The 144,179-nt window shown below is 37.6% G+C and overlaps 1 protein-coding gene, 2 long non-coding RNA genes, 5 other non-coding genes and 1 pseudogene across 19 annotated transcripts; 7 read left to right on the forward strand and 2 right to left on the reverse strand.

The window, feature by feature from the left end:
• Positions 1-58,910: 58,910 nt before the first annotated feature.
• Positions 58,911-59,108, forward strand: LOC127109734 (U2 spliceosomal RNA). The gene has a single exon (XR_007797001.1). It is a non-coding gene; the product is annotated as a U2 spliceosomal RNA (small nuclear RNA).
• A 173-nt stretch (positions 59,109-59,281) lies between these two features.
• On the reverse strand, positions 59,282-61,700 carry LOC127105040 (uncharacterized). Its single transcript, XR_007794889.1, has 3 exons — positions 61,453-61,700; positions 59,465-59,652; positions 59,282-59,380 (listed from the first exon to the last, which is right to left on the reverse strand). It is a non-coding gene; the product is annotated as an uncharacterized LOC127105040 (long non-coding RNA).
• LOC127109747 (uncharacterized) lies at positions 60,966-61,092 on the forward strand (annotated as a pseudogene).
• On the forward strand, positions 61,449-61,644 carry LOC127109642 (U2 spliceosomal RNA). The gene has a single exon (XR_007796913.1). It is a non-coding gene; the product is annotated as a U2 spliceosomal RNA (small nuclear RNA).
• Positions 61,701-68,515: 6,815 nt separating the features above from the next.
• Positions 68,516-109,902, reverse strand: LOC127105032 (protein MET1, chloroplastic). Of its 12 annotated transcripts, none has more exons than XM_051042200.1 (8): positions 109,748-109,902; positions 71,128-71,234; positions 70,942-71,036; positions 70,707-70,783; positions 70,113-70,233; positions 69,198-69,257; positions 68,947-69,119; positions 68,720-68,868 (listed from the first exon to the last, which is right to left on the reverse strand). In XM_051042200.1, the coding sequence occupies exons 2-7, from the start codon at positions 71,147-71,149 to the stop codon at positions 68,970-68,972; spliced, it is 525 nt and encodes a 174-aa protein (XP_050898157.1). In that variant the 5' UTR covers positions 71,150-71,234; positions 109,748-109,902; the 3' UTR covers positions 68,720-68,868; positions 68,947-68,969. The 12 variants fall into 12 exon arrangements, with proteins under 12 accessions (XP_050898164.1, XP_050898163.1, XP_050898157.1 ...); XM_051042204.1 differs by lacking the exon at positions 71,128-71,234 and adding an exon at positions 109,026-109,132; XM_051042205.1 differs by lacking the exons at positions 70,113-70,233; positions 70,707-70,783; positions 70,942-71,036; positions 71,128-71,234 and adding exons at positions 108,011-108,131; positions 108,605-108,681; positions 108,840-108,934; positions 109,026-109,132.
• On the forward strand, positions 97,637-97,832 carry LOC127109709 (U2 spliceosomal RNA). The gene has a single exon (XR_007796978.1). It is a non-coding gene; the product is annotated as a U2 spliceosomal RNA (small nuclear RNA).
• LOC127105039 (uncharacterized) lies at positions 97,640-99,598 on the forward strand. The gene is made up of 2 exons (XR_007794888.1): positions 97,640-97,777; positions 99,540-99,598. It is a non-coding gene; the product is annotated as an uncharacterized LOC127105039 (long non-coding RNA).
• LOC127109720 (U2 spliceosomal RNA) lies at positions 99,399-99,594 on the forward strand. Its single transcript, XR_007796988.1, has one exon. It is a non-coding gene; the product is annotated as a U2 spliceosomal RNA (small nuclear RNA).
• On the forward strand, positions 102,086-102,246 carry LOC127108873 (U1 spliceosomal RNA). Its single transcript, XR_007796375.1, has one exon. It is a non-coding gene; the product is annotated as a U1 spliceosomal RNA (small nuclear RNA).
• Positions 109,903-144,179: the final 34,277 nt, after the last annotated feature.

Consider the following 144,179-nt stretch of genomic DNA (forward strand, 5'->3'; position numbering starts at 1 on the left):
AACAAGAACTAGACACAGCGTGAGCAGGACACGACTGGACTAGAGACCTCACTGGGAAGTGAAGGGCTCAAACAGGGAAAAGAAGAATTCCAAAGGAAGACACATCCATTGGAAAGACTCAACCTGACTTGCAAAATGCGTGTACTGGGGAGAACGCCAATACAGCAACACGAATAGAACCACAACTCCGCTGGGGAAATCTAACAAAGACTTTCCAGTGGAAGCCAAAGGATGAGATGTTACCGATTAGTGAGTAACATGCTCGGGAAGAATGAATATCTAAGACCTGTGTACGGGTGAGAGATATCAATCGACCAAATCATCTGAGGAAAACTTGAAAAAGGTATACTTCAACTCAGGGAAATCTGACTCCACAAGGGACCAAAGTCATAATAGGGAGCAGACAGGAAGGAACACCAAGGATACCGGGTTGTAGGTATGTAACAGGTGACCGACCAAAGCGTGAATTGGTGTGTGTTCCAAAACACTCATCATCCTGAAGAAAGCTAGAAAAGCAGACTTGTTTATAGGATGGACATTTGATTCTGTAAAAAATACAAATCTTACTCAGTTGGGGGAAACAAACAAAGGATTCAACCAAAGAGTGCATGAGATATATTATCTATAGCCGTCAAAACGTAGATAATAACCTCGCATGGAAGATTATCCATAACCGGGTTGTAGGTTGTTTATAGGATAAAATCCGAAATCGTGAATTGGTTTGTGTTCCAAAACACTCATCACCCTGAAGAAAGCTAGAAAAGCGGTCTTGTTTATAGGATGGATATTCGATTCCGCAAGGAATACGAATCTTACTCGACTGGGGAAACACGAAAGGGCTTCGACCGAAGAGTGCATGAGATATATTATCTATAACCGTCAGAAACGTAGATAATATACTCGCAAGGAAAATTATCCTTAACCGGGTTGTAGGTTGATAAAGGATAAATCAACCGAAAAGAAAGGCATCGGGATACCAAAACTAGGTATATAATGATGACCAATCAAAGGGAGCAACAATCATTACCAAGCAAAAGGGTAAATGAAAGAAGACCCACTGGGGATAGATTGCATAAACAACAATTATCCACAAGGACTTGCTGGCAACTTCGAAGGGGATAACATTGCAAGCAAACGACAATTACCCAGAAGAAGATTTGCTGGGGATACAATTGCTAGCAAAAGGCAATTATCCAGGAGCAAGGGAGGAATATCAACATCGAATACTGGATGAAGATAACCACGAAGAGTAACCATCATCGGTTAGGATGAACAACAAGGTTAACTCTGCAAAGGGGAGAAATTAGGGTTTACAACTACCGAACACGGGGTAGAAGACCAAAACTCTGGCTGGGGATAGGGTTGCTAGCATCCGGCAACTATCCACAAAAAGCACAGACTCCGTTGAGAATATAACCACAACAACATAGGATTTGCAACTACCGAATACTGGGTAGAAGACCACAAAATCCACCATCAACCAGAACGAACGACAAAGGTTACCTCTGCTAGGGGAAAAGAGATAGGACTTACAACTACCGAATACGGGGTAGTAGCCAACAACTTTGATGAGGATAAAAGATAGGGTTTACATCTACCGAATATGGGGTAGAAAACCAAAACGTCCGCGGGGGGAATGAAAGAATCACAAATCCGCACGGGAAACAAAATAGGGTTTATAACAAACCACCAACTACTGAAGAGCAGGAAAAACTAGGATTTACGACTACCGAATACTAGGTAGAAAACCAATCGACTCTTGCCGAGGAATAAAAGGTATATAACCACAAATTCCGCCAAGAGGAAAAGAACATAGGACTTACAACTACCGGTATAAGGGTAGAGGCCCAAAAACTCCGCTGGGGATAAAAAGAATCATTGCCAGTTACTGGGCAATTCATTTATTCCACAGGGAAGCACGAGAAACAGTTGAAAAATGCCAATTCAGGATCAAACCGAAAAGGCAAACTGAATCAAAACTCGTCCTAATGAGGATATAACTCAATAGGAAGATCCATCCCAATATATGTGTTGGGAGGAAACGGAAGAAACCGTCATCCACGAAGATATATCTCAGTGGGGAACTGCAGAAGGAAAGACAGACACTTTCTGCTTATGGGCTGACTCTATATTGAGAGATTAAACACCCGACATCTGCTTGGGGGATCTATTGGAGAGATCTATATCACCATTAGCAGGAGACAACAAACAAAAGATATATGGCAAAAAAATGCAACATGAATATCTGAATGTTTATGGGTGTGCATGAATATGCGTAATTTATGTTTGATGAATGCTGACAAAACAGACATATCTAACACAAACAGGCCCAGGAATCGAATGCCCGGTACTACACTTCCAGAGGGAAAACAACCAAAAACCAACTGGACAGCTAATCTGCTGGAGATCTTCAAGCCGAAAAGCAAAGATCTGCGGGGAGGCAAAAGATCAGAGATATCAAGGAAATCACAAAATCTCTGAGTGATGGATCGACAATCAACCCAACTAGGGTACAGAAAGTCACAACAGGCATAAACAGCCACAAAGACAAATCTGTTGGGGAAATGGAGAAATCCCAAGATATCTGCAGGGAGATTCTCAGTATCAACTGGAAAACAAGAGTTCACTGCACAGGCGAGAACTGCCACGAAAGCAACTCCAAATAACTCCGCTGGGGAACAACCCACAAAGGGAGAACAGATCATCCATGTAGAATTTAACTGCACAAGCAACTCTACTGGGAATAATGTCAGCCATTCCATCGAGGATAAACCCACTGAGGAAAGATAGATCACACCAGTAGATTCTGCAACAAACCACTCTATTGGGGATCAAAAGCATCAGGGAATCAACCAAATCTCTGGATGATAGATCATCAACCAACCCTACTGGGGAGAACAACTCTGGCGGGGATCCTGATTCTGTTGGGGATACCAACTCTGGCGGGGACTCTGGGGAAATCACACAGATATAACCCACTAAACCACAAATCTACTGGCAGATCCACTGGGGACTTCACTGGGAATAGGGATGAGAGCTGGGAATCAACCACCAAATGCTGAACCTTCCAAGAATAAACCCACAACTGCTGAGGAGAAACATAACACTGCTCTGCTGAAGGGAGAAGAGGTGAAAACCTCAATAAACGCTCCGATGGGGAGATATAGCATCAAATGCAGTATATCATATCGACAACATTGCAGGCGACTGCGCTGAGGAAAGTGGTAAAGTACCGGGATATCACTCCACTAACCACTAAATCTTCAAAAAGAAAGCAACCATGCTGGGGAGAGAACCACAACTCCGCTGGCAACTGCACTGGGGAGAGTGACGGGGTACCGGGGTCTCAAACCACCAACTACCGAATCTTCCAAAGGAACGCACCCATGCTGGGGAGAGAATACTGCTAGAGAAGAAAACAAAATCTTCAACAAGCACTCTGCTTAGGGAACAACCCATAATAACAACTCTGCTTGAGGAACAACCCCAACAACAAAGCAGGATAAAGAGGATACAACCAAGCCAGGAATATGAACAAATGTCTTACCTGTTGGGAATCACGCCATCCTTGGGAGAGCACTGAGAGATTCTTAAGTATCCTTCCATCATTGTGAGTGTTCACTTTGTTTAAAACAACAAATTTTGAAAAAATTTATTTGTTTAAAACAATGACATTTTATCAATTAAATCATGCAAAACATTTGCTGAATTGAAACAAATAAGAGTGCAAATAATTGGATAAAAGCTCAAATTGATTTGATGGAATGGTAGCCTGCAAATGGCAAGACTCCATAGATCTGTACAAATTTGAAATCAGTGATGTATATTGGAAGAGGGCTACATTGAACATAATGATCCTTTCTCTACCAATTTGAATCTCGATGTATTCGAAGCTTTAGTTGACGACGAATCGAGAATCTCTGACGAAAAGACAGCTGTGGAACAGAAAGTCTTGTCAGGATGCAGTTACTTGCCAAATCCCTAACTTTTGCCTAGATTTCCCCAGGGTGAGGTACTCAATCTAGCGGGATGCAAATATCCTTTTTTCATGTCTCTAATTTTTGCCTGGATTACCCTTGCGGGTTCTCCACCGAGACGCTCATTTTTGCCTAAGCCGCCCTTTCGGGTTTTAAACTTAGCGAGCTATTCTGTTTTTCATTTGCATATACTTTTTTTTTAGGCAAAGTATTTCTTGACTGCATCTGAATTTACAGGACGAGTGAAATCCTCCCCATCCATTGTTGTAAGCATCAAAGCACCGCCTGAAAAGGCTCTCTTAACAACATATGGACCTTCATAGTTTGGAGTCCACTTGCCCCTGGAATCGGGCGCGAAAGACAAAACTTTCTTGAGCACAAGGTCACCTTCTCGGAACGCACGAGGTTTGACCTTCTTATCGAATGCTTTCTTCATTCTCTGCTGATATAACTGACCATGGCACATGGCAGTCAATCGCTTCTCTTCAATCAGATTCAACTGGTCATAACGACTCTGAATCCATTCAGCATCAGTCAACTTGGGACTTGAGGGTATACTTTCTTTCATTTTTGAAAGAAATTTTTTTTTGATTTTTTGATTTTTTTTTTTACCCTCTTCTTTTTTTTTACATTACATTAGTAATGCCCCAGTTTGATTGTTTTGCTGATTCTCATGATACAGCTGAATGATCTCCTCTTTGCTCAAGAAGACGGGTAATCTCGTCAGGAATCCCCTTCAACATCATCTTCCTCTGCCTCAAATACAGGGAACTCAAAATTGGGAGATGGCGTTGGATCATTATGTTCAATGGGTTTAGAAATCCCTGCATAATGATTCTGGATAATGAAAAACTTTAGAATTTAAACAAGCAAACCATTATGCAGATGAAAAATATTGCTTTATTCTTGTTTTTCAGGGTTTTTTGTGATCACTGATTTCATGCAAAAGCAAAAAGTGAAAACAAATGTTTAACAATGCATTAATTGAATGAAAATATCATTGTTTTAAATGCTGCCAACAATGTCATCACTTCTCCTTTTGGCATGGGAGAAGGGTTTTGAACAAAGTGAACCATTACTCTGATCTATAAATGACTGTAGGAACATCTACAGCGACCCAATTATGGCAGACACCACCAGGTATGACGGAGTTGCTCAAATCCTCTGCATCCTCTTCCAGAATAGCAGCAGCTTCTTCAGCTCGATCAGCATGGATGAAACCTCCACTCTTGAACAGCCCAAGCTCGTTGAATGCCCCAGAAGAATAGCCAATGCCATCCCGGGACTTGTTGTCTTCAAGCTCAATCATCTTCCCCAAACCAGCAACTGCACCACATTCAATGGCCAGTTTCGCATCTCGGTAGGAAGCAAATGAAGGAGACTTCTTCTCAATTGGCTCAGCAATAGATAAAGCTTAGAAAGGCGTTCCAACTTCATCCTCAGCATCAATATATGAGAAAGAAGACAGGTGGCTAACCAGGAATAAATCCATCAAAAGCACCTAGTCTGGCAAATTCCTCCTAGAGTTCACAGCTCTCTTGCTCAACATGATCCATCAATCTTGCAGAGATGGCTCTGGTGTAGTACCGGCGAAGTGCGTCTTCAAAATAAATGAAGAGCACGGGGATCAGACCACAGGACCAAAGGCTGGAACAAAACACCTGCTTATGCATATGATGCATGAAATGCTTGTGCATATGATGCATGAAATGCTTGTGCATATGCTTTGTTTTTATTTCAAAGGAACTCGAGGGTTTTATTTGCAAACTTTGAAAATATTAAGCACTTATCGCATCTGGAAATATCTCATTGAAATAATCCTTTGTCCTTCCATATCTGAAAATTTTTGCAAAGAAACCCCTTAAGTTCTTTGAAAAAAAAATCTCATTTTTTGATATGGGTGCAGATGAATGCGTGAATGCATGAATGCAACAATCACACTCAAGGATCAAGCAAAGCACACCAGACAAAGGTCATGGGAAAGCTCATTGTATCCCTAATATCAATCATCCATTTTGGTGGATTATGGTTTTCACCTTATCGACACCCAAGTTCCATTGATATTAACAATACATTAACCGGCTCAATCATCCTTAATATCAATCATCCATTTTGGTGGATTATGGTTTTCACCTTATCGACACCCCAGTTCCATTGATATTAAGGATGTCTGAACGACTCAACCACGAATCACGGGTTTGCTGAGAGTCACGAGCATGGAGTCTCGGTTAAGAACCACCCAAAGGGAGTGTACTAGGGTTTAAACCTGCCAGACATGTTCTACCAGAGGTTCCCATAGTCATCATCCCATCCTTCGAATATTATCGGAGGAACGAATACTCGTATTCCAAAAATATTCTCAATAGAGACTCTTATGAGTGTAGTATCACATAACAATCGCATCAGATCTGACATCTGAACGACCTCCGCACTACGTCCTAAAATAGGCCAAGATGGGCTTGGTAAACTAAGGTCCTTGGCTTCTAAGGCACATGTTTGAAAGAATAATGCCTAACCACAAATAACTTGTGTGACATTATTAATCCAACATGACCTCCACCAAGTGAATGGGCTCGCAAGTCAACTGGCTAAGGAATACTCCACACCAGTCGACAAGACTATGCCATTCTCCTATCCTAAGGTGCACTCGAGTTCGGGTATAGAACTCATCTCACAGAGATCACCAAAGCAAACAGGAATTGTATATCAAGCAATTCAAACATTATAATCAATACAGTTATCCCAAATTGTACAAAAATATGTCAAATAACAAATAAACAATATCATACAACAAGGGTGAAAAGTAGGCAATACCACCAAGGAAGGTCTAATATTATCCCCAGTGGAGTCGCCACTTTTCTGTAGCGGTGTATTCGTCACTTTATGATTTATTGATTAAACCAAAAGCAAAGCATACAAAGAATTGAGTCGCCACCGCACTTTTATTTATCCAAAGGAATGGCTAAAAAGCGAACAAAAGCCTAAGAAGTTTTACACATAGAAAACTAATGAAAAGATCAGAGAATCTGGGTGAGGGGTAAATTACGCAATGGGAAGGTGTTAGGCACCCAAAACGTCCTAGGTACTCCTAGGGAGCCCTTTTCACACTTGTTGTACGAAATGTTATTTGTTTATGAAATATTTATTGTGCAAACATGGATTGAAGAGATGAGAAAAGAATGTACAAGTTATTATTTTTGTGTTTGAACGGATGAACCTGTTGCCTACGTACCTTTCCATGGAAGGTAAGGATCAAAACGCCGTAGTTCGGCTAAAAGATTTCCAAAAGGTAGGTGAATTGATTTTAAAACAAGAGCACTAAGGCTTTTCATTATCATCGGGAGAAAACTCAACCAAGACCAACAATCCACCATGCGAGGATAGCTTCAACATACTAGTGAGGGGTTAAACCTATAATAAGTATGGAAGACTTACAATCAACTCACTAAGGATGTGGTGATATTTACATCAACCACTATGATAATTGAAACCTATGGCTAATGTATGAAAACATATCAACAATGGACAAAGCCACAAACAATTGAATGAGTGTAATTAACCAATTATGAGTATTTACAAAATATGGTCAAAGTATGATTAGAATTCAATTCAAAAAGAAGTGTTATAAGAAATAGAGTTTGAAAATCAAGGGCTTAAGGCCCAGGTTTCTAATTTGAAAACAGGTGAAAAGTTTGCACAATAATATTTTCAAGTTTTGAAAGCCAACAAGTGCAAAGAGGTTTGAAGAAACAAAAAATGGGAGGTGAGGGAGTGTAAAACTTCTCAGATGTTCACCTCTTGAAATCATATGGAAGATGATTCAAGTGTGTCCTTTGGAATAAGCAATGAGCAATAGCAAATAAGCAAAATAAATGATATTGGATGCCAATCAATGGACTTACTCCAATCTCATAAACAAAGGTGGATACCGGATACCAATCAATGGATTTACACCAATCTCCTAAAACAAACAGGGATATCAGATGCCACTAAATGGACTTATACCAATCTTCTAAAGCAAAACAAAACATGGATATCAGATGCCAATCTATCTGGGCTTATACCAATCTCCTAAAACAAAACAATGATACCAGATGCCAATCAATGGACTTATACTAGTCTCACACCATATCATTGGAACAACTGCCAAGTAATGGACTTATGCTTGTCTCCTCCATGGACAAAGCAAAAATGCTATAAAGCAAGGCTTATGAAATGATATACAAATGATGATGATAAATGCACAAAGGCACACTCAAGAAAATATGCACAGATGAATCAAGTAAGCAGACAATCAATTCAGATAGCACACACTATATACAAGCAATTAGGCTCAAGCAAGGTTAGACTTTACAGTCAACTGGAATGGGGTAAGTTGTGTTCTTAACCTTAACATTGAGAGTTAAGGTGAAGCAGATGAAAAGGAAATGAGGGGTGTGCCTCATAGCTTCTATCCCTGGTCAGGGAGAGCTTTGAATATTAGAAGGTGTGGGAGTTCAGAAAGTTGGAACTCTCTCCACAAGTGAATGACTCTATAGATCTTGGGTTAATATCCACAATGCATCAACATGTTATGTGAGCAAAGGGATGACACACTGAATAGTAGGAGATGGAATACACATCTCTTTTATCTACCAATTGCCTCATATGAGGACTTTTCCTGCTTGGCACAAAGATAAACAATCACAAGCATTGCCTCTTAAGGAGGACTTCAGACAGGTGCCTGACCACATAACAGGCCAGGTCTTCCAGACTACATGAAGAAGAGAGGTTATACCTAAGTGGTTAAGCAACCAAGCAAAAGCAAGTTCAAAGTGAACTTAAGCAACTAATGTACCTGTGGAAACATCAAACAAATCAATATACAACTCAGATAAACAACCAACAGTTAATATCAACAGTCAACCAATAAGCAAAGGCATAAGCCACAAGTCAATCTCAAATGAGTCAACATCAACCTACAAAACACACATTAGTAACCAAAAGCAAATATCAAATGCTCTCAAGATGAGGCATCATCAATTGTGTAACTTGAATGTGTAACCTGAAACAAAGCTTCAAACATGAGCAACAAACCACTAGGTCAAAGCCTAGGGTCAAAGATGGAGAAAAAATTTAAAACAGAAGCTGAAAATTGACATGATGAAACTTTAAACAATTATTGACACATAGCAAAAAGTCTCACATCAATATCATTTACCAAATGCATTTTATGATCAATTGAAGTTCAAGGCAATTTTAAAGTCCAAATGTGACCAAACAGAATGAAAAATCTCAATTAAATCAGAAATGATTCACAAAAATCTGGAAAAATTCATACATGTTCAAGACATATCATATGATCAGCATGCAAAAAATCAGAACAATTGAGCATCATTTGATAGGGTAAACACATAGCACAAGATGAACATGCAAAGGTGTGACATAAATTGTCACACCTACTTAGAAAATTCACAAACCAGAAACCACAAATGATAAAAATGCAAACTCAACACCAAAATGTCAAGGAATGAATCTAGTTTCATCATGAAAAATTTCAGAAGCATAGGATTAACAACCATCATTTCACAAAGGAAAAGGCAAGCAATATTCAAAATGCACACACATATAAAAACCCTAGACAAAAGTAAATCCAGGCCAGGCACAACTTTGGTTATCATGCTGATAAAAAAGTAGAGAGAAAAAGAAAACCCTAGCAAAAATCCCCATGTCATTTGGATCATTATTGAATTAGTTATGAATTTTTTTAAAATGCAATTGAAAATGAAATGAAAATTGAATAAAGAAAAGAATTAATGGAAATTATTTGATTTATTTGAATTGATGGCATTTGGCGCGCTACCAAAGCGCTGCGTTTCACTAAGTGAAATGCTCCAGCCAATCAGCGAGCGAGCATGAGCTCCCTTGCAGCCAGTAAGGTTCAAACCCTAAAACACTATGGCAGCGGTTTTTAATGAGAAAACGGAACAGAAAAGCGTGGCAAAACAAACAGCAAAACCGTGGCCTAAAACCTGGTTCATCTTCTTCACGTTTTCCAGAAAAACAGCAAGGACCAAGAACACATGATGAACAATATTTCCATAAATCAAAACTAAGCATATAATCGTGAAGCACACACATCAAGGAGCACGAATCAAGTATTGGCGAAGCACATAACAACCTAAATCGTGTGGATCGAAGCAAACAACATTCATCATGCAAACTTCAATTCATCGAAACTCAGTGGATATGGCATGGAATCAAGTGAAACAAAGCTCAGAATGCTCACACAAACACGATCTACAAGTTTATCATAATGAAATTAAGAATAGAGAGAATCGATTTAGCACCTCTTTGAGAGCAGCTTTCGAATTCAAGCGTTTCAGGTCCTTGCAATGCTCCACTCGTGTCCTAGCAAGCTTGTGTAGTGGATTAGATGCGATCTTGATGTTCAATTGGCTTTGAATCCACATAATTAAGTTTTCACCATTGATGTTCTTCAAGCTTGAGCTGCTTCAAATGGCACGGATTCATGTGATTTTTGCTTGCTTCTTGATCAGTGGTGATGCTAGATGATGAACTAAGCAAGGATTCGTGAATTGATATGAAGAAATGAGAGAAAAAATTTCAGATCTGAAAATTATGAATTGTGGTTAGCGTTTTCTGTTAGGGTTTGAGGTTATATACTCCTAATTAGCCATGCTTAATTAAGATTAACAAATGCTTAATGAAAAATTAGGGAGAATGGAGGTGTTTGGACAAATTGGCATTTTCACCTTTGCATGGGAATGGTTAATGAACAGCGCACGGAATTTAAATGATTTTCACTTAAAAACACATTTTAGAAACAATGGCATTTGCAAAATATCCAAATTATTCACCAATTTTAAATTGTGAAATTTCCCTCCAAAATTCAAGTGAAAATGCAAAAGTTCATGTGATGAGAAATGATGCAATGCAATGCAAGATTATGAAATTATAGGTCATGACAAGAATTTAGCAAAAAGAGCCACATGATTTGGAGCTATGGTTTGAAAGTTATGCACTTTTGAAGTTCAATCCACACTTGGCCATGTTTTGATCATATCTCTTCAACCACACATGAGAAATGGATGTTCTTGGACATTTTGGAAATGGGAGAGAAAGATCTACAACTTTCATGTTCAACAAAATTTCATTTGAAGCTTTTTTGGTGATGTAATTTTGAGGAGAAAACCTTTCCATTTTTGGCAATTCCAAATTATAGGTCACTTTCTATTTTTTGGAAAGTTTTGATCTGACTTTATTTTCTTCAATGGTGATGTTTGAAATGTCAAATGAAACTTGTTTGAACATGAATGAAGTATTTCTCATCACATCCCACCTCCAAATCCAACCGTTGACTGAGCAGTTGACTGGCTAGGGTTTCAGTTGACTGAAGAATGCCTTGATGAGATTCAAGCCTCTACCACTTGGGGTTTTGATTCAAAATGATGTCATAGCTCATATGAACTCTTATGTGGTGTCCAAATTCTCAAGAATGGCCACCATCTATTGCTCAATGACTGCCTTTGACTGCTTTGACCTGTGATTGCTTCATCTGCAAGACAAGGGTTAGATGACATATTTTTGTACTTTTGGTTAGTGATAAAAGGAAAAGCAATGATATACATATGCCAAACATGCTTGGTGATCAAGAATCACACTCAAAAGATAGCCCACCCATAGGGAAGGAAACAAGGTGCGCAATGATCCTTGAGGCAATGAATGATATGATATGATGCCATGAGGGATCTTAGGGACAAAATTGGGGTCTTACAGATGCCCCTATTTAAGGTCATTCTAGCTGGAGAGGTGAAGTTTAGAAATCTTCATCTCGACGCGGTAGAATGGGCTTAAATAACAGTAATGAGACAAATTTTGGTCCCTAAGAGACCTCATGATGCAAATGTATGCATGCAAAAGACAAACAAAACTCTGTGGGGAATATGAGTCCACAAAGAAGGAAAAGACGATCCATCGGAGTAATATACTCACCAGGAGCAGAGACTCTAACAAGACTCTCATGGGGATAATAAAAAGAAAAAGAAATGCGTGAGCAGGACACGACTCTGAATTAGGGGAAACAAGAACTAGACACAGCGTGAGCAGGACACGACTGGACTAGAGACCTCACTGGGAAGTGAAGGGCTCAAACAGGGAAAAGAAGAATTCCAAAGGAAGACACATCCATTGGAAAGACTCAACCTGACTTGCAAAATGCGTGTACTGGGGAGAACGCCAATACAGCAACACGAATAGAACCACAACTCCGCTGGGGAAATCTAACAAAGACTTTCCAGTGGAAGCCAAAGGATGAGATGTTACCGATTAGTGAGTAACATGCTCGGGAAGAATGAATATCTAAGACCTGTGTACGGGTGAGAGATATCAATCGACCAAATCATCTGAGGAAAACTTGAAAAAGGTATACTTCAACTCAGGGAAATCTGACTCCACAAGGGACCAAAGTCATAATAGGGAGCAGACAGGAAGGAACACCAAGGATACCGGGTTGTAGGTATGTAACAGGTGACCGACCAAAGCGTGAATTGGTGTGTGTTCCAAAACACTCATCATCCTGAAGAAAGCTAGAAAAGCAGACTTGTTTATAGGATGGACATTTGATTCTGTAAAGAATACAAATCTTACTCAGTTGGGGGAAACAAACAAAGGATTCAACCAAAGAGTGCATGAGATATATTATCTATAGCCGTCAAAACGTAGATAATAACCTCGCATGGAAGATTATCCATAACCGGGTTGTAGGTTGTTTATAGGATAAAATCCGAAATCGTGAATTGGTTTGTGTTCCAAAACACTCATCACCCTGAAGAAAGCTAGAAAAGCAGTCTTGTTTATAGGATGGATATTCGATTCCGTAAGGAATACGAATCTTACTCGACTGGGGAAACACGAAAGGGCTTCGACCGAAGAGTGCATGAGATATATTATCTATAACCGTCAGAAACGTAGATAATATACTCGCAAGGAAAATTATCCTTAACCGGGTTGTAGGTTGATAAAGGATAAATCAACCGAAAAGAAAGGCATCGGGATACCAAAACTAGGTATATAATGATGACCAATCAAAGGGAGCAACAATCATTACCAAGCAAAAGGGTAAATGAAAGAAGACCCACTGGGGATAGATTGCATAAACAACAATTATCCACAAGGACTTGCTGGCAACTTCGAAGGGGATAACATTGCAAGCAAACGACAATTACCCAGAAGAAGATTTGCTGGGGATACAATTGCTAGCAAAAGGCAATTATCCAGGAGCAAGGGAGGAATATCAACATCGAATACTGGATGAAGATAACCACGAAGAGTAACCATCATCGGTTAGGATGAACAACAAGGTTAACTCTGCAAAGGGGAGAAATTAGGTTTTACAACTACCGAACACGGGGTAGAAGACCAAAACTCTGGCTGGGGATAGGGTTGCTAGCATCCGGCAACTATCCACAAAAAGCACAGACTCCGTTGAGAATAAAACCACAACAACATAGGATTTACAACTACCGAATACTGGGTAGAAGACCACAAAATCCACCATCAACCAGAACGAACGACAAAGGTTACCTCTGCTAGGGGAAAAGAGATAGGACTTACAACTACCGAATACGGGGTAGTAGCCAACAACTTTGATGAGGATAAAAGATAGGGTTTACATCTACCGAATATGGGGTAGAAAACCAAAACGTCCGCGGGGGGAATGAAAGAATCACAAATCCGCACGGGAAACAAAATAGGGTTTATAACAAACCACCAACTACTGAAGAGCAGGAAAAACTAGGATTTACGACTACCGAATACTAGGTAGAAAACCAATCGACTCTTGCCGAGGAATAAAAGGTATATAACCACAAATTCCGCCAAGAGGAAAAGAACATAGGACTTACAACTACCGGTATAAGGGTAGAGGCCCAAAAACTCCGCTGGGGATAAAAAGAATCATTGCCAGTTACTGGGCAATTCATTTATTCCACAGGGAAGCACGAGAAACAGTTGAAAAATGCCAATTCAGGATCAAACCGAAAAGGCAAACTGAATCAAAACTCGTCCTAATGAGGATATAACTCAATAGGAAGATCCATCCCAATATATGTGTTGGGAGGAAACGGAAGAAACCGTCATCCACGAAGATATATCTCAGTGGGGAACTGCAGAAGGAAAGACAGACACTTTCTGCTTATGGGCTGACTCTATATTGAGAGATTAAACACCCGACATCTGCTTGGGGGATCTATTGGAGAGATCTATATCACCATTAGCAGGAGACAACAAACAAAAGATATATGGCAAAAAAATGCAACATGAATATCTGAATGTTTATGGGTGTGCATGAATATGCGTAATTTATGTTTGATGAATGCTGACAAAACAGACATATCTAACACAAACAGGCCCAGGAATCGAATGCCCGGTACTACACTTCCAGAGGGAAAACAACCAAAAACCAACTGGACAGCCAATCTGTTGGAGATCTTCAAGCCGAAAAGCAAAGATCTGCGGGGAGGCAAAAGATCAGAGATATCAAGGAAATCACAAAATCTCTGAGTGATGGATCGACAATCAACCCAACTGGGGTACAGAAAGTCACAACAGGCATAAACAGCCACAAAGACAAATCTGTTGGGGAAATGGAGAAATCCCAAGATATCTGCAGGGAGATTCTCAGTATCAACTGGAAAACAAGAGTTCACTGCACAGGCGAGAACTGCCACGAAAGCAACTCCAAATAACTCCGCTGGGGAACAACCCACAAAGGGAGAACAGATCATCCATGTAGAATTTAACTGCACAAGCAACTCTACTGGGAATAATGTCAGCCATTCCATCGGGGATAAACCCACTGAGGAAAGATAGATCACACCAGTAGATTCTGCAACAAGCCACTCTATTGGGGATCAAAAGCATCAGGAATCAACCAAATCTCTGGATGATAGATCATCAACCAACCCTATTGGGGAGAACAACTCTGGCGGGGATCCTGATTCTGTTGGGGATACCAACTCTGGCGGGGACTCTGGGGAAATCACACAGATATAACCCACTAAACCACAAATCTACTGGCAGATCCACTGGGGACTTCACTGGGAATAGGGATGAGAGCTGGGAATCAACCACCAAATGCTGAACCTTCCAAGAATAAACCCACAACTGCTGAGGAGAAACATAACACTGCTCTGCTGAAGGGAGAAGAGGTGAAAACCTCAATAAACGCTCCGATGGGGAGATATAGCATCAAATGCAGTATATCATATCGACAACATTGCAGGCGACTGCGCTGAGGAAAGTGGTAAAGTACCGGGATATCACTCCACTAACCACTAAATCTTCAAAAAGAAAGCAACCATGCTGGGGAGAGAACCACAACTCCGCTGGCAACTGCACTGGGGAGAGTGACGGGGTACCGGGGTCTCAAACCACCAACTACCGAATCTTCCAAAGGAACGCACCCATGCTGGGGAGAGAATACTGCTAGAGAAGAAAACAAAATCTTCAACAAGCACTCTGCTTAGGGAACAACCCATAATAACAACTCTGCTTGAGGAACAACCCCAACAACAAAGCAGGATAAAGAGGATACAACCAAGCCAGGAATATGAACAAATGTCTTACCTGTTGGGAATCACGCCATCCTTGGGAGAGCACTGAGAGATTCTTAAGTATCCTTCCATCATTGTGAGTGTTCACTTTGTTTAAAACAACAAATTTTGAAAAAATTTATTTGTTTAAAACAATGACATTTTATCAATTAAATCATGCAAAACATTTGCTGAATTGAAACAAATAAGAGTGCAAATAATTGGATAAAAGCTCAAATTGATTTGATGGAATGGTAGCCTGCAAATGGCAAGACTCCATAGATCTGTACAAATTTGAAATCAGTGATGTATATTGGAAGAGGGCTACATTGAACATAATGATCCTTTCTCTACCAATTTGAATCTCGATGTATTCGAAGCTTCAGTTGACGACGAATCGAGAATCTCTGACGAAAAGACAGCTGTGGAACAGAAAGTCTTGTCAGGATGCAGTTACTTGCCAAATCCCTAACTTTTGCCTAGATTGCCCCAGGGTGAGGTACTCAATCTAGCGGGATGCAAATATCCTTTTTTCATGTCTCTAATTTTTGCCTGGATTACCCTTGCGGGTTCTCCACCGAGACGCTCATTTTTGCCTAAGCCGCCCTTTCGGGTTTTAAACTTAGCGAGCTATTCTGTTTTTCATTTGCATATACTTTTTTTTTAGGCAAAGTATTTCTTGACTGCATCTGAATTTACAGGACGAGTGAAATCCTCCCCATCCATTGTTGTAAGCATCAAAGCACCGCCTGAAAAGGCTCTCTTAACAACATATGGACCTTCATAGTTTGGAGTCCACTTGCCCCTGGAATCGGGCGCGAAAGACAAAACTTTCTTGAGCACAAGGTCACCTTCTCGGAACGCACGAGGTTTGACCTTCTTATCGAATGCTTTCTTCATTCTCTGCTGATATAACTGACCATGGCACATGGCAGTCAATCGCTTCTCTTCAATCAGATTCAACTGGTCATAACGACTCTGAATCCATTCAGCATCAGTCAACTTGGGACTTGAGGGTATACTTTCTTTCATTTTTGAAAGAAAATTTTTTTTGATTTTTTGATTTTTTTTTTACCCTTTTCTTTTTTTTTACATTACATTAGTAATGCCCCAGTTTGATTGTTTTGCTGATTCTCATGATACAGCTGAATGATCTCCTCTTTGCTCAAGAAGACGGGTAATCTCGTCAGGAATCCCCTTCAATATCATCTTCCTCTGCCTCAAATACAGGGAACTCAAAATTGGGAGATGGCGTTGGATCATTATGTTCAATGGGTTTAGAAATCCCTGCATAATGATTCTGGATAATGAAAAACTTTAGAATTTAAACAAGCAAACCATTATGCAGATGAAAAATATTGATTTATTCTTGTTTTTCAGGGTTTTTTGTGATCACTGATTTCATGCAAAAGCAAAAAGTGAAAACAAATGTTTAACAATGCATTAATTGAATGAAAATATCATTGTTTTAAATGCTGCCAACAATGTCATCACTTCTCCTTTTGGCATGGGAGAAGGGTTTTGAACAAAGTGAACCATTACTCTGATCTATAAATGACTGTAGGAACATCTACAGCGACCCAATTATGGCAGACACCACCAGGTATGACGGAGTTGCTCAAATCCTCTGCATCCTCTTCCAGAATAGCAGCAGCTTCTTCAGCTCGATCAGCATGGATGAAACCTCCACTCTTGAACAGCCCAAGCTCGTTGAATGCCCCAGAAGAATAGCCAATGCCATCCCGGGACTTGTTGTCTTCAAGCTCAATCATCTTCCCCAAACCAGCAACTGCACCACATTCAATGCCAGTTTCGCATCTCGGTAGGAAGCAAATGAAGGAGACTTCTTCTCAATTGGCTCAGCAATAGATAAAGCTTAGAAAGGCGTTCCAACTTCATCCTCAGCATCAATATATGAGAAAGAAGACAGGTGGCTAACCAGGAATAAATCCATCAAAAGCACCTAGTCTGGCAAATTCCTCCTAGAGTTCACAGCTCTCTTGCTCAACATGATCCATCAATCTTGCAGAGATGGCTCTGGTGTAGTACCGGCGAAGTGCGTCTTCAAAATAAATGAAGAGCACGGGGATCAGACCACAGGACCAAAGGCTGGAACAAAACACCTGCTTATGCATATGATGCATGAAATGCTTGTGCATATGATGCATGAAATGCTTGTGCATATGCTTTGTTTTTATTTCAAAGGAACTCGAGGGTTTTATTTGCAAACTTTGAAAATATTAAGCACTTATCGCATCTGGAAATATCTCATTGAAATAATCCTTTGTCCTTCCATATCTGAAAATTTTTGCAAAGAAACCCCTTAAGTTCTTTGAAAAAAAAATCTCATTTTTTGATATGGGTGCAGATGAATGCGTGAATGCATGAATGCAACAATCACACTCAAGGATCAAGCAAAGCACACCAGACAAAGGTCATGGGAAAGCTCATTGTATCCCTAATATCAATCATCCATTTTGGTGGATTATGGTTTTCACCTTATCGACACCCAAGTTCCATTGATATTAACAATACATTAACCGGCTCAATCATCCTTAATATCAATCATCCATTTTGGTGGATTATGGTTTTCACCTTATCGACACCCCAGTTCCATTGATATTAAGGATGTCTGAACGACTCAACCACGAATCACGAGTTTGCTGAGAGTCACGAGCATGGAGTCTCGGTTAAGAACCACCCAAAGGGAGTGTACTAGGGTTTAAACCTGCCAGACATGTTCTACCAGAGGTTCCCATAGTCATCATCCCATCCTTCGAATATTATCGGAGGAACGAATACTCGAATTCCAAAAATATTCTCAATAGAGACTCTTATGAGTGTAGTATCACATAACAATCGCATCAGATCTGACATCTGAACGACCTCCGTACTACGTCCTAAAATAGGCCAAGATGGGCTTGGTAAACTAAGGTCCTTGGCTTCTAAGGCACATGTTTGAAAGAATAATGCCTAACCACAAATAACTTGTGTGACATTATTAATCCAACATGACCTCCACCAAGTGAATGGGCTCGCAAGTCAACTGGCTAAGGAATACTCCACACCAGTCGACAAGACTATGCCATTCTCCTATCCTAAGGTGCACTCAAGTTCGGGTATAGAACTCATCTCACAGAGATCACCAAAGCAAACAGGAATTGTATATCAAGCAATTCAAACATTACAATCAATACAGTTATCCCAAATTGTACAAAAATATGTCAAATAACAAATAAACAATATCATACAACAAGGGTGAAAAGTAGGCAATACCACCAAGGAAGGTCTAATATTATCCCCAGTGGAGTCGCCACTTTTCTGTAGCGGTGTATTCGTCACTTTATGATTTATTGATTAAACCAAAAGCAAAGCATACAAAGAATTGAGTCGCCACCGCACTTTTATTTATCCAAAGGAATGGCTAAAAAGCGAACAAAAGCCTAAGAAGTTTTACACATAGAAAACTAATGAAAAGATCAGAGAATCTGGGTGAGGGGTAAATTACGCAATGGGAAGGTGTTAGGCACCCAAAACGTCCTAGGTACTCCTAGGAAGCCCTTTTCACACTTGTTGTACGAAATGTTATTTGTTTATGAAATATTTATTGTGCAAACATGGATTGAAGAGATGAGAAAAGAATGTACAAGTTATTATTTTTGTGTTTGAACGGATGAACCTGTTGCCTACGTACCTTTCCATGGAAGGTAAGGATCAAAACGCCGTAGTTCGGCTAAAAGATTTCCAAAAGGTAGGTGAATTGATTTTAAAACAAGAGCACTAAGGCTTTTCATTATCATCGGGAGAAAACTCAACCAAGACCAACAATCCACCATGCGAGGATAGCTTCAACATACTAGTGAGGGGTTAAACCTATAATAAGTATGGAAGACTTACAATCAACTCACTAAGGATGTGGTGATATTTACATCAACCACTATGATAATTGAAACCTATGGCTAATGTATGAAAACATATCAACAATGGACAAAGCCACAAACAATTGAATGAGTGTAATTAACCAATTATGAGTATTTACAAAATATGGTCAAAGTATGATTAGAATTCAATTCAAAAAGAAGTGTTATAAGAAATAGAGTTTGAAAATCAAGGGCTTAAGGCCCAGGTTTCTAATTTGAAAACAGGTGAAAAGTTTGCACAATAATATTTTCAAGTTTTGAAAGCCAACAAGTGCAAAGAGGTTTGAAGAAACAAAAAATGGGAGGTGAGGGAGTGTAAAACTTCTCAGATGTTCACCTCTTGAAATCATATGGAAGATGATTCAAGTGTGTCCTTTGGAATAAGCAATGAGCAATAGCAAATAAGCAAAATAAATGATATTGGATGCCAATCAATGGACTTACTCCAATCTCATAAACAAAGGTGGATATCGGATACCAATCAATGGATTTACACCAATCTCCTAAAACAAACAGGGATATCAGATGCCACTAAATGGACTTATACCAATCTTCTAAAGCAAAACAAAACATGGATATCAGATGCCAATCTATCTGGGCTTATACCAATCTCCTAAAACAAAACAATGATACCAGATGCCAATCAATGGACTTATACTAGTCTCACACCATATCATTGGAACAACTGCCAAGTAATGGACTTATGCTTGTCTCCTCCATGGACAAAGCAAAAAAGCTATAAAGCAAGGCTTATGAAATGATATACAAATGATGATGATAAATGCACAAAGGCACACTCAAGAAAATATGCACAGATGAATCAAGTAAGCAGACAATCAATTCAGATAGCACACACTATATACAAGCAATTAGGCTCAAGCAAGGTTAGACTTTACAGTCAACTGGAATGGGGTAAGTTATGTTCTTAACCTTAACATTGAGAGTTAAGTTGAAGCAGATGAAAAGGAAATGAGGGGTGTGCCTCATAGCTTCTATCCCTGGTCAGGGAGAGCTTTGAATATTAGAAGGTGTGGGAGTTCAGAAAGTTGGAACTCTCTCCACAGGTGAATGACTCTATAGATCTTGGGTTAATATCCACAATGCATCAACATGTTATGTGAGCAAAGGGATGACACACTGAATAGTAGGAGATGGAATACACATCTCTTTTATCTACCAATTGCCTCATATGAGGACTTTTCCTGCTTGGCACAAAGATAAACAATCACAAGCATTGCCTCTTAAGGAGGACTTCAGACAGGTGCCTGACCACATAACAGGCCAGGTCTTCCAGACTACATGAAGAAGAGAGGTTATACCTAAGTGGTTAAGCAACCAAGCAAAAGCAAGTTCAAAGTGAACTTAAGCAACTAATGTACCTGTGGAAACATCAAACAAATCAATATACAACTCAGATAAACAACCAACAGTTAATATCAACAGTCAACCAATAAGCAAAGGCATAAGCCACAAGTCAATCTCAAATGAGTCAACATCAACCTACAAAACACACATTAGTAACCAAAAGCAAATATCAAATGCTCTCAAGATGAGGCATCATCAATTGTGTAACTTGAATGTGTAACCTGAAACAAAGCTTCAAACATGAGCAACAAACCACTAGGTCAAAGCCTAGGGTCAAAGATGGAGAAAAAATTTAAAACAGAAGCTGAAAATTGACATGATGAAACTTTAAACAATTATTGACACATAGCAAAAAGTCTCACATCAATATCATTTACCAAATGCATTTTATGATCAATTGAAGTTCAAGGCAATTTTAAAGTCCAAATGTGACCAAACAGAATGAAAAATCTCAATTAAATCAGAAATGATTCACAAAAATCTGGAAAAATTCATACATGTTCAAGACATATCATATGATCAGCATGCAAAAAATCAGAACAATTGAGCATCATTTGATAGGGTAAACACATAGCACAAGATGAACATGCAAAGGTGTGACATAAATTGTCACACCTACTTAGAAAATTCACAAACCAGAAACCACAAATGATAAAAATGCAAACTCAACACCAAAATGTCAAGGAATGAATCTAGTTTCATCATGAAAAATTTCAGAAGCATAGGATTAACAACCATCATTTCACAAAGGAAAAGGCAAGCAATATTCAAAATGCACACACATATAAAAACCCTAGACAAAAGTAAATCCAGGCCAGGCACAACTTTGGTTATCATGCTGATAAAAAAGTAGAGAGAAAAAGAAAACCCTAGCAAAAATCCCCATGTCATTTGGATCATTATTGAATTAGTTATGAATTTTTTTAAAATGCAATTGAAAATGAAATGAAAATTGAATAAAGAAAAGAATTAATGGAAATTATTTGATTTATTTGAATTGATGGCATTTGGCGCGCTACCAAAGCGTTGCGTTTCACTAAGTGAAATGCTCCAGCCAATCAGCGAGCGAGCATGAGCTCCCTTGCAGCCAGTAAGGTTCAAACCCTAAAACACTATGGCAGCGGTTTTTAATGAGAAAACGGAACAGAAAAGCGTGGCAAAACAAACAGCAAAACCGTGGCCTAAAACCTGGTTCATCTTCTTCACGTTTTCCAGAAAAACAGCAAGGACCAAGAACACATGATGAACAATATTTCCATAAATCAAAACTAAGCATATAATCGTGAAGCACACACATCAAGGAGCACGAATCAAGTATTGGCGAAGCACATAACAACCTAAATCGTGTGGATCGAAGCAAACAACATTCATCATGCAAACTTCAATTCATCGAAACTCAGTGGATATGGCATGGAATCAAGTGAAACAAAGCTCAGAATGCTCACACAAACACGATCTACAAGTTTATCATAATGAAATTAAGAATAGAGAGAATCGATTTAGCACCTCTTTGAGAGCAGCTTTCGAATTCAAGCGTTTCAGGTCCTTGCAATGCTCCAATCGTGTCCTAGCAAGCTTGTGTAGTGGATTAGATGCGATCTTGATGTTCAATTGGCTTTGAATCCACATAATTAAGTTTTCACCATTGATGTTCTTCAAGCTTGAGCTGCTTCAAATGGCACGGATTCATGTGATTTTTGCTTGCTTCTTGATCAGTGATGATGCTAGATGATGAACTAAGCAAGGATTCGTGAATTGATATGAAGAAATGAGAGAAAAATTTGAGAGAATTTTGAGAGAAAAATTTTCAGATCTGAAATTTATGAATTGTGGTTAGCATTTTCTGTTAGGGTTTGAGGTTATATACTCCTAATTAGCCATGCTTAATTAAGATTAACAAATGCTTAATGAAAAATTAGGGAGAATGGAGGTGTTTGGACAAATTGGCATTTTCACCTTTGCATGGGAATGGTTAATGAACAGCGCACGGAATTTAAATGATTTTCACTTAAAAACACATTTTAGAAACAATGGCATTTGCAAAATATCCAAATTATTCACCAATTTTAAATTGTGAAATTTCCCTCCAAAATTCAAGTGAAAATGCAAAAGTTCATGTGATGAGAAATGATGCAATGCAATGCAAGATTATGAAGTTATAGGTCATGACAAGAATTTAGCAAAAAGAGCCACATGATTTGGAGCTATGGTTTGAAAGTTATGCACTTTTGAAGTTCAATCCACACTTGGCCATGTTTTGATCATATCTCTTCAACCACACATGAGAAATGGATGTTCTTGGACATTTTGGAAATGGGAGAGAAAGATCTACAACTTTCATGTTCAACAAAAGTTCATTTGAAGCTTTCTTGGTGATGTAATTTTGAGGAGAAAACCTTTCCATTTTTGGCAATTCCAAATTATAGGTCACTTTCTATTTTTTGGAAAGTTTTGATCTGACTTTATTTTCTTCAATGGTGATGTTTGAAATGTCAAATGAAACTTGTTTGAACATGAATGAAGTATTTCTCATCACATCCCACCTCCAAATCCAACCGTTGACTGAGCAGTTGACTGGCTAGGGTTTCAGTTGACTGAAGAATGCCTTGATGAGATTCAAGCCTCTACCACTTGGGGTTTTGATTCAAAATGATGTCATAGCTCATATGAACTCTTATGTGGTGTCCAAATTCTCAAGAATGGCCACCATCTATTGCTCAATGACTGCCTTTGACTGCTTTGACCTGTGATTGCTTCATCTGCAAGACAAGGGTTAGATGACATATTTTTGTACTTTTGGTTAGTGATAAAAGGAAAAGCAATGATATACATATGCCAAACATGCTTGGTGATCAAGAATCACACTCAAAAGATAGCCCACCCATAGGGAAGGAAACAAGGTGCGCAATGATCCTTGAGGCAATGAATGATATGATATGATGCCATGAGGGATCTTAGGGACAAAATTGGGGTCTTACAGATGCCCCTATTTAAGGTCATTCTAGCTGGAGAGGTGAAGTTTAGAAATCTTCATCTCGACGCGGTAGAATGGGCTTAAATAACAGTAATGAGACAAATTTTGGTCCCTAAGAGACCTCATGATGCAAATGTATGCATGCAAAAGACAAACAAAACTCTGTGGGGAATATGAGTCCACAAAGAAGGAAAAGACGATCCATCGGAGTAATATACTCACCAGGAGCAGAGACTCTAACAAGACTCTCATGGGGATAATAAAAAGAAAAAGAAATGCGTGAGCAGGACACGACTCTGAATTAGGGGAAACAAGAACTAGACACAGCGTGAGCAGGACACGACTGGACTAGAGACCTCACTGGGAAGTGAAGGGCTCAAACAGGGAAAAGAAGAATTCCAAAGGAAGACACATCCATTGGAAAGACTCAACCTGACTTGCAAAATGCGTGTACTGGGGAGAACACCAATACAGCAACACGAATAGAACCACAACTCCGCTGGGGAAATCTAACAAAGACTTTCCAGTGGAAGCCAAAGGATGAGATGTTACCGATTAGTGAGTAACATGCTCGGGAAGAATGAATATCTAAGACCTGTGTACGGGTGAGAGATATCAATCGACCAAATCATCTGAGGAAAACTTGAAAAAGGTATACTTCAACTCAGGGAAATCTGACTCCACAAGGGACCAAAGTCATAATAGGGAGCAGACAGGAAGGAACGCCAAGGATACCGGGTTGTAGGGATGTAACAGGTGACCGACCAAAGCGTGAATTGGTGTGTGTTCCAAAACACTCATCATCCTGAAGAAAGCTAGAAAAGCAGACTTGTTTATAGGATGGACATTTGATTCTGTAAAGAATACAAATCTTACTCATTTGGGGGAAACAAACAAAGGATTCAACCAAAGAGTGCATGAGATATATTATCTATAGTCGTCAAAACGTAGATAATAACCTCGCATGGAAGATTATCCATAACCGGGTTGTAGGTTGTTTATAGGATAAAATCCGAAATCGTGAATTGGTTTATGTTCCAAAACACTCATCACCCTGAAGAAAGCTAGAAAAGCAGTCTTGTTTATAGGATGGATATTCGATTCCACAAGGAATACGAATCTTGGTGATCAAGAATCACACTCAAAAGATATCCCACCCATAGGGAAGGAAACAAGGTGCGCAATGATCCTTGAGGCAATGAATGATATGATATGATGCCATGAGGGATCTTAGGGATAAAATTGGGGTCTTACACCCATCAGTCTCTTCGACCAACTCGACGACTCCTTGAGATCAAGAAACGCTCCTGACTTGGGTAGGTGAGAACTGAACCACTTATGAAACAAGGGTGCACAATAATTCACCACTCCTCATTTTCTATTCTCATTCCTGTGATGCACCTAATGAAAGAAATCTCCCAACAAGGTCGGCACTGGTTTTCCCAACACGAAGAGGCATACTGCGTCTATGTCCACAAATTTTGCAACATTAGGAAACAAGACAATCCCGTATACGCAAAGAGCCAACACAACATTGAAACCCCTTTGATCACCTTCTTCAAACTTCTTCTTGGCTTCGCCCACTAAGAAACTCAAATGAAAACCACTGACTCCTCCCTTCTGACACATATTAGACTTCAAGACTGATTTCCCCAAATATGTGGCTGAAGCAACCATGCTGAGATCGGGCAGAAACTCGGAACTATAGAATAACAACTGTGACTTGATAGGAACTCTGAGAAAACTAGCAACCTCCTCCAAAGTAGGGACCAGGATGTAGTCTGGGAATGTAAAACACCTCAAGAGAGGGTCATAGAACTGCAGAAGTGTAAAGAGAGCATCGTGTTGATCTTTGGAGAGAGTCGTGACGAAGCTCAGAATCAAATCGTAATCCTTCCAGAATCCTTCTAGAGAATCATGATCCATTAACTTCATCAGCTGTTGAATAGGCTCCAAACAAACCACAGGAAACTTGTACGTGGCGTGCCTCTTTCTGCCAATATCCATCTTAGGAGAACCAGAGAACCCCTACCGGAATCAAGAAGAATATATAAACCCCCTAGAAATGGATAAACATGTGTTAAATGATATGAATGCAAAATGATGTGATGCAATGCAGTGACATGGAAATCAGGACTGTTGTATCTGCTTGAACATCTGTCGGGTTGCACTATCTGAAGAGAAACCCGCTGAGGAATATAATACAAGATCAAAGGCTCTGATACCACTGAAGGAGAATTGCCATCCAAGGCGCAGCGAAATTTAAAAAAAATTCTCCTTTAATGATCCTTACGAATGGGCATGATCGGTGATAGAATCGTTACCTCTTGTGGCAATTCAAACCATTGGTGCAGATCTCTTGTAACGATCAAAACCTTTGTACAGATCCACGGAGTGATCACGAACGTTGAACGATGACAACGTCTCTACTCAGTCCACACGAACAGACTCCTTCAATCTCAGTGCTAGCTGGTACGAATGAAGGCTTTGAGTGAGAGAGAGAGAGAGAGAGAGAGAGAGAAATGAAATTCCAACTCTTCACTTGAGTTGAGTCTCTGTCTGAGTGAAGTGACAATGCTTCTACCCAAGGGGTTCTATTTACAGAACCACTTGTGTGGACTTCAAGCTAAAAAGCCTACTTAAGTGTATTTTGGCCCATATCTCATAATATGCCAAAATCACTTAAGTATTTGGTACCTTACCATATTTTGTCTCCCACTTAAGTGCACCGTACCTTACGGTGTTCCTTAGTTACTCTATTTCTCATCAATCCGTCCTTTGTGTGTGACCCTGTAGGTTTTCGCGACGTTGGCAATTATATTAAATCACGCATTTAACATAATAAACAGTGAGCGGTATCTAGAAACACATCACTGCTACCCAAGACACGAAAATGTCATGTGATCTGACAAAACCTCCTGTGATAATAATTATGTGTATAATTACCCATTTGCCCTTATGTCTATATTGAACACAAGGTATAGACCGTGTCACCCTTGTCCAGTTCAATATTGGGCCCATAGACATTTATCCTGTTACGCAAGATGGGCAAATTCCATCTAGGACACTCATGTCCCTCAACATGCTTTGTGGAGTACCCATCAACTATCTTTATGGTTATCTAGTTACGGACAATGTTGGATCAGCAATAAAGCACTCGACTCCACATCTAGGATCCATAGTGGTTTCAGGTCGAAGAGTGGTATACATTATTATCACCATGAGAATAACTTATGACACTTTGCATAACTTTCTATATAGTATTCTCATAGCGGGTCAATCTGGTATAAATATTACTCCTAATATTCATACCTATGTTTAAGATTTGATAACTCTTTATCCATGATACATGAGATGTGATCATCAGTCTACAAACATAATAGTCTTAATGCTTTAATGTTATCCCACTTCACACTAAAGCTCGACTACGGATACTTTAAGAATAGTGTCCTTATGTTTAATGTGTTCTCATGATTAAGTCACACTTAATACATTAAACGGACTATCTATTCCAGGGACTTTATTAATCAACCATAATAAAGAAAAAGCCTTTTATTATTAATAAATAATTCGATACAAGTACCAAAAGTATTGGCCTCTAGGGCTTACACCAACAATCTCCCACTAGCACTAGAGCCAATCGAACATTCCCCTAATGCCCATTGATCTAGTATGGCCATCATGCTTCTGCTGCGCAAGAGGCTTTGCCAGTGGGTCAACAATATTGTCAAGTGTAGGTACTCTGCATATTTTCAGATCTCCTCTATCTGTTATCTCTCGGATAAGGTGATAACGCCTAAGTATGTATTTGGATCGTTGGTGAGATCTAGGTTCCCTAGCTTATGCGATAGCACCATTGTTATCATAGTAGAGACCAATGGGATCCACTATGCTAGGAACTATGTCAAGTTCACTAATGAACTTTTTGATCCAAACAGCTTCCTTTGCTGCACTTGAGGCAGCAATATACTCGGCTTTGGTTGTAGAATCAGCAACTGTATCTTGCTTTGAACTTTTCAAGCTCACAGCGCCACCATTTAAGAAAAACACATAACCATTGGAACCATTCATATTAAAGCGTCTCAGCACTTTGTCTATGTACTCTGACTTAGGCCAAGCAATTTGTGATCTATCTCTATAGATTCTGATTCCTAATATATAGGCTGCTTCACCTAGGTCCTTCATAGAAAAGCATTTCCCCAACCAAGACTTAACTTGTTGCAGGGTAGGGATATCGTTTTCAATGAGCAATATGTCATCTACACATAATACCAGGAAAATGATCATGCTCCCACTAACCTTCTCGCAGACACAAGGCCCATCTTCGTTCTTGATGAATCCATATTGTTTTACTGTTTCATCAAAACGAAGATTCCATGAGTAGGTCACAGGCTCATCTTGATCCATGAGTAATACATCACCTTGATCTGTTATGAGATATTCATATCTCTCAGGTAGGTGGCATATCCTGCTTGACCTACGCTGGTCTTGTTCTACTTGAGCAGGTTGTTCTTACACAACTATTTGTGTTTCCTGCTCTAATTCCTCCATAGGTGTATCAATGCTTTGTGATTCTTGAATTTCTTCAAGCTCTACTTTCCTCCCACTGTTTCCTTTGGAAATAAAATCCTTTTCTAGGAAAACTTCAGTTCGAGCGACAAACACTTTGCCCTCAGAAGGATTGTAGAAGTAATACCCTCTTGTTTCTTTAGGATATCCCACAAATAAGCATTTGTCAGATTTGGGCTCAAGCTTAGTTGAAATTTGTCGTTTCACATAAACTTCGCAACCCCAAATCTTCATGTAAGACATATGTGGTTTCTTACCACTCCATATCTCATATGGTGTCTTTTCAACCTTTTTGGATGAAACACGGTTAAGTGTGTAAGTTGATGTCAATAGTGCATGTCCTCAAAAGGAGTTTGGAAGATCGGTGTGACTCATCATTGATCGGACCATGTCTAACAGGGTTCGATTTCTTCTCTCAGATGGTCATCAAACTCTAGGCTTAAATATTCACCACCTCGATCTGATCGAAGAGTTTTAATATTCTTACCTAGTTGGTTTTGTACTTCATTCTTGAATTCCTTGAACTTTTCAAAGGACTCTGATTTGTGTTTCATTAAATACACATATCCATATCTACTGAAGTCATCAGTAAATGTGATGAAGTACTGAAAACCTCCTCTGGCTGGTATGTTCAGTGGTCCACATACATCAGTATGTATGAGGGCCAAAAGATAATTAGCTCTTTCACCTTTTCCTATGAATGGAGACTTTGTTATCTTTCCAATTAAACAAGATCTGCATGTCTCATATGATTCATAATCAAAAGAGTCCAAGAGTCCATCTTTATGGAGTTTGGAAATGCGTTTCTCATTTATGTGGCCTAATCGACAATGCCAAAGGTAAGTTGGATTTAACTCATTAGGTTTCATCCTTTTAGTATTAATGTTATAAATAGGCATTTCAAGATCAAGGACATATAATCCATTGTTCATTTGTGTAGTAGCATAGAATATATCATTCAAATAAATTGAGCAACAATTGTTCTTTATTATGAATGATAAACCAAACTTGTCTAAACAAGAAACGGAAATAATATTCGTGCTAATTGCAGGTACATAATAGCAGTTCTCTAACTGGATTATTAAACCACTAGGTAAAGTCAATACATAAGTTCCTACGGCTAAGGCAGCAACCTTTGCTCCATTGCCAACTCGTAGGTCAACTTCACCTTTTGCCACATCTCTACTTCTTTTCAGCCCCTGCACATTTGTACAAATGTGAGAACCGCATCCAGTATCTAATACCCATGATGCAGAAGTAGATAAATTTATTTCAATAACAAAAATACCTGAAGTTGGAGTCTCTACTCCATTCTTCCTATCTTCCAGGTACTTTGGGCAGTTCCTCTTCCAGTGTCTGGTCTTACCGCAATGGAAGCAGGTGCCTTCTTTTGCTATGCCTCCACTAGGCTTTAAAGCAGCAACTGTGGGTTTGGGTTTGGCAACTTCCTTGCCTTTCCCTTTATCACCCTGCTTAGTGGGCCTTTTGTTCTGTCTCTTTCCATTTCCGATCATCAGAATGGACTTCCCTTTTGACTTCAGATTCTGCTCGGCAGTTCTTAACATGGCGAGCAGTTCAGGAAGAGATTTTTCCATATCAATCATATTGAAATTTAGGACAAATTGACTGAAACTATCTGGCAATGATTGCAAGATCAAACCAGTCGCAAGTTCCTTTTCGAGGGGAAAACCCAATCTCTCAAGGTTTTCCACATACCAATCATCTTGAGTACATGGGGACCTACAGGGGCTCCCTCAGCTAACTTGCCTTAAAAAAGGGCTTTTGAAACTTCAAACCTCTCATGCCTTGCTTGCTCTTGATAGAGCAACTTCAGGTGTTCGATCATATTGAACGCTGACATGTTCTCATGTTGCTTTTGCAATTCTGAGTTCATGGTAGCTAGCATGAGACAAGCAGTTTCATTGGCATCATCGACATGCTTCTTATAAGCATCTCTTTCTGCCTTAGGTGCAGAACTAGGAGGTTCCTCTTCAGGAACAGGTGTCTCCAAGATATACAACTTTTTATCATGTTTGAGGACAATCCTCAGGTTTCGGTGCCAATCCAAAAAATTTGTCCCAGACAATTTTTCCTTATCAAGGATTGATCGCAAAATGTTGTTAGAGGTGTTTGCTGTCATGGTAATCTACACAAGGATTAATGAAAATATAAGTATCATTGACATATTTAATTAGGCCTTTAATTAAACATGCTCCCACTATTTTATTCAAAACAAATGACCCTCATCATTTGATTCGGAAAATCCCGTTGGAAGATTTTCTAGTGGGTCGAGATCCATATTTCACTTCGTTCTAAGTCCGCGTAGGCGGATTACACAAAACTAGGTTATTTAGGTAGGAACTCCTTCCAATTGTATCTCATAGAACTCTCGAAAATTTAAGTTGGGTGAATAACTCCTTATTCCAATCCATCATATGGATCATTCCCAACTCTTGCTTCTAAACATATATATAATCTTATTATAATTTGTTTAGTTAAGTTTGACCCATTGTTTTAACAGTTGGATATTACAATTATCCCATCGCACCTTACTAATATAGAACATGCACCTCGCGTAGGCGAAACCTACATTATTCGATACTAGTCTTGATGAGTGTTAAAACTTGGAAAGCATAAACTTAATATTTAATTTGAGGGAATTTCAATTTTTCTGATCTCACCGGCTTGTTTATCATATAAACTGTCTCTCACATGCATCAACATACATTCACATGCATCAACATACATACAAACATAATGAAACAGATATGGCCCCTAGCGCAATTGTTCTCCCAAGCCAATGAGAGAACCTAAGCTAACCTAACAACAATCTAAGCTTCTCCAAGCAAGATCTTCAAGGTTGTCCGCCTTTGGCACGACACGTAAGTCGTATTTTAAAACCCAAAACAAAATAAAGGAAGACTAAGGCCATAATCGATCACCACAAGACAATAATAAACACTTTATTATTATTATTAATTTCTTTAATTAATTAAAATCAAATTAAATCTCGACGATCGATCACTACATTTTAATGAACAATTCATTAAAAATCAATGTCGCTTTTCGCATCAACACTTGATACTTTTAAAGCACTGAGTTAGCCGAACGGGTGAATTTTGCCTTGCATTAACCGGTTAACCAAATGCGTTAACCGGTTAACACTGTTTGAAATTTGTTCAAAAAACGGTTTTCTGCCTTGCGATAACCGGTTAACCAAATGCATTAACCGGTTAACACTGATTGAAAATGTCTTGGAAAACTGTTTTTCGTCTTGCGTTAACCGGTTAACCAAATGCGTTAACCGGTTAACACTGTTTGAAAAGGTTAAAAAATTTATTTCGTATTGCGTTAACCGGTTAACCATATGCGTTAACCGGTTAACACTGTTCCAAAAAGTGCTTAGAAAGCACAACTCTTGTGCAGTCATAACCCCAATCGCATAACTCTCTGACAACACAACCCTTGTGCTGTCACTAACCTTGATGCACCAATTTTAGATCGTCAAACACATCTCGATTGTTAATTCAGTATGATTGATCAACACGTTATTGCTTCACCATACTAATGTTGGATCAAGAAGCAAACGACCATTGATCGCTCAAAGGAAAATAATCATTGAGTGTTTGAATGAATGAAATGAGAACACTATATCATATATAATGTATTTTGCATCAGGATTACATATATCATATATATATAACTTGATCGATCTCAATTTAATCTTTGATTCATTCTGTCTTTAATCATATTAATACAGAACAAAAACAGTTATCAGATTCATGGTTTCATAAGTGGCTCTGATACCACTGAAGGAGAATTGCCATCCAAGGCGCAGCGAAATTTTAAAAAATTCTCCTTTAATGATCCTTACGAATGGGCATGATCGGTGATAGAATCGTTACCACTTGTGGCGATTCAAACCATTGGTGCAGATCTCTTGTAACGATCAAAACCTTTGATACAGATCCACGGAGTGATCACGAACGTTGAACGATGACAACGTCTCTACTCAGTCCACACGAACAGACTCCTTCAATCTCAGTGCTAGCTGGTACGAATGAAGGCTTTGAGTGAGAGAGAGAGAGAGAGAGAGATGAAATTCCAACTCTTCACTTGAGTTGAGTCTCTGTCTGAGTGAAGTGACAATGCTTCTACCCAAGGGGTTCTATTTATAGAACCACTTGTGTGGACTTCAAGCTAAAAAGCCTACTTAAGTGTATTTTGGCCCATATCTCATAATATGCCAAAATCACTTAAGTATTTGGTACCTTACCATATTTCATCTCCCACTTAAGTGCACTGTACCTTACGGTGTTCTTTAGTTACTCTATTTCTCATCAATCTGTCCTTTGTGTGTGACCCTGTAGGTTTTTGCGACGTTGGCAATTATATTAAATCACGCATTTAACATAATAAACAGTGAGCGGTATCTAGAAACACATCACTGCTACCCAAGACACGAAAATGTCATGTGATCTGACAAAACCTCCTGTGATAATAATTTTGTGTATAATTACCCATTTGCCTTTATGTCTATATTGAACATAAGGTATAGACCGTGTCACCCTTGTCCAGTTCAATATTGGGCCCATAGACATTTATCCTGTTACGCATGATGGGCAAATTCCATCTAGGACACTCATGTCCCTCAGCATGCTTTGTGGAGTACCCATCAACTGTCTTTATGGTTATCCAATTACGGACAACGTTGGATCAGCAATAAAGCACTCGACTCCACATCTAGGATCCATAGTGGTTTCAGGTCGAAGAGTGGTATACACTATTATCACCATGAGAATAACTTATGACACTTTGCATAACTTTCTATATAGTATTCTCATAGCTGGTCAATCCGGTATAAATATTACTCCTAATATTCATACCTATGTTTAAGACTTGATAACTCTTTATCCATGATCCATGAGATGTGATCATCAGTCTACAAACATAATAGTCTTAATGCTTTAATGTTATCCCACTTCACACTAAAGCTCGACTACGGATACTTTAAGAATAGTGTCCTTATGTTTAATGTGTTCTCATGATTAAGTCACACTTAATACATTAAACGGACTATTTATTCCAGAGGCTTTATTAATCAACCATAATAAAGAAAAAGCCTTTTATTATTAATAAATAATTCGATACAAGTACCAAAAGTATTGGCCTCTAGGGCTTACACCAACATAAAAGACCTTCACTGTCTCCCTTCAACAGGATATCCTAAAGCAAGTTCCCAGTCTCGGGGTCCTCGGATTGAGCAGCGAGAATGCGCCCACCAGAGCTAACATAAACGCGTCTCGGAGGAGAGGCCTTGACTGAGTTCTCGGGAAATGGTCACCAGAGTCGACGATTTCTAGAGGAATATTTGTCGTTATGGAACACCCATAGGACATAATATATCCAAAGAAACCTCGTCTGGATGTGGGTCTCATGAACGACTTAACGTAGCAACATACTACGCAAGCCTCATGACTATCCATTCTAAAACTTGTGTGTACGCTCAAGCCTGGGTAGTGGGCTTATCTCTCATAGAACATCCCACCCAACAAACAGCCAACCTCACAGATACAACAGATACAGGCAATGATATGTACAATGCAATAAGGTAAAGCAAGTAAATGCTGAAAAATAAATAACTGTACAAAAGAATAAACACCTAACAAATAAGACACCTATAAAATCTAGGAGGGACTTGCTTAGGGAAACCGGATCCCCAACATAGTCGCCAGCTGTCCCAACCTAAAAAAATAGAAGTGCGAAAAAACAACTGGCAAAAAAAGAATGACAGAAGAGTCGCCATCGTGCGTTATTTATCCCAAAGGAGGGAAAGGAAACGCTCGAAGTAAACCTGGAGAAAGGAAAGGAAAAGACAAGGTCTCACAACCAAATCTTGGGTTCGGGAGTCGATTATGCGAAGGGAAGGTATTAGCACCCCTACGCATCTGTAGTACTCTACGGGATCCACTCTTGTTGTTCTTGTCTAAAGGGTGTGTGTTTATCTAATGTACTATTTACTAGAAGAAAGGGTCAAAATAAAATGACTCGCACGGATATCGCATCCACTGCATACGTATCTCATCTGAATATGAGAATCAGAGTCTTCGTAGCTTGGCTACCTATGGGTTAAAGAGATGTGCCCTCGCTAAGACATTGTGTCTTATGCCTACGTATCTCATCTGGAATGAGAATCAGAGCAAAACGTAGTTCAGCTAAACTACGGGAACAAGGGTCTCGATTGCAACTAGGGCAAGAGAAAGGGAAGGTCTCGATCGCAACGAGGGCGAGAGAAAAGAATCGCAACGAGGGCGAAAGCAAACAAGGATTAGTTGTTAGTCGTTAGTCAAACTCGGCAAGACATCGCATCTTGTGCCTACGTATCTCATCTAAACATGAGAATCAGAGTTGCCATAGTTTGGCTACATAGGGATTGCCATCTGAGCATGGAGTTACAAAGGAGGACACCAGTTGTGTCAAATGTGAGTGGGCAATGTGTTCACGTCCTAGCAGTAGGTGTCGCAGCTCGCTGAATCGAGTCTTAGGCAGTTACCTCTTTGCAATAGAACGGAGTGACATGCCACAGGATCGGAGACGCACGGAAGGTCTAAAAAAATGGGGAAACTCTGCCCTAAAGTTGTCATGCAATATGGACTTATGTGTTAGGATTTACAAATGGGAACATCTACCTAATGTTAGCATGCAAAGAAATGAGGGAATTCTACCTATCTTATCATACGAAAGAAGAAGGGAGTTCTACCTATGTTATCATATAAAAGAATATGGGAATTCTACCTATGTTATCATACAAAAGAATATGGGAATTCTACCTATGTTATCATACAAAAGAATATGGGAATTCTACCTATGTTATTATACAAAGGGTTCTACCTAATGGGTGCTACCTAAACGGAACAAGACTCGACGAATGGAGCAAGGAGAGGAGTAAGGTAAAGGGTAGATGGAGATGCCTGAAGCAATCGACTTACAAGAGGTAGATGGAGATGCGTGAAGCAATCGACTTACAAGAGAAATGGCGATGCATGAAGCAATCGACTTACAAAAGAATGGATGAATACGTGCTGGTTATGTAAGTTTAGAAAATGATCACTCGACGTTGGATCGAGGTTTTGATCTTGTTATGAAATGGTTATCGGATGTTTGTTTTAGTTCTTGTATTAACAGATGAATGAAGAATTAAAGAATAAACATTATACAATTCATGGGAGAGGGATACATTTTTAATGAATGGGGATTGTTCATGGCAATCAAACAATAATAATATATGCCTCATACAACATACAAGTAGGCAACAGTTAATCAAACAATAAGATATATAAACAAGTATATGATTAAATCAAATGAATCAAAGAATGATATAGGGGAGTATTAAACAATGTATGAGAAGTATAAACATGTTAAGCAATCAAACAATAGAAGCATGGATGAAAGAAACAAGTATAAAAAATATCAGATGAATCAGATAGGTGAAACTATGCACACAAAGAATCAATGAATAATTTAATCGGGAAATGATGCAAGGATCAAATAAAATCAAGATGAGAGGCCTCTAATACATGGCCTATGAGATGAACAAGGGGGGATCAAAAGATCTCTTCAATTTCCCTAAGCAATCCCTATGTCAAACATCAATCATAGAAAAGTCAACTGTAAAGTCAAGTCAACTTAAAAATTATCAAATAAATAGTAAATTAATCAAATAAATTATGAAAAATTAAACTAAGTACGGTGGGGTCAGGACATCATCATCTCCCAAAAAGATTTTAAAAATAATGAAAATTAGTGTATAAATTAATTGAAATAAAACAGAAGTCAAATGAAAGAGTCAACCAAACAAACTAGGTCAAAAATAAATCCAAAATAATTTGAAAATAGGAAATAAAATTCCAATAAAAGGTCAGGTTGACCATGAGACCTTGATCAACCCTCATCCCAAAATCAGAAGTTAAAAATAATTTTAAGCTATGAAATAAAAAAAATGAAAAAATGTGTATTAAAATGAACCATTTAAAATGAATAATTGAAATAAAATATTAACATTAAATAAAATATGAAAATAAAAATTAAATAAATTAAATAAAACATTAAGGAAAGTGAAAAGTATGTTTTGGTATTTTTATGAATAAATAAAATATTTTTTATTAATTTAAAATGAAAACAGAAAAATAAAATGAATTGAAAAAGAAAATAACATGAAATGGAATAATGGGCCATGAGGGGTGTGTGGATAGCAGCGCTGCAAGCAAGCCCAGCCCGATCCAATAAGTAAAGCTCAGCGTGACATTTAAATGAACATATTATTTAAAAAAGCATGTGGACAAGGGCATCAATCGGTCAGCCCTTTTTAAGTCACTAAATGACAAAGTATCAGCGAACGACCAGGATGGGAGAGACCGCGCGTGATCTAGCGGCTGTACAGCACGCCACGCATCAATCCTCCATGCAAACGTTAATGCCCTAAACATGCATGCTAGAACATTTGAAAAACGGGCCAATCTTACTCATCTTCAAACCAACATTGCTCGCGCTATGGTCACTAAATGGCAAGATGTAAAAACCAAAGTTCTAGTACAAAGTGAGTAGAACACAATGGTGCTTTGTTTTATTGAAAATAATGGCCCTAGTGTAATACCCCAAATTTTACCCTTCATTTTTCCTGGAAGCATACGCTTTACACCTCATGCATGCATTCATTATTTTATTTTTTAAAATGAAAAACGAAAAAATAAATAAATAAATAAAAGAAAAAATCTTGGACTTGGAACTTCAAACTCTCCAATCAGGTTTGCCCTTATTCCCATTACCTTTGAGCTTTGAATTTGAATACTCTGAATGTTTGAGGTATTATGGGTGAATTTGATACCCTTTTGATGCATGTCTTTTTTGTGAATTTTAATGGCATGATTCATGTGGTTACATTTTGATTTGGGGGCAACCCTTGATTACCCTATTTTTTTGTCTCTAACCTGTTTGTTGAGTTTTTGTGAGGGCTCACATGACTTTTGCAGGGATAACTTGCGTGGTTTTCCACTTTATTTGTGGGATACCACCTGGAGGTTTCATTCCGATTACCTGTACTGACTCATTTTCTTTGATGGTGTTTAGCTTGGAAGGATCCCTGGGTTTCCCATTCCTCTAATTACTGTTACTTCGGATCTTTATCCGCGTGCTACTTTTACATTTTTCCCGCATTTTACTGCTTTCCTAGCTGGAAGACCTCGATAGGAGGCAATGTTTCTGTGTTTTTTTTTACAAGTTCCTTCGTCAAGGACTGCCTTTTTGCATGAGCATCCCAAACCCTAACCCTTCATTGATTTTTCTTCTCCTAAACAAACGTTTACTCCTTCTACTACAGGCGAGTAAGTCTCCAAAGGTCGAGCATCCGGTAGATTGCGTAGTAACGTCGTTCGTCCAAAACCCAATCCATAACCCCGTAGTTAGCCGAACTACGGCTTACTCTGATTCTCATTCCAGATGAGATACGTAGGCATGAGACGCGATGTCTTAGCGAGCACACATCCCCCCAACCCATAGGTCAGCCGAGCTACGAAGACTCTAATTCTCATATTCAGATGAGATACGTATGCAGTGGATGCGACATCCGTGCGAGTCATTTTCTTTTGACCCCTTTTTTTAGTAAACAGCACAAGATAAACTCACACCCTTTAGACAAGAACTACAAAAGTGGATCCCGTAGAGTACTACGGATGCGTAGGGGTGCTAATACCTTCCCTTCGCATAACCGACTCCCGAACCCAAGATTTGGTTGCGAGACCTTGTCTTTTCCTTTCCTCTTTTCAGGTTTACTTCGAGTGTTTCCTTTCCCTCATTTGAGATAAATAACGCACGGTGGCGACTCTTCTGTCATTTTCTTTCGCCGGTTGTTTTTTCGCACACTGTATTTTTCAGGTTGCGACAACTGGCGACTCTGCTGGGGACCCGGTTTCCCTAAGCGAGTCCCTCCTAGCTTTTGTAGTTTGTTTGTTTATTGGGTGTTCATGCTTTTGTATAGTTATTTATTTACCTGCTTTACCTTATTGCATTGTGTACATATCATTGTTGTATCTGTTGGCTGGCTATGGCTGCTTGGTGATCTTTGTGAGATGAGTTCTATACCCGAACTCGAGTGCACTTAGGATAGGAGAATGGCATAGTCTTGTCGACTTATGTGGAGTTATTCCTTAGCAAGTTGACTTGCAAGCCCATTCACTTGGTGGAGGTCATGTTGAGATCAATAATGTCACACAAGTAAGTTGTGGTTAAACATTACTTTTTCCAATATAGACCTTAGAAGCCGAGGACCTTAGTTTACCAAACCCATCTTGGCCTATTCGTAGGACGTAGTGCGAAAGTCGTTCAAGTGTAAGATTTGATACGATTGTTACGCGATACTACACTCATAAGAGTCTCTCTTGAGAATATTTTTGGAATACGAGAAGTCGTTCCTCCGATAATATCCGAAAGATGGGATTATGACTATGGGAACCTTTTGTAGAACATGTTTGGTAGGTTTAAACCTTATTACACTCCTTTTGGGTGGTTCTTAACCTAAACTCCATGCTCGTGACTTGCAACAAACCCTTGCACATGGTTCTCAGTTTGTTTGGTGTTCAATCAGCAGGATAGCTGACCCAAGCATTCACCGGTACGGTACCCGCAGAAACCAACAGAGAGTAATGGAAAGCATACAGGCAGAGTTTGCCGAGATGAAAATCCGCATGAATCAATTCATGGATGTGGTTCAAGGGGTGGCTCAGGGACAGCAAGAGCTCAGGCAGATGATACAGAGGAATCCCCCTGCTCAACCAGAGACGGTGACTGATCCTCCATCTGGAGAGGCTAATGGACCCAATGGACCGGGGCCTATCCCAATCCTACATGTCACCTCCGGTCAACAGCCCGTTCATGATGATCAGGACGATCAGTTCCCCCTGCTGCAGGAAGACTTTGGTATGGGTCATGGTGTGGACCCCATGTTTAGAATATTGGAAGAGAGGTTGAAGGCAGTGGAAGGACAGAATCCTCTGGGAGTAGATGTTGCTGACTTGGGGCTGGTCCTAGGTGTGAGAGTGCCACCGAAATTCAAGGTCCCGATATTTGACAAATACAATGGCAACTCTTGCCCGAAGACCCATGTGCAAGCCTATTTCCGTAAAATGGTTGCATACTCCGATGAAGAAAAGTTGCTTATGTACTTTTTCCAGGACAGCCTAGCTGGGGCATCCCTGGAATGTTATATTAGGCTGTACAGAGCCCACATCCGTTGCTGGAGGGATTTGGCTGAGGCTTTCGTGAAGAAGTATCAGTATAATGCAGACATGGCTCTGGACAGAACTCAACTTCAAAATCTGTCTCTTAAAAGCAATGAGTGCTTCAGAGAATACGCTCAACGCTGGAGAGAAACAGTTTCCCGTGTTCAACCTCCTATGTTGGAGAAGGAAATGGCTAACATGTTTATGAACACTCTGCCAGGACCTTATTTGGAGCGCCTGGTGGGTTGCAATGCCTCCAATTTTGCTGATGTAGTCTCTACCGGAGAGAGGGTGGAGAACTACCTGAAGACATACAAGACCCAGAGCGGAGATGGATCCTCATCAGGGGTGAAGAAGTCGTTCATTCAGGGACAAAAGAGGAGAGAAGGGGATGCAAGTGCCATATCTTCTTATCAGAACAGGGATAACCGGAGGAATAACTTTCAGAACTATCATCAGCAACCGTATGTTGCAGTTGTGACCATTCCAGCTGCAACACCACTACAACAACAACAACCACAGCGTCAACCAGCTCAGTACCAACCACAACAACCGGGTAACAGACCCGCCTATCAACCGAGGCCAAGGACGATGGACCGGCGTTTCGACACTCTTCCAATGTCGTACGCTCAGTTGCTTTCTAGTCTTCAACAACTACAACTTGTGCAGTTGCGCACTCTGGCTCCTCCCGTTGGTAGGCTTCTGGTGGGTTATGACGCCAACGCTAGGTGTAGCTTCCACTCTGGGGCACCTGGCCACAATATTGAGAACTGCAAAGCTTTTAAGCACGTAGTTCAGGACCTCATTGATTCGAAGGCCGTTAACTTTGCACCAGCTCCTAATGTCGTCAACAATCCCATGCCCCAACATGGTGGAGCCAACGTTAACATGGTTGAAGGAGAAGTCAAATTAGTCTCTGCGGTCAACAATGAAGATGGGGATAGTGATTGCGACATCGATAACTGGGTGCGTCCGAGGATCCCGGATGAAGTTCTCAACAATTGGTCTTCTGAGGAGATTGTCCAAGCCACTTGTCTGGAGGAGTAATTTTCTTTGTTTATTCATGCATATCCAAGTCTTACGTTCCGCCAGGGCGTAATGACTCATTGTAGGGCTCATCTATGTGACACTTGCATTTTTTATCATAAATAAAGGACGTCTTTTTGCATTCAAATATTTCGTTCCCTGTCTTTCTATTTTTGCAGTTTTTCAAAAAAAAATGGCAATGTTTTGTTTAGTTTCCACATTTTTTTCACACTCATAAGCACATACCATCACTCATGCAGATGCACATCACCGGATCCTATTGATAACGGTTCTGCTATGGCTCGCTTCGACTTTGAAAATCCAATCTTTCAAGCTGAAGAAGAGGGTGATGAAGACTGTGAACTCCCTGAAGAACTTACCAGGTTATTAAAACAAGAGGAAAGGGTCATTCAACCGCATCAAGAGTCTGTTGAAGTGATTAATCTTGGCACCGAGGACGCCAAGAGAGAAATCAAGATAGGGGCTGCTTTGGAAGACAATGTGAAGAAGGGGTTGATTGAATTGCTGCAAGAGTATGTTGACATCTTCGCTTGGTCTTATCAGGACATGTCAGGGCTTGACACAGACATCGTGGTACATCGCTTGCCGCTCAAAGAAGGTTGTCCTCCAGTCAAGCAGAAGCTCAGAAGAACAAGACCAGAGATGGCTGTCAAGATAAAGGAAGAAGTGCAAAAACAGTTGGATGCAGGGTTTCTAGCAGTCACAAATTATCCGTCATGGGTTGCAAATATCGTTCCGGTACCTAAGAAGGATGGAAAGGTACGGATGTGTGTTGACTACCGGGATCTGAACAAGGATAGTCCTAAAGATGATTTCTCATTACCTCACATCGATGTTTTGGTGGATAACATGGCTCAGTTCTCGGTATTCTCCTTCATGGATGGCTTTTCTGGCTATAATCAAATTAAGATGGCACCAGAAGACATGGAGAAGACAACATTCATAACCCCATGGAGCACCTTCTGCTACAAGGTGATGTCGTTTGGTTTGAAAAATGCCGGAGCAACATATCAGCGAGCGATGGTGACTCTGTTCCATGATATGATTCATCATGAAATCGAGGTTTATGTTGATGATATGATTGCCAAATCTCAGACAGAAGAAGAACATTTGGTGAATTTGTAGAAACTGTTTGAGCGTTTGAGGAAATTCAAGCTGAGGCTTAATCCGAACAAGTGTACTTTTGGGGTGAGATCTGGAAAACTACTGGGTTTTGTTGTTAGCAGAAAAGGGATTGAGGTGGATCCGGCCAAAGTGAAAGCGATAAAGGAAATGCCTGAGCCAAGAACAGAGAAACAAGTTCGTGGTTTCTTAGGGAGGTTGAACTACATTGCAAGGTTCATCTCTCACCTAACAGCCACGTGTGAGCCAATATTCAAATTGTTGAGAAAAGATCAGGCTATCAGGTGGAATGATGATTGTCAAAGGGTGTTCGAGAGGATAAAAGAGTATTTGTAGAATCCTCATATCCTTGTGCCTCCGGTCCCAGGGAGACCGCTGATTATGTATTTGACAGTACTGGACAATTCCATGGGTTGTGTTCTCGGTCAGCACGACGAGACAGGTAGGAAAGAGCATGCCATCTACTACCTGAGTAAGAAATTCACAGATTGTGAGTCGAGATACTCAATGCTTGAAAAAACATGTTGTGCACTTGCATGGGCTGCTAAGCGTTTGAGACAATACATGCTGTTTCACACAACCTTACTGATCTCCAAAATGGATCCAGTCAAGTATATATTTGAGAAGCAAACTCTCATCGGAAGAGTTGCTCGATGGCAAATGGTACTGACAGAGTATGACATCCAGTATACTTCCCAGAAAGCCATCAAGGGGAGTATTCTGCCAGACTATCTTGCTCAACAGCCGGTTGAAGATTATGAGCCGATGAAGTTTGATTTTCCAGATGAAGACATCATGTTCCTCAAGATGAAAGACTGTGAAGAGCCAGTTGTTGAAGAGGGACCTGATCCAGACAAAAAGTGGACTTTAATGTTCGATGGAGCCGTCAACGCCAGAGGAAGTGGAATTGGTGCTATCATTACAACTCCGAAAGGTGCCCACATGCCTTTCACCGCTCGTCTGACTTTCGAGTGCACCAATAATGAAGCTGGGTATGAAGCTTGTATCTTGGGTATTGAGCAAGCCATTGATTTGAGAATCAAGACTTTGGACATCTTCGGAGATTCAGCTCTGGTAATCAATCAAATGAATGGTGATTGGAACACTCTTCAGCCTACTCTGGTCCCCTATAGAGATTACACGAGAAGACTGTTGACTTTCTTCACAACAGTAAAGTTGTACCATATACCTCGTGATAAGAACCAGATGGCAGATGCTCTTGCTACTCTATCCTCAATGATCAACGTGATTCATTGGAATCATGCTCCCAAGATCGACGTGATGCGCCTTGATAGGGTCGCGTATGTGTTTGCTGCTGAACTGGTAGTTGATGACAAGCCCTGGTATCACGACATCAAGTGCTTTCTGAAGAATCAAGAGTACCCTGCAGGGGCATCCAACAATGATAGAAAGACTTTGAGAAGATTGGCGGGCAGTTTCTTCTTGAACAAAGACGATGTTCTGTATAAGAGGAACTTCGACATGGTTTTGCTCAGATGCATGGACAGACACGAAGCAGACATGTTAATGCAGGAAGTTCATGAAGGCTCCTTCGGTACTCATGCCGGCGGACATGCAATGGCTAAGAAATTATTGAGAGCAGGTTATTACTGGATGACCATGGAATCTGATTGTTTCAAATATGCTCGGAAGTGCCATAAATGCCAGATTTATGTTGATAAGGTGCATGTGCCGCCGAATCCTTTGAATGTGATGTCTTCGTCGTGGCCTTTTGCTATGTGGGGCATCGATATGATTGGAAAGATTGAGCCGACTGCCTCCAATGGGCATCGCTTCATCCTTGTTGCCATCGACTATTTCACCAAGTGGGTCGAAGCAGCATCATTCGCGAATGTCACCAGACATGTGGTTGCCCGATTCATTAAGAAAGAAATCATTTGTCGCTATGGGATTCCCGAAAGAATCATTACTGATAATGGTTCTAATCTCAACAACAAAATGATAAAGGAGTTATACCAGAACTTCAACATTCAGCATCACAATTCCTCCCCTTACCGCCCTAAGATGAACGGTGTTGTTGAAGCGGCAAATAAGAACATAAAGAAGATTGTGCAGAAGATGGTCGTTACGCACAGAGATTGGCATGAGATGCTACCCTTCGCCTTGCATGGGTATCGTACTTCAGTACGTACATCGACCGGGGCAACCCCTTACTCCCTTGTGTATGGTATGGAAGCAGTCCTACCTATTGAAGTGGAGATTCCTTCTCTAAGAGTCCTGTTGGATGTCAAGTTAGACGAAGCTGAATGGATTCGGACAAGGTTCAATGAGTTGAGTCTTATCGAAGAGAAGCGAATGACAACCATTTGTCATGGGCAGTTGTATCAAAGTTGGATGAAGAGAGCCTTTAATCAGAAAGTGCGTCCTCGATGCTTCCAGGTCGGAGATTTGGTGTTGAAAAGGATCATTCCTCCTCAGACAGATCGCAGGGGCAAGTGGACTCCTAATTATGATGGACCGTATATTGTCACCAAGGTTTTTGATGGTGGGGCCTTAATGCTTGCAACGATGGATGGTGAAAACTTCACTTCCCCGGTGAACTCAGACGCAGTTAAAAAATACTTCGCATGAAATAGACCCGCTGGACAATAAAAAGAGTAGTCCAGGCAAAAATGGGCATCCCGGCGAACCAAGAAAATGAAAAAGGTTCGGGCAAAAATTAGGGATTAAAAGTGAAAAGATTGTACACCCAGTAAGTTGAAAACCTGAAAAGGCAACTTAGGCAAAAATGGGTATCCCGGTGGATTGAAAACCCGAAAAGGGCGATCCAGGCAAAAGTTAGGGATTAAGTGAATGACTGCGTTCTGAGTAGTTCTGAATCTCATCTCGTGTCAATGACTGGAAACTTTTGAAGGATAGGAAACAGTCCAATCACTCTTTCAGAAAGCTGATCATCTGGAGGATCTTGAAGACGAACAAGTCATAGCAGAATTGGAACCCAATAGAAATCCATTTCACATTACCATTAGATTAATGTCTGTTTTTATCTGTTGTGCGATTACCTCTTTCCAAGGATTACTTCCTGATGTAAATGCCTATTCAGAGGCCGTTCAATCAATAAAATCATGTTATTCAGTATATCTCTGTTTTCATTTTCATTTTTCTATTTTGTTTGCAAAAATGACGTCCGAATTTTTTGATAAACATTGCATCATGACACATAAGAGCTTTACAGGTACATGCTTAATAAACATTTAAAATTGCTGAAAATTTTAAGTGTTTTGGATCGTCTATTCAAAACAGGTACCCTCGGGGCATTTCCTTAAAATCCCCTGCAGATGATCGTGAATGTTTTTGCCCAACAGACGAATTTGGTATCTTATCCCTGCAAAGCTGATCAGAGCGTCGGATTCTTCAATCCCCAGCAGGTTCTCACCACTGTACCTTCCCCTCAAGCGGTGGTTTCAGATTATACATTCCCCAGTAGAGTTGACAGTGTCAGACTATATACCCCCAACGGAGTTGACAGTGCTAGACTGTATCTTCCCAATAGAAGCAGTTGCTCCTCAGAGTTCGAGGCCACATCGATAATCCCAATGCCAGATCCATGGTTTCTTTCCTTGAAGTAGAACCTCGGTACCGTATCGGTGTTTGCTTCCCCTGCTGAGTCATCTCTCGCATATCGTGGTTGCCAGAACCACTATCGCTTTCCCCAACAGCAGGTTTTCAGTGTCGTTCTCTCCCCAGTCATAATCTCGATATTTCTTCATTGCTAGAACACCGTGTGACGGGTCATTTCCCCACAGAATTCTTTGCGCTGTACATCTCCAGCAGCCTTGCTAGGGTCCTGAAGATGGTGATCATTTCCCCAGCAGATCCCCTTGCCTCAGCTTGGCATTCTACCCAGCATTTCGCATCCCTGCATGTAGAATCATATTGCATTGTATCCTCCCAAATCGCGTAGCATTTCCATTTTCATGGAGCATTACGCCATTGAAAAATTCAAACATACGCATGTAAGCATAAAACATTCTCGGTATCCTAAGTGATAAGCCAGAAGTTGTTTCCAGTACTCAGACTGAAGATTGTCCATGACTTACCTTTGTTATCCCCAGCAAGTGTCATTGGCCCATGCGCCGCCTCTATTATTGTTCCCTATTTCTGCCGATGCTGACAGGCATGAAGTTTCCGGTATTCAGACCGAAGTGGCGTTCAGGCCAGTTTTTCGATGTTCAGATCGAAGAAGTTTCCGAAGTTCAGGTCGATGCAACTTGTGGCGTTCAGGCCAGTTTTCCAATGTTCAGATCGAAGAAGTTTCCGACGTTCAGGTCGATGCAACTTGTGGCGTTCAGGCCAGTTTTCCGATGTTCGGATCGAAGAAGTTTCCGACGTTCAGGTTGATGCAACTTGTGGCGTTCAGGCCAGTTTTCCGATGTTCAAATCGAAGAAGTTTCCGACGTTCAGGTCGATGCAACTTGTGGCGTTCAGGCCAGTTTTCCGATGTTCAGATCGAAGAAGTTTCCGACATTCAGGTCGATGCAACTTGTGGCATTCAGGCCAATTTTCCGATGTTCAAATCGAAGAAGTTTCCGACGTTCAGGTCGACGCAACATGTGGCATTCAGGCCAGCCTCTCGGTGTTCAGACCGATATTAATAATCTCATATCTCCCGATGTTCAGATTGAAGTCATTTCCAGTATTCAGACTGATGAGCGGCATTCAGGCCATGGTTATTTCTGTGTTACCATTTATTTCTGTGTTACCATTTATTTTGGTATCCAAGTTAACATTCTTTGCCGATTTTGACAGGCATTGTTACTTCACTTCACTTCAGTGCAAATTTTCGGGCTTTTATTGTATTCAATCCCTTTATACCTCGAAAGCACGAAAGCCGCTGCTATCTTCTTTCCAGGTCTCCAGTTGATTGAATAGGGGCAGCTGTAATACCCCAAAATTTACCCTTCATTTTTCCTGGAAGCATACGCTTTACATCTCATGCATGCATTCATTATTTTAAAAAAAAAACGAAAAACGAAAAAATAAATAAATAAATAAATAAATAAATAAATAAATAAATAAAAGAAAAAATCTTGGACTTGGGCCTCTCTCATTTGAGCTCACAGGTCCACAAAATCAGGTTATAAATTCAGAGTTTCAGTGAAACAAAAGAATTATATTCCTATTACCCTGGCTGGAAAAAGATAGTGAGAGAAGAGCTAACAGAGTTCAGAGCAGTCTCCAAACCCTGAAGGGAACTCAACTGCACAGAATCACCTCTGCCTCACATAAACCCTAAAGATTGTTTTGTAAACCTCACGGGTGCAACTCAATTTCAATCAAGCTCTCCAATCAGGTTTGCCCTTATTCCCATTACCTTTGAGCTTTGAATTTGAATACTCTGAATGTTTGAGGTATTATGGGTGAATTTGATACCCTTTTGATGCATGTCTTTTTTGTGAATTTTAATGGCATGATTCATGTGGTTACATTTTGATTTGGGGGCAACCCTTGATTACCCTATTTTTTTGTCTCCAACCTATTTGTTGAGTTTTTGTGAGGGCTCACATGACTTTTGCAGGGATAACTTGCGTGGTTTTCCACTTTATTTGTGGGATACCACCTGGAGGTTTCATTCCGATTACCTGTACTGACTCACTTTCTTTGATGGTGTTTAGCTTGGAAGGATCCCTGGGTTTCCCATTCCTCTAATTGTTGTTACTTCGGATCTTTATCCGCGTGGTACTTTTACATTTTTCCCGCATTTTACTGCTTTCCTAGCTGGAAGACCTCGATAGGAGGCAATGTTTCTGTGTGTGTATTTTTTTTTACAGGTTCCTTCGTCAAGGACTGCCTTTTTGCATGAGCATCCCAAACCCTAACCCTTCATTGATTTTTCTTCTCCTAAACACACGTTTACTCCTTCTACTACAGGCGAGTAAGTCTCCAAAGGTCGAGCATCCGGTAGATTGCGTAGTAACGTCGTTCGTCCAAAACCCAATCCATAACCCCGTAGTTAGCCGAACTACGGCTTGCTCTGATTCTCATTCCAGATGAGATACGTAGGCATGAGACACGATGTCTTAGCGAGCACACATCCCCCCAACCCATAGGTTAGCCGAGCTACGAAGACTCTGATTCTCATATTCAGATGAGATACGTATGCAGTGGATGCGACATCCGTGCGAGTCATTTTCTTTTGACCCCTTTTTTTAGTAAACAGCACAAGATAAACTCACACCCTTTAGACAAGAACTACAAAAGTGGATCCCGTAGAGTACTACGGATGCGTAGGGGTGCTAATACCTTCCCTTCGCATAACCGACTCCCGAACCCAAGATTTGGTTGCGAGACCTTGTCTTTTCCTTTCCTCTTTTCAGGTTTACTTCGAGCATTTCCTTTCCCTCCTTTGAGATAAATAACGCACGGTGGCGACTCTTCTGTCATTTTCTTTCGCCGGTTGTTTTTTCGCACACTGTATTTTTCAGGTTGCGACACCTAGCATGTAGAAAAGTGAACAAGGTAGGCTCATGCACATGTATACAACGGAAATTTCACAACACAAACTCAAGCTCAATCACAATGTCTCATGTTGAAGGGTTCATAAGCATGCAAAACATATTGTTAACCTAAAAAAACTAGCAAGAAACAAGCATGGCACAGTGGACAACAATGAGAAGTAAGCATGGTAAGAATGAAAATAGAAATGAACAAGCATGGAATAAAATGAACAAGGCCATGGAAGAGAATGGATTAGAGCTTACCTAGTGGATGCAAGGTCCACTGCCTCTTTGAAGATGGAAGAAAAATGAGATGCTTTGAAACTTCAAGAACCTTGTGGAAATGCAATGGAATGAAACTTGGTCTTTTCCTCTTGCCTTGCTTGCTTTAAAATAGTGGCATCCAACACTTTTCAGATTAGGGTTTTTTTGATGTTTAAATATGTAGGGTTAAAGGTGTTCTTAATGGGCTTAAGTGTATGGTTTTGGTTCATGAGCAAAATGCTACAAAAGGTGAGATGTGAAATGAAACTCTAAATATGACAAAGCTTAAGTGAGTGAACATAAAAGGTACACGGCCAAATGAGGAAAAACATGTGTTGGTTGGTTTGTGCAACACAAAAATAGTCCAACAGGGTGACTTTAAGGCTTTGTATCTTGATGAATACATGTCCAAATGGCAAGGCAATGCAAACAGTAGAAAAAGGGTATGGAGCTTAACATCTTTCATGTTGAACACAAGTTGAAATGATGAGTGGAAAGAGGTGAAAAATGGCCATAAAGTTCAGGTTCCATAGCTGCAAAATGGTTGGGCCAGTTTGGCCTAAATGCTGTCAAAAAATTCAGTCTATGATACCAACTTTAGATGAGTGTATCTTTCAAACCAATGATCCAAATGTGATGATTCCAAAAGGATGTGAAAGAGGACATAGAAAGGTATAACTGTCATGAAGAAAGTATTTTTAAAAGATGCCTTGAAGTGCAAGAAATTTGGCCCATAAGTCTTGACAAATCTTGAAGATTTTGGACTTTTTAGAAATTTTTCTAAGTGTCCTAAAATAATGTCTTACTTTAACCAAGCATAACTTTCTCAATTTTAATCCAAATGAAACAAACTTTGTATCTCTAGAAAGCTTGGAACAAGAGGAACAACGTTCATGTTGGAGAAATTTTCAAATGGATCTTTCATCTTGATGGAAAATGAGCTTAAAATGGGTGCAAAAACCATAAAAACTTGCCTTAAATTGAAAGTCAACTATTTCTAAATTTGGTAACTTTTCCAACTCCTGATTAAATGATGAATCCATGATCCAACCTTGATCAAATTTCACATGTAGGCTCCCTTAGGCATGAATTTTGAGATTCCACTTTCAAAATGTCAGGAGTTGACTTTTCTGGCCCCACGGTTGACTTTTCCCAATCTGTCTGATTCCTGATTCCATTGATCAATTAAAGCACCTCTAGCTCAAATAAAGAGCTGATTTTTTGTATGTAGACCCTTGCGGACATATGGAGGGCCATGGAAAAGAGTTTAACTCAAGGAATTAGAAATAAACCAATTTTATACCAAACCTTAGTTTTAGGGCAAAATGATCAGGAACTGATTGCACTGATTGCCAATGGATCTTTGTGAGATAATTGTGAATCTTCCTAGGCCAAGATGCCTCTATAATCATGACATGAATGAGCTCCTTCACTTCTAACCAACTTTGCCTGTTGCAAGCAACCATGAAACCCTAATTTCTGATTAAATCCAGATGCACACTCTGAGAGCTTGGAATCTTCCACTGATGAACTGAGAACCATAATAAGACACTTGGACCACCTTGAGACTTGTATATTTGGAGAATGAAGTTCAATTCTCAGTCTTGCCTTGTGTGGGCTCCTTCTGTTAAGGAGTGATCAATCAAACCTTGACTTCCAAGTCATTAATGCAACATGCAATGAGTATGACCTAGTATGATGCTTAATGCAATGTGAAACAAAATCCCATGCTTTCCATGAAAATCCTATGCTCCACCAATCAATTATCTCACTCTTAGCATCTGATTTTGCAATGAGGGATTTGGGGCCTCTGAGTTACTTTCTGGGTATTGCAGTATCTCGTCATCCTGATGGTATATTTCTCAGTCAAAGCACTTATGCATAAGAGATCATTGAACGTGCTGGCATGACGTCTTGTAAACCATTAGCCACTCCTATTGACACCAAGCAGAAACTCAGCACCTCCTCTGGCACTTCTTATGAGGATCCCTCCTTGTATCAGAGTCTTGTAGGGCCCCTACAGTATCTCACCTTCACTCGACCTGATATATCATATGATGTTCAACAAGTTTGTCTTCACATGCATGCCCCTTGCACGGAACACATGCTCGCTCTTAAGCGCATTTTGCGCCATGTTCAGGGCACCTTACATTTTGGACTACACTTATCCCCATCTTACATTACAAAGCTTATCTCCTACACTGACGCTGATTGGGGTGGATGTCCTGACACCAGACGTTCTACATCTGGGTATTGTGTTTTTCTAGGTGACAACCTTATTTCTTAGTCTTCCAAAAGGCAGTCAACTCTCTCCCGTTCCAGTGCTGAAGTCGAATATAGGGGGGTTGCCAATGTTGCCTTTGAATCATGTTGGATTCACAATCTTCTCCTGGAACTCCATTTTCCTATTCCTCAAACCACTTTGGTGTATTGTGACAATGTTAGTGTCATCTATCTATCTGGTAATCCTGTGCAGCATCAACGCACTAAGCATATTGAGATGTACATTCATTTTGTTCGGGAAAAGGTAGCTCGTGGTCAGGCTCGCGTCCTTCATGTTCCCTTAAGACATCAGATCATAGACATCTTCACCAAAGGACTTCCTCGTATTCTCTTTGATGATTTTCGGACCAGTCTAAGCGTCCGTGAACCTCCCGTTTCGACTGCAGGGGTGTGATAGAATAGAATATTTTGTTATAATTAGTCATAATTAGTTTCCTATAATTATGTTGTATCATAATTAGATAGTTAACAAAATGTTACATATTGATGTATATATATTCTATTCAGATCAATGAGAAGGACATAATTTCCATTATCTTACAGGCTCGACTAAGACCAAATGGATACTACGTTTCAGATGCCTCCAGATTAGTAACCAAAAGAATTGTAAGTAAGACTTGATGTGCATATGTTTAGTGTTATTTAAATTTGCTTTGGTAATTAATAATGTATGTCTTATCATGTTTTATAGGATTCATTGGTTAACTCAGCCCGTGAAGGTACCTTTGTTGCAGAACTACAACATGATATATTAATATAAGCAATCAGAACAAATGAGCGTGGTGGCTAAAGCACTTACTATATCTAGTTGTCTGAAAATAAAACGAAGAGTAGAAACCTGGTGGTGAATGCTTGATCACTAACATTGAACATTCCAGCCTTATCAGCTGATCTCGCCAGGAGCAATAACATTAATGTAAGTTCCACCATCTCTTCCTTTCACAAATTTGAGTTCATAAGGTTGGTCAATCTCTTCTCCTTCTTCTTTGGGTGCTTCTGACCCAACATCAGAGGGAGCTTTAACCACGAAAAGGAACGATTTTGAACAAATGGGTATTTCAGAAACTACAATCAAAAGGGTTTCTTGGAAAAAAAATAACTTGGCGGTGGGAAGGAAATAAGAACGAATGAGAGCTCTATGAATTTGCTACTCCCTTTACGCATAATTTTTTTATATTTTTACAATTTTTTAATTAATTTAAAAATCATTTATATCATTTATTTATAAGTTAACTATTTTATGATTTGTAGTATTGTCTAACTAGTGTTGTGGTAATTTATTAAATTTTTATTTGATACTCATGGATCCATTTGAAATAAAAGAGTGTCCCAAATTGAATGATGCATTTTAATTTTTAAGATATTTTTTCCAATTTTACCTTCTAATTAATATTATTTTCATCATTCTCAATACATGATAAAGATATTTTAGTAAAAATATCATTTTCTCTCTTTTATTAATTTTTTTTAATATATATAAAATGATCAATTAAATCACTCACTTATTGTAGGGAGTAATAATTTAGGCATAGGAATGTGTTACTACATTAATGCTTTTTGTTTAAATTACGAGAATATTAATAAGTTATTGTATTACTACAAGAATAGAAGATAGGATAACTTAGTTATAAGTTATTCCTTTTTACCAACCATTATTTGTTGAGACATTTTTGTATTAATCAATCAAAGATGTATTTTACAAATAATTAAAGATGTATTACTTGAACAAATTAGAGCTAACTTAAATAAAATTTAAATCAAAGAGATGGAAGGGATTTTTCTATCATTTTTTTCTCAAAGACTTCTCAAAAGTCTAGGTGTGTGCGTGCGTGATTAAATTTTTAAACCTATCCAATACTATATTTTGAATTTTCTTAAATCCTCACAACTTTTTTTATTCAATTATTGATTTGATCACAAAGGCAATTTATTTTCCAACTTCATCAAATTTTTAAATTACAAATAGTATATTTCTATATCATATTCTGTTAATACATTTTATTTCTATTTTGGTAATATTGATATTGTTTAGAAGGATTATTCGTCTTTCAAATAGTGTATAGAAAGATCCTTCTAAACTAGTGTGAATTAAGGGCATTTTTAGTGTAGTTTGATTCAATTTTATTCGATTTTAAAAATCAATTTAAAATTTAATTTGATCTAAGTGGTTTTCACATAAATTATATCAAAGTACATCTAATAATAGTTGATTTTGTGCGGTTTACAATTTTTTTGATCGGCTTACGATTTAAATTTGGACAAGTTTGGATTTAAATACCCTTAGTGTGAATATTTATTTCATTTTATTTCTTTCACGTGTGTGTTTACTGATATTTTTAGTAAACAATCACGAGTTTGGTTCACTTAAGAGATTAAACTCGAAAAATCTCAAATACAGATTTGTGCATGAATGTTTTAAGAAACTCTCGTGTGTTTAAAAGAGTGGTTTTATCTGAGTTCGTAAGAACTCAAGAATAGTGTGAAGAAAATAGAAATGTGCAAAAAAATATGAAGATTTTGAAGCAAAAGCAATAAGATTGTAATCAAAACAAAGAAAATAACAAAACAAGTTGAAAGTAAAATGTTTGCATTAACATAAAATGGTGTGCATAATCATACATTTACCATTGAATCTCTGAATCATTGTGACTTGAATATTGGATTTTATAGAGAACTTAATGACACTTGCGACCCTAATCACAATGCATAAATTCGATTTATATACAAGTAAAAATTAATCGTCAACAATGGTTACTTGCTCGACACTTAACACGAGTGAGTATTGAAAAAAGGGATCAACAGAAACGAGTGTTGGAAATCAATACGGACGAGTATTGAAAAAGGGAGATCAACACAGACGAGTGTTGGAAATCAATACATATGCATATTGAAAAATGGGAGATCAACACATACGAGTGATGGAAATCAATACGGACGAGTATCGTATAAAGGGATCAACACGGACGAGTGTTGGAAATCAATATAGACGATAATTGAAAAAAGGAGAGATCAACACGGACGAGTGTTAGAAATCAATAAGGACGAGTATTGAAAAAAAAGATCAACAGGAACAAGTGTTGGAAATCAATACGGACGAGTATAAAAAAAAAAGTGATATCAAAATGGACGAGTGTTGAGAATCAATACATACGATTATTGAAAAAAAGGTGATCAACACCGACGAGTGTTGGAAATTAATACGCACGACTATTGAAAAGATGAGATCAACACGGACGTGTGCAGGAAATCAATACGGACGAGTATAGAAAAAAGGGATCAACATGGGCGATTGTTGGAAATCAATACAAACGAATATTGAAAAAAGGGATCATCACAAACAAGTGCTGGAAATCAATACAGATGAGTATTGAATAAAAGGATCAACACATACGAGTGTTAGAAATCAATACAGACGGGTATTGAAAATAGGGATCAACATGGACACTTGTCACCGTTCAAAGGATGAGTCTTCTGGGTCAACGTTTGACCAGACTCTTCCTGGACCTTCCTTTTTTCTTTAGGCCCATATTCGTCTTACTGATAACACCCCCACAGTTTAGAATAGAACAAATGCTTTGATTGTTAATATTATTTTATTTTATTTTCGAAATTATAATTATACCATTGTTAATATTATTTTATTTTATTTTCAAAATTATAATTATACTATTGTTAATATTATTTTATTTTATTTTCGAAATTATAATTATACTATTGTTAATATTATTTTATTTTTGAAATTATAATTACACTATTGTTAATATTATTATTATTATTATTATTATTATTATATATATATATATATATATATATATATATATATATATATATATATATATATATATATATATATATATTAAATATGTAATCATATTACTATTATTATTATTAATTTTTAAAAAATAAATACACAATTATATGGTCGTTATCATTATTAATATTTAATTATTTGGTTATATTTATTTTTTTATTACTATTTATTATTTAACTAAAATAAAATAATTCGTTAAACATTTAGGTAATTAATTGATTATAGAATCACAAATGACCTTCATAATTTAGATGTTTATTTATCTTAAGGAGTGTATGTGCATGATTATTCTTTATCTATTTGTTTATATTGAACCTTGAGTGTACACGAAATGATATGTTATAATTGTGACAAAGTCACGTCGCTTTCATCGATTTTAAAATAATCCGAGCCGATTTCAAAATAAATCACATACTTCTCGATTCAAAGTCGAGCTCATTTTCAAAACACCTATGTAAGTCGATCGCTTGTAAAAGCATCACCATCAACCTCACATGGCTTACTCTTGGGCCTTCTTACAATGAGACCTATTCGGTTTTAATTAATCGATTAGATGGATTATTCACTAAATAAATTCAATTCATTCACAAGAATGCAAATTTTAAAACCTCGATCCGACATCGAAAGTTAAATTAAAATACTTAATCACATCTAAACAACACTTCATTTGAAAATGAAAAAGGGGGTGGTTTTGAGTTTTCAACTCCTCTCCTCGATTATTTGAATACGAGTTTTCTTACTCGGTTAGTCAAATGGTCGTCATTTTTAAATCATTTAAGTACAAACAAATCAAATCCTTTTATAACAAGAAACCGAAAGGGAGATAACTTTGAGTCTTCAATTTTTCTCCTCGACTATTTGAATACAAGTTCTCTTACTTGGTTAGTCAAATAATTGTCATTCCTATACCAACTTCCAAACTCCGATTAAATCGAAATATTTTCACAATAAGCTAAATGAAAAGGGAGTTGACTTTGAGTTTTCAACTTCACTCCTCAATTGTTTGAATACGAGTTCTCTTACTCGGTCAGTCGAACAATTGTCCTTTTTCAGCAAATCATACCGTAAGTCAGATCATTCTCAATCAAAACTATACGAAAAGAGAGATGGTCTTGAGTTTTCAATTCCTCTTCTCAAATGCTTGGATATCAATATAGACGAGTATTGAAAAAAAAGGGAGATCAACACAAACGAGCGTTGGAAATTAATACAAGCGAGTATCGTAAAAGGGATCAACACATATGAGTGTTAGAAATTAATACGAACGAGAATTGAAAAATAAGGAGATCAACACGGACGAGTGTTGCAAATCAATACGGACGGGTATTAAAAATAGGAAGATTAACATGGATGAGTGTTGGAAATCAATACAAACGAGTATTAAAAAAGGGATCAACAAAGACGAGTGTCGGAAATCAATACATACGAGTTTTGAAGAAAGGGGTCAACACGGATGAGTGTTGGAAATCAATACAGACGAGTATTGAAAAAAGGGATCAACACGGGCGAGTGTTGGAAATCAATACAGACGAGTATTGAAAAAAAGGAGATCAACACGGATGAGTGTTAGAAATCAATACAGACGAGTATTAAAAAAATGGAGATTAACACGAACGAGTGTTGGAAATCAATAGGGACGAGTATTGAAAAAATGGATCAACACGGACATGTGTTGGAAGTCAACACAAACGAGTTTTGAAAAACGGATCAACATGGAAAAGTGTTGAAAATCAATACAGACGAGTATTGAATAAAGTGTCAACGCAGACGTGTGTTGAAAATCAATACAAACGAGTATTGAAAGAAGGGATCAACTCGAACAATTGTTGAAAATTAATACAGACGAGTATTGAAAAAATGGATCAATACCAACGAGTGTTGAAAATCAATACAGACTAGTATTGAAAAAAAGGATCAACACAAACGAGTGTTGAAAATCAATATGGACGATTTTTTTAAAAATGGACCAACACTGACGATTGTTGGAAATCAATACAAACAAGTATTGAAAAAAGGGATAAACACTGACGAGTGTTGGAAATCAATACAGACGGGTATTGGAAATAGGGATCAACACAGACGAGTGTTGGAAATTAATACGAACGGATATTGAAAAAATATATCAACACAAACGAGTGTTGGAAATCAATACAAACGAGTATTGAAAAAAGAGAGATCAACACAGACGAGTGTTGGAAATCAATACAGACAAGTATTAAAAAATAGGGAGATTAACACAGACGAGTGTTGGAAATCAATGTAGATGAGTATCGAAAACAGGGGTCAACACGGACGAGTGTTGGAAATTAATACAGACGGATATTCAAAAAAAGGGAGATCAACACAAACGAGTGCAGTTGTATGAAATGCTTGGATCAAACATTGCATTGGTCATGGAGGACGTGTGGGTCAAGCAGATATAATATGACCTTGTTGCTTGCAAAAATTAGAGAACTTTTTACTACAACTCCGAGAAATATGTCCAAATTATTTGCAAAGAAAAACATTGAACATGTCTCATATCATGACATTTACCTCGACTCTGAGCAGTATATGCAACACGTGAGACATGACTCCTTGAGTAATGACATGTTGTTCCTACCTTAGAAGTTCTCAAACACATGTATCTAAAGAAGGAACCAGCTTTGCATTTAGAAAAACACCTCGACAACTTAAAATTTTGGGTTAAGTTTCATTATAAATTTATATCAGTTACTTATATTGAAAATCTCTTGGACAGTCACGAGAACACACTTAAGAACATTAGCATGAAAAAAAGCAGCGTGTTTTATCCACAAATTAAAAAAACTAGAATAATATTCTTGAATATATAAATTAACTTGTTTGTAATTGGCTATCTCTAGTTCAAATTTAAAACGCTTTGTTGCATTGTTCTGGTTGTAAATACGCTTAAAATAATTTCAACTTTCTTAAGGAGTTGAATATCAGTGCAATCTTGATAAAGAGTGACTTTCCCGCCTTTCCACAACTCCAACAAGTTCAGCACCAGGAACAACAAAATGTTCATCCCTAAAAGGTTTTCACATTTCAGAATAACTCTTGTTTGAGCTATAGTTGCACCAGCTAAACAAATATATAGATAAGGATAACTTGTTATGATCTTATCTGTTCCTGAATGTGTTTTGAGGACTTTTACAAAAGGTGGTGTGCAACTATTTCCCATAATGAGACATTTTCTAATTGCATCAGTTAATAAATCTAGATTCGGAAGATATTTTGCTTGTATGATTAATGAATCTAAGTCACCATGTAAGAAAAGTGTTTTGAGACTTGTGTGGAACAATTTAACCACCACCTTGACTATGATCCATTTGAATCTTATTGGAGAAAATCAAACATCACATATATTTTGATTGAGTTTATAACTGAAACAAAAAAATAAACAAAAATGAAACAGTTATTATCTAAACCATTAGCTATTTTTAAAGCTATGATGGAGAGCGTGTCAAAATCAACTGAAAATAAGTTTTGAGGAAGAATTTCTTGATCACTTTTCTTAATAGTCAGATCCATCTATGATTCTAGATAATATCAAAGTTAAGAACCATATACTTCAATTCCTCATTAAATGTAAAGATACTATGGACTTTGGAGTATTTTCAATAAGGTATATTTACTTTGGAGTACTTATATAAGATAGTTAATATTTGTTATCAGCAAGAATGTTAAAACAATAGTTCTTTATTGAAAAACTTATGAAACAGAATGAGGACATTCTTTTAAATAGTTAGCATGCAGTTCACTATAATTGAAACTGATAGCATCGTGGGAGCTTATATTGGAACTATTAGATGTAAACAATTTGCTGGCTAAAATGAATTTGGCTTCCAACTAATGATGCACTACTAAATATACATGGTAGGCCAAAAAAATCAAGGACATGGCAGCCACCTCAGTATGTGTGACCTTAAAAAATTAACTTTATGTTAGTATTGATCACAAAGCGATACCAAGTTATCATTTTCTTAAACTCTTGTAAAATAATTGATCAAGATAAATGTTGAAATTGTTATTTTTAATTTATTTATGACAGATCAGCATGAAAGAGGCAGGAGAGTTACATTTGAATCTGATTCCACGAGTTCAACAAGTGATGGTTTCAAGATATCTTATCAAAACAGTTTATATGTTTCAAATAGAAGATGCTGCATAAGAGTCCCACCTCGGTTAATGAAGTAAGAAACGTAACAAATGTCTGATATAAAATGCACAACTAGCATGCATTTCAACTCATACCTTTCTCGGCCTTTTGGCTAAGATCAAGTGTAGTATCTGTTCTTATCAGTTTAATATCTGATATGTGGGCCAATGGTTCACACGATATTAAATTTATTTCTTGAGGGGGAGAGTCCACTTCAATAGCTTGCTATTGGGTCTCTCAAGTGTCGCTTTTGTGTTCCATGAGCTCTCTTAAGAAAGACTTACACTAAAATCTTTGAAGCTACGGACAATCTTTGCATGAAGCAAAAAATAAATGTGAAGTATACAATCCCCCTCTTAGTTTAGTTAATGTTACATAATAGCAAGCTACATCATACTTGTGTTGATAGGAACACTAATTCAAATGATATCATAATATCCAAACCTGCAGTCCATATGCGTGGAATGTATGTACATTGGAGGCAACAAAATGGCCATAAGAGGTACGAAAAGGCATGATACAGTTTGGACCAGAAGATATGGACGGACGTCACCAAAGAACCTGCAATAAAAGGTATGACAATGCATGATACTCCAGTTGGTTACTACGGCTATCAAATGGAAATCATTGATCCAAGAGAAATACTAGATTCAAAGATACTCCTTTTCTCCTTTCACAATGCATTTAATATATGATAGATCACCACCAACAATCAGTACCAGCGTGCACCCTTTTGTTGATCAATCTCACAGAAGTTGGGAAATACATTGTTGATGTTGAACATTTTGACTTAATCAGTATGAATATGACTTCCAACTAATGATGCAGTATAGCTGACATATAGGATGAATTTTGATTCACATTAATTTCGTATAATTATTAAAAAATTCATGTGAAGCAAAAAGAATTCCATTGATATATGCAGTACTAGTTGTCAATGATGAGAATGAGTAATTGATGTAATTATGATAGAAATTAATGTTCCTATTTAACAGCAGCACGTGCTCTGCTGTCTCCGACTCCACTCTACACCATCAACAATCAATCCCAGTTTGAAGCCTTTTGTCTATTATTCTTACACAAATTGGTAAACACTTTCAAAAGGCGGGTAATTGTCTACCGGTAAAGAGGGTGAGAAATACATTGCCTCCTGGTAGTTGAGTTACACATCGAAAAAGAAAGTGTAAGGTATTGAGAAATGGAGTATAAAACAAATTGAATAGCTACATTTAATCATTGTAACATTGGTATGCTTAATCCTTTTTGGACATAAATATAAAAAAACTTGGTATGGTTAGTACTTTTTGGATATCTCCAGCTTCTCGTGACGGAGGCAATGACTTAAAATGTATTAATAGATTGATCTACTGACAGAGTAGTGGAATGCAACACATACAATTATTAAAGTGAACAAACATATATACCGGGTTTAGCATATGTGAAATAACAATATAACAATTCTAAGAGAAGAAATTGCATTTAATTTCTATTGCATATTGAAAAATCCCTCAGAAATGTCAAGGGCAAGATAAAAGAAGATAAACTGTAAATAAAAACGAAAAAAGATAGATAAAACAATTTTTTGATTTTGGTAGTTTTACTTGTATAATAGTAAGCCTTCTCTCAAATCATATTCCCGCCGCACTGTCAATTCTTATTTCCTTAGACAGTTTTGCATCTGAAGATTTTATCATATCTCAAACATTTTGATTCAGTCACAAAATATGGTGTATACATTGTTCTTCCATATTCTACAACTGGCCAAGACAGTGATTGTTAGAAATGATTTTGCTTAAATAAATGATAAACACGTGGACATAAAAATGGTGTTCACTTCAACCAAACTACCAATTAGGAGCACTAGTATAGAAAATATTATAGGCAAACAAGCTAATTTACAAAGTAGATTTTGCTGTCAAATGTGAGTAAGGTCTTGATGTTTACTCACTAAGTGAAAATATTTAGAATCAAGAGGAAGGAAATGAGAGTGTAGAGATCTTCAACTTGTATTATGATATAATAGCAAGTTTGCAGTTATGAAACCTAATGTTCTAATTTGCTGCATAAGAGTCCCACCTCGGTTAGTGAAGTAAGAAACATAACAGATGTCAATTATAAAAAACACAACAAGCATGTATTTCAACTCATACCTTTCTCGGCCTTTTGGCTAAGATCAAGTGTAGTATCTGTTCTTATCAGTTTAATAGCTTGCTATTGGGTCTCTCATGTGTCGCTTTTGCTTTGCACTATTGCAATAGCTGGGCACACCCCACCAAACCTAGTTCTAGTTTTACCTTTTTCATTTTTTCAATGGATCTAAAATGTGTTTGTATTCCAAATATTCAAACATAATCATTGATAAACAAGTTTAACATAACAGCAAAATGTGTAAAGTGTATAAACAAATAAACAAATATAAAATTGGCAGGATATATGTAATCAGAGACAGGAGAGTTACATTTGAATCTGATTCCACGAGTTCAACAAGTGATGGTTTCAAGATATCTTATCAAAACAGTTTATATGTTTCAAATAGAAGATGCTGCATAAGAGTCCCACCTCGGTTAATGAAGTAAGAAACGTAACAAATGTCTGATATAAAATGCACAACTAGCATGCATTTCAACTCATACCTTTCTCGGCCTTTTGGCTAAGATCAAGTGTAGTATCTGTTCTTATCAGTTTAATATCTGATATGTGAGCCAATGGTTCACACGATATTAAATTTATTTCTTGAGGGGGAGAGTCCACTTCAATAGCTTGCTATTGGATCTCTCAAGTGTCGCTTTTGCATTGCACTATTGCAATAGCCGGGCACACCCCACCAAATCTAGTTCAAATTTGTTTCCTTTAACTAGATCAATACATATGTTATGTTTACTTCTGCAGATTGATATGATAAAATTGGCTACAAGTGTATGATTCCAAGAGTGTTTATATTCCTAAGTGGAGCAATTCAATTTTTTCATAACCGATTCCTTAGTCATCTAAACTGTAGAAAATGAAAGCCACTGCTCATCTGATCTTAATTAATTTGACAATCTGGATACACCAGGTGCAAAGTAAGAGAGCACTAGATACATATTGAATGAAGGGCAAGAGCCACAAAACTTTTCACACATCATTGATCTAAGAGAGCACTTACCAGAATATGTTATTGTTGGCATATCAGCTTCAACAGGAACTGTACATGAGGAACATATGCTGATGTCATGGTCTTTTAGTACAAGCCAACCAGATTATGATTTTTATGAAGATATTCTGAGAAGAAAATAAACTTAATCAAAACTAAATTATTGGAGGGACAGAGAGTAGGTTTTGTATTTTTGAGTTTGAGTTTAATAGCAATGTTAATCATTTTATTGTGGAAGAGAAGAAGAAGACCTTATATGATCTGGATATGGATGATGAATTCCAAATGAGTGTTGGACTAAGAAGATGAGTTATTATGAGCTGTTGAATGCAACAAACAACTTTGAAGAGACACAAAAGCTTGGCCAAGGTGGTATACAGCAATACTCAGCAGAAGTCAATTGAGGCATAGAAATTTGGTGAAACTCAATGGTTGGTGCCACAAGAAGAACGAACTTACCCTAATATACAAATACAAACTGTAAGTAAAAATAAGTATTATATGAGAAAGGATCCAAGAGGGGTGCATCATGGTGTTTGTAAATCATGGAAATTTAAGCATTCATAATTTAAGATCATCAACAACATCAACTCCCTGAAATGCCTCTGCCTCGTCTATTATGTCAGGGTTATCAACCTCGTGCTCCACATACAGATCAACCAAGTCGAATCCACTAGGATCTTCAGTGAGTTTCAACACATCAACATCACAACTTAGGGGTTTAAGTCCTCAATTAAAGTTAAACAAGAAACATTCAGCATAAGGTTTCTCGAATTCTCAAACAGCAAAAAGGAAATCGAAGAAAGAGAGTCTTGTGCTAGGGTTCCGAGATAGCGGGAAGTTGGAAAGGATCCTTAATGCGGCGCTGCTATTAGTGGTGACCGTCATCATGGACCGCCGCACAATCTCAATAATCCTTATTGAGAACGAAGGTTCATGTGGTGAAATGCCAAGAGTTGTTACTTATTTAATTTTGATGCTGCAGGCAATCTGTAGAAAATGAAAGACACTACTCATCTTTGCATGAATGAAATCACTTTGAACAGAAAATAAATGTGAACTATACAATCTCCCTCTTAGTTTAATTAAAGTTACATAACAGCAAGCTACATCACAGGCGTGTTGATAGGAACACTAATTCAAATGATATCATAATATCCAGAGCGGTAAAAACAATGAAACAAATTATAGAAATGACATTACAAGCACCTCCAAGAAAGTGCTCAAAAACAAATACTGATAATGAAAAGCAAAATCACAATGCTATATGGTGCAGAATGATTGTAACAGTACAAACCTGCATCCCATAGCCAATACGTTGAATGTGTGTACATTGGAAGCAATAAAATGGCCACAAGAGGTATGACAATGCATGATACAGTTTGGACCAGAAGATATGGACGGACGTCGCCAATTAACCTGCAATAAAAGGCATGGCAATGCATGATACTCGGTTGTTTCATGGCTACTACTGTTATCGAATGGAAATCATTTCATTGACCCAAGGGAAATACTAGATTCAAAGATACTCCTTTTCTCAGGGCATTTAATATATGATAACAATTCTCTCCAATGATCCTATTTAGCAATAGTCTGAATGCTCTTATTACACTGCAGCAACATATGTTCTACTGTCTCCGGCTCCAAGATACACCACCAACAATCAGTACCAGCATGCACCCTTTTATCGATCAATCTTACATAAGTTGGGAAATATATTGCCTACTGATAGTTGACTCCCACATTGAGAGAAGGTGAAAGGTATTGGAATAAGCAAGAGTATAAAAGAACTTGAATACCTTCATTGTAACATGAAGTATTTCCCTTGTACTTTCTTAAGATCCATAAGCAGAGGCTTAAAGTGTTTTGTCTTTCATAGCAAATGAACAACCAAATGATATCATTCTATTTATAAACAACCAAATGGTGGCAAAATATGATTATCATTAAAACAGATTAAGAGGACAACAGAGAAGAAATTTATAGTTATTTATTGAAAAACTTATGAAACAGAATGAAGACATTCTTAAAAATAGTTCACTAATATCGAAACCTGATATTTATAAATGAATGGAATAATTATGGACAAAAGAACATTGTTGGAGCTTATATTGGAATAAATAGATGTAAACAATTTGCTGCCTAGAATGAATATGCTTCCAACTTATGTGTTTCAGGATGAGAGAGGAGGTAACATATTTTTAAGAATTATGAGAAATTAATGTGAAGCAAATATAAGGGATGAGGTAAATATTGTTTTGCAATCTATATATGCATTACCTGTGATGTTGTCATGTAGGTAAATTGAAGTGATGAGAATGAGTTATTGATCAAGTGTAGTATCTGTTCTTATAAAGCAATATAAAAATGGCAGGAGATATGTAGTCAGAGAGATAGAAAACTTGCCAAATACAGTTTGTAGTAAGACATTAAAAAGTGACGTTAAGTACCTAAGCACTTCATTGAAGCTGTAAGTGAATGCTGGAAGGAGTTATACAATGAAGAGTCAAATGAGATCCAAGCAGCAACTCTTAGAACAGAGCTACCTTCAATTGTCTATACGTTATCAAGAAAATGTGTGGAAATGTTGTTCCAAAATAAGCAACTTTAGAAAAATCACATACACTGTTCAACCGAAAATTCCAAAACATGAATAACAGACAAATGATACTAAGTATCTAAACAAACAGTAAAACAGTAAAATGTATAAATCCTTTATGTTAAACATATGGAAGATCTACTAAAAACTCCATTAAGTTGGTCGGTTTCAAGTGGAAAAAAGTGGGAAAAGGGACACAGAAAACAATTGAGTCTGGTAGTTTTACTTGTATAATTGTAGGCCTTCTCTCAAATCATTTTCCCGATGCTCTGTCAATTCTTTTTTCCTTAGACAACTTTGCATCTGAAATTTTTATCATATCTCAAGCATTGTGATTCAGTCCCAAAATGTGGTGTACATTGTTGATGTTGAACATTTTGACTTAATCAGTATGGATCAAACAAAAGTACACTATTTTACTTTTTAAAAAAAGGTTTTGAAGTTCATATATACAAAATTCCTCATGTAATGTTCAAAGACAATACCTTGATCATACAACCTCAAAGTGTACCAAAGTCATTTTCAAAATTTTGAGAATATTCATCATTATATGAAAACTTCACCAATCATCGCGGCAGACAGCATGTTAGACAGAAAAATCACCAAAAAAATCACTAGCCTCTAGAGATTGTTAGAAATGATTTTGTTTGAATAAACGATAAACACATGAACATAATAATGGTGTTCACTTCAACCAATCTACCAATTAGAAGCACAAGTATAGAAAATATTATAAGCCAGCAAGCAAGCTAATTTACAAAGTAGTTTTTGCTGTCAAATGTGAGTAATGTGTTGATGTTTAATCACTAAGTGAAAATATTTAAAATTAAGAGAAACGAAATGAGAGTGTAAAGATCTTCAACTTGTATTCTAATATAATAGCAAGTCTGCAGAAATGAAACTTAATGTCTGAAATTTTTAAATATTAGGATCTTCCACGACAAAATGCTTCATCCTCGAAAAAGGATAGTTTACAATTGTAGCATTGAATACTATTCCAAATATAATAATCTAAATGTTGCTATCACTAGATACAGATTCATGACAGGGTATAAAGCAATACTCAGCAGAAGTCAATTGAGGCATAGAAATTTGGTGAAACTCAATGGTTGGTGCCACAAGAAGAACGAACTTATCCTAATATACAAATACAAACTGTAAGTAAAAATAAGGATTATATGAGAAAGGATCCAAGAGGGGTGCATCATGGTGTTTGTAAATCATGGAAATTTAAGCATTCATTACTTTTTAAGGACATGGCACCCCAAAATGTATGAACCCCACCTCCCAAAAAGAGAGGGTTCAAGGGACTAGGCTCACCAGGTGTTATGGACTGGAGGTACAGCGGCCCGTGATCCTTCCACTGTCAAGAGTAGGAAGTGTTCGCTGCTCTGTGAAACCAGCCTCACGCTATACCCTCCTGTCTAAGACACACAAGACAGGTGCCTTCACACAAGTCTCATGGGTCAACTCACAACTTGGAGCGGGCAGGCCAGCATGGTGCAACCACCAGACCAACCTGTTAAGCCTTAGCCATGTTCCATCACCTTATTGCCCCCACATGGGTCACAAGCTGGCGCTACTCAGCTCAGCGAACTAACTAGCATATCAGACATTTATAAACACTTACTTGTGTGATGTTCTAGCCAACACGGGACTTAATGAATCTAGAATGGTGTAGTATTAAGTTAGAACATGCTTTCTTAAATGTTGTGGTTGATGTTATAATACATATATAGGACTGAATTAGTCACAACATATATAGAAGGATTAAATCTATTCAGAAAGTTATACGCAAACTAAATACACTCAAAAAAATGATTCAAAACCAATGTAGTGAAATGCATACCTGGTTTAGCTTAGAGTATCAACAATCAACATTATAACTTTTGAGTGTTGCTGCTTCATTTTCTGGCTTTTCTCTAATGCTTCCTAATATTTAGCATCCCATCGGCATCTTCCATATTCACTGTTTGTTTGTTATAGTTGGCTTACTAGCATACTTTAAATCGTGGTTGCAGTTGCGGTTATGCTGCAAACTTTTATATGGCAGGAAATTACGGCCAATGCGATGTTGCGGATACCTCAAAATACTTTTATGCTGCATCTATAGTTCCAGAATGCAATATAAAATCATGCTTAATATATATTATGGATATGTATTTCTTGCAATTATGAAATCACATAATTGACAAAGTCATGCATTTTTTACCATCTGATCAATCCGATGTCTCACATCCAACCTTGTATAATAGATTCGATTACGGCAAATGCAGACCAGCTGGTCTTAATTAATTTAACAATCTAGATCGTATGATTGCAGCACATGAGGGATTTCCTGACTACAGGGGTTCGAACCCACAAATGCTTATAATAAAATGTCACGAATAATGATTGTGCAAATAAAACATGAGATACTTTTAAAACTAACAATAGTATATTGAAATTTCTTGTGGAAAGCATTATCAAAACATACCAGGAGTGATATAACCATGTGTACCAGTAAAAAAGCTATAACCCATCTGAGATTTCTCAGCAAACCTTGCAACACCAAGATGTTGCTATGAATAACAAGTGGAGAACAATCATGGTGCAAATAGAAAATCCTTTTTGCACCTCCCAATGCAATTTATACCTGTGATTCCAATCCCAAGCAACTTTCTCGTCTTACATATTTCTACGAAGAGCTTCAAAAAGATTACCATTTGGCATATACTCAAAAACTAAAAGGTTGGTTCCTCCTTTAAAAAGCCAGCATAGAGTTTAAGTATATTTCTATGCCTGATTTTCCCTAAAATCCTCATTCCATCACCTTCCTCTAGTTGCTTCACAACCACTACCGTCCCATTTTTCTTTAACGCGACTCGATAAACCTTTCTGGTACCACCATGGCTGATTAAATTATCTTCATCCAAATGACTATTCATCAGCATCAATATCCACTTGGTGAAAATATGATAATTTCCTTTTTTTAATTGCTTCCTTTTGACATTTCTGTAACTTTTTTGCTCTTCAAATCATGACGTTCCTACAGATCAAACCACGGCGATGAAGATAACAACAATGATCAAGAGCGTTACATGTTTATAACCAAAGAGAATGCTTCTATGATCATGATCTTCATCATAAATCTTAAAAACATAATTTATTGAAGTTTTTGGAATTTTCTCAACACATAAACCTTTGTTTCCAAACAAAGCTTTCTCTCCACCAACAAAAACAACAATGTGGATATTGAACATTTTGATTCAGTCCAATCTCAAACATTATGGATCAAACATAAAGTATATTGTTTTAATTTTCAAAAAAGAATTTTGAAGTTCATAAATACAAAATGACACCTCATGTAATGTACAATTACTTGATCATACAATCTTCACTAAATTAGGCCTCCAATTACCTATATGATATCACTAATCTTAAAGTGTACCAAAGTCATGTTCAAAATGTTGAGATTAATCATCATTATAATGAATGTGATTATTGACCATTAGTCGTGACTATAGGTGAAAAGTCATTTAAATAGTTAAATGGATTCTTTGAAAAGCTTATAATGCATCATTAAAAGTAGCTAAATGGATTATTTTAAAAGCTTATAATGCATTATTTGAGATTTGAGCATGATATGATATCACTAATCTCAAAGTACCAAAGTTCAGAGGTTATTCTTATAAAAAAATATTAATGCTAATATCAAACTCCACAATCATAAGCTCAAAGAGAGAATAAGAAATTACAGCTCCGTGGCATTACATAAATAAGTATCACATAAACAAAAAAATAATACAATGCTCAAACCATGTCCAAGTAACATTACCATGCAAACTCTTTTCTATTCCAACTACTAGTGGCAAATTGGATGGACCAGATAAGAGGCTTGAATTTCAAGCCTCTCATACATGTCTTGGGGTCAGAGTGAATGAAAGAAGCAACATATAACAAGATATTGGTGTTATTAAAAGTATTGATGGAAATGGACAATTTTATTGATCATAAGTTTCTTATATATCATACTAGTACATAAAACATGATCCTGCAAAGGTGGCAACAAAAAAATTGAGACCTATAATTAACTACAAAATATACATGGCGAAATCAAATGTGATGGAATCATATTGCTCAATCAATTCCTTAGAGCTAAACCGATTGTTTTCTTGTGTCTACGTAGAGGAGTTATTTCTTATTAAATATTCCAAAAATTGATTTGATGGCATTGATGGCGTTCTCGTTGATAAATGATTCATCGAATCTTTTCAATAATGGGTCGAATTCCGGGGATGCCCTTGCATTTGCAAGGTCAGGATCAGTTCTGATTCTCTGTTAAACAACAACAGCATTAGGCAGCTTATTTAGCAACAAATATGATATTATAACTTGTAGAGTTATAGTTATCACCTTAAAGTCTTCAAAACCAGATTTTAGAGCTTCTTCTTATTAAATATTCCAAAAATTGATTTGATGGCATTGATGGCGTTCTCGTTGATAAATGATTCATCGAATCTTTTCAATAATGGGTCGAATTCCGGGGATGCCCTTGCATTTGCAAGGTCAGGATCAGTTCTGATTCTCTGTTAAACAACAACAGCATTAGGCAGCTTATTTAGCAACAAATATGATATTATAACTTGTAGAGTTATAGTTATCACCTTAAAGTCTTCAAAACCAGATTTTAGAGCTTCTTCAAGTGTAGAAAGTACCGCTTGAATCTGTTTTAAAAATGTATTATTGTTTAGGTTTAAATACATAGAATGTGTGGAGGATCTTTTGTAAAAAAATAGAAAGAGATGAAATAGACGGTGTTTCATTGTGTGATTCATATTTTCTGAACTCCCATTGTCAAATTTCTTTTCTAGTATGAACCAAAAAAGTGATGGTTCAAGGGGCTAGACTCACTAGGTTTTAGTGGGCTGATGGTGCAGCGGCCTGTAATCCCTCCACTGTCAGGAGTAGGAAGTGTTCGCTGCTCTGTGAAACCAGCCTCACGCTATACCCTCCTGTCTAAGACCAACAAGACCCATGCCTTCGCACAAGTCCCGTGGGTTAACTCATAACTTGGAGTGGGCAAGCCAGCATGGTGCAACCACAAGACCAACCTGTTAAGCCTTAGCCATGTTCCATCACCTTGATGCCCCCACATGGGTCACAAGCTGGCGCTACTCAGCTCGGCGATCCAACTAGCATGTAAGACATTTATAAACACTTGCTTGTGTGATGTTCTAGCCAATGTGGGACTTAAATGAGTCCAAAATGGTGTAGTATTAAGTTGGAATGGACATGCTTTCCTAAATGGCTTCCTTTGTACTCGGCACTCCCCAACTACTTGTGACATGTTATAACACTAATCAATGAAAAGATGCGATTGAGGGATTTAATGTACATATATAGAGGGATTACTGGAACAAATTAGTCACTACATATTTAGAGGGATTTAATGTACATATATAGAGGGAATACTTGAACAAATTAGTCACTACATATTTAGAGGGATTTAATATATTCAGAAAGTTATACACAGACTAAATACAGCACATACAATTTGTAAAGTGAACAAACATATATACCTGATTCAGCTTAGAGTAACAACAAGCAACATTATAACTTGCCACTGCTGCTTCATCAGGCTCTGGCTTTGTTCCCAAAACTGACTCAAATTTCTCTAATGCTTCCTCATACTTAGCATTCCTTCAACATTTAAACAAGTAACGGACATTAGGATTATCAGGAAGATATCATTAATTCTTTTAATCCTATTCTGGATGTATATACTTTGAAATTAACACTTTTTCTTGTCTCAAACTAGGCGTTGCAGATTATAATTTCATATAAAACTGTCATGTACACCTTGTCTTTACAAGAACAAAGTCACCAGTCCTTCATTCCTTATTTTAATAAGCAATTAAGTAATAAAGGGAAATATTTACTAAATCCAGCTCACCGTCATGATTTTTGTATATATGCATGATTATATGTTAAAAACCAAAATTTCATAAAATGCCCAATAATGACATGAGCGAAATGACACTTCTAGACAAGGAACTGCACTTAATCTCTATAGCAGATTCAACATTATAATTCCATTTTGAAATGAAGGAAAACTGTTAAAAAACGTAATAAGAACAGAAAGAAAACGATTTTCTGAGTCGACAGAGTCTTACTTGTATAGTCGTAAGCCTTCTCTCAAATCATTTTCCCGGCGCTCTTTCAGTTCCTTTTTCCTTAGGTAGTTTTGCATCTGGAATTTTTACAAGATTGAGGAATGAAAACGGTTGTAACCCCACATGGAGATACAGTAGTGACATATTTCAATAGAAAATAAAATATCTTATATAAAAAAAAGGGTTTGAAAATTTAAGAAATACAATTTTGTAGTTTAAATTTAAAGAAACTTACTTGAATTTCCCTGACTTTGCTACTGACTACACCAGAGTTCCTTTCAGCTCTGATGATCTCCTTCTCAGTGAACTCACCACCTGTTTCTATCTTTCCTGTGAAGAAACGGAAAGCATGGTTCACAGATCCATGTGCTAAGTTCACAATCAGGGAAACATTGCAAAAATGCATACACAATAAACTTACCATATCTTTTCTGCATTCTCATGAGTAACGGGCCTATTCATTGGCGAATTGTGTACATTGTTCTTCCATATTCCGCGGCTGGCCAAATTTCGGTCCCAAAAACAGCACTGCAAATGTTGAACATTTTGATTCAGCCATATCTCAAACACTATAGGCCTCTATTTAATGCACATAGGACACTTTCTTTATCATACAACCTCAAGCCAACCTTCACTAAATTAGGCCTCCAGTTACCCGCTTTGAGCATGATATGATATCACTAATCTCAAAGTATTAAAGTCTAAAAAATATTAATGCAATATGAAACTCCACAGTCATAAGCTCAATCTTGACCAAATAAGTTCATGTTTGGATAAACAACTTAAATAAGCGCTTATCATAAAATGCTTATGTATAAGCTATTTTCCATAACAAAAAATAAACTAAAATGAAACTGTTGTTATCTAAACTATTGGCTATTTTTAAGCTATCATGGGGCGCTTGTCAAAATCAGCTGAAAACAACTTGTGAAAATGCTTATGTATAAGCGCTTACCATACCATAAAATGCTTATGTATAAGCTATTCTCCCTAACAAAAAAATAAACTAAAATGAAACAGTTATTATCTAAACTATTAGGTATTTTTTAAGCTAGGTATAAGCTTCAAGAAACAAACCCTAAGCCTTGTCAGCTAATCTCTTCCTTTCACAAATTTGAGTCCATAAGGTTGGTCAATATCTACCTCTTTGGATGCTTCTGACTCAACATCAGATGAAGCTTTAACCACGAAAAGGAACGGTTTTGACAAATGGGTATTTGAGAAACAACAATAAGAAGAAGGGTTTCTTCAAGAGCTTTACCCGGGAAATTTTTATATTTTTAACGTCATTTTTGCAATTTTATAATTAATCTATAAATCATTTATTTATAACCTAATTATTTTATGATTTGTATATATCTAATTGATTAAATTTTAATTTTATAATAATTTAGGCATAAGAGTGTGTTACAGCATTAATTCTTTTGTTTAAATAATAATTTAGGATAAATTATTAGTTAGAGGTATAAGTATAGAATGGTTTTGATTAATTGATGTATTGATTATGATAGTATTCTTTTATCTATCGTATTTTTTTTCTTTGATTTAATCATTCAATCATTATGTCCAAAAATCATATAAAATTTTGTATAAATCTCCTACCGTACAAAACTATTTTCAATCATTATGTTGACAGAGGAGTATGAACTATTTCGTATGGAACTTGGTGAAGTTGTGGAATCCATGCATACTTGTTTTCTCCACTTAATCCACGAGTTAGAAAATTTGGATGCATACATTTCTAATAAAGAATGTGCTAACAAAAAATTTGAGATCAGTGTCTAGGGAATGACACATTAAGGTTACAATCATTAATGAATCAAATGATCTAAATAATTTGGGTGTTTCAATCTTATTTAGAAAATTGATTGAACATGAAAATGAATTAAGAAGGTTTGTGACATTGAAGTAAATACCAAAAAGAAAGAGAAATGAAATAAGAGAAGTTGGGCATCTCCTTGAAAGCCTCGTTTCCAAGGCAAGGAAAATATAGGAAAATGATGAAAGTTATGACGAAGATTCTTCCAAAGAGAAATAAATGGGGTTATCTGTCAAGTGTTATAATCAATACATAAAGAAACACCAATTTAAGCACTCTGACATGAATTTAATCAACTTTAAGAAATCCCATCCACGTGAGAAAGAAGAAAAGTAAAAGGAAGAAAGTGTTACATGTTATGAATGTGGAAACTCATGTCATTACCTCACTACATGTCTCAGTCTTAACAAGTGCAACAAAACGAAGGATAAAGCCTCCTACGAGACAAATGGTAACCATACCAAAGGTCATGGGCTTATATCACTTTAGAAGACGAAGACAAAAGATCCTCTTCATCTTCTAGTTCGAGCTCAGATGATGAATTTTCAAATTTGTGCTTAAAGGCGCATAAAACGGATAAAAACACTAAGGTATATTATTGAAATAAAATTGATTTGTAGCATATCTTTAAGGTTTTGATGATAAGAAAATATTTCAAGAACAATGGACTAAAATTTATGAAGAGAACTTAGTAATGGTACTAAGAATAGATATTTAAAGAGAAGCAAAAGATCCAGATTCTGAAAGATCTGAAGCTGAAGACCAAAATCTGAAGACTCTGACTCTGAATGAAGTCAGCCTCTAAAAATCCAAACTCTAAAGACTCAGCCTCTTAAGATCCAGACTCTGGAGATTCAAACTCTAAAGATCCAGTCAACGCAAGGATCGATGAGATTCTAATAGGCCACTATCAGACTCTAGGGACATTTTGCCTTCTTTTGATCACATGAATACTTAAGAAAAAATCTACAAAAGACACTGGGATGCAACATATAATTCCTTTTGTAGAAAAATACATACCCATTTGACAATAAAAGATTTATTACCCTATCAAACAAAAAGCACAAGTTTAACTTATAATTTCTTAACACTTGTATACTCTAGAAATTCCTAAGTCTAAAAGAGTATTAGTGTGTTGTATTTTGTTTATACCTCTTTATTGTATATCAAATGTAAGAAACAGACAATATTTTCTTTATAAGTTAGATTGTAAGAAGTTTTTTGCCTGTGTGCTTGAGAATTTGGAGTCTCTTGCTTGAGTGCTTGAGCATCTGAAGTCTCTTGCTTGTTTGTTTGGGCATTAGAAGTCTCTTACTTGTGTGTCTGAGTATTGGAAGTCTCTGGTTTTGTGCTTGAGCAATTGTAATCAATTTTGATTATAGTGAAATCTCTTAGAGTTGCAAGGGGACTGAACTACTTTCGGTTGTAGGAAGAACCAAGATAATTGCTTCTCTCTCTCTCTCTCTCTCTCTCTCTCTCTCTCTATATATATATATATATATATATATATATATATATATATATATATATATATATATATATATATATCCTTTCTACCTTTGAATTTTTTTAATCCACTACTAAACACTTAACTCTGATTCAGATTCTATATTGTATGCTCAGAATCTAATAAGAGAATTTTTAGAAAAGAAAGAAAAACCTAACACAATTTAACCATCACCCTTTCTTGTGTTTTTCTCACATCCAGTTGGCATCAGAGCATGGTATGTACTTTAAATACTTAATCGTGATATAGAAAAGATCCTGAGAGAAAAACATGATTGATATGTCTGAAACCTTTGGTTCCAAAAACACTGTTATTGTAAACTATGATAATAATGCTTCTAAAAAGAATAACTATACAACTAGACCTCAAACTTTCAGTGGAGACTCTACAGAGTTCAATGATGGAAAAGTAAGATGCACACTTACATCATAGGTCTTGATGATTAGTTGTAGGACATTCTTAAAGATGACACTTATATTCCAATTAATGGAATAGGAATGGTAACTGACATAAAAAGTCTCACACATGCTCAAAAGAAGACTTATAGGAAACATCACAAAGTTAGAGGCGTTTTGGTAAATGTTCTACCCCACTATAAATACATCAAGGTTTTTGACAAATCTATTTCTAAAACCATATTTGAATCCTTATATGCTACATATGAAGGAAACCAACAAGTAAAATAGGCAAATGCTAACCTCTTGGTCCAATAGTATCAAATGTTCAAAATGAAAGAAGATAAAGATATTGAAGCCATGTTTTCAAGGTTTTAAGTTCTGGTATCTGGTCTTCAAGTTCTGAACAAGAGATATACAACTTACGATCATATCAAGAAGATTCTTAGGAGTCTTCTTGTTAGAAACATACCAAATGTGACAACCATTCAGGAAGCCAAAGATGTAAACACAATAAGTCTTGAAAGCCAAATAAGAAATCTCCAAAGTCAAGAGATGGAGTACAATGGAGATGAACCTACCAAGAAATCAATGTCTCTTGCTTTAAAATGTGTTACTAAACATGCCAAGTCTTCTAAAATTTGGGATTCTGAAGATGCAACTCATGCAGGAACTTCTGAAGAAGATTTTGATGATGAAGAAATGGCATTTATTATCAAAAGATTTTGGTATCAAACAAAAAAGAACAAAAGATTCTCAGGAAAAAGCAGTGGCTTCAGAGGATCAAGTTATAGAGAAAAGAAAGAAGACTGTCAGGGATCACTATTACAAAAAGTAGATACAACCATGGCACCATTATCATGATCCTTCAAAGAACTGTGGTGATATCTCTAAATTCAGATGCGTATATAATTTTTTATTTTTTAATTAAATGATAATTTATTACTACGGTTTTTTAAAACAATAATGGTGATATCAATTGACGTTTCATGAGTTCGACTCTCAGCGTCTGCTAATTCGTGATTTTCTTCCGAATTTAGCACCACCATTAATTTGTATTTAAACAAAGAAAGATATATCACTACAGTTATTTAAACAAACCATTGTGGTGTTTTTTTTCTATTTTTTTTTTAATCCTGACGCTTTTTTTTATAAATTACCAAAATGATATCACCACGGTTGACTAAAAACACCGTTGTGATAGATTTTTTATTATTTTTTTAAAAAATTATTTGCTTAAGACCTACCGCTTTTTTTTATAAAATATAATTAATGTAAATATGATATCACGACGGTTGACTAAAAACATTGTTGTGATATATTTTTTATTATTTTTTTAAAATTTTATTTGCTTAAGACATGGCATTTTTTATAAATTTCATCATATATCACAACGATTTTGAAAAACAATCGTGGTGATATCATTTAATCAGTTTATACAAATCTATCTAACTTGTTTCTTCAGTTGCATATTTTCATTTTCATCAAGAAACAACCTCTGACGAAACAACGTGATTTCAATCCTAACGAAACATACTTCACCATTTAACCTCAACGACACAAAACTAGTTTCAAACCTAACGAAACGTTCAACGTCATCTTCAAACCTGAAGAAACAATAACATTTTCAACTAACGACTCTACTTTCGTACCGTCGAGGAAAGGGTCGATATTGTGTTCTTCGTTCTTGACTAGCCTTCGGTTTAGCTATTGGGGACTCCATGAGTCGTGATCGGAAACCATCTTCATCATCACAACATGAGAAGTGGAAGAGGGCTCTAATAGAATAGAGTATTTTGTTATAATTAGTCATAATTAATTTCCTATAATTATGTTGTATCATAATTAGATAGTTGGCCAAATGTTACATATTGATGTATATATATTCTATTCAGATCAATGAGAAGGACATGATTTCCATTATCTTACATGGTATCAGAGCGGCGGACTTGCCACGCTGAGAGGTGTCTTCAGTAGGTTGCATACACCTGAGGACGTTGTCCTAGAAAATTATCTTCCAAGCGATTCCATGCTTCCATTGCAGTGGAGTTGGGTTCTCTGAGTTACTTTTTGATACGACTCACCACTGACAACAATGTTTATGTTTCCTTTGATCCTTTTGGTTTTACTGTCTCTGATTTTCAGACGAGGATCACCCTTTTCAGATGTGACAGTTGTGGAGATCTTTATCCAGTTACCACTCCTCCCAGTTTTGTCGGTCTCACATCCAGTCTTTGGCATAATCGTCTTGGTCATCCTGGCGTGTCTGTTTTGAATTCCCTTCGCAAAAATAAGTTCATATGTTGTGAACCTTTTAATTATTCTGTCGTTTGTGACTATTATGTTTTAGGCAAACATGTTAAATTGTCATTTTTTGATTCTCAAACTACGACTTTGATGCCTTTTGACATTTTACATAGTGATTTATGTACGTCTCCAATTTTAAGTTTTGTTGGTCATAAATATTATGTCTTATTCTTAGATGATTTTACAAAATTCTTGTGGACTTTTCCTATTAGCATAAAATCTCATGTGTTTGAAACGTTCAAGTCACTTACTTAACTCATTCAAACTCAATTTTTGCAAAAAGTCAAAACATTTCAATGTGACAATGGCGGTGAATATAATAGTGAGCTTTTTCAAAAATATTGCACTGATCATGGTCTAGTTTTTCATTTCTCTTGTCTCCACACATCCTCACAAAATGGGAAAGCGGAACGCAAAATAAGAACCATTAATAATATGATACGCACTATGCTAGCTCATTCTTTTGTTCCCCCCTCGTATTGGCATCACGCTCTCCACATGGCAACTTACCTGTTAAATATTATTCCCTGTAAAACACTTCATAATTAGTCACCAACCCTAATCTTTTTATAAGATGGTACGTAGGCAATGGGTTTATCCATCCAAACAAAAATATAAATAACTTGTACATTCTCTTCTCATCTCTTCAATCATGTTTGCACAAACAAATTTTTACAAAACAACAACCTTCACAAGTATGAAAAGGGCTCCCTAGGAGTACCTAGGATGTTTTGGGTGCCTAACACCTTCCCATTACATAACCAACCCCCTTACCCAGATCTCTGTTTCTTTTACTAGTTTTTGTTAAAACTATTAGGTTTTTGTTCGCTTTCTAACCATTCCTTTGGATAAATAGAAGTGCGGTGGCGACTCGACTTGTATGATTTACCTTGAATTTAGTCAATATCTCTAATGGTAACGAATACCCCGTTACAGAAAAATGGCGACTCTGCTGGGGAGTTTGCCTAGTGGGTTTTGCCAACTTTTCACGCTTGTTGTATTGTATTGTTTTGTGACATATTTTTGTGCAATTTGGGATTATTGTATTGTATGTAATGATTGATTTGCTTGATATTAATTCCTTGTATGCTTGGTGATCTTTGTGAGATGAGTTCTATACCCGGACTCGAGTGCACTTAGGATAGGAGAATGGCATAGTCTTGTTGACTTGTGTGGAGTTATTCCTTAGCAAGTTGACTTGCAAGTCCATGCACTTGGTGGAAGTCATGTTGGGATCAATAATGTCACACAAGTAAGTTGTGGTTAGACATTACTCTTTCCAATATAGACCTTAGAACCCAAAGACCTTAGTTTACCAAGCCCATCTTGGCCTATTTTTTAGGATGTAGTGCGAAAATCGTTCAAGTGTAAGATTTGATACGATTGTTACACAATACTACACTCATAAGAGTCTCTCTTGAGAATATTTTTGGAATACGAGTAGTCGTTTCTCCGATAATATCTAAAAGATGGGATGATGACTATGGGAACCTCTCGTAGAACATGTTTGGCAGGTTTAAACCCTAGTACATTCCCTTTGGGTGGTTCTTAACCGAGACTCCGTGCTCGTGACTTGCAAGAAACCCTTGATTCATGGTTGATCCGTTCCTACATCCTTAATATCAATGGAACTTGGGTGTTGATAAGGTGTAAACCATAATCCACCAAAATGGATGATTGATATTAAGGATGATATGATCCATCCCATGACCTTTATTTGGTGTGCTTTGCTTGATCCTTGAGTGTGATTGTTGCATTCATGCATTCATGCACCCATTTGCATCCATATCATCTATAATGAAGAAAATTCTCAAGGAACTTAAGGGGTTTATTTGCAAAATTTTCAGACATGGAAAGACAAAGAAGGAATACAAAGAAGTACAGCTTCAGGCAACCAGACTTGAAAGAGTTAAGGAATCTGACATCCTATGTACTAGATCCCTTGGGTTTCAAAGCTCGTTTTGGGAAGCTTCTCCCTTTTCTGACTACTCAGGTGGATGAAGGATTGATGAGCGTGTTGGTGCAGTTTTATGATCCCTTGTACCGTTGCTTCACTTTTCCGGACTTTCAGCTTTTGCCTACCCTTGAGGAGTATGCTTATCTTGTGGGGATACCTATTTTGGATCAGGTGTCATTCAGTGGCTTGGAGAGTATTCCTACTTCTCGAGAGATAGCAGACATGTTGCACATAGATGAATCTCTGGTTGGTGCTCATATGACTACCAAAGGTGGAACTCAAGGTCTCCCTTCTGAGTTCCTCATTGCTCAAGCTACTATATATGGGAAGGCCATGAGTGAGGATGCTTTTGAAGCCATATTTGTACTTCTCATCTATGGGTTGGTTTTATTCCCCAACATCGACAAGTTTGTGGATGTGAACGCTATTAGGATCTTCTCTGCTCTTAATCCCGTTCCGACTATGTTGGGTGATGCTTATTTCTCTTTGCATATGAGGAATGCAAAGGGTGGTGGCGCTATTGTGTGCTGTTTGCCTCTGTTGTATAAGTGGTTTATTTCTCACTTACCGCAGACGGTCGCCTTCAAGGAGAACAAGGGATGTCTACGGTGGTCCACGAGACTCATGTCTCTCACTAATGATGATATCTCTTGGTATAACCGTGTGTATGATGGTGTGCAGATTATCGACTCTTGTGGTGAATTCTCCAATGTGCCTCTTCTTGGTACATGTGGTGGGATTAACTATAACCTTGTTTTGGCCCGTCGTCTGCTTGGGTTCCCCCTAAAGGATAAACCCAATAACATTTTGCTAGAGGGTGTGTTCTTTCAGGAGGGTAAAGATCCCCAAGCCTTGAAAGCTAGGATGGTCTGCGCTTGGCGCAAGATTCATAAGAAAGGAAGGAAGGAGTTGGGCCCTAAGAATTGCATCGCTTTGGAGCCTTATACTGCTTGGGTAAGGAGGAGAGCTTCTGAGTATCTCATGCCTTACGAGTATCCGAGACCTACACCTATGATTATGGTTGGGCCTTCAACCCTCCCTAATTCAGGAGTAGAGGAGTTGAGAGACGAAGACCTATCACATGCCTGGATCCGTGAGCGTGAAGAAGTGCTTCAGCAGATTAAGGAGAAGGATGCTTTGATTGAGTTCCTTGAGCATCAAGTTGTTGATGATCCTAATGATGCATGGACTTCTCTACTTCCTCAGTCTTCCAAGTTTTGGAAGAGGAGGTACGACCGACTCGCCAAGGAGAAGGCAGATATGGAGGCAGCTTATGAGAGAGAGGTGAAGAGGCTTCGTGCATCTTATCTTCCTGTGTCCCGAGCATTAGATGATTGTTTCTAGGGATCCATAGGATGATTATTTTCCTTTCCTCTTGTACATGATTGACAATGTTGTACTTCTTTTCCCTGATATTATTTTATGAGATAATGCGATGAATGCTTAATGTTTCTAAAATTCGCAAGTAAAACCCTAAAGTTCCTTTGAAATATAAAAACAAATCATGTGCACAAGCATTGCATGCATCATGTGCATAAGCAGGTTTTGGTTTCCGGTTTCTTGTCATGTATTCTAACTATACGCTCTTCATTTATTTTGAAGACAAACTGACTCGCCAATACTACACTAGAGCCAACACTTCAAAACTGATGGATCAACTAGAGCAAGAGAATCGTGAACTCAAAGAGGAAGTGGCCAGACTGAGTGCTTTGATGGAATCATTCTTGGCTGCCTAGAGCCAGTCTTCTCCGACGCCTTCAACTCCTCCCCAGAGGACAATCATCTCAGAGGTTATCTCCTCAATTGTGTCTGTAGTCAGTGCACACTTTGCTCCTATAACCATGCCAACCGGGTTTCCGTGGGGGATGCCTCCTAATTTCATGCCTGAGGGTCCTGCTCCAACTTTTGCTTCTATGCCGGCATCTAGCCCCGGTCCTTGTTGTTCCTCCTCCTGTCGTGCATACCATGCCCAGGGTAGACGACACCATCTATCATTCTGAGCTGTCTAAGGGCCCAGATGTCTATGAGAAGATGGACGCTATGAATGATCAATTTCTTGAGCTTCACAAGGAATTAAAGACTCTTAGAGGAAAGAATCTCTTCGGCAAGTCTGCTGCCGATCTGTGCTTAGTTCCCAACGTGAAGATTCCTGTGAAGTTCAAGGTCCCTGACTTTGAAAAGTACAAATGAAACACTTGTCCTCTCAGCCACCTGGTCATGTATGCCAGGAAGATGTCTACTCAGACTGATAACAACCAGTTGCTCATCCACTACTTCCAGGACAGTTTGTCCAGTGCTGCCTTTAGATGGTACATGGGGTTAGACAGTGCGAACATCCGATCCTTCAACGATCTTGGCGAGGCCTTCGTCAAGCAGTACAAATATAATATGGATATGGCTCCCGATAGGGATCAATTGAGGGCCATGTCCCAGAAGGACAGAGAAACATTTAAGGAGTATGCCCAGAGGTGGCAGCACAGATCGTGCCTCCGCTAGAAGAGAAAGAAATGACCAAGATCTTTCTGAAGACCTTGAATTTATTCTATTATGAGCGGATGATCGCTAGCGCTCCTTCTGACTTCACCGAGATGGTGAATATGGCGATGCTGTTAGAAGAAGGGGTTAGAGAAGGACGTCTGACCAGAGAGGAAGGCTCTTCTGCCAAACGTTATGGGGCGTTTGCAAAGAAGAAAGATGGAGAGGAACATGCTGTAACCTCCCATGTGAAACCAAGAAGACCCTCTGTGAGAAGGAAGACTGTGCGTCCCGCCGGTAACCAGCACCAGATGGCTCATATAGCACCTGTTTTCAGAGATAATCAATAGTATCACCAACATAGCAACAATCAGCAACCACCTCAGCAATATCAGCAACAACAGCACCGTCCGCAACAGCAGGCCTACCATCCTCGAAACAGTAATCAAACCAGCACGAGTTACGAGAGGAAAAAGGTCACTTTTGATCCTATTCCAATGACGTACGCAGAACTATATCCCTCTTTGATAGAGAGGAAGTTGATTACTCCAAGAGACCCACCGGCTATACCTGCTAACCCTAAGTGGTGGTATAAGCCCGAATTGCATTGTGTATACCATTCTGGTGCTCCCGGCCACGACGTGGAGAATTGCTATCCTTTGAAGACCAAGGTTCAAGACCTTGTGAGGTGTGACATTCTGTGTTTTGAGGACGTAGGTCCTAACGTAAAGAAGAACCCATTGCCCGAGCATGGGAAATTTGTTAACATGGTCCAGGGTTGTCCTGGCAAATACAAGGTCAAATATGTCAGTCATATTTGACAGTCTCTGGTCGAGTTGCACCGTTTGCTGTGTGATTACAGTCACTATGAGCACGACCATGATAGATGCCGAATCTTCCCTGTTAACCGATTGGATTGTCGCCAGGTGCGCAAAGATCTTCAGGAAATGCTGGATGAAGGAGTCATTGAGATTCTTCAGAATATGAATGTTGATGAAGATGAACCTGAGGTCAACGTGATTTCCCCAGTATTCCGGATGCCCGAACACGTTACCATTAAGTATGGGAAAGAGGTGACTTTGCCATCCTCATCTGTTGTAAACATCGCTGATGTAAGTTGTTTGACCCACAGCGGTCGTGTATTTTCAGCACCACCGAAGCCTCAAGCTAATGTTAATTTTGTTGAACGCCCGATCGGGAATGCGGTGAATTCTCTGAATCCGACACTTGCTATTAAACCCTCCTCTGTACTGAAAACTCCTACTTCTGTTGGCCCTAGTGGCAATGGAAAAGAAGACTGTGATGAGATGCTAAGGCTCATCAAGAAGAGCGAGTACAACGTTGTAGACCAGCTTCTACAAACGTCATCCAAGATATCCGTGTTATCATTACTTCTGAATTCAGAACCACATAGAGAGGCTCTGCAGAAAGTTTTGGATGTGGCATATGTAGATCATGATGTCACAATAGAGAAACTCGATAGCATTGTTGCAAACATTACCGCTTGTAACAATTTGAGTTTCTGTGACTCTGATCTCCCTGAGGAGGGAAGAGACCACAACTTGGCATTACACATCTCCATGAATTGCAAAGACGACACCATGTCCAATGTGCTGGTGGACACTGGGTCATCCCTGAACGTATTGCCAAAGTCCACTCTTTCAAGACTATCATATTAAGGGCCTCCCATGAGGCAGAGTGGAGTTGTTGTGAAAGCTTTCGATGGGTCTCGAAAAACTGTGATTGGGGAAGTTGATCTCCCAATCAAGATTGGACCAAGTGATTTCCAGATCATCTTCCATGTCATGGACATCCACCCATCGTACAACTATCTCTTAGGCAGACCATGGATTCATGAGGCTGGCGCTGTGACATCCACCCTACACCAGAAGCTGAAATTTGTGAAGAATAAGAAACTGGTAGTGGTAGGGGGAGAAAAGGCTCTCTTGGTTAGCCACTTGTCTTCCTTCTCGTACATAGATGTTGAGGATGAAGTTGGAACTCCTTTCCAAGCTTTATCTATAGCTGCGCCCGTTGAGAAGAGAACTCCTTCATTTACTTCCTATAGAGATACGAAGTTGGCCATTGAGTGTGGTGCAACTGCTAGTTTGGGAAAAATGATTGAGTTGGAAGACAACAAGTCCCGGGCTGACATTGGCTTTTCTTCTGGGGTTTTCAACGAGAAAGGGCTATTCAAGAGTGGAGGTCTTATCCACACCGGTCAGGATGAGGAAGCTGTTGCTGTCTTGGAAGAGGATGCAGAGGATTCTGACAATTTCATTATCCCTGGAGGGATCTGCAATAATTGGGTCGCTGTGGATATTCCTACAGTTGCCCACAACTCAACGTAATGATCACTGTGTTTAAAAACCCTTCTCCCATGCCAGAAGGATGAGTGATGACATTGTTGGCACATAAATACAATGATATTTTCATTCAATAAATTCATGTTAAATGTTTGTTTTTCCAAATTATTTTCCCTTTTTGCTTTTTTGCATGAAATCGGTGATCACATAAAACCCTAAAAAAGAATAAAATCAATCTTTTCATCTGCATAATAATTTGCCTTGTTCGAATTCTAAAGCTTTTCATATCCAAAATCGTTATGCAGGTTGATTTCTAGACCCATTGAACATAATGACCCAACGCCATCTCCCAATTTTGAGTTCCCTGTATTTGAGGCAGAGGAAGATGATGTTGAAGAGATTCCTGATGAGATCACCCGTCTGCTTGAGCACGAAGAGAAAATCATTCAACCGCATCTTGAGAATCTGGAAACAGTCAACGTGGGGTCTGAAGATTGTGTGCGAGAGGTGAAGATTAGGGCACTCCTGGAAGAATCTGTTAAGAAGGGGTTGATTGAATTGCTACGAGAATACGTCGATGTCTTCGCCTGGTCATATGAAGACATGCCTGGTCTAGATACTGATATTGTGCAACATTTCCTGCCTCTAAAGCCTGAGTGCGTGCCTGTAAAGCAGAAGCTCAGAAGAACTCATCCTGATATGGCAGTGATGATCAAAGAAGAAGTACATGAGCAAATTGATGTGGGGTTTATGGTGACTTCTACATATCCTCAATGGGTGTCCAATATTGTGCCCGTGCCTAAGAAAGATGGAAAAGTCCGGATGTGTGTGGATTATAGGGATTTGAATAAAGCTAGTCCAAAAGATGATTTCCCTCTACCACATATCGATATTTTGGTAGACAATACAACTAAATTCAAAGTCTTCTCATTTATGGATGGATTTTCCGGATATAATTAGATTAAGATGGCACCCGAGGATATGGAGAAGACAACATTCATCACACCTTGGGAAACATTCTGCTATCGAGTGATGCCCTTCGGTTTGAAGAACGCCGGAGCCACGTATCAACGAGCTATGACTACCTTGTTCCATGATATGATGCACAAAGAGATTGAGGTATATGTTGATGATATGATTGCTAAGTCAAGAACGGAAGTTGAACATGTAGAGCATCTGTTGAAGCTTTTCCAGCGTTTGAGGAAGTATAAGCTTCGTCTGAATCCCAACAAGTGTACATTTGGAGTCCGTTCTGGCAAGTTATTGGGCTTTATCGTCAGTGAAAGAGGTATTGAGGTTGATCCTGCAAAGGTCAAAGCAATACAAGAGATGCTTGCGCCCAAAACTGAGAAACAATTCCGAGGTTTTCTTGGCCGCTTGAATTACATTTCCAGATTCATATCCCACATGACTGCCACATGTGCGCCAATATTCAAGCTCCTGCGGAAAGATCAGTCTCATGATTGGACTGAGGATTGCCAAAAAGCCTTTGACAGTATTAAAGAGTACCTGTCTGAGCCTCCGATCCTGTCTCTGCCTGTAGAAGGAAGACCGTTGATCATGTATCTGACTGTTCTTGAAGATTCAATGGGTTGTGTCCTTGGCCAGCAAGAAAAATCAGGGAAGAAAGAGTACGCAATCTACTACTTGAATAAGAAGCTCACTGATTGTGAGTCTCGATACTCAATGCTTGAGAAGACATGTTGTGCTCTGGCTTAGGCAGCTAAGCGTTTGCGCCAGTATATGTTAAATCATACGACTTGGTTGATATCCAGAATGGATCCAATCAAGTAACTATTTGAGAAGCCTGCTTTAACTGGGAGGATTGCCCGTTGGCAGATGTTGTTATCTGAGTATGATATTGAGTATCGAGCTCAAAAGGCTATTAGAGGTAGTATCTTGGCTGACCATTTGGCACACCAGCCGATCGAAGATTATCTGTCAGTTCGGTATGACTTTCCAGATGAGGAGATTCTGTATTTAAAAGTGAAAGATTGTGATGAGCCTACACTCGATGAAGGGCCAGATCCTGGTTCCCGATGGAGTATGGTGTTTTATGGCGCTGTAAATCAGTATGGAAATGGTATTGGGGCAGTGATTATTACTCCTCAGGGCACACATATTCCTTTTACAGCAAGGCTAACTTTCAAACGCACGAATAATATGGTTGAGTATGGGGCCTATTATGGGTTTAGAAGAGTGTATTGATCTAAGGATCAGGCATCTTGATGTATATGGAGATCCGGTCCTCGTTGTTAATCAGATTAAGGGTGAATGGGAAACGAATCAGCCTGGTCTCATTCCATATAGAGATTATGCGAGGAGGATTTCGATGTTCTTTACTGAAGTTGACTTCCATCATATTCCTCGAGACGAGAATCAGATGGCAGATGCTCTTGCTACACTTGCTTCGATGATTATGGTAAAACTTTGGAATGAAGTCCCCAATATCAGTATGATGCGCTTTGACAGACCAGCTCATGTATTTGCAGTAGAAGAAGCGAAAGATGATAAGCCATGGTATTATGACATCAAGTGTTTCCTTCAGAACCAGGTTTACCCGCCTGGGGCCTCTGTGAAAGATAGGAAGACTTTGAGGAGATTGTCAGGCAGTTTCTACCTCAATTGTGATGTGCTTTATAAGAGAAATTTTGACATGGTTCTGCTCAGATGCGTGGATAGACACGAAGAAGGCCTGTTAATGACTGAAGTTCATGAAGGTTCATTTGGTACTCATTCCAATGGACATGCCATGGCTAGGAAGATGTTGAGAGCAGGCTACTATTGGCTGACAATGGAGTCTGACTGCTGCAAATATGTGAAGAAATGCCACAAGTGTCAGATTTATGCGAATAAGATTCATATTCCCCCGACACTGCTGAATGTGATCTCATCACCATGGCCCTTATCCATGTGGGGAATTGACATGATTGGCATGATAGAGCCAAAAGCGTCCAATGGACACAGATTTATTCTCGTAGCAATTGATTACTTCACCAAGTGGGTTGAAGCAGCATCGTATGCAAATGTGACCAGGCAGGTGGTCGTAAAGTTTATCAAGAATCAACTCATATGCCGCTATGGTGTGCCAGATAAGATCATTACTGATAATGGATCTAACTTGAATAACAAGATGATGAAAGAGTTGTGTAGTGAGTTCAAGATAGCGCATCACAATTCTTCTCCTTACAGACCAAAGATGAATAGGGTTGTTGAAGCTGCTAACAAGAACATCAAGAAGATTATCCAGAAGATGGTTGTTACGTACAAAGATTGGCATGAGATGCTGCCATTTGCTTTACATGGATATCGTACATATGTCCGCACTTCGACAGGGGCAACCCCTTTCTCTCTTGTTTATGGCATGGAAGTCGTACTCCCGGTAGAGGTGGAGATCCCGTCAATGAGAGTCTTGATGGAAGCCAAGTTGACTGATGCTGAATGGGTTCAGAGTCGTTATGACCAGTTGAATTTAATTGAAGAGAAGAGATTGACTGCCATGTGCCATGGTCAGTTATATCAGCAGAGAATGAAGAAAGCTTTTGATAAGAAGGTCAAGCCTCGTGTGTTCCGAGAAGGTGACCTTGTGCTCAAGAAAGTCTTGTCTTTCGCGCCCGATTCCAGGGGCATGTGGACTCCAAACTATGAAGGTCCATATGTTGTTAAGAGAGCCTTTTCAGGTGGTGCCTTGATACTTACAACTATGGATGGGGAGAATTTCACTCGTCCTGTGAATTCAGATGCAGTCAAGAAATGCTTCGCCTAAAAATAAAAACAGAATAACTCGCTAAGTTGAAACCCGAAAGGGCGGCTTAGGCAAAAATGAGCGTCTCGGTGGATTGAAAACCCGAAAGGGCGGTCCAGGCAAAAGTTAGAGACATGAAAAAAAATGAATATTTGTATCCCGCTAGATTGAGTACCTCACCCTGGGGAAATCTAGGCAAAAAATAGGGATTTTGGCAAGTAACTACATCCTGACAAGACTTTGTTCTACAATTATCATCCGTCAGAGATTCTCGTTCATTCGTCCTCAACCGAAGCTTCGAATACATCAAATTCAGAATTGGTGGAGAAATGGTCATTATGTTCAATGTAGCCCTTTTCCAATATACATCACCAATTTCAAACTTGTAAAGATATATGGAGTCTTGCCATTTGCGGACTACCATTCCATCAAATAAATTTGAGCTTTTATCCAATTATTTGCAATCTTATTTGTTTCTATTCTACAAATGTTTTGCATAATTTAGTTGAGAAAATATCATTGTTTTAAACAAATAAATTTTCTTCATAAATTGTTTTAAAACAAAGTGAACATTCACAAAGACGAAAGGATACTTAAGGGATCCTCAGTGCTCTCCCAAGGGTGGCATGATCTCCAACAGGGAAAGACATTTGTTCATATCCCCGGCAGGACTGTATCCTCTTCCTCCAGAATATTGTTGTGGTTTATCCCACCGAGTGGAGTGCTTGTTGAGGTTATTTACCTCTCTTCCCATCAGCAGAGCAGTTGTTTCTTTCCTCCTCAGCAGATGTGTCCTTTCTGGAAGATTCGATTTTTGTTGGTTGGTCCCTAGAATCCCTTTGTCCCCCAGACAGATTCCCCAATAGAGTGGCTTGTGAGGCAGATGCTACTTGTGCATTAAGCTTTTTTCCCCAGCCGAGACTGATGATTCATCCCCTGCAGAGATATTGTTGTCTCTGATCCCCAAAAGACTGGACATTCTCCGATGATTCTGGCTTTCTCTCTTGAGATGTAGTACCGGGTGGTTGATTCCTGGGCCTGTTTGTGTTAGATATGTCTGTTTGTCAGCATTCATCATACATAAACCACGCATATACATGCATAATTATAACATTCAGATATTCATGATGCATTCTTTGCCATATATCGTTGTTTTCTGCTATTTGGTGATGCATATCTCCCCTAGCAGAGGTGTGTGTCTGATCTCTCCATATAGAGTCAGCTCCGTAGGTAGAAAGCGCCTATCCTTTCTTCCATATTCCCCACCGAGCTATATCCTCGTGGATGGTGATTGTTTCTGTCCCCCCCAACACATATATTGGGATGGGTTTCCTTATTGAGTTATATCCTCATTAGGACAAGTCTTGATTTAGTTTTCCTTTTTGGTTTGATCCTAAATTGGCCCCTCGAAGCTGTTTCCTTTGTTTCCTTGCGATATAAATGAATAATTGCTCAGTAATTAGTAATCATTCATCATATCCCCAGCGGAATCTGTGGTTTTCTACCCTGATACCGGTAGTTGTAAACTTTATTCCCTCCCTTTTGCAGAGTTAGCCTTTGGTTCATCATAATCGATGACGGTTATTTTCCGTGGTTTCCTACCCAATATCCGGTAGGTGTAATCCCCTCCTTGGCGGTTATCTTCATCCAATATTCGATGTTGATATTCCCCCCTTTCTTTGCCTGGATAATTGCCTTGTTTACGCAATTTATCCCCAGCGAGTCATCTCTCGTCTACCCTGTTGTTGTTGGTAACGATTGTTTCTCTCTTGAATTGGTCATCATTATATATCTCATTTCGGTATCCCGATGCCTTTTTCTTTTCGGTTGATTTATCCTTTATTAACCCAGTAACCGGTTGTGGATAATCTTCCATGCGAGTATATTATCTATGTTCCGACGGTAATAGATAATATATCTCATGCACTCTTTGGTCGAAGTCTTTTGCGCTTCCCCCAGTCGAGCAAGATTCGTATCCCTTTTGTGGAGTCGAATATCCATCCTGTAATCGAGTTTTCTTTTAGCTCTCTTTTGGATGATGAGTGTCTTGGGAATATTCCCCAATTCACGCCTTGGTTGGTCACCTATTATATACCCAGTAACTGGTATCTCTGGTGTTCCTCCTTTTCTGCTCCCTATCATGACTTTTGTCCCCTATGGAGTCAGATTTCCCTGAGTTGAAATATACCTTTTAGGTCTTCCTCAGATGTTTTGAAGTTTTGATATCTCTCACCCTTATACCGGTCTTAGATATTCATTTCTTCCTGGGCATGTTGTATCTCTCTCCCTTATACCGGTGTTCAGATCACATATCTCGTTGAGCTTATTACCCAGTAACCGGTAACACCTCATCTCGCTGCTCCCCCCCAGGAGAGTCTTTTTAGACATCCCCAGCGAGGTCCCTTAGTGGACTGTTTTCGTCCGGATTTTTATCCGAAGTATCCGTTGTGGATAGTTTCGCTGTATTGGCATATTCCCCAATACATGCATCTTTGAGTCAGCTTAAGTCTTTCCATTTGTCTTTTCCCTTTGGAATTCTGCTCCCCAACTTTGGGTCGTGCCCTGCTCACGCATTTCTTTCTTATCCCCATAAGAGTCCCCAGGTTTGTGTCCCATGGAATGTATCACTCATATGGATTGTCAGTGTCTCCTGATTGTCTTTACTCCTTTGTGGACACATACCCCCACAAAATATTATCCTTTCGCATACATACATTTGCATCATGAGGTCTCTTAGGGACCAAAATTCGTCTCTTTATTTTTATTTAAGCTCATTCTACCTCGTCGAGGCGAAGATTTTAACCTTCCCTTCTCCGGCTAGAATGACCTTAAATAGGGGCATCTGTAAGACCCCAATTTTGGCCCTAAGATCCCTCATGGCATCATAACATTTCATTTGCAAAGTCTCAAGGATCATAAGCATCTTGGTTCCCCTTGCCTTTGGGTGGGACTCCTTGTGAGTGGTTTGAGATCACCAAGCATGTTTGAATTGTATATCATTGCTTTTTTCATTTTGTTTACTAACCAAAAGCACAAAAATATGTCACTAACATCTTTTGTTTGTAGCTTGAGCAATCACAAGGTCAAAAGCTTCTAGAAGGTCATTGGTACAAAGGCATGGTCAAGAGGAGATGAAAACAAGCATGGTAATGGTTCCCAAAGCTATCATCCATCAAATATGCCTCCCTAGCATCTTAATTCATCATTCTGATCAAAGCAAGTCAAAGGGTTGGAGGTTTGTTTCTCAAGGAAACCCTAATTCATCTGTGCGCCACAATGCCTTGCTCATGAAGCAACCTCAACCCATGGTCAAATACAATCAATGGAAGTTATTTTATTCATCATTTAATGCATACTTGAACTTATTTGAATGTACTCAATCATCAATTCATCAAGATATGAGTCATGGACTTGAGAAGTTGATCAGTCAATTCATCTGACTATTTTGAAATACACTGAGACCTAACTTTTTATGTGTTGGTCAAATGGAGATGGTTCCAAAAGAAAACATGTTCTTAAGGAAAATATGAACAACTTTAATGTTCATCAAAATTTGATTTGAAGCTTGGAAAACCATCTTCTATTCCAATACATTATAGGTCATTTTGATTGAAACCCTAATTTTAGGTCAACTTCCCAAGGACATAACTCACTCATTTTTCATGATTTTGAGGTGGGATCAAATGCATTGGAAATCCTAAGATGTCTACTTCAAATGTTATGTTGAACAAAATTTCAAAATCTCAAAGGAAATACATGTGATAATGCAAGACATTATAGGTCCTTTTGGGTCAAAGGCATTAAAAGTCAAAAAAGTCCAACTTCAAGTGCCCATAACTCTTTCATAAAAAATCCAAATGATGCAAAACCTAAGTCCATTTTGATTGTCTTGAAAAGATCTACAACGTTTATGTTTGAGGTTTATTCATTTGAAGCTTGCATCATCAAAACAGAAGGGCTTGAAAGTTGGCCAATTTTAGAAACCTTGCCTTGACATGTTTTGCACATCACACTTTAAACTCAAATTTCATAAATTTCCACATTCCAAATGGACTTTTGACCAACATAACATTTGTTCCTCATACAAAGACCTTTCCAACCATTACCCATATGCCTATGCTTGGATTTTCTAAATGGCACTTTCGAAGAGATGATTATTTAGGTACAAATGGAGAATTCACATTGAATCTTGAAATGCAAGCTATTGCAAGGCAAATTACACGTCCAAATCAATTCATTGTGCTATCAGCTTGCAAATCCATCAGCTTTTAGGCCTCACATGCGTCTGTACAGGCCCATGCATGGAGGACCCAAAGTTTCATGCACACGAGTTTCTTCTCATTTGGCATCATCTCCAGCTATAAATACCTTGCCATGCTCACTCATTTGCCACGCCAATTCAACCTGAAATGCTGCAGAAATATTTCCCTAACCATCACTAGAGAAGCAAGCTCACTTTTCTCATTTTTTTCAGATTTGAAATTCAACTTCATCTGGTTGAATTCTCAGATCTAGTGCTTCTAAACCTTCATCATTTATCCCATAGAACTTCTGTTTTAGCAAGGCAAGCAAGGCATCGTGCTCAAATCACCAGAACTCAAGCTTGCACTCCAACTGGTAATTTCTTCGATTCTCTTCATCCATGGACCTTTTTGCTCGGATCTAATGTTTTTTGAAGTCCTCACTTGAGAGGCAAGCTAGTGGTAGCTTCAATTTTGCTTTTCCTTGATCTGCATTTTTCATACCTGAATCTTCCACCTCAGATTTCTCCATTTATAGAGATCTTGAGTATGATTCAAGGTTACAGGGGTGATGTACATCACCCCATCTTCATTTTGGTATAAGGATCGTGTATTTTCATGGAGGTTTAAAAACCTGCAAGTTTGGCCGGAATTTGCAGGCTCACCGGAGAAGAAGGTGGCTCCGGTGGCCGCCTCTCTCCAGTTTGAATGCTGACCGTTGGATGTACATCCCACGTTTTAATCTCAGCCATGCATTGTGTTTACTTTCATTAATTCATTATGTCACGCGTGGACTAAGGCCTACCGTGGGAACGCGCTCCTGGACCATTAGATGTTGCCACGTCAATTAATGAGTTCCACCAGACGCTCCTGGTTTTTTTCTAATTTTTAATTTCTGTTTTCATTTTCTTAAATTCCATTTTGTTTCAAAAATTCATATCTCTCTCATTTTTAATCCAAAAATTATGGGACCAATTGCATTATTTCCCAAATAAATTCTAGTTTCTATTTCTGATTTTTAATATTTTTTATTTCATCATTTGGTATTTTTTGTGAATTTTCTCATTTCTGGTTATTTTTAATTCATTTTAAATAGTTCTTGATATTCAAAAAATGCAAAAATATTTTCCTAACCTCTTTGAATGATGATGGATCTATGAAAAATATTCTCATCAATTTTTGAATTGATTTGAGATTTATTTGAGATTTTAGTTCAATTAGGTTATTTTTATTCATTTTTAATTGATTAAAAATAGTTTCTGACTTTTAAAAATGCTGAAATTTTTTGTCAAACTTTGTTTGACCTTGTTGAACTTGGGATAAATCACTTGGACCTTTCAAGGTTGATTTGAAGTGATTTTGAAGTTTGACCTTTCTTTAATATTTTAATTCAAGTTTATTTTAATATTAAAAAATGCCAAAAATATGTTATTCTTTTCTTGACTTCCAATCTTCATCTCACTTCTGTTTTTGATTGTTTGACCTTGACTTTCAATGTTATTGGTCAACATATGAGGATTGGTACATTTTATTCCATTTAATGCATTTTATTTTGTCATTTTCCTTTTCTCATATTCATCTCCTTCTTCTTCTTCTTCTCCTTCTTTTTTATCAATGAGTTGAAGGTTGATAAGTTAGCATTGATTAGGGAGATTTAACATTCCTTGATTCAAATCTATTTGATCAAGTGAATGGTTTTGCATTAAGGATATGTTGTCTTTTAAATCATGCAAAAGGCTTAAACCAATACAAGATCAATTCTCATTATCCTTTTGGCATTGCAAGTTGTTGGGACTTGGTTCACTAATAAAGACTCCTAACTTGTGTTTGTTGCCTACATTATTATTGATCGGCCTCAGATAGTTGTGACTTCTACATAAGTCCAATTACGATTGCTTAACATAGCGCTAAATTTGCCTTATGGCACACTAACTACTAACACTAACTATTGACAACTAATATTTACTTTTATGCAATTTACTCTAATGCAATTTACTATTCTTGCACATATTATTCATTTACTTTTCTCTTTGCTCACTTGAGCACATGTTTATGTTAATGTCATTTGCCTTTTGCTCACTTGAGCATATAATTGTGTATATATTATTGTGCTTGTGTTTTGTTTTGATTGTTGTGGACCAAATGCAAAGAAATAGACTTAGTTTCTAGGACTTTCCCTATGCAAAGAAATGGAGAATTGGACTTAGATTCTAGGACCTTCCTTATGCAAAATTGGAGTAAAAATGATCTTAATGATGATGGATTAGAAGGACCAAATCTCTAAACTCACTCTTGTCAATTCTTGTTTTACTTCATGAAACTTTTGATGTGTGTGTTTTTGTGCTAGGAGTTCCCATTTGAGCTTAATTGGAGGACCATTGTCATGTTCATCCAAGTGGAAGATACAAGATACATTGAGGATCTCTTATGAGACTTGTTTGATTGCTTATGCTTTGTGGTTGTTTATTCCAAAGGATGGGAGCTACTTGGATCATCAATATGATCTCAAGAGAGGGACTCCTAGTGTGGTTTCATTTCTTATCCCTCACCTTTTTATTTTCCTTAGGATCAAGCCATTCTTCTTCTTCTCTCCACTCTAACCCAAGCCAAAACCTTTTGTGCAAACATTTAACTTTTGTTTTCAACATTAGAAACCTAAGCCTTATGCTTTTGATTTTCAAACTTTCTTTTCATAACACTTATTTTGAATTGAATCTTTAAGTCAACTTTGACCACTTTTGTATTCACTTCCAATTGGTAAATATAACCCATTCAAACTTCTTTTTCGTGGTTCCAATGGCCACTTCTTTAATCAAATTTTCCATAACCTTTAGCTATTAGGTTTGAGTTATCCTTGTGGTAGATGTAATACTCACATATATCCTTAGTGATGGACAATGAGTCTTCCATGCTTATTATAGGGTTAACCCCCTCACTAGCATGTTGAAGCTATCCTCACATGGTGGATTTGTGGTTTGGTTGAGTTCTCTCCCTTTGATAACAAAAGACCTTAAGGCTTTTGGACCAATCAATTCACCAACTCATTTTGAGATTTTTACCCCGAACTACGAGGTTTTGATCCTAATCTTTTTATAAGATGGTACGTAGGCAATGTGTTTATCCATCCAAACAAAAATGTAAGTAACTTGTACATTCTCTTCTCATCTCTTCAATCATGTTTGCACAAACAAATTTTTACAAAACAACAACCTTCACAAGTATGAAAAGGGCTCCCTAGGAGTACCTAGGATGTTTTAGGTGCCTAACACCTTCCCATTACATAATCAACCCCCTTACCCAGATCTCTGTTTCTTTTACTAGTTTTTGTTAAAACTATTAGATTTTTGTTCGCTTTCTAACCATTCCTTTGGATAAATAGAAGTGTGGTGGCGACTCGACTTGTATGATTTACCTTGGATTTAGTCAATATCTCTAATGGTAACGAATACTCCGCTACAGAAATCAATACAGACGAGTATTAAAAAAAGGGAGATTAACACGGACGAGTGTTGGAAATCAATACGGACGAGTATTGAAAAAACGGATCAACACGGACATGTGTTGGAAGTCAACACAAACGAGTTTTGAAAAAAAGGATCAACATGGAAAAGTGTTGAAAATCAGTACATACGAGTATTGAATAAAGTGTCAACGCAGACGTGTGTTGAAAATCAATACAAACGAGTATTGAAAGAAGGGATCAACTCGAACAATTATTTAAAATTAATACAGACGAGTATTGAAAAAATGGATCAACACCGACGAGAGTTGAAAATCAATACGGACTAGTATTGAAAAAAAGGATCAACACAAACGAGTGTTGAAAATAAATATGGACGATTTTCTAAAAAATGGACCAACACTGACGATTGTTGGAAATCAATACAAACAAGTATTGAAAAAAGGGATAAACACTGACGAGTGTTGGAAATCAATACAGACGAGTATTGGAAAAAGGATTAACACAGACGAGTGTTGTAAATTAATATGAACGAATATTGAAAAAATATATCAACACAAATGAGTGTTGGAAATCAATACAAACGAGTATTGAAAAAAGAGAGATCAACACGGACGAGTGTTGGAAATCAATACGGACAAGTATTAAAAAATAGGGAGATTAACACAGACGAGTGTTGGAAATCAATGCAGACGAGTATCGAAAACAGGGGTCAACACGTACGAGTGCTGGAAACTAATACAGACGGGTATTCAAAAAAGGGAGATCAACACAAACGAGTGTAGTTGTATGAAATGCTTGGATCAAACATTGCATTGGTCATGGAGGACGTGTGGGTTAAGCAGATATAATATGACCTTGTTGCTTGCAAAAATTAGAGAACTTTTTACTAAAACTCTGAGAAATATGTCCAAATTATTTGCAAAGAAAAACATTGAACATGTCTCATATCATGACATTTACCTCGACTCTGAGCAGTATATGCAACACGTGAGACATGACTCCTTGAGTAATGACATGTTGTTCCTACCTTAGAAGTTCTCAAACACATGTATCTAAAGAAGGAACCAGTTTTACATTTAGAAAAACACCTCGACAACTTTAAATTTTGGGCTAAGTTTCATTATAAATTTATATCGGTTACTTATATTGAAAATCTCTTGGACAAACGCGAGAACACACTTAAGAACATTAGCATGAAAAAAAGCAGCGTGTTTTATCCACAAATTAAAAAAACTAGAATAATATTCTTGAATATATAAATTAACTTGTTTGTAATTGACTATCTCTAGTTCAAATTTAAAACGCTTTGTTGCATTGTTCTGGTTGTAAATACGCTTAAAATAATTTCAACTTTCTTAAGGAGTTGAATATTAGTGCAATTTTGATAAAGAGTGACTTTCCCGCCTTTCCACAACTCCAACAAGTTCAGCACAAGGAACAACAAAATGTTCATCCCTAAAAGGTTTTCACATTTCATAATAACTCTTGTTTGAGTTATAGTTGCATCAGCTAAACAAATATATAGATAAGGATAACTTGTTATGATCTTATCTTTTCCTGAATGTGTTTTGAGGACTTTTACAAAAGGTGGTGTGCAACTATTTCCCATAATGAGACATTTTCTAATTGCATCAGTTAATAAATCTAGATTTGGAAGATATTTTGCTTGTATGATTAATGAATCTAAGTCACCATGTAAGAAAACTATTTTGAGACTTGTGTGGAACAATTTAACCACCACCTTGACTATGATCCATTTGAATCTTATTGGAGAAAATCAAACATCACATATATTTTGATTGAGTTTATAACTGAAACAAAAATGAAATAGTTATTATCTAAACCATTAGCTATTTTTAAAGCTATGATGGAGAGCGTGTCAAAATCAACTGAAAATAAGTTTTGAGGAAGAATTTCTTGATTTCTTGATCACTTTTCTTAATAGTCAGATTCATCTATGATTCTAGTTAATATCAAAGTTAAGAACCATATACTTCAATTCCTCGTTAAATGTAAAGATACTATGGACTTTGGAGTATTTTCAATAAGGTATATTTACTTTGGAGTACTTATATATTCTTATACTATCTTTATGTTTTTTTTCTTCTGATCCTTATTCTATAAACAAGCCGGTTTTCTTAAGATAGTTAATATTTGTTATCAGCAAGAATGTTAAAACAATAGTTCTTTATTGAAAAACTTATGAAACAGAATGAAGACATTCTTTTAAATAGTTAGCATGCAATTGAAACTGATAGCATCGTGGGAGCTTATATTGGAACTATTAGATGTAAACAATTTGCTGACTAAAATGAATTTGGCTTCCAACTAAATATACATGGTAGGCCAAAAAAATCAAGGACATGGCAGCCACCTCACTATGTGTGACCTTAAAAAATTAACTTTATGTTAGCATTGATCACAAAGTGATACCAAGTTGTCATTTTCTTAAACTCTTGTAAAATAATTGATCAAGATAAATGTTGAAATTGTTATTTTTAATTTATTTATGACAGAACAGCATGAAAGAGGCAGGAGAGTTACATTTGAATCTGATTCCACGAGTTCAACAAGTGATGGTTTCAAGATATCTTATCAAAACAGTTTATATGTTTCAAATAGAAGATGCAGCATAAGAGTCCCACCTCGGTTAATGAAGTAAGAAACGTAACAAATATCTGATATAAAATGCACAACTAGCATGCATTTCAACTCATACCTTTCTCGGCCTTTTGGCTAAGATCAAGTGTAGTATCTGTTCTTATCAGTTTAATATCTGATATGTGGGCCAATGGTTCACACGATATTAAATTTATTTCTTGAGGGGGAGAGTCCACTTCAATAGCTTGCTATTGGGTCTCTCAAGTGTCGCTTTTGTGTTCCACTATTGCAATAGCCGGGCACACCCCACCAAACCTAGTTCTAATTTATTTCCTTTAAATAGATTAATAAATAAGTTGTGTTTAAATATTTGAAAATGGGTCTTGTAAACATCTTTCCATACTAAAATATTTGTCGGCACGGTACAAGAAACATTATAAAGAATTCACACTTTGGTTAATTAAAGCTGCAATAATTTTGATTGTTCTGCCATAACAAGTAGCTATCATTTTTATATAAAAAATGGTTTTCGCTAACTGATTTCTTTGTTCCGTGAGCTCTCTTAAGAAAGACTTACACTAAAATCTTTGAAGCTGCGGGCAATCTTTGCATGAAGCAAAAAATAAATGTGAAGTATACAATCCCCCTCTTAGTTTAGTTAATGTTACATAATAGCAAGCTACATCATACTTGTGTTGATAGGAACACTAATTCAAATGATATCATAATATCCAAACCTGCAGTCCATATGCATGGAATGTATGTACATTGGAGGCAACAAAATGGCCATAAGAGGTACGAAAAGGCATGATACAGTTTGGACCAGAAGATATGGACGGACGTCACCAAAGAACCTGCAATAAAAGGTATGACAATGCATGATACTCCAGTTGGTTACTACGGCTATCAAATGGAAATCATTGATCCAAGAGAAATACTAGATTCAAAGATACTCCTTTTCTCCTTTCACAATACATTTAATATATGATAGATTTTCTATCCAATGTTCCTATTTAGCAACAGTCTAAAAGCTCTTATTACACTACAGCAGCACATGTTCTACTGTCTCCGGCTCCAAGATACACCACCAACAATCAGTACCAGCGTGCACCCTTTTGTTGATCAATCTTACAGAAGTTGGGAAATACATTTCCTACCAGTAGTTGAGCGAAAGAAGGGTGGAGAGGTGGTCCAAAGGCTCTGTGTAATAGAGGCCTAAGAAACCATTTCACTCTCTTCTTTATGAATATGGTGTACATTGTTGATGTTGAACATTTTGACTTAATCAGTATGAATATGACTTCCAACTAATGATGCAGTATAGCTGACATATAGGATGAATTTTGATTCACATTAATTTCGTATAATTATTAAAAAATTCATGTGAAGCAAAAAGAATTCCATTGATATATGCAGTACTAGTTGTCAATGATGAGAATGAGTAATTGATGTAATTATGATAGAAATTAATGTTCCATATTCTACAACTGGCCAAGACAGTGATTGTTAGAAATGATTTTGCTTAAATAAATGATAAACACGTGGGCATAAAAATGGTGTTCACTTCAACCAAACTACCAATTTGGAGCACTAGTATAGAAAATATTATAGGCAAACAAGCTAATTTGCAAAGTAGATTTTGCTGTCAAATGTGAGTAAGGTCCTGATGTTTACTCACTAAGTGAAAATATTTAGAATCAAGAGGAAGGAAATGAGAATGTAGAGATCTTCAACTTGTATTATGATATAATAGCAAGTTTGCAGTTATGAAACCTAATGTTCTAATTTGCTGCATAAGAGTCCCACCTCGGTTAGTGAAGTAAGAAACATAACAGATGTCAATTATAAAAAACACAACAAGCATGTATTTCAACTCATACCTTTCTCGGCCTTTTGGCTAAGATCAAGTGTAGTATCTGTTCTTATCAGTTTAATATCTGATATGTGAGCCAATGGTTCACACGATATTAAATTTATTTCTTGAGGGGGAGAGTCCACTTCAATAGCTTGATATTAGGTCTCTCAAGTGTTGCTTTTGCGTTGCACTATTGCAATAGCCGGGCACACCCCACCAAACCTAGTTCAAATTTGTTTCCTTTAACTAGATCAACTGCAGATTGATAGGATAAAATTGGCTACAAGTGTAAGATTCCAATTCAATTTTTTCATAACCGATTCCTTAGTAATCTAAACTGTAGAAAATGAAAGCCACTGCTCATCTGATCTTAATTAATTCGACAAACTGGATACACCAGGTGTAAAGTAAGAGAGCACTAGATACATATTGAATTAAGGGCAAGAGCCACAAAACTTTTCACACATCATTGATCTAAGAGAGCACTTACCAGATATTGTTGGCATATCAGCTTCAACAGGAACTGTAGATGAGGAACATATGCTGATGTCATGGTCTTTTAGTACAAGCCAACCAGATTATGATTTTTATGAAAATATTCTGAGAAGAAAATAAACTTAATCAAAACTAAATTATTGGAGGGACAGAGAGTAGGTTTTGTATTTTTGAGTTTGAGTTTAATAGCAATGTTAATCATTTTATTGTGGAAGAGAAGAAGAAGACCTTATCTGATCTGGATATGGATGATGAATTCCAAATGAGTGTTGGACTAAGAAGATGAGTTATTATGAGCTGTTGAATGCAACAAACAACTTTGAAGAGACACAAAAGCTTGGCCAAGGTGGTGTTTACAAGGGATATTTTAAAGGTTCAAACTCAGTTGCCGCTATAAAGAGGATATCAGCAGATTCATGACAGGGTATAAAGCAATACTCAGCAGAAGTCAATTGAGGCATAGAAATTTGGTGAAACTCAATGGTCGGTGCCACAAGAAAAACGAACTTATCCTAATATACAAATACAAACTGTAAGTAAAAATAAGGATTATATGAGAAAGGATCCAAGAGGGGTGCATCATGGTGTTTGTAAATCATGGAAATTTAAGCATTCATAACTTTTTAAGGACATGGCACCCCAAAATGTATGAACCCCACCTCCCAAAAAGAGATGGTTCAAGGGGCTAGGCTCACCAGGTGTTGTGGACTGGAGGTACAACGGCCTGTGATCCTTCCACTGTCAAGAGTAGGAAGTGTTCGCTGCTCTGTGAAACCAGCCTCACGCTATACCCTCCTGTCTAAGACCCATAAGACAGGTACCTTCGCACAAGTCCCATGGGCCAACTCGCAACTTGGAGCGGGCAGGCCACCATTCAACATCATCATTAACTACAACATTATTCTCCTTATCATTGTTAACTTCACCATCATCATCAACTACAACATTATCATTCTTATCATTGTTAACTTTAAGATCATCAACAACATCAACTCCCTGAAATGCCTCTGCCTCGTCTATTATGTCAGGGTTATCAACCTCGTGCTCCACATACAGATCAACCAAGTCGAATCCACTGGGATCTTCAGTGAGTTTCAACACATCAACATCACAACTTAGGGGTTTAAGTCCTCAATTAAAGTTAAACAAGAAACATTCAGCATAAGGTTTCTCGAATTCTCAAACAGCAAAAAGGAAATCGAAGAAAGAGAGTCTTGTGCTAGGGTTCCGAGATATCGGGAAGTTGGAAAGGATCCTTAATGCGGCGCTGCTATTAGTGGTGACCGTCATCATGGACCGCCGCACAATCTCAATAATCCTTATTGAGAACGAAGGTTCATGTGGTGAAATGCCAAGAGTTGTTACTTATTTAATTTTGATGCTGCAGGCAATCTGTAGAAAATGAAAGACACTACTCATCTTTGCATGAATGAAATCACTTTGAACAGAAAATAAATGTGAACTATACAATCTCCCTCTTAGTTTAATTAAAGTTACATAACAGCAAGCTACATCACAGGCGTGTTGATAGGAACACTAATTCAAATGATATCATAATATCCAGAGCGGTAAAAACAATGAAACAAATTATAGAAATGACATTACAAACACCTCCAAGAAAGTGCTCAAAAACAAATACTGATAATGAAAAGCAAAATCACAATGCTATATGGTGCAGAATGATTGTAACAGTACAAACCTGCATCCCATAGCCAATACGTTGAATGTGTGTACATTGGAAGCAATAAAATGGCCACAAGAGGTATGACAATGCATGATACAGTTTGGACCAGAAGATATGGACGGACGTCGCCAATTAACCTGCAATAAAAGGCATGGCAATGCATGATACTCGGTTGTTTCATGGCTACTACTGTTATCGAATGGAAATCATTTCATTGACCCAAGGGAAATACTAGATTCAAAGATACTCCTTTTCTCAGGGCATTTAATATATGATAACAATTCTCTCCAATGATCCTATTTAGCAATAGTCTGAATGCTCTTATTACACTGCAGCAACATATGTTCTACTGTCTCCGGCTCCAAGATACACCACCAACAATCAGTACCAGCATGCACCCTTTTATCGATCAATCTTACATAAGTTGGGAAATATATTGCCTACTGATAGTTGACTCCCACATTGAGAGAAGGTGAAAGGTATTGGAATAAGCAAGAGTATAAAAGAACTTGAATACCTTCATTGTAAGGTACTTACCTGGATGGGGTCAATGGTTGATCATGAAGGACCATGGCCTAGGGGAGTGACCTCCATTGCACTTAGGAGGGGTGCTATCCTAAGGTCTACCCAAGTGGTGGAACCTACATCATAATTTGTTGCTGTGGGGGCCTGCGTTCGCGCGGCCCCCTCTTATTCTAATATCAAATTTTGAGAATTTTTTCTACTCTTATTCCGTTAACAATACATCTATAAACAAGCATGTTTTCTTAACATGAAGTATTTCCCTTGTACTTTCTTAAGATCCATAAGCAGAGGCTTAAAGTGTTTTGTCTTTCATAGCAAATGAACAACCAAATGATATCATTCTATTTATAAACAACCAAATGGTGGCAAAATATGATTATCATTAAAACAGATTAAGAGGACAACAGAGAAGAAATTTATAGTTATTTATTGAAAAACTTATGAAACAGAATGAAGACATTCTTAAAAATAGTTCACTAATATCGAAACCTGATATTTATAAATGAATGGAATAATTATGGACAAAAGAACATTGTTGGAGCTTATATTGGAATAAATAGATGTAAACAATTTGCTGCCTAGAATGAATATGCTTCCAACTTATGTGTTTCAGGATGAGAGAGGAGGTAACATATTTTTAAGAATTATGAGAAATTAATGTGAAGCAAATATAAGGGATGAGGTAAATATTGTTTTGCAATCTATATATGCATTACCTGTGATGTTGTCATGTAGGTAAATTGAAGTGATGAGAATGAGTTATTGATCAAGTGTAGTATCTATTCTTATAAAGCAATATAAAAATGGCAGGAGATATGTAGTCAGAGAGATAGAAAACTTGCCAAATACAGTTTGTAGTAAGACATTAAAAAGTGACGTTAAGTACCTAAGCACTTCATTGAAGCTGTAAGTGAATGCTGGAAGGAGTTATACAATGAAGAGTCAAATGAGATCCAAGCAGCAACTCTTAGAACAGAGCTACCTTCAGTTGTCTATACGTTATCAAGAAAATGTGTGGAAATGTTGTTCCAAAATAAGCAACTTTAGAAAAATCACATACACTGTTCAACCGAAAATTCCAAAACATGAATAACAGACAAATGATACTAAGTATCTAAACAAACAGTAAAACAGTAAAATGTATAAATCCTTTATGTTAAACATATGGAAGATCTACTAAAAACTCCATTAAGTTGGTCGGTTTCAAGTGGAAAAAAGTGGGAAAAGGGACACAGAAAACAATTGAGTCTGGTAGTTTTACTTGTATAATTGTAGGCCTTCTCTCAAATCATTTTCCCGATGCTCTGTCAATTCTTTTTTCCTTAAACAACTTTGCATCTGAAATTTTTATCATATCTCAAGCATTGTGATTCAGTCCCAAAATGTGGTGTACATTGTTGATGTTGAACATTTTGACTTAATCAGTATGGATCAAACAAAAGTACACTATTTTACTTTTTAAAAAAAGGTTTTGAAGTTCATATATACAAAATTCCTCATGTAATGTTCAAAGACAATACCTTGATCATACAACCTCAAAGTGTACCAAAGTCATTTTCAAAATTTTGAGAATATTCATCATTATATGAAAACTTCACCAATCATCGCGGCAGACAGCATGTTAGACAGAAAAATCACCAAAAAAATCACCCTCTAGAGATTGTTAGAAATGATTTTGTTTGAATAAACGATAAACACATGAACATAATAATGGTGTTCACTTCAACCAATCTACCAATTAGAAGCACAAGTATAGAAAATATTATAAGCCAGCAAGCAAGCTAATTTACAAAGTAGTTTTTGCTGTCAAATGTGAGTAATGTGTTGATGTTTAATCACTAAGTGAAAATATTTAAAATTAAGAGAAACGAAATGAGAGTGTAAAGATCTTCAACTTGTATTCTAATATAATAGCAAGTCTGCAGAAATGAAACTTAATGTCTGAAATTTTTAAATATTAGGATCTTCCACGACAAAATGCTTCATCCTCGAAAAAGGATAGTTTACAATTGTAGCATTGAATACTATTCCAAATATAATAATCTAAATGTTGCTATCACTAGATACAGATTCATGACAGGGTATAAAGCAATACTCAGCAGAAGTCAATTGAGGCATAGAAATTTGGTGAAACTCAATGGTTGGTGCCACAAGAAGAACGAACTTATCCTAATATACAAATACAAACTGTAAGTAAAAATAAGGATTATATGAGAAAGGATCCAAGAGGGGTGCATCATGGTGTTTGTAAATCATGGAAATTTAAGCATTCATTACTTTTTAAGGACATGGCACCCCAAAATGTATGAACCCCACCTCCCAAAAAGAGAGGGTTCAAGGGACTAGGCTCACCAGGTGTTATGGACTGGAGGTACAGCGGCCCGTGATCCTTCCACTGTCAAGAGTAGGAAGTGTTCGCTGCTCTGTGAAACCAGCCTCACGCTATACCCTCCTGTCTAAGACACACAAGACAGGTGCCTTCACACAAGTCTCATGGGTCAACTCACAACTTGGAGCGGGCAGGCCAGCATGGTGCAACCACCAGACCAACCTGTTAAGCCTTAGCCATGTTCCATCACCTTATTGCCCCCACATGGGTCACAAGCTGGCGCTACTCAGCTCAGCGAACTAACTAGCATATCAGACATTTATAAACACTTACTTGTGTGATGTTCTAGCCAACACGGGACTTAATGAATCTAGAATGGTGTAGTATTAAGTTAGAACATGCTTTCTTAAATGTTGTGGTTGATGTTATAATACATATATAGGACTGAATTAGTCACAACATATATAGAAGGATTAAATCTATTCAGAAAGTTATACGCAAACTAAATACACTCAAAAAAATGATTCAAAACCAATGTAGTGAAATGCATACCTGGTTTAGCTTAGAGTATCAACAATCAACATTATAACTTTTGAGTGTTGCTGCTTCATTTTCTGGCTTTTCTCTAATGCTTCCTAATATTTAGCATCCCATCGGCATCTTCCATATTCACTGTTTGTTTGTTATAGTTGGCTTACTAGCATACTTTAAATCGTGGTTGCAGTTGCGGTTATGCTGCAAACTTTTATATGGCAGGAAATTACGGCCAATGCGATGTTGCGGATACCTCAAAATACTTTTATGCTGCATCTATAGTTCCAGAATGCAATATAAAATCATGCTTAATATATATTATGGATATGTATTTCTTGCAATTATGAAATCACATAATTGACAAAGTCATGCATTTTTTACCATCTGATCAATCCGATGTCTCACATCCAACCTTGTATAATAGATTCGATTACGGCAAATGCAGACCAGCTGGTCTTAATTAATTTAACAATCTAGATCGTATGATTGCAGCACATGAGGGATTTCCTGACTACAGGGGTTCGAACCCACAAATGCTTATAATAAAATGTCACGAATAATGATTGTGCAAATAAAACATGAGATACTTTTAAAACTAACAATAGTATATTGAAATTTCTTGTGGAAAGCATTATCAAAACATACCAGGAGTGATATAACCATGTGTACCAGTAAAAAAGCTATAACCCATCTGAGATTTCTCAGCAAACCTTGCAACACCAAGATGCTGCTATGAATAACAAGTGGAGAACAATCATGGTGCAAATAGAAAATCCTTTTTGCACCTCCCAATGCAATTTATACCTGTGATTCCAATCCCAAGCAACTTTCTCGTCTTACATATTTCTACGAAGAGCTTCAAAAAGATTACCATTTGGCATATACTCAAAAACTAAAAGGTTGGTTCCTCCTTTAAAAAGCCAGCATAGAGTTTAAGTATATTTCTATGCCTGATTTTCCCTAAAATCCTCATTCCATCACCTTCCTCTAGTTGCTTCACAACCACTACCGTCCCATTTTTCTTTAACGCGACTCGATAAACCTTTCTGGTACCACCATGGCTGATTAAATTATCTTCATCCAAATGACTATTCATCAGCATCAATATCCACTTGGTGAAAATATGATAATTTCCTTTTTTTAATTGCTTCCTTTTGACATTTCTGTAACTTTTTTGCTCTTCAAATCATGACGTTCCTACAGATCAAACCACGGCGATGAAGATAACAACAATGATCAAGAGCGTTACATGTTTATAACCAAAGAGAATGCTTCTATGATCATGATCTTCATCATAAATCTTAAAAACATAATTTATTGAAGTTTTTGGAATTTTCTCAACACATAAACCTTTGTTTCCAAACAAAGCTTTCTCTCCACCAACAAAAACAACAATGTGGATATTGAACATTTTGATTCAGTCCAATCTCAAACATTATGGATCAAACATAAAGTATATTGTTTTAATTTTCAAAAAAGAATTTTGAAGTTCATAAATACAAAATGACACCTCATGTAATGTACAATTACTTGATCATACAATCTTCACTAAATTAGGCCTCCAATTACCTATATGATATCACTAATCTTAAAGTGTACCAAAGTCATGTTCAAAATGTTGAGATTAATCATCATTATAATGAATGTGATTATTGACCATTAGTCGTGACTATAGGTGAAAAGTCATTTAAATAGTTAAATGGATTCTTTGAAAAGCTTATAATACATCATTAAAAGTAGCTAAATGGATTATTTTAAAAGCTTATAATGCATTATTTGAGATTTGAGCATGATATGATATCACTAATCTCAAAGTACCAAAGTTCAGAGGTTATTCTTATAAAAAATATTAATGCTAATATCAAACTCCACAATCATAAGCTCAAAGAGAGAATAAGAAATTACAGCTCTGTGGCATTACATAAATAAGTATCACATAAACAAAAAAATAATACAATGCTCAAACCATGTCCAAGTAACATTACCATGCAAACTCTTTTCTATTCCAACTACTAGTGGCAAATTGGATGGACCAGATAAGAGGCTTGAATTTCAAGCCTCTCATACATGTCTTGGGGTCAGAGTGAATGAAAGAAGCAACATATAACAAGATATTGGTGTTATTAAAAGTATTGATGGAAATGGACAATTTTATTGATCATAAGTTTCTTATATATCATACTAGTACATAAAACATGATCCTGCAAAGGTGGCAACAAAAAAATTGAGACCTATAATTAACTACAAAATATACATGGCGAAATCAAATGTGATGGAATCATATTGCTCAATCAATTCCTTAGAGCTAAACCGATTGTTTTCTTGTGTCTACGTAGAGGAGTCAAATTTCTTTTCTAGTATGAACCAAAAAAGTGATGGTTCAAGGGGCTAGACTCACTAGGTTTTAGTGGGCTGATGGTGCAGCGGCCTGTAATCCCTCCACTGTCAGGAGTAGGAAGTGTTCGCTGCTCTGTGAAACCAGCCTCACGCTATACCCTCCTGTCTAAGACCAACAAGACCCATGCCTTCGCACAAGTCCCGTGGGTTAACTCATAACTTGGAGTGGGCAAGCCAGCATGGTGCAACCACAAGACCAACCTGTTAAGCCTTAGCCATATTCCATCACCTTGATGCCCCCACATGGGTCACAAGCTGGCGCTACTCAGCTCGGCGATCCAACTAGCATGTAAGACATTTATAAACACTTGCTTGTGTGATGTTCTAGCCAATGTGGGACTTAAATGAGTCCAAAATGGTGTAGTATTAAGTTGGAATGGACATGCTTTCCTAAATGGCTTCCTTTGTACTCGGCACTCCCCAACTACTTGTGACATGTTATAACACTAATCAATGAAAAGATGCGATTGAGGGATTTAATGTACATATATAGAGGGATTACTGGAACAAATTAGTCACTACATATTTAGAGGGATTTAATGTACATATATAGAGGGAATACTTGAACAAATTAGTCACTACATATTTAGAGGGATTTAATATATTCAGAAAGTTATACACAGACTAAATACAGCACATACAATTTGTAAAGTGAACAAACATATATACCTGATTCAGCTTAGAGTAACAACAAGCAACATTATAACTTGCCACTGCTGCTTCATCAGGCTCTGGCTTTGTTCCCAAAACTGACTCAAATTTCTCTAATGCTTCCTCATACTTAGCATTCCTTCAACATTTAAACAAGTAACGGACATTAGGATTATCAGGAAGATATCATTAATTCTTTTAATCCTATTCTGGATGTATATACTTTGAAATTAACACTTTTTCTTGTCTCAAACTAGGCGTTGCAGATTATAATTTCATATAAAACTGTCATGTACACCTTGTCTTTACAAGAACAAAGTCACCAGTCCTTCATTCCTTATTTTAATAAGCAATTAAGTAATAAAGGGAAATATTTACTAAATCCAGCTCACCGTCATGATTTTTGTATATATGCATGATTATATGTTAAAAACCAAAATTTCATAAAATGCCCAATAATGACATGAGCGAAATGACACTTCTAGACAAGGAACTGCACTTAATCTCTATAGCAGATTGAACATTATAATTCCATTTTGAAATGAAGGAAAACTGTTAAAAAACGTAATAAGAACAGAAAGAAAACGATTTTCTGAGTCGACAGAGTCTTACTTGTATAGTCGTAAGCCTTCTCTCAAATCATTTTCCCGGCGCTCTTTCAGTTCCTTTTTCCTTAGGTAGTTTTGCATCTGGAATTTTTACAAGATTGAGGAATGAAAACGGTTGTAACCCCACATGGAGATACAATAGTGACATATTTCAATAGAAAATAAAATATCTTATATAAAAAAAAGGGTTTGAAAATTTAAGAAATACAATTTTGTAGTTTAAATTTAAAGAAACTTACTTGAATTTCCCTGACTTTGCTACTGACTACACCAGAGTTCCTTTCAGCTCTGATGATCTCCTTCTCAGTGAACTCACCACCTGTTTCTATCTTTCCTGTGAAGAAACGGAAAGCATGGTTCACAGATCCATGTGCTAAGTTCACAATCAGGGAAACATTGCAAAAATGCATACACAATAAACTTACCATATCTTTTCTGCATTCTCATGAGTAACGGGCCTATTCATTGGCGAATTGTGTACATTGTTCTTCCATATTCCGCGGCTGGCCAAATTTCGGTCCCAAAAACAGCACTGCAAATGTTGAACATTTTGATTCAGCCATATCTCAAACACTATAGGCCTCTATTTAATGCACATAGGACACTTTCTTTATCATACAACCTCAAGCCAACCTTCACTAAATTAGGCCTCCAGTTACCCGCTTTGAGCATGATATGATATCACTAATCTCAAAGTATTAAAGTCTAAAAAATATTAATGCAATATGAAACTCCACAGTCATAAGCTCAATCTTGACCAAATAAGTTCATGTTTGGATAAACAACTTAAATAAGCGCTTATCATAAAATGCTTATGTATAAGCTATTTTCCATAACAAAAAATAAACTAAAATGAAACTGTTGTTATCTAAACTATTGGCTATTTTTAAGCTATCATGGGGCGCTTGTCAAAATCAGCTGAAAACAACTTGTGAAAATGCTTATGTATAAGCGCTTACCATACCATAAAATGCTTATGTATAAGCTATTCTCCCTAACAAAAAAATAAACTAAAATGAAACAGTTATTATCTAAACTATTAGGTATTTTTTAAGCTAGGTATAAGCTTCAAGAAACAAACCCTAAGCCTTGTCAGCTAATCTCTTCCTTTCACAAATTTGAGTCCATAAGGTTGGTCAATATCTACCTCTTTGGATGCTTCTGACTCAACATCAGATGAAGCTTTAACCACGAAAAGGAACGGTTTTGACAAATGGGTATTTGAGAAACAACAATAAGAAGAAGGGTTTCTTCAAGAGCTTTACCCGGGAAATTTTTATATTTTTAACGTCATTTTTGCAATTTTATAATTAATCTATAAATCATTTATTTATAACCTAATTATTTTATGATTTGTATATATCTAATTGATTAAATTTTAATTTTATAATAATTTAGGCATAAGAGTGTGTTACAGCATTAATTCTTTTGTTTAAATAATAATTTAGGATAAATTATTAGTTAGAGGTATAAGTATAGAATGGTTTTGATTAATTGATGTATTGATTATGATAGTATTCTTTTATCTATCGTATTTTTTTTCTTTGATTTAATCATTCAATCATTATGTCCAAAAATCATATAAAATTTTGTATAAATCTCCTACCGTACAAAACTATTTTCAATCATTATGTTGACAGAGGAGTATGAACTATTTCGTATGGAACTTGGTGAAGTTGTGGAATCCATGCATACTTGTTTTCTCCACTTAATCCACGAGTTAGAAAATTTGGATGCATACATTTCTAATAAAGAATGTGCTAACAAAAAATTTGAGATCAGTGTCTAGGGAATGACACATTAAGGTTACAATCATTAATGAATCAAATGATCTAAATAATTTGGGTGTTTCAATCTTATTTAGAAAATTGATTGAACATGAAAATGAATTAAGAAGGTTTGTGACATTGAAGTAAATACCAAAAAGAAAGAGAAATGAAATAAGAGAAGTTGGGCATCTCCTTGAAAGCCTCGTTTCCAAGGCAAGGAAAATATAGGAAAATGATGAAAGTTATGACGAAGATTCTTCCAAAGAGAAATAAATGGGGTTATCTGTCAAGCGTTATAATCAATACATAAAGAAACACCAATTTAAGCACTCTGACATGAATTTAATCAACTTTAAGAAATCCCATCCACGTGAGAAAGAAGAAAAGTAAAAGGAAGAAAGTGTTACATGTTATGAATGTGGAAACTCATGTCATTACCTCACTACATGTCTCAGTCTTAACAAGTGCAACAAAACGAAGGATAAAGCCTCCTACGAGACAAATGGTAACCATACCAAAGGTCATGGGCTTATATCACTTTAGAAGACGAAGACAAAAGATCCTCTTCATCTTCTAGTTCGAGCTCAGATGATGAATTTTCAAATTTGTGCTTAAAGGCGCATAAAACGGATAAAAACACTAAGGTATATTATTGAAATAAAATTGATTTGTAGCATATCTTTAAGGTTTTGATGATAAGAAAATATTTCAAGAACAATGGACTAAAATTTATGAAGAGAACTTAGTAATGGTACTAAGAATAGATATTTAAAGAGAAGCAAAAGATCCAGATTCTGAAAGATCTGAAGCTGAAGACCAAAATCTGAAGACTCTGACTCTGAATGAAGTCAGCCTCTAAAAATCCAAACTCTAAAGACTCAGCCTCTTAAGATCCAGACTCTGGAGATTCAAACTCTAAAGATCCAGTCAACGCAAGGATCGATGAGATTCTAATAGGCCACTATCAGACTCTAGGGACATTTTGCCTTCTTTTGATCACATGAATACTTAAGAAAAAATCTACAAAAGACACTGGGATGCAACATATAATTCCTTTTGTAGAAAAATACATACCCATTTGACAATAAAAGATTTATTACCCTATCAAACAAAAAGCACAAGTTTAACTTATAATTTCTTAACACTTGTATACTCTAGAAATTCCTAAGTCTAAAAGAGTATTAGTGTGTTGTATTTTGTTTATACCTCTTTATTGTATATCAAGTGTAAGAAACAAACAATATTTTCTTTATAAGTTAGATTGTAAGAAGTTTTTTGCCTGTGTGCTTGAGAATTTGGAGTCTCTTGCTTGAGTGCTTGAGCATCTGAAGTCTCTTGCTTGTTTGTTTGGGCATTAGAAGTCTCTTACTTGTGTGTCTGAGCATTGGAAGTCTCTGGTTTTGTGCTTGAGCAATTGTAATCAATTTTGATTATAGTGAAATCTCTTAGAGTTGCAAGGGGACTGAACTACTTTCGGTTGTAGGAAGAACCAAGATAATTGCTTCTCTCTCTCTCTCTCTCTCTCTATATATATATATATATATATATATATATATATATATATCCTTTCTACCTTTGAATTTTTTTAATCCACTACTAAACACTTAACTCTGATTCAGATTCTATATTGTATGCTCAGAATCTAATAAGAGAATTTTTAGAAAAGAAAGAAAAACCTACCACAATTTAACCATCACCCCTTCTTGTGTTTTTCTCACATCCAGTTGGCATCAGAGCATGGTATGTACTTTAAATACTTAATCGTGATATAGAAAAGATCCTGAGAGAAAAACATGATTGATATGTCTGAAACCTTTGGTTCCAAAAACACTGTTATTGTAAACTATGATAATAATGCTTCTAAAAAGAATAACTATACAACTAGACCTCAAACTTTCAGTGGAGACTCTACAGAGTTCGAATGATGGAAAAGTAAGATGTACACTTACATCATAGGTCTTGATGATTAGTTGTAGGACATTCTTAAAGATGACACTTATATTCCAGTTAATGGAATAGGAATGGTAACTGACATAAAAAAGTCTCACACATGCTCAAAAGAAGACTTATAGGAAACATCACAAAGTTAGAGGCGTTTTGGTAAATGTTCTACCCCACTATAAATACATCAAAGTTTTTGACAAATCTATTTCTAAAACCATATTTGAATCCTTATATGCTACATATGAAGGAAACCAACAAGTAAAAGAGGCAAATGCTAACCTCTTGGTCCAATAGTATCAAATGTTCAAAATGAAAGAAGATAAAGATATTGAAGCCATGTTTTCAAGGTTTTAAGTTCTCGTATCTGGTCTTCAAGTTCTGAACAAGAGATATACAACTTATGATCATATCAAGAAGATTCTTAAGAGTCTTCCTGTTAGAAACATACCAAATGTGACAACCATTCAGGAAGCCAAAGATGTAAACACAATAAGTCTTGAAAGCCAAATAAGAAATCTCCAAAGTCAAGAGATGGAGTACAATGGAGATGAACCTACCAAGAAATCAATGTCTCTTGCTTTAAAATGTGTTACTAAACATGCCAAGTCTTCTAAAATTTGGGATTCTGAAGATGCAACTCATGCAGGAACTTCTGAAGAAGATTTTGATGATGAAGAAATGGCATTTATTATCAAAAGATTTTGGTATCAAACAAAAAAGAACAAAAGATTCTCAGGAAAAAGCAGTGGCTTCAGAGGATCAAGTTATAGAGAAAAGAAAGAAGACTGTCAGGGATCACTATTACAAAAAGTAGATACAACCATGGCACCATTATCATGATCCTTCAAAGAACTGTGGTGATATCTCTAAATTCAGATGCGTATATAATTTTTTATTTTTTAATTAAAAGATAATTTATTACTACGGTTTTTTAAAACAATAATGGTGATATCAATTGACGTTTCATGAGTTCGACTCTCAGCGTCTGCTAATTCGTGATTTTCTTCCGAATTTAGCACCACCATTAATTTGTATTTAAACAAAGAAAGATATATCACTGCAATTATTTAAACAAACCATTGTGGTGTTTTTTTCTATTTTTATTTTTATTTTAATAACTTAAAACCTGACGCTTTTTTTTATAAATTACCAAAATGATATCACCATGGTTGACTAAAAACACCGTTGTGATAGATTTTTTATTATTTTTTTAAAAAATTATTTGCTTAAGACCTGCCGTTTTTTTTATAAAATATAATTAATGTAAATATGATATCACGACGGTTGACTAAAAACATTGTTGTGATATATTTTTTATTATTTTTTTAAAATTTTATTTGCTTAAGACATGGAATTTTTTATAAATTTCATCATATATCACAACGATTTTGAAAAACAACCGTGGTGATATCATTTAATCAGTTTATACAAATCTATCTAACTTGTTTCTTCAGTTGCATATTTTCATTTTCATCAAGAAACAACCTCTGACGAAACAACGTGATTTCAATCCTAACGAAACATACTTCACCATTTAACCTCAACGACACAAAACTAGTTTCAACCCTAACGAAACGTTCAACGTCATCTTCAAACCTGAAGAAACAATAACATTTTCAACTAACGACTCTACTTTCATACCGTCGAGGAGAGGGTCGATATTGTGTTCTTCGTTCTTGACTAGCCTTCGGTTTAGCTATTGGGGACTCCATGAGTCGTGATCGGAAACCATCTTCATCATCACAACATGAGAAGTGGAAGAGGGCTCTAATAGAATAGAGTATTTTGTTATAATTAGTCATAATTAATTTCTATAATTATGTTGTATCATAATTAGATAGTTGGCCAAATGTTACATATTGATGTATATATATTCTATTCAGATCAATGAGAAGGACATGATTTCCATTATCTTACATGGTATCAGAGCGGCGGACTTGCCACGCTGAGAGGTGTCTTCAGTAGGTTGCATACACCTGAGAACGTTGTCCTAGAAAATTATCTTCCAAGCGATTCCATGCTTCCATTGCAGTAGAGTTGGGTTCTCTGAGTTACTTTTTGATACGACTCACCACTGACAATAATGTTTATGTTTCCTTTGATCCTTTTGGTTTTACTGTCTCTGATTTTCAGACGGGGATCACCCTTCTCAGATGTGACAGTTGTGGAGATCTTTATCCAGTTACCACTCCTCCCAGTTTTGTCGGTCTCACATCCAGTCTTTGGCATAGTCGTTTTGGTCATCCTGGCGTGTCTGTTTTGAATTCCCTTCGCAAAAATAAGTTCATATGTTGTGAACCTTTTAATTATTCTGTCGTTTGTGACTATTATGTTTTAGGCAAACATGTTAAATTATCATTTTTTGATTCTCAAACTACGACTTTGATGCCTTTTTGACATTTTACATAGTGATTTATGTACGTCTCCAATTTTAAGTTTTGTTGGTCATAAATATTATGTCTTATTCTTAGATGATTTTACAAAATTCTTGTGGACTTTTCCTATTAGCATAAAATCTCATGTGTTTGAAACGTTCAAGTCACTTACTTAACTCATTCAAACTCAATTTTTGCAAAAAGTCAAACATTTCAATGTGACAATGGCGGTGAATATAATAGTGAGCTTTTTCAAAAATATTGCACTGATCATGGTCTAGTTTTTCATTTCTCTTGTCTCCACACATCCTCACAAAATGGGAAAGCGGAACGCAAAATAAGAACCATTAATAATATGATACGCACTATGCTAGCTCATTCTTTTGTTCCCCCCTCGTATTGGCATCACGCTCTCCACATGGCAACTTATCTATTAAATATTATTCCCTGTAAAACACTTCATAATTAGTCACCAACACAACTCATGTATCATCGTGATCCCACCTACACACATCTCAAAGTCTTTGGTTGTCTATGTTATCCATTATTCCCGTCATCTACCATTCATAAGTTACAACCCCGCTGTACTCCATGTGTCTTCTTGGGTTATCCGCCGAATCATAGAGGTTATAAGTGTTTTGATTTGTCTAATAGAAAATTAATAATTTCGAGGCATGTTATCTTTGATGAAACTCAATTTCCCTTCACCAAGATACACTCCCCTTCACCTCACTCTTATCAATTCCTAGATGATGACCTTCACCCCTACCTTATACATCAGTGGTAAAATCAAATTTCACCACCTGTTGCACATAACCAACCAACATCCACAATCCCAATTGACCAACCATTACCCTCAATAAACCAACAATCATCATCTCCTACCTCTTCGATCAACACACCCATTACAATAAACTCTCAATCACCACCATCAATTCAACTGCATCCACCTCCACCTACACGAACCATCACCACCCGAAGCATGAAAGGCATCGTGAAACCCCGCACGATATTTAACTTATCAATCTCTCACTCTTACCACACCATCTCTCCCATACCTAAAAACTCCAAACTAGCCTTATCAGACCCGAATTGGAAATTCGCAATGCAATCTAAATTTGATGCGCTTATTCGAAATAAGATGTGGGATTTAGTTCCTCGTCCTTGTGATGCTAATCTTATTCGATGTATGTGGATTTTTAGGCATAAGGAAATTTCTGATGGCTCCTTTGAGCGTTATAAGGCTCGTCTTGTAGGTGATGGCAAGTCACAGGTTGCAGGTGTGGATTGTGATGAGACTTTTAGCCCCGTGGTGAAACCCGCTACCATTCGAATAGTGCTTACCATTGCTCTCTGCAAATCATGGCCCATTCATCAACTGGATGTCCATAATTCATTTTCACATGGTGATCTTCATGAGACTGTTTACATGCATCAGCCATTGGGTTTTCGTGACCTCCATCATCCAGATTATGTATATGGATTGAAGAAGTCATTGTATGGTCTCAAGCAAGCGCCTAGGGCATGGTACCAACATTTTGCTGACTATATTGCCACCATTGGCTTTCGCCATAGCACATCAGACCACTCTCTCTTCATATATCGACAAGGTTTAGACATGGCCTACATTTTGCTGTATGTACACGACATCATCCTCATCACCTCCACTCAGGTCCTCTGCCAATCAATTATCTCACTCTTAGCATCTGATTTTGCAATGAAGGATTTGGGCCCTCTGAATTACTTTTTGGGTATTGCAGTATCTCGTCATCCTGATGGTATATTTCTCAGTCAAAGCACTTATGCATCAGAGATCATTGAACGTGTTGGCATGGCATTTTGTAAACCATCAACCACTCCTGTTGACACCAAGCAGAAACTCAGCACCTCCTCTGGCACTTCTTATGAGGATCCCTCCTTGTATCGGAGTCTTGTAGGGGCCCTACAATATCTCACCTTCACTCGACCTGATATATCATATGATGTTCAACAAGTTTGTCTTCACATGCATGCCCCTCGCACGGAACACATACTCGCTCTTAAGCGCATTTTGCGCCATGTTCAGGGCACCTTACATTTTGGACTACACTTATCCCCATCTTACATTACAAAGCTTATCTCCTACACTGACGCTGATTGGGGTGGATGTCCTGACACAAGACGTTCTACATCTGGGTACTGTGTTTTTCTAGGTGACAACCTTATTTCTTGGTCTTCCAAAAGGCAGTCAACTCTCTCTCGTTCCAGTGTTGAAGTCGAATATAGGGGGGTTGCCAATGTTGCCTTGAATCGTGTTGGATTCACAATCTTCTCCTGGAACTCCGTTTTCCTATTCCTCAGACCACTTTGGTGTATTGTGACAATGTTTGTGTCATCTATCTATCTGGTAATCCTGTGCAGTATCAATGCACTAAGCATATTGAGATGGACATTCATTTTGTTCGGGAAAAGGTAGCTCGTGGTCATGCTCGCATCCTTCATGTTCCCTCAAGACATCAGACCACAGACATCTTCACCAAAGGACTTCCTCGCATTCTCTTTGATGATTTTCGGACCAGTCTAAGCGTTTGTGAACCTCCCGCTTCGACTGCGGGGGTGTGATAAAATAGAATAATTTGTTATAATTAGTCATAATTAGTTTCCTATAATTATGTTATATCATAATTAGATGGTTGACCAAATGTTACATATTGATGTATATATATTCTATTCAAATCAATGAAAAGGACACAATTTCCATTATCTTACAGGCTCGACTGAGACCAAATGGATACTACGTTTCAGATGCCTCCAGATTAGTAACCGAAAGAATTGTAAGTAAGACTTGATGTGCATATGTTTAGTGTTATTTGAATTTGCTTTGGTAATTAATAATGTATGTCTTATCATGTTTTATAGGATTCATTGGTTAACTCAGCCCGTGAAGGTACCTTTGTTGCAGAACCACAATATGATATATTAATATAAGCAATCAGAACAAATGAGCATGGTGGTTAAAGCACTTACTATATCTAGTTGTCTGAAAATAAAACAAAAAGTAGAAACCCTGTGGTGAATGCTTGATCACTAACATTGAACATTCCAGCCTTATCAGCTGATCTCGCCAGGAGCAATAACATCAATGTAACTTCCACCATCTCTTCCTTTCACAAATTTGAGTTCATAAGGTTGGTCAATCTCTTCTCCTTCTTCTTTGGGTGCTTCTGACCCAACATCAGATGGAGCTTTAACCACGAAAAGGAACGATTTTGACAAATGGGTATTTCAGAAACTACAATCAAAAGGGTTTCTTGGAAAAAACAACTTGGCGGTGGGAAGGAAATAAGAACGAATGAGAGCTCTATGAATTTGCTACTCCCTTTACGCATAATTTTTTTATATTTTTACAATTTTTTAATTAATCTAAAAATCATTTATATCATTTATTTATAAGTTAACTATTTTATGATTTGTAGTATTGTCTAACTAGTGTTGTGGTAATTGATTAAATTTTTATTTGATACTCATGGATCCCTTTGAAATAAAAGAGTGTCCCAAATTGAATGATGCATTTTAATTTTTAAGATATTTTTTTCCAATTTTACGTTCTAATTAATATTATTTTCATCATTCTCAATACATGATAAAGATACTTTAGTAAAAATATCATTTTCTCTCTTTTATTAATTTTTTTTAATATATATAAAATGATCAATTAAATCACTCACTTATTGTAGGGAGTAATAATTTAGGCATAGGAATGTGTTACTACATTAATGCTTTTTGTTTAAATTACGAGAATATTAATAAGTTATTGTATTACTACAAGAATATGTATTAATCAATCAAAGATGTATTTTACAAATAATTAAAGATGTATTACTTGAACAAATTAGAGTTAACTTAAATAAAATTTAAATCAAAGAGATCGAAGGGATTTTTCTATCATCTTTTTCTCAAAGACTTCTTAAAAGTCTAGGTGTGTGCGTGCGTGATTAAATTTTTAAACATATCCAATACTATATTTTGAATTTTCTTAAATCCTCACAACTTTTTTTATTCAATTATTGATTTGATCACAAAGGCAATTTATTTTCCAACTTCATCAAATTTTTAAATTACAAATAGTATATTTCTATATCATATTCTGTTAATACAATTTTTTTCTATTTTGGTAATATTGATATTGTTTAGAAGAATTATTCGTCTTTCAAATAGTGTATAGAAAGATCCTTCTAAACTAATGCGAATTAAGGGCATTTTTTAGGGGTGTTCAAAACCAAATCAACCCAATAGAAAACCGCAAACCAAACCAAACCAAACCAAAACCGCAAAAAACCGCATTTGGTTCGGATGCGTTTGGGTCATTCTCTAACAAAACCGCACGGTTTGGTTTGGTTTACGGTTTGTATTTTTCAAACCGAACTAAACCAAACCAAACCGCATTATGTTACAACTTAAGATTCAATTATCCCACATCCAATCCAAAATTCAAACTTAGTATTCCTTAACCTTACAATTAAAAACGATTTTCTCTTACTCACACTTAGGGTTTCAATTTCAACCTTCTTAAATCTCTCCTAGTAGTATCGCACATTCTTCTCATCTTATTTACCGTGTACGTTTCGCCTTTTCTACTATAATATTTCCTCTCTTATGTTCTTTCTTTTTTTATCTTTTATGTTACTATTTTCTCTTCCAATTATATTTTTATCGCACATTTTTTCTCAATCCCGCATCTCTTATGTTCTTTTTTTATCTTCTGTAATCTCTCCTCTCATATGTTTTTTATGTTTTATTATAATGTCTTTGATATTATTTTATTTTACTATTATATATATGTTTTTTATTCCATTTTTGTCTAATCTAATTTTGTGTATATTGAATGCGTAGTTTTTGTCTACATATGATAAGTTTTGATGTTATTTAGTAATGTATGAATGACTAAATACAAAGTTATGTTGTTCTCTATAGGTGTATGTATGGCTCAATAAAAATATTTTAAAAAACCGAATCAACCGAACCAATCCAAACCGCATTGGTTTGGTTTGGTTTGGTTTTATTTCTAAAAGTCAACCGAACCGCATGCTTTTTTCTCTTGCGGTTCGGATGATTTTTATCGTCAAAACCGCCCAAACCGCATCGCGAACACCCCTAGCATTTTTAGTGTAGTTTGATTCAATTTTATTCGGTTTTAAAAATCAATTTAAAATTTAATTTGATCTAAGTGGTTTTCACATAAATTATATCAAAGTACATCTAATAATAGTTGATTTTGTGCGGTTTACAATTTTTTTGATCGGCTTACGATTTAAATTTGGATAAGTTTGGATTTAAATACCCTTAATGTGAATATTTATTTCATTTTATTTCTTTCACGTGTGTGTTTACTGATATTTTTAGTAAACAATCACGAGTTTGGTTCACTTAAGAGATTAAACTCGAAAAATCTCAAATACAGATTTGTGCATGAATGTTTTGAGAAACTCTTGTGTGTTTAAAAGAGTGGTTTTATCTGAGTTCGTGAGAACTCAAGAATAGTGTGAAGAAAATAGAAATGTGCAAAAAAATATGAAGATTTTGAAGCAAAAGCAATAAGATTGTAATCAAAACAAAGAAAATAACAAAACAAGTTGAAAGTAAAATGTTTGCATTAACATAAAATGGTGTGCATAATCATACATTTACCATTGAATCTCTGAATCATTGTGACTTGAATATTGGATTTTATAGAGAACTTAATGACACTTGCGACCCTAATCACAATGCATAAATTCGATTTATATACAAGTAAAAATTAATCGTCAACAATGGTTACTTGCTCGGCACTTAACACAAGCGAGTATTGAAAGAAGGGATCAACACAAACGAGTGTTGGAAATCAATACGGACGAGTATTGAAAAAGGGAGATCAACACAGACGAGTGTTGGAAATCAATACATATGCGTATTGAAAAATGGGAGATCAACACATACGAGTGATGGAAATCAATACGGACGAGTATCGTATAAAGGGATCAACACGGACGAGTGTTGGAAATCAATATAGACGATAATTGAAAAAAGGAGAGATCAACACGGACGAGTGTTAGAAATCAATAAGGACGAGTATTGAAAAAAAAGATCAACACGAACAAGTGTTGGAAATCAATACGAACGAGTATCGAAAAAAAGTGATATCAAAATGGACGAGTGTTGAGAATCAATACATATGATTATTGAAAAAAAAGGTGATCAACACTGACGAGTGTTGGAAATCAATACGGACGACTATTGAAAAGATTAGATCAACACGGACGTGTGCAGGAAATCAATACGGACGAGTATTGAAAAAAGGGATCAACATGGGCGATTGTTGGAAATCAATACAAACGAATATTGAAAAAAGGGATCATCACAAACAAGTGCTGGAAATCAATACAAATGAGTATTGAATAAAAGGATCAAGACATACGAGTGTTAGAAATCAATACAGACGGGTATTGAAAATAGGGATCAACATGGACATTTGTCACCGTTCAAAGGATGAGTCTTCTGGGTCAACGTTTGACCAGACTCTTCCTGGACCTTTCTTTTTTCTTTAGGCCCATATTCGTTTTACTGATAACACCCCCACAGTTTAGAATAGAACAAATGCTTTGATTGTTAATATTATTTTATTTTATTTTCAAAATCATAATTATACCATTGTTAATATTATTTTATTTTATTTTAGAAATTAAATTATACTATTGTTAATATTATTTTATTTTATTTTCGAAATTATAATTATACTATTGCTAATATTATTTTATTTTCAAAATTATAATTACACTATTGTTAATATATTTTTTTATATATATAGTAAATATGTAATTATATTACTATTATTATTATTATTATTATTAATTTTTAAAAAGTAAATACACAATTATATGGTCGTTATCATTATTAATATTTAATTATTTGGTTATGTTCATTTTTTTATTACTACTTATTATTTAACTAAAATAAAATAATTCGTTAAACATTCAGGTAATTAATTGATTATAGAATCACAAATGACCTTCATAATTTAGATGTTTATTTATCTTAAGGAGTGTATGTGCATGATTATTCGTTATCTATTTGTTTATATTGAACCTTGAGTGTACACAAAATGATATGTTATAATTGTGACAAAATCACGTCGCTTTCATCGATTTTAAAATAATCCGAGCCGATTTCAAAATAAATCACATACTTCTCGATTCAAAGTCGAGCTCATTACTAAAACACCTATGTAAGTCGATCGCTTGTAAAAGCATCACCATCAACCTCACATGGCTTACTCTTGGGCCTTCTTACAATGGGACCTATTCGGTTTTAATTAATCGATTAGATGGATTATTCACTAAATAAATTCAATTCATTCACAAGAATGCAAATTTTGAAACCTCGATCCGACATCGAAAGTTAAATTAAAATACTTAATCACATCTAAACAACACTTCATTTAAAAATGAAAAGGGGGGTGGTTTTGAGTTTTCAACTCCTCTCCTCGATCATTTGAATACGAGTTTTCTTACTCGGTTAGTCAAATGGTCGTCATTTCTAAATCATTTAAGTACAAATAAATCAAATCCTTTTATAACAAGAAACTGAAAGGGAGATAACTTTGAGTCTTCAATTTTTCTCCTCGACTATTTGAATACAAGTTCTCTTACTTGGTTAGTCAAATGATTGTCATTCTTATACGAACTTCCAAACTCCGATTAAATCGAAATATTTTCATAATAAGCTAAATGAAAAGGGAGTTGACTTTGAGTTTTCAACTTCACTCCTCAATTGTTTGAATACGAGTTCTCTTACTCGGTCAGTCGAACAATTGTCATTTTTCACCAATTCATACTGTAAGTCAGATCATTCTCAATCAAAACTATACAAAAAGAGAGATGGTCTTGAGTTTTCAATTCCTCTTCTCAAATGCTTGGATATCAATATAGACGAGTATTGAAAAAAAGGGAGATCAACACAAACGAGTGTTGGAAATTAATACAAGCGAGTATCGTAAAAGGGATCAACACATATGAGTGTTGGAAATTAATACGGACGAGAATTGAAAAATAAGGAGATCAACATGAACGAGTGTTGCAAATCAATACGGACGGGTATTAAAAATAGGAAGATTAACATGGATGAGTGTTGGAAATCAATACAAACGAGTATTAAAAAAGGGATCAACACAGACGAGTGTTGGAAATCAATACATACGAGTTTTGAAGAAAGGGGTCAACACAGATAAGTGTTGGAAATCAATACAGACGATTATTGAAAAAAGGGATCAACACGGACGAGTGTTGGAAATCAATATAGAAGAGTATTGAAAAAAAGGAGATCAACACGGATGAGTGTTAGAAATTGTAAGACCCCAATTTTGGCCCTAAGATCCCTCATGGCATCATAACATTTCATTTGCAAAGTCTCAAGGATCATAAGCATCTTGGTTCCCCTTACCTTTGGGTGGGACTCCTTATGAGTGGTTTGAGATCACCAAGCATGTTTGAATTGTATATCATTGCTTTTCTCATTTTGTTTACTAACCAAAAGCACAAAAATATGTCACTAACATCTTTTGTTTGTAGCTTGAGCAATCACAAGGTCAAAAGCTTCTAGAAGGTCATTGGTACAAAGACATGGTCAAGAGGAGATGAAAACAAGCATGGTAATGCTTCCCAAAGCTCGCATCCATCAAATATGCCTCCCTAGCATCTTAATTCATCATTTTGATCAAAGCAAGTCAAAGGGTTGGAGGTTTGTTTCTCAAGGAAACCCTAATTCATTTGTGCACCACAATGCCTTGCTCATGAAGCAACCTCAGCCCATGGTCAAATACAATCAAGGGAAGTTCTTTTATTCACCATTTCATGCATACTTGAACTTATTTGAATGTCCTCAATCATCAATTCATCAAGATATGAGTCATGGACTTGAGAAGTTGATCAGTCAATTCATCTGACTCTTTTGAAATACACTGAGACCTAACTTTTTATGTGTTGGTCAAATGGATATGGTTCCGAAATAAAAAATGTTCTTACGGAAAATATGAACAACTTTAATGTTCATCAAAATTTGATTTGAAGCTTGGAAAACCATCTTCTATTCCAATACATTATAGGTCATTTTGACTGAAACCCTAATTTTGGGTCAACTTCCCAAGGACATAACTCACTCATTTTTCATGATTTTAAGGTTGAATCAAATGAATTGGAAAGCCTAAGATGTATAATTCAAATGTTATGTTGAACAAAATTTCAAAATCTCAAAGGAAATACATGTGATAATGCAAGACATTATAGGTCCTTTTGGGTCAAAGGCATTAAAAGTCAAAAAGTCCAACTTCAAGTGCCCATAACTCTTTCATCAAAAATCCAAATGATGCAAAACGTAATTCCATTTTGATTGTCTTGAAAAGATCTACAACTTTGATGTTTGAGGTTTTTTCATTTGAAGCTTGCATCATCAAAACAGAAGGGCTTGAAAGTTGGCCAATTTTAGAAACCTTGCCTTGACATGTTTTGCACATCACACTTTAAACTCAAATTTCATAAATTTCCACATTCCAAATGGACTTTTGACCAACATAACATTTGTTCCTCATACAAAGACCTTTCCAACCATTACCCATATGCCTATGCTTGGATTTTCTAAATGGCACTTTCGAAGAAATGATTATTTAGGTACAAATGGAGAATTCACATTGAATCTTGAAATGCAAGCTATTGCAAGGCAAATTACACGTCCAAATCAATTCATTGTGCTATCAGCTTGCAAATACATCAGCTTTTGGGCCTCATATGCGCCTGTACAGGCCCATGCATGGAGGACCCAAAGTTTCATGCACACGAGTTTCTTCTCATTTGGCATCATCTCCAGCTATAAATACCTTGCCATGCTCACTCATTTGCCACGCCAATTCAACCTGAAATGCTGCAGAAATATTTCCCTAACCATCACTAGAGAAGCAAGCTCACTTTTCTCATTTTTTCAGATTTGAATTTCAACTTCATCTGGTTGAATTCTCAGATCTAGTGCTTCTAAACCTTCATCATTTATCCCATAGAACTTCTGTTTTAGCAAGGCAAGCAAGGCATCATGCTCAAATCACCAGAACTCAAGCTTGCACTCCAACTGGTAATTTCTTCGATTCTCTTCATCCATGGACCTTTTTGCTCGGATCTAATGTTTTCTGAAGTCCTCACTTGAGAGGCAAGCTAGTGGTAGCTTCAATTTTGCTTTTCCTTGATCTGCATTTTTCATACCTGAATCTTCCACCTCAGATTTCTCCATCTATAGAGATCTTGAGTATGATTCAAGGTTACAGGGGTGATGTACATCACCCCAACTTCATTTTGGTATAAGGATCGTGTATTTTCATGGAGGTTTAAAAACCTGCAAGTTTGGCCGGAATTTGCAGGCTCACCGGAGAAGAAGGTGGCTCCGGTGGCCGCCTCTCTCCAGTTTGAATGCTGACCGTTGGATGTACATCCCACGTTTTAATCTCAGCCATGCATTGTGTTTACTTTCATTAATTCATTATGTCACGCGTGGACTAAGGCCTACCGTGGGAACGCGCTCCTGGACCACTAGATGTTGCCACGTCAATTAATGAGTTCCATCAGATGCTCCTGGTTTTTTTCTAATTTTTAATTTCTGTTTTCATTTTCTTAAATTCCATTTTGTTTCAAAAATTCATATCTCTCTCATTTTTAATTCAAAAATTATGGGACCAATTGCATTATTTCCCAAATAAATTCTAGTTTCTATTTCTGATTTTTAATATTTTTTATTTCATCATTTGGTATTTTTTGTGAATTTTCTCTTTTCTGGTTATTTTTAATTCATTTTAAATAGTTCTTGATATTCAAAAAATGCAAAAATATTTTCCTAACCTCTTTGAATGATGATGGATCTATGAAAAATCTTCTCATCAATTTTTGAATTGATTTGAGATTTATTTGAGATTTTAGTTCAATTAGGTTATTTTTATTCATTTTTAATTGATTAAAAATAGTTTCTGACTTTTAAAAATGCTGAAATTTTTTGTCAAACTTTGTTTGACCTTGTTGAACTTGGGATAAATCACTTGGACCTTTCAAGGTTGATTTGAAGTGATTTTGAAGTTTGACCTTTCTTTAATATTTTAATTCAAGTTTATTTTAATATTAAAAAATGCTAAAAATATGTTATTCTTTTCTTGACCTCCAATCTTCATCTCACTTCTATTTTTGATTGTTTGACCTTGACTTTCAATGTTATTGGTCAACATATGAGGATTGGTACATTTCATTCCATTTAATGCATTTTATTTTGTCATTTTCCTTTTCTCATATTCATCTCATTCTTCTTCTTCTTCTCCTTCTTTTTGATCAATGAGTTGAAGGTTGATAAGTTAGCATTGATTAGGGAGATTTAACATTCCTTTATTCAAATCTAATTCATCTTGATCAATTGATCAAGTGAATGGTTTTGCATTAAGGATACGTTGTCTTTTAAATCATGCAAAAGGCTTAAACCAATACAAGATCAATTCTCATTTTCCTTTTGGCATGGCAAGTTGTTAAGACTTGGTTCACTAATCAAGACTCCTAACTTGTGTTTGTTGCCTACATTATTATTGACCGGCCTCAGATAGTTGTGACTTCTACATAAGTCTAATTACGATTGCTTAACATAGCGCTAAATTTGCCTTATGGCACACTAACTACTAACACTAACTATTGACAACTAATATTTACTTTTATGCAATTTACTCTAATGCAATTTACTATTCTTGCACATATTATTCATTTGCTTTTCTCTTTGCTCACTTGAGCACATGTTTATGTTAATGCCATTTGCCTTTTGCTCACTTGAGCACATAATTGTGTATATATTATTGTGCTTGTGTTTTGTTTTGATTGTTGTGGACCAAATGCAAAGAAATGGACTTAGTTTCTAGGACTTTCCCTATGCAAAGAAATGGAGAATTGGACTTAGATTCTAGGACCTTCCTTATGCAAAATTGGAGTAAAAAGGATCTTAATGATGATGGATTAGAAGGACCAAATCTCTAAACTCACTCTTGTCCATTCTTGTTTTACTTCATGAAACTTTTGATGTGTGTGCTTTTGTGCTAGGAGTTCCCATTTGAGCTTAATTGGAGGACCATTGCCATGTTCATCCAAGTGGAAGATACAAGATACATTGAGGATCTCTTATGAGACTTGTTTGATTGCTTATTCTTTGTGGTTGTTTATTCCAAAGGATGGGAGCTACTTGGATCATCAATATGATCTCAAGAGAGGGACTCCTATTGTGGTTTCATTTCTTATCCCTCACCTTTTTATTTTCCTTAGGATCAAGCCATTCTTCTTCTTCTCTCCACTCTAACCCAAGCCAAAACCTTTTGTGCAAACATTTAACCTTTGTTTACAACATTAGAAACCTAAGTCTTATGCTTTTGATTTTCAAACTTTCTTTTCATAACACTTATTTTGAATTGAATCTTTAAGTCAACTTTGACCACTTTTGTATTCACTTCCAATTGGTAAATATAACCCATTCAAACTTCTTTTTTGTGGCTCCAATGGCCACTTCTTTAATCAAATTTTCCATAACCTTTAGCTATTAGGTTTGAGTTATCCTTGTGGTAGATGTAATACTCACCTATATCCTTAGTGATGGACAATGAGTCTTCCATGCTTATTATAGGGTTAACCCCCTCACTAGCATGTTGAAGTTATCCTCACACGGTGGATTTGTGGTTTGGTTGAGTTTTCTCCCTTTGATAACAAAAGACCTTAAGGCTTTTGGACCAATCAATTCACCAACTCATTTTGAGATTTTTACCCCGAACTACGAGGTTTTGATCCTAATCTTTTTATAAGATGGTACGTAGGCAATGGGTTTATCCATCCAAACAAAAATGTAAATAACTTGTACATTCTCTTCTCATCTCTTCAATCATGTTTGCACAAACAAATTTTTACAAAACAACAACCTTCACAAGTATGAAAAGGGCTCCCTAGGAGTACCTAGGATGTTTTGGGTGCCTAACACCTTCCCATTACATAACCAACCCCCTTACCCAGATCTCTGTTTCTTTTACTAGTTTTTGTTAAAACTATTAGGTTTTTGTTCACTTTCTAACCATTCCTTTGGATAAATAGAAGTGCGGTGGCGACTCGACTTGTATGATTTACCTTGGATTTAGTCAATATCTCTAATGGTAACGAATACTCCGCTACAGAAAAGTGGCGACTCTGCTGGGGAATTTGCCTAGCGGGTTTTGCCAACTTTTCACGCTTGTTGTATTGTATTGTTTTGTGACATATTTTTATGCAATTTGGGATTATTGTATTGTATGTAATGATTGATTTGCTTGATATTAATTCCTTGTATGCTTGGTGATCTTTGTGAGATGAGTTCTATACCCGGACTCGAGTGCACTTAGGATAGGAGAATGGCATTGTCTTGTTGACTTGTGTGGAGTTATTCCTTAGCAAGTTGACTTGCAAGTCCATGCACTTGGTGGAGGTCATGTTGGGATCAATAATGTCACACAAGTAAGTTGTGGTTAGACATTACTCTTTCCAATATAGACCTTAGAAGCCAAGGACCTTAGTTTACCAAGCCCATCTTGGCCTATTTTTTAGGATGTAGTGCGAAAATCGTTCAAGTGTAAGATTTTTTAGGACCTTAGCAATACTACACTCATAAGAGTCTCTCTTGAGAATATTTTCGGAATACGAGTAGTCGTTTCTCCGATAATATCTGAAAGATGGGATGATGACTATGGGAACCTCTCGTAGAACATGTTTGGCAGGTTTAAACCCTAGTACATTCCCTTTGGGTGGTTCTTAACCGAGACTCCGTGCTCGTGACTTGCAACAAACCCTTGATTCATGGTTGATCCGTTCCTACATCCTTAATATCAATGGAACTTGGGTGTTGATAAGGTGTAAACCATAATCCACCAAAATGGATGATTGATGTCATACGGTGAACTGACTTGGGGTATTTTGCTTTTTATCGCAATGTCGCGGATAACAAGAGTCGCCACCGACTTTTCTTTTATCCAATAAGGAAAGGTGGAAAAGAACAGGAAAGACCTCAATAGATTTTGGGTTCGGGAGGTACATTATACAAAGGGAAGGTATTAGCACCCTTTGTATCCATGGTTATCCATGGGCTCTTAATTGCTGGATCACTTATATTTTTGTCTGAAAAGTGTTGGTGAATTGTTTAAAAATGTTTCGAAAAGAGATTTTAACTTTGTAATGATTCTCGTATGAATGTATACAAAGTATTTATCTCGTTTGATTTTGAAAAACAGTTTAGAAAAATATGACTTGGTAATGATTCTAGTATGAATGTATACCAAGTGGTGATTTTCTAGGATTTGCAAAGTGTGAGGGGTGAAAAATGTTTTAGGTTATGATCCAGTAATTGAGAGTTATACCTTCCTAAGGTCGTTATGGGCATTTCCTATCCTTATGAGGGTAAAACTGTCCTTACTATTGAGAAGTAAGTAGTTTTATCCTTTGGATGTAAAAGGGTCATTGTAGGGTCATCGATAGGTCATTGAAGGCAACAGTTGTAAGGATACCTTAGCATTCGAAAGGACGATCATCATTTAACCGTAGGCTACACCGAAGGGTCATCGAGGGACAAAATCGTATTTTCGAAGGCAACATCCGAGGGACCAGGATTTATTTTATGATGATTTAACCGAAGGGTCTTTGCTAAGTGTATCCCTACATTCGCAGGACACGACCGTTATACCGTAATACCGTAGGGCAGCAAAGAGAGGTCCAAGATCACATATTTAAAGGCCGTATTTTACGATCAATTAGGCAATTAGGATGAGTCTCCACATTAAAATCAATACATTAAAATCAGCTAAGTAATTGAGGGTGGATCTCCACATTAAAATTAATTAGGTAATTTAGGGTGAAACTCCACAAAGGGCATCCCACAAATAAAGTGGAATACCTATCTAGCTAGCTTTCCCGGCGATGTGTGAACCTTTGCAAAACTCAGCAAACATGTCAGAATACCAAATCAGGGTGCAATCGAGAATTACACCACAAAAGAAACCAGAACAGCAGTAGGGTCAGATAAACAATGCATGGCTATGATAAAAACATGACAGGTGGGCAAAAGTCAGAATAGAAAAGTCGGCTGCTGTCGCGTTCGCTCCTGCTTCGCCTAGCGAAGTCTTAGCGAACACTCGTTGCATGCTCGCTTAGCGATGTGCTAGCGAGCGGCTGCGGATTCCGGTTTTAATAACGATATAATGGCAGCAAGCTTCACACTTTATAGCATTCATTACAGAGATTATGTGGTTAGACATTCAGATGTTCATGCATACTTAAATTCCTATGTAAAACTTAAGATAGTTTCATAAATTCAATCATGATACCATGTGCAAATTAAGAACATAAGGTAGTAATAGCAATGCCAACCTGTTTGTAATCGAATTGTAACCTTGAATTGGCCGATCGGATCGAATTGAGCGGAAGTGACCTTGCTGCCGCTGGCTTTTCCTTCAGGGTTTCCTTTAGGGTTACTCGGAATTCTCAGGGTTAGCCTCCAGGGTTTTCCGTCTGTGAGCGCTAGGGTTTGCTTGCTAGGGTTCTCCTTTCGTCCTTTTTCCTCCTCTCTTCATTACTGAAGTGCTGGTATTTATAATGCTCTTTTTTGTGACCTAATGGGCTCAGAGTGAAGCCCAGAATTTTCTGTTATCTGCCAGCTTCGCTAGGCGAGCGTGTAGCAAACGTTCGCTAGGCGAGCGTGTAGCGAACGTTCGCTAGGCGAAGGATTTGCTCGCCTAGCGAGCAGGCCAGTTTGGGCCATTTTCTGGATTGGGCCATTCGTGAGCTGGGCCTTTGTTCCTTTAAGATCAGTGTCATAAAAATGAGTCGGAGTGCCCTGAAAAATGTCTTAAAATATTAATGGGCAAATTTTGGGGTATGACAGCTGCCCCTGTTCAATATTCTTGAACCGAGAGAGTCAGAATGGTATGTACGCCATTCGTGGTCTGGAGGTGGAAGATTATTGAACACTTAGAACGCCCCAAAAATTTGCACTTGTCAATTAGTCAGTCTTGATGGAGATGGGTTTAAAGATGCCATCTAGGAAGTTTGATGATGAGAGCTTCAGAGTACGTCGTACGTTAGAAGATATCTGAAGTCATGGGTGTCACTGGGTCATACGCTAGACCGTATAGTGAGTCATTCATTAGGCCGTCGACTTCACTGGGGAGTTAGAATGGGTCATACGTCGCTGGGGATAACAGATCAGAATGGATCATACGCTAGATCGTATCTGAGTTGCAGAATGGGCCGTCTGTTAGGCTGTATCTGACGAAAAGTAGTCGTACGCTAGACTACACCTCGGGATGTACCGTACGCTAGGTAGTATCTGAGGAATGAAGATCCGAATGGGTCGTACGCTAGACCGTATTGTTGGAGGAGTAATATGTTGTGCCGAATCAAAATGAGATAAGAATCCGAATGAGTCATGCACTGCTGGGGATAAAGGATCAGAATGGATCGTACGCTAGATCGTATCTGAGTTGTGGAACGAGCCGTCCGTTAGGCTGTATCGTTACTGGGGGTGAAGGATCAGAATGGATCGTATGCTAGATCGTATCTGAGTTGTAGACTGAGCCGTCCGTTAGGCTGTACCTGATGATGAAGGGGGGTAGTCATACGCCAGACTACACTTCAGAATGTACCGTACGCTAGGTAGCATTTGAGGCCTTGAAGGTCCAAATGGGTCGTATGCTAGACCGTATTGGAGTTGTTGAAGGTCGGAATGGATCGTACGTTAGATCGCATCTGAGTTGAAAGAGTCATATGTTGAGCTGAATCAGAATGAACCGTACGCTAGGCTATATCTGATAGTATTTGTATATGTTGTATTTGCAATAAATGTCTGGGATGGGCTTATAGATGCCATCGTTAGGAGGATGTCAGAATGAATGTTGACATGGAGTATATCTGAAAGATGTAGTTGAATCCTGAACGTAATTGATGAGGATGTCCGTCTGAATGGACCTTTGTTTTGACTGTATCAGGGGAATAATTAACCTGAAAAATAAAGTTAGCTTCATGCCATGTCATGATGCATGAGATGTTTTATGCTTTCGAAAATAACTGCGAACGATGTATGCATGCGTATGCTGTGAAATGATGTAATGAATGAATTATGCATCTGAAAAGTTCTTCCAGAGGACTCTACTGGGGAAAACAAATCTCAATCTTCTGGTTGGGAGATACTGGTATCGATGACCCTTTCTTAGCCGGGGATGCTTGATTTCTGTCTGATGGTAGAAATGTTCAACAGAAGCCTGGCTGGGGGATAGGATTAGCAACAGATTCATTGGAAAGCATGATTAGACCTCCTCCTCGATCCTGAAGTCTAGTAGTAATCGCTATTTCTATTTTATGCACGCATTTTTGGTAAACATCGATCATATCCAAATGCATATATTAATTCGAATTAAATCAATGGACGCTTATGCAAACAAAACAGAGAAAGTAAAACAAAAGCATTTTTTTGAAACTAAAATTATATTGATTTCGAAAGAGGGCCTATAAATAGGCAATTTGTGTACAAGGAGACAGAAATCCTAGTAAGAGGAAATTGTCAAGAAAACAAAGAGAAAGCTATGCCGAAAACGTCCTATTGACTTTAATTCCCCTACTGCCATTATGTCTTCAAGCCTCTCATCTCCTGCTGTCGGATAGAAGTGATTAGCTTGTTCAGTCCTTTGAACTTGGATGAAGCTGTCTGAGAACGGGACATAGTCATACGCTTTGATCCCTAATTTTTGCCTGGACCGCCTTTTCAGGTTTTTAATCCACCAGGATACCCCTTTTTGCCCAAGCCGCCTTTTCAGGTTTTGGACTTGCCGGGTGCACATTTTTTTATGTTTATCCCTAATTTTTGCCCGAACCCTTTTGGTTCGCCGGGATGCCCTTACTTTTGCCTAGGTACGTCGACCTAGCAGGTCTCTTTTATGCGTAGTATTTTTTTACTATGTCTGCGTTCACGGGATGCGGGAAGTCTTTGCCGTCCGTTGTAGCTAGTATCATGGCTCCACCAGAGAATACCTTCTTAACTACAAACGGCCCTTCGTACGCGGGAATCCATTTGCCTCTGGGATCACCTTGTGGTAGAGTGATGCGCTTTACCACCAAGTTGCCAATTTGATACACCTGTCTCTTGACTCTTTTGTTAAATGCCTGGGTCATGCGCTTCTGATATATCTGTCCATGACAAACAGCCGCAAGTCTCTTCTCATCGATCAAGTTTATCTGGTCGAGTCGAGTCTGAATCCATTCATCTTCATCTAAGCCCGCCTCTTTTATGATTCTTAGAGAGGGAATCTGGACTTCCACTGGTAAAACGGCTTCCATTCCGTAGACTAAAGAGAAAGGAGTTGCTCCTGTCGAAGTGCGTACTGAAGTGCGATAACCGTGAAGAGCAAACGGTAACATCTCATGCCAGTCTTTGTACGTCACCGTCATCTTTTGTATGATCTTCTTGATATTCTTATTAGCAGCTTCTACAGCGCCATTCATCTTTGGTCGGTACGGAGAAGAGTTATGGTGCTTTACGTTGAACTGCGTGCAGAGTTCAGTAATCATCTTGTTGTTCAAATTAGTACCATTGTCAGTAATAATTCTTTCAGGGATGCCATATCGACAAATGAGATTATTCTTGATGAATCGTGCCACCACATTCTTGGTGACAGAAGCGAATGAGGCGGCCTCTACCCACTTTGTAAAGTAATCAATAGCGACAAGGATGAAGCGATGTCCATTAGAAGCAGTAGGTTTAATCTCCCCAATCATATCAATGCCCCACATGGCAAAGGGCCAAGGTGCGGTCAACACGTTCAATGGAGCAGGAGGTGCATGTACTTTATCCGCATATATCTGGCACTTGTGACAGGTTCTGGAGTGATGGTGGCAATCAGCTTCCATGGTAGACCAATAATACCCTGATCTCAGAATCTTCTTGGCCATCGTATGCCCACTAGAATGAGTCCCAAAAATACCATCATGCATGTCTTCCATAATCTTTTCTGCTTCCTTTTTATCCACACAGCGAAGCAAAGTCGAATCATGATTATGTTTGTATAATAATCCATTACTCAAAAAGAATTTAGCGGAGAACTTCCTCAGAAATTTTCTGTCATTGATAGATGCCTCTTCAGGGTATTCCTGAGTTTCCAAATATCTTTTTACTTCGTGGAACCAAGGTTTCTCCTCTACTCCATCAGCGTTAAGTTCATAACAATACGCTGGTTCATCTAACCGTTCAATGGTGATCATGGGAGCTTCGCTGCCCCATCTGACTCTGAACATAGATGACATGGTAGCCAATGCGTCTGCCAACTGATTCTCTTCTCGTGGAATGTGTTCGAATGTAATCTCTTCGAAGTATGGGATTAATGTTAACACCCGCTCTCGATAAGGGATGAGATTCGGATGTTTAGTGTCCCATTCTCCTTTGATCTGACTGACTACTAGGGCCGAGTCTCCATACACCCTCAAAAACTTGATTCTCAGGTCTATAGCAGCCTTAAGTCCCAAAATACATGCTTCATACTCAGCCATATTGTTGGTGCAATCAAAGCATAGTCTGGCAGTAAAGGGCGTATGGCAACCCCTGGGAGAAATAATTACGACACCAACATCGTTGCCCAACGCATTAGAAGATCCATCAAAAACCATAGTCCATCGGGATCCCGGTGCAGGTCCTTCATACGGTCCATGTTCTTCATGATTGGTAACAAATATGACATCTTCATCTGGAAACTCAAAATTCATAGATTGGTAATCATCCACCGCTTGATGAGCCAAATGATCAGCTAGCACGCTTCCTTTGATTGCTTTCTGAGTAGTATACTGGATGTCATACTCTGTTAAAATCATCTGCCATCTTGCTATTCTTCCGGAGAGAGCGGGTTTCTCAAATATGTATTTGATAGGATCCATCTTAGCAATCAATAAAGTGGTGTGATTCAACATATATTGTCTCAGTCGGCGAGCAGCCCAGGCCAAAGCACAACAAGTTTTCTCGAGCAGTGAGTATCTTGTTTCACAGTCGGTAAACTTTTTGCTAAGGTAGTATATGGCATGCTCTTTTCGACCAGACTCGTCATGTTGTCCCAACACGCACCCCATTGAATTTTCTAACACGGTTAAATACATGATTAGAGGTCTTCCTTCAACTGGTGGCATCAGAATTGGAGGTTCTTGAAGATACTTCTTGATTTTGTCAAAAGCTTCTTGACATTCCTCATTCCATATCATCTCTTGATTTTTCCTCAGTAGCTTGAAGAGGGGTTTGCAGGTGGCGGTCAAATGGGAGATAAATCGGGCAATGTAATTCAAGCGTCCCAAGAAACCTCTGACTTCTTTATCTGTACTGGGAACTGGCATTTCTTGAATAGCTCTCACCTTGGCCGGGTCAACCTCAATCCCTTTACCACTGACAATAAAGCCCAAGAGTTTGCCGGATCTTACTCCAAAGGTGCATTTGTTCGGGTTCAACCTCAACTTGTATTTCTTCAACCTCTCGAACAGTTTGTATAAATGATCGAGATGCTCTCCCTCAGTATGAGATCTGGCTATCATGTCATCCACATACACTTCTATTTCATGATGGATCATATCATGGAACAAAACCACCATAGCACGCTGGTACGTTGCCCCTGCATTCTTTAGACCAAATGGCATTACTTTATAACAGAACGTGCCCCATTGCGTTACAAACGTAGTTTTCTCCATGTCCTCAGGCGCCATCTTAATCTGGTTATAACCTGAGAATCCATCCATGAATGAGAATACCTTGTGTTGAGCGGTGTTATCTACCAGAACATCAATGTGCGGAAGTGGAAAGTCGTCTTTGGGACTCGCTTTATTCAAATCTCTGTAGTCTACACACATTCGCACCTTGCCATCCTTCTTCGGCACTGGTACCACATTAGCAACCCATTGAGGATAAGAAGTAACAGCCAGAAAACCTGCATCAAATTGTTTCATAACCTCGGCTTTGATTTTCTCAGACATTTCAGGACGCATGCGACGAACCTTTTGCTTAACAGGACGACAATCTTCCCTCGTTGGCAGCCGATGTACTACTATATCAGTATCCAGTCCTGGCATGTCGTCATAAAACCAAGCAAAAATCTCTACATAGTCATGTAACATCTGAATCAACCTTCTCTTGACACTGTTTTCCAAGCCTGCTCCTATTTTGTCTTCTTTCTTGTTTACTTCAGTACCCAGATTTACAGTCTCAACTGACTCCTCGTGTGGCTGTATAGTCCTTTCTTCCTGCAGTAACAGTCTGGCAAGTTCTCCAGGTACTTCACAATCTTCCTCACTTCCATCCTCGGCTTGGTAGATCGGATTTTCAAAGTCATAATGAACAGTAGTAGAACTATTGTCAACAGGATCCAGAGTGGGTATGGATCTGCAATTCGTTACGTGAGTGTGTGTAAGAAAACATAGCTCGTTTGGAAGATGACAGAAAAGATAAAGAGCGCAATATTTGAATGCAAAAAGTCCATTGATTTATTGAATATGAATATGCTTATGAAGATGACAAAACCCTTAACAAGTTAGCTATTGTGCCCCGGGCATAGACACAACGCTTGGAGAAGTTCAATTGTAAAAAAAAACAAAATTTGCAACACTAAAATAGACAATAACAATTACTCCTGACTAAAGGAAATCGGGATAGTGTCTTCAGCCTTCCAATTATTGAGTCCGTCACCAATTGTTGGGAAAATCCAGCTATCCAGGTCGCAATCGCTGTCAGCATCTTCTACAGCATTAATTTGACTCTTGTTAGAGCTGAACCCCAGGCCAAATTTGTCAGACTTGTACGGTACGTTGATCAATTGACCCCAGCCAGTACGACCACCATCTTCAACCACGGCTTGAGCGTCCTTCAGAGAAATCATAGCTGGAGGAGCACGAATAACCTTGGGTACACAGGAAGTTGGCTTAAGGACAGGATTGGTCGGAGGAACTACTTCAAATGACTGACAAGGAGTCTCAATGAATTCACCATCCATCTCGACGTATCTGAAGGTATGCACACTACTGACAATGTACTCTTCTTCTCCACACACGGTGACAATTTTGCCCTTTGTGGGATACCTCAACTTTTGATGGAGAGACGAGGCTACAACGCCTGCCCCATGAATCCAAGGGCGTCCCAGTAAGCAGGAATAGGCAGGACGAATGTTCATTACATGGAAGGTAGTGTTGAAGACTTGAGGTCCTATCTTGATAGGGAGGACTACTTCGCCATGGACAACACTCTTCGCACCATCGTAAGCACGTACCACAATGTCACTAGGTTTCAGTTCGATGCTTTTACAGTCCAGCTTATCCAGCACGGCTGTTGGCAGCACATTCAAGGAAGAGCCATTATCGATCAACACATGAGACAAAGTGATTCCCCTACACTCAATGGAGATATGCAGGGCTTTATTGTGATTCTTTCCCGCTGGTGTCAGGTCATCGTCGGAAAAGCCTAGGCCATTGTCAACAACCAAGTGAGCAACATAATTTTCGAACTGATCGACAGATGTTTCCTGAGGCACATGAGCAGTCTTCAAGAATTTTATCAATGCATTGGCATGAGATTTAGAAGATAACAGCAAGGATAACATCGAGATCTTAGACGGGGTATGCCCCAACTGTTCTACCACATCGAAATCACTCTTGCGGATGATTTTCAGCACTTCTTCCATTTCCTGTTTGGCAACATCTTCGGGAGTAACTTCGACCGGTGTCTCTGACTGAGAAGGATTGACTGGTTCCTTTCCTCGAGTTTCAAGGACAGAAGGTGAGATTTCTGGAGAGAAGATCCTTCCACTTCGAGTAATTTTACTAGTCCCAACGATACCATTAGGATTAGTAGAATTGTCAATTTGCTTTACGCCATGGACGTAAACATCACCACCATAATTCCACGGAATAGCTTTGCTTGAGGAATACGGGATCGGGCCAGGTGCAGTAATGATTAGGGGAGCTACCCTGGGCTCAACAGTAATCTTCACAGGCGCCCTAGTAGCGGTAATCTTCACTGGAACTTTGGACCTAGCAATCACAGATATTTCTTCAATAGGGTTTTCCGCCTTAGGAATCTTTTCGAAGAGAACTGTACGATCATCCATCAGCCGTTGAATACCATTCTTCAATTCCCAACAATCATCTGGTTGGAATATACAGAGATTGCAATCTTCAGCACAACCTGGAAATAAACCAGCTTGCAATAAATTCCTCTTTATGATCGAGAGAGGAGATGTTAAGTCCGCCACATTGGAAACGTGATCGTCGTCATCCACGGCATTAACCGTCTTGTCATGATTAGGCATAGGAGCAGTGATGACATTAGGGGTCTCCGGAGGCTCAAACTCAATTTCTCCAGCTTCGATCATATCCTGAATCTTATTCTTCAATGACCAGCAATCGTTTGTATCATGCCCGGGGCTATCGGAGTGATATGCACACCTGGCATTAGGGTTATAACGAGAAGAAGTAGTGTTGGGATTCGTAGGAGGATCTCTGAGGGTGATCAAATTTGCCTTTAGCATTCCCTGTAGTGCCTGTGCCAAGGTCATATTGATCCTGGTAAACTGCCTTCTTGGCCTGTCATGTTTGGGCTGGAAGTTTTGAGATGGTGGTGTTGCAATCGTAACTGCTCCGATGTCATGGTCACGGTTTTTCTTGTTACGACCCTTTTGACCGTACACAACATTTGATTCATTCCTCCCCTGATAGGAACTTTTGGTGCTTGCAGAGGCAGCCGCCTGTATCTTTCCACTTCGGATGCCGCTTTCAACACGTTCACCTGTCAATATAAGTTCAGTGAAACCTGATGAAGAACTTCCCAGTAGATGGCTGTAAAATGGGTCGGTCAGTGTGCCCATGAACATATCCACCAATTCTCTATCAGTCATAGGGGGTTTGACTCTGCCAGCCAAATCTCTCCACTTTTGAGCATATTCTTTAAAGCTTTCTTTAGATCCCATAGTCATATTCTGCAGCTGTAGCCGGGTAGGCGCTAGTTCAGAGTTATACTGGTACTGTTTATAGAAAGCTGTTGCTAAATCAGTCCAGGTGCGGATGTCAGAGCTCTCAAGCTGATAATACCATTCCAACTGTGTGCCAGACAGGCTCTCTTGGAAGAAATGGATCCATAGCTTCCTGTCAGTGGTATGCGGCTGAATCTTTCTCACATAAGCTCTCAGATGCATCTGAGGACAGGACGCACCATCGTACTTAGTGAAAGTGGGGATTTTGAATTTGCGAGGAATGGTCACATCGGAGACCAGACCCAAACTTTCGAAATCCAGACCGGGCGCCTTCTGACCCTCCATAGCTAGCATACGTTCTTCCAGCAACTTGTACTTATCATCTCTTGGAGAGTACTGTTCATTTTCATAATCTTCATCGTCGTCCTCAAGGTTGAAGAGATCGACATTCTCCTCTTCTGAATCATTCTCTGTCTCCTCTTCTGGACCATTCGGGATCCCAAACTTGACTCCTGCGGCCTGTCCTTTACGCCTTCTTCCCGGGTTAATGAAACTCACAGCTTTCTTGTCTTTCTTCTTTTCGAGCAAAAGAGCCTTCAGTTCCTCCTGCCCCTTGGATAAGCTTAGCATCATCTCCTTGAATTGAGCATTCTGAGTCTGAAGATCTTTGACAGTTTGTTCGAGATCCATTTTTCTGTTTGCAATGAAGACCGTGAGAACATTGAACTTGTAGAATACCTGTTATGCAGTGTTATGTTATGTTATGCAATGCATGAAATGTTTTCAAGGACTTTTGGAATTTAACTTTGCGTAAATCACCAACGAGAGAGAAATGTTTATTGCTAATTTCTTTGATCAATGTTCATTACAAAAGGAATAATAATAAAAATACAATGAAAGCTCAAGTCTCCCAGGGGCGACTTCTTTTTGGGCGAAGATACGCATTGAGTCTTCGTTCCTCATTAAGTTGACTGGTAAGTTCTAACACTTTCTTCCTTTCTGCGACGAACTGAGTCTCGAAAGTATCCCTTTCTTCTCTCAACTGGGTCCAGGATCTCTTTAGTTCCTCAACATTGGTAGGCATATCTGGATAAGGAATGATCTGAGGAGCACCTCCTTCAGCTTCAGGTTCGACAATCTGAGGTCCGATTGCAAGATATGGCATGACAAGTTCACGAGCTCTGGCGCGTACCCATCTGAGATAAGGTTCCATAGGAATAGAATTTTTCTGTCCTAACGTACCTCTCTTCACCATGCCCCAAGCTCGTACAAATCTTTGACGGAGGCCTTGGGAATCGTTGTCATAGTCGAACACAATGCCTTCGATGATCATTTCATGTGGACCATCTCTTCGAGCACAACCAAACTGTCGTAGAGCTAAAGCAGGATTATAAGTAATACCTCCTCTTATTCCTAGGAGTGGTACATTAGGGAACTCGCCACAACGGTCAATGATGGTAACATTTTCCTTGAACTGAGGACACCAACAGATGTCTGGGTGGGAGAGCGACATTATCCTTTGAGACCATTTCAAATTCTGCTCGTTCTTCAAGACCGATTGAGGAAGGTGCGAAATAAACCACCTAGACAACAAAGGTATGCAGCACATGAGAGTCCCTTGCTTCTTCATGGTACGAGTGTGGAGGGAATGCAAAATGTCTCCCAGCAAGGTAGGTACAGGGTTATGAGTGAGAAATGTCTTAATAGCATTCATGTCTATGAATTGGTCTGGATTAGGGAATAACACCAAGCCATAGATTAGCAATGCCAGGATGTCTTCGAAAGCACGGACATTCATAACTTTTAAGAATTCTCGGGCCTTATTTGTCAGGAATTTGGCAAGTAAACCCTTAACTCCACTCCTTGTTACCCAATTAGCTTCAATGTCGGACTTCGTCATGTGTAAAGCTGCGGCAACTTCTTCAGACTTCAGAACCTTTTCTAAACCACTGAACGGTAGTTGATCAAGGATAGGTATCCCAAGCAGTCTGGAGAATTCTTCCAATGTGGGTACCAACTGATAATCTGGGAATGTGAAGCAATGATGTTTAGGGTCGAAGAACTGGAATAAAACTCTCATCATATCTTCTTTGAACCCAGTGGTAACTAAATTGAGAAGAGAACCATGTCTCTTGATGAACTGCGCCTGATCGGAAAGTTCTGACACTAAGTTCTTGAGTTGAGGAGAGATTGCTACAAGATTAATCCGGATGGTCTTCCTGGGAGCCATAGCCTTACAAAACAGAGCAAAGTTAAATCCCTAAGTCCTTGAAATGGTTAGTACACTGTTATGATGTCATGATGTTATGATGTTAAGATGTTATGATGTTATGAGGTTAAATAAATAACAAGCACAAGCAAGTCACACAACCATCATTCCTAGGTTTTAAGGCTTGCATGAGTTCCATAGGTAAGTACCCTCCCCACTGAAGTTTGGTTGGTTCAACCTGTCCTAGAATAGTAACCGGGTTCTAGAAGGATCTCAAATCATTGACCTTTCCTTAAGTCCACTTCAGTGCAACACCAAGTGGCTGACCGAAGCTTCCCTAAAGTCCAATCTCAAAGAGTGTAGTATCGAGTCTCAACCAACCCCAGTCGGAACCGAAGTCAGTTATCTCACTACTTTCTAATGGCTAGGATGAGTCAATTAGGGTTCTAAAGGTCTGGTTAATGCTTTGATGACACCACGCGGAAGCCAAATTTTTCCTCAAGTAAACATGAGGAACATCAGGACATCCAAAGTGTCACATTAACCGTAGCCATCATTTTAACCATTCCAGTATACGCCGGATAGTCGCGATGATCTATTGCTACTTACCTAAGGTACACTAGATCCGGGTGTAGGATCTTTCATTCAAAAATACCCAAGCAATCCCTTAAAAGTAAATCAGACAAATTTAAATAAGTGATCTTGTTTTTTTTAAGGTAACCTCTCTTGTAATCGTCCCCAGCAGAGTCGCCAGTTCTGTCATACGGTGAACTGACTTGGGGTATTTTGCTTTTTATCGCAATGTCGCGGATAGCAAGAGTCGCCACCGACTTTTCTTTTATCCAATAAGGAAAGGTGGAAAAGAACAGGAAAGACCTCAATAGATTTTGGGTTCGGGAGGTACATTATACAAAGGGAAGGTATTAGCACCCTTTGTATCCATGGTTATCCATGGGCTCTTAATTGCTGGATCACTTATATTTTTGTCTGAAAAGTGTTGGTGAATTGTTTAAAAATGTTTCGAAAAGAGAGTTTAACTTTGTAATGATTCTTGTATGAATGTATACAAAGTATTTATCTCGTTTGATTTTGAAAAACAGTTTAGAAAAATATGACTTGGTAATGATTCTAGTATGAATGTATACCAAGTGGTGATTTTCTAGGATTTGCAAAGTGTGAGGGGTGGAAAATGTTTTAGGTTATGATCCAGTAATTGAGAGTTATACCTTCCTAAGGTCGTTATGGGCATTTCCTATCCTTATGAGGGTAAAACTGTCCTTACTATTGAGAAGTAAGTAGTTTTATCCTTTGGATGTAAAAGGGTCATTGTAGGGTCATCGATAGGTCATTGAAGGCAACAGTTGTAAGGATACCTTAGCATTCGAAAGGACGATCATCATTTAACCGTAGGCTACACCGAAGGGTCATCGAGGGACAAAATCGTATTTTCGAAGGCAACATCCGAGGGACCAGGATTTATTTTATGATGATTTAACCGAAGGGTCTTTGCTAAGTGTATCCCTACATTCGCGGGACACGACCGTTATACCGTAATACCGTAGGGCAGCAAAGAGAGGTCCAAGATCACATATTTAAAGGCCGTATTTTACGATCAATTAGGCAATTAGGATGAATCTCCACATTAAAATCAATACATTAAAATCAGCTAAGTAATTGAGGGTGGATCTCCACATTAAAATTAATTAGGTAATTTAGGGTGAAACTCCACAAAGGGCATCCCACAAATAAAGCGGAATACCTATCTAGCTAGCTTTCCCGGTGATGTGTGAACCTTTGCAAAACTCAGCAAACATGTCAGAATACCAAATCAGGGTGCAATCGAGAATTACACCACAAAAGAAACCAGAACAGCAGTAGGGTCAGATAAACAATGCATGGCTATGATAAAAACATGACAGGTGGGCAAAAGTCAGAACAGAAAAGTCGGCTGCTGTCGCGTTCGCTCCTGCTTCGCCTAGCGAAGTCTTAGCGAACACTCGTTGCATGCTCGCTTAGCGATGTGCTAGCGAGCGGCTGCGGATTCCGGTTTTAATAACGATATAATGGCAGCAAGCTTCACACATTATAGCATTCATTACAGAGATTATGTGGTTAGACATTCAGATGTTCATGCATACTTAAATTCCTATGTAAAACTTAAGATAGTTTCATAAATTCAATCATGATACCATGTGCAAATTAAGAACATAAGGTAGTAATAGCAATGCCAACCTGTTTGTAATCGAATTGTAACCTTGAATTGGCCGATCGGATCGAATTGAGCGGAAGTGACCTTGCTGCCGCCGGCTTTTCCTTCAGGGTTTCCTTTAGGGTTACTCGGAATTCTCAGGGTTAGCCTCCAGGGTTTTCCGTCTGTGAGCGCTAGGGTTTGCTTGCTAGGGTTCTCCTTTCGTCCTTTTTCCTCCTCTCTTCATTACTGAAGTGCTGGTATTTATAATGCTCTTTTTTGTGACCTAATGGGCTCAGAGTGAAGCCCAGAATTTTCTGTTATCTGCCAGCTTTGCTAGGCGAGCGTGTAGCGAACGTTCGCTAGGCGAGCGTGTAGCGAACGTTCGCTAGGCGAAGGATTTGCTCGCCTAGCGAGCAGGCCAGTTTGGGCCATTTTCTGGATTGGGCCATTCGTGAGCTGGGCCTTTGTTCCTTTAAGATCAGTGTCATAAAAATGAGTCGGAGTGCCCTGAAAAATGTCTTAAAATATTAATGGGCAAATTTTGGGGTATGACAATTGATATTAAGGATGATATGATCCATCCCATGACCTTTGTTTGGTGTGCTTTGCTTGATCCTTAAGTGTGATTGTTGCATTCATGCATTCATGCACCCATTTGCATCCATATCATCTATAATGAAGAAAAATCTCAAGGAACTTAAGGGGTTTATTTGCAAAATTTTCAGACATGGAAAGACAAAGAAGGAATACAAAGAAGTACAGCTTCAGACAACCAGACTTGAAAGAGTTAAGGAATCTGACATCCTATGTACTAGATCCCTTGGGTTTCAAAGCTCGTTTTGGGAAGCTTCTCCCTTTTCTGACTACTCAGGTGGATGAAGGATTGATGAGCGTGTTGGTGCAGTTTTATGATCCCTTGTACCGTTGCTTCACTTTTCCGGACTTTCAGCTTTTGCCTACCCTTGAGGAGTATGCTTATCTTGTAGGGATACCTATTTTGGATCAAGTGCCGTTCAGTGGCTTGGAGAGTATTCCT

Source organism: Lathyrus oleraceus, chromosome 7, assembly GCF_024323335.1.
Source record: "Lathyrus oleraceus cultivar Zhongwan6 chromosome 7, CAAS_Psat_ZW6_1.0, whole genome shotgun sequence".
NCBI classification, from domain to species: Eukaryota; Viridiplantae; Streptophyta; class Magnoliopsida; order Fabales; family Fabaceae; genus Lathyrus; species Lathyrus oleraceus.

Coding starts and splice junctions, on each gene's coding strand:
- LOC127105032 (XM_051042200.1), bottom strand. CDS start 71,149: ATGAGAATGCAGAAAAGATATG. Junction 70,784..70,941: donor GCAAAGTCAGGGAAATTCAA/GTAAGTTTCTTT, acceptor TAAAAATTCCAG/ATGCAAAACTACCTAAGGAA. Junction 69,120..69,197: donor CTGGTTTTGAAGACTTTAAG/GTGATAACTATA, acceptor GTTGTTTAACAG/AGAATCAGAACTGATCCTGA.